Source organism: Arvicola amphibius, chromosome 8 (assembly GCF_903992535.2).
Source record: "Arvicola amphibius chromosome 8, mArvAmp1.2, whole genome shotgun sequence".
NCBI lineage: Eukaryota > Metazoa > Chordata > Mammalia > Rodentia > Cricetidae > Arvicola > Arvicola amphibius.
Genome location: NC_052054.1, coordinates 61375138 through 61519316, shown reverse-complemented (window position 1 = coordinate 61519316; position 144179 = coordinate 61375138). Strand labels below are relative to the sequence as shown.

At 39.2% G+C, this 144179-nt stretch overlaps 1 protein-coding gene across 1 annotated transcript; it reads right to left on the bottom strand.

Moving 5' to 3' along the window:
• Positions 1 to 61145: 61145 nt before the first annotated feature.
• Sim1 (SIM bHLH transcription factor 1) lies at positions 61146 to 139065 on the bottom strand. The gene is made up of 11 exons (XM_038340318.1): positions 138891 to 139065; positions 129648 to 129730; positions 126381 to 126470; positions 125804 to 125912; positions 125587 to 125672; positions 124810 to 125009; positions 124555 to 124661; positions 123728 to 123875; positions 90753 to 90921; positions 64038 to 64437; positions 61146 to 61876 (listed from the first exon to the last, which is right to left on the bottom strand). The coding sequence occupies exons 1-11, from the start codon at positions 139063 to 139065 to the stop codon at positions 61146 to 61148; spliced, it is 2298 nt and encodes a 765-aa protein (XP_038196246.1).
• Positions 139066 to 144179: the final 5114 nt, after the last annotated feature.

The following is a 144179-nucleotide window of genomic DNA, read 5'->3' as shown; positions in this document are numbered from 1 at the left end:
TTCTCAATGGAAACCATGAAAGCCAGAAGAGCTTGGATAGATGTGCTACAGACACTAAGGGAACATGGATGCAAGCCTAGACTACTATACCCAGCAAAGCTTGCATTCACCATTGATGGAGAAAACAAGATATTCCAGGACAAAAACAGATTTAAACAATACGTAGCCACAAATCCAGCCTTGCAGAAAGTAATAGAAGGAAAATCACAAACCAAGGAGTCCAACAGCATCCACAATAACTCAGGCATCTAGCGACCCTTCACCAGCATAACTAGAAGAAGGGAAACACACAAACTCTACTACAAAAAAAAAAAAAATAACCAGAGTTAACAACCACTGATCATTAATATCACTTAATATCAATGGACTCAATTCACCTATAAAAAGGCACAGGCTAGGAGATGGATATGAAAACAGGATCCAACATTCTGCTGTTTACAAGAAACACACCTCAACCACAAAGACAGACACATACTCAGAGTAAAGGGTTGGGAAAAGGTTTATCAAGCAAATGGACCTAAGAAACAAGCCGGTGTGGCCATACTAATTTCCAACAAAGTTGACTTCAAACTAAAATCAATCAGAAGAGATGGAAAGGGATACTTTATACTCATAACAGGAAAAATCCTTCAGAATGAAGTCTCAATCCTGAATATCTATGCCCCTAATATAAAAGCTCCCACTTATGTAAAAGAAACAGTTCTAGAACTCAAGGCAGCCATCAAACCACACACATTAATAGTTGGAGACATCAACACTCCTCTCTCACCAATGGACAGGTCAATCAGACAGAAACCTAACAGAGAATTGAAAGACTTAATGGAGGTAATGAACCAAATGGACTTAGCAGACATCTATAGAACACTCCACCCAAATAGGAAAGAATATACCTTCTTCTCTGCGGCTCATGGAACCTTTTCGAAAATTGACCATACACTTGGTAACAAAGCAAACTTCCACAGTTACAAAAAAATATTAGTAACCACCTGTGTCTTATTGGATCACCATGGATTAAAATTAGAAATCAACAACAATGCTACCCCCAGAAAGCCCACAAACTCATGGAAACTGAAGAGTCAACTACTGAACCACACCTGGGTCAAGGAAGAAATAAAGAAAGAAATTAAAGTCTTTCTTGAATTTAATGAAAACAAAGACACAACATACTCAAACCTATGGGACACAATGAAAGCAGTGCTAAGAGGAAAGTTCATAGCACTAAGTGCCCACTTAAAGAAAACGGAGAAAGCACTCATTGGTGACTTAACAGCACACCTGAAAGCTCTGAAAAAAAAAAGAAGCAGACTCACCTAGGAGAAGTAGAAGACTGGAAATAATCAAACTGAGGGCAGAAATCAACAAAATAGAAACACAGAAAACAATCCAAAGAATCAATGAAACAAGAAGCTGGTTCTTGGAGAAAATCAACAAGATTGAAAAACCCTTAGCCAAACTAATCAAACGGCAGAGGGAGAACACGCAAATTAATAAGATCAGAAATGAAAAGGGGGACATAACCACAGACACAGAGGAAATTCAGAGAATCATTAGATCTTACTACAAAAGCCTGTATGCCACAAAATTGGAAAATGTAAAAGAAATGGACAGTTTTTTAGATAAATACCATATACCAAAGTTAAACCAGGACCAGGTAAATGCTCTAAATCATCCTGTTAGTCGCGAAGAATTAGAAACTGTTATCAGAAACCTCCCTACCAAAAAGAGCCCAGGACCAGATGGTTTCAATGCGGAATTCTACCAGAACTTCCAAGAAGACCTAATACCTATACTCCTTAAGGTATTTCATAATATAGAAACACAAGAGTCACTGCCAAATTCCTTCTATGAAGCTACAGTTACCCTGATACCTAAACCTCACAAAGACTCAACCAAGAAAGAGAATTACAGGCCAGTCTCACTCATGAACATTGACGCAAAAATTCTCAATAAAATACTGGCAAAACGGATCTAAGAACACATTAGAAAAATTATCCACTACGATCAAGTAGGCTTCATCCCAGAGATGCAGAGCTGGTTCAACATATGAAAATCTATCAATGTAATCCATCATATACATAAACTGACGGAAAAAAACCATATGGTCATCTCATTAGATGCTGAAAAAGCATTTGACAAAATTCAGCACCCTTTTATGATAAAGCTCCTGGAGAGATTAGGGATACAAGGGTCATTCCTAAATATAATAAAAGCTATTTACAGCAAGCCAACAGTTAATACCAAATTAAACGGAGAGAAGCTCAAGGCTATCCCACTAAATTCAGGAACACGACAAGGCTGTCCACTCTCTCCTTATCTCTTCAATATAGTGCTTGAAGTTTTAGCAATAGCAATAAGACAACATAAGGGAATCAAGGGGATTCGATTTGGAAAGGAAGAAGTTAAACTTTCGTTATTTGCAGATGATATGATAGTGTACATAAGCAACCCCAAAAACTCCACCAAAGAACTCCTACAGCTGATAAACTCCTTCAGTAACGTGGCAGGCTACAAGATCAACTCTTGGCCTTGAGAGGGAGGGAGGGGAGGTATGGGTGGAGGGGAGGGGAGGGAAGGGGGAGAAGGAGGGGAGGGAAGGGGGAGGAGGAGGGGAGGGAGGGGGGAGGAGGAGGGAAGGAGATGGAAATTTTTAAATATAAAAAAAATAAACCATGAGGAAAAAAAAAAGATCAACTCCAAAAAATCAGTCGCCCTTCTATACACGAAGGATAAGGAAGCAGAGAGGGAAATCAGAGAAGTATCACCTTTCACAATAGCCACAAATAGCATAAGATATCTGGGAGTAACTCTAACCAAGGAAGTGAAGGATTTATTTGACAAGAACTTTAAGTCTTTGAAGAAAGAAATTGAAGAGGATACCAGAAAATGGAAGGATCTCCCCTGCTCGTGGATTGGGAGGATCAACATAGTAAAATTGGCAATTCTACCAAAAGCAATCTATAGATTCAATGCAATCCCAATCAAGGTCCCATCAAAATTCTTCACAGAGATTGAGAGGACAATAATCAACTTTATATGGAAAAACAAGAAACCCAGGATAGCCAAAAAAATCTTATAAAAGAAAGGTACTTCTGGAGGCATTACCATCCCTGACTTCAAACTCTATTACAAAGCTACAGTATTGAAAACAGCTTGGTATTGGCATAAAAACAGAGAAGTTGACCAATGGAATCGTATAGAAGACACGGATCTTAAACCACAAACCTATGAACACCTGATTTTTGATAAAGGAGCCAAAAGTACACAATGGAAGAAAGAGGGCATCTTCAACAAATGGTGCTGGCATAACTGGATGTCAACCTGTAGAAGAATGAAAGTAGATCCATATCTATCACCATGCACAAAACTCAAGTCCAAATGGATTAAAGACCTCAATATTAATCTGAACACACTGAGCTTGATAGAGGAGAAAGTGGGAAGTACTCTACAACAAATGGGCACAGGGGACCGTTTCCTACGCATAACCCCAGCTACACAGACATTAAGGGCAACATTGAATTAATGGGACCTCCTGAAGCTGAACAGCTTCTGTAAAGCAAAGGACATTGTCACTAAGACACAAAGGCAGCCTACTGACTGGGAAAAGATCTTCACCAACTCTGCAACTGACAAAGGTCTGATCTCTAAAATATATAAGGAACTCAAGACACTAGACTGTAAAATGCTAATTAACCCAATTAAAAAATGGGGCGCTGAACTGAACAGAGAATTCTCAACAGAAGAAGTTCGAATGGCCAAAAGACACTTAAGGTCATGCTCAACCTCCCTAGCTATCAGGGAAACGCAAATCAAAACAACTTTGAGATATCATCTTACACCTGTCAGATTGGCTAAAATCCAAAACACCAATAATAACCTTTGCTGGAGAGGTTGTGGGGTAAGGGGTACACTCATCCATTGCTGGTGGGAATGCACACTTGTGCAACCACTTTGGAAAGCAGTGTGGCGGTTTCTCAGGAAATTCGGGATCAACCTACCAAAGGACCCAGCAATTCCACTATTGGGAATCTACCCAAGAGATGCCCAATCATACTACAAAAGCATTTGCTCATCTATGTTCATAGCAGCATTATTTGTAATAGCCAGATCCTGGAAACAACCTAGATGCCCTTCAGTGGAAGAATGGATGAAGAAACTGTGGAATATATACATGCTAGACTACTACTACTATTGTTTTTAGTGGTAAAAAACAATGACATCTTGAATTTTGCATGCAAATGGATGGAAATAGAAAACACTATTCTGAGTGAGGTAACCCAGACCCAAAAAGATGAACATGGGATGTACTCACTCATAATCGGTTTCTAGCCATAATTAAAGGACATCTAGCCTATAATTTGGGATCCTTGAGAAGATAATAAGAAGGTGAACCCCCCAAAAATGATATAGTAATCCTCCTGGATATTGGAAGTAGACACGATCGCCAGGCAAAAATTGGGAACTTGAGGGTTGGGCGAGATGCGGCCAAGGGAAGATGGGGAGAGAAAAGCGTGAAGGGGAGAATGGGGGGAGCTCGGAGGAATGGGATGCTTGGTATACAGGAAGGGTGGATATGGGAGCAGGGAAGCATATATCTTAATTTAGGGAGCCACCTGAGGGTTGTCAAGAGACTTGACCCTAGAGGGGTTCCCAGGTTTTCAGGGAGACGCCCCCAGTTAGTTCCTTGGGCAGCTGAGGAGAGGGAGCCTGAAAAAGCCAGTTCCTATAGCCATACTGATGAATTTCTTGCATATCACCCTAGAACCTCCACCTGGCGATAGATGAAGAAAATGACAGAGCCCCACATTGGAGCACCGGACTGAGCTCCCAAGGTCCTGATGAGGAGCAGAAGGAGGGAGAACATGAGAAAGAAAGTCAGGACCATGAGGGGTGCGTTCACCCATGGAGACGGTGAGACAGAACTAACAGGAGATCACCAACTCCAGTTGGATTGGGACTGATGGAACATGAGACCAAACCAGACTCTCTGAATGTGGCCGATGGTGGAGGCTGATGGAGAAGCCAAGGACAAAGGCGCTGATCTTTGACTATTCTGCATGGACAGGCTCTGTGGGAGCCTTCTCAGCTTGGTTTGATCACCTTCCTGTGTAGGTGCCATTCTGTAGTGTGGAGCAGACGGACAGGCCTGCTTTTCGTCCTGTCCAGATCCCACATGGCTAGCTTTACACCCGAAATAACAACACACAAATTGTATTCTTTTAAACACTGCCTGGCTCACATCTTGACTAACCCATATCTAATAATCTGTGTAGCACCACAAAGTGGTGTCTTACCGGGGAAGGATTCTACTGTACGTCCATCTTGGGCTGGAGCTTCGTCGCATCTCTCTCCCTGAGGAGAGGCATGGCAGCCTGCCCCAGAGAGGAGAGGCGGGGAAATTATCTGAGCCATCTACCTCACTTCCTTTTTCCTGTTCCGTCTACTCCACCTATCTAAATCTTGCCCTATCAAAAAGCCAAGGCAGTTTGTTTATTAGCCAATGAGAATCCTCCATCATTCCTGGACCAGGGGGTAGTTGGGAGGACCTTGGTCTTAACATAGAGTAGGGAACCCGGATGGCTCCTTGGCCTGAAAAGGGAGGGAGGGAGGGTATGGGGGAGGGGAGGGGAGGGAAGTGAAGGGGGAGGAAGAGGGGAGGAGATGGAAATTTTTTAAATAAAAAAAAGAAAAAACAATGGAGAGAGAGAAAGAGATGAAGTAGGGAGGGATGAAGGAAGGGAGGGAGGAAGGAAGGAAAGAAAGAAGGAAGGAAGGACAAAACATCTAATAACTAAAACACAAAACAGAGATCAGAGGTTTATGTAGTATTTGAAAGTATATTATTCTTACAGTATTTGAAAGACAAACGTTGGCATTCAGGGCTTCCCAAAACAGGGTCTTGGTCTTTTTTGAGAAAGAATGATATCATAGGATTAATGCCCAATTGTAAACAGTTAGGACTCAGCTGAATCAAAATGTGCCAAATCAATGTGATTAAATGAGTAATTATTTCATCAACTTGCCAGAAGAAAGAGAATTCCTATATGTAAGACAATAACATCATCCTTAGCTTTTACCTTTTGTTGTGTATGGTATATACAACTTAATCCTAACACTCAGGAGGCAAAGACAAACTGATATCTGTGAGTTTCAGGCCAATGAGCATTGTATAGAGAGACCCTGTCAAAAAATAAATAAATAGAAGTATAAGATGAATCAGGACCCAATGACTAAAACCAAAAGAAAAAGCAAAGAATAAATTGCATCATGAGGTAATATAAATATGAGAATTATAGAGCATGATCATTAAAATAGCTATTTTTAGTGTTTCTAAGAAAAAACTCACTGCGGGAGGGGCTTAGCAAACTCTACTCTCTTGGATGCCATCAATAAAGTTCATTGCACCTATCTAAAAAGAAGAAAAGAAGAAAATAGAGTGTTTTGTCGGAATACTGGAATCTTTGAAAACCAATCAAATGGAACTTACAAGAACTGGAAAAGTACAATTAAAACAAAATACTGAATTGAAAAATGGGCTTGGTGACACATGACTGCAATTCTAGCACTAAGGAGACAGCCTAGGCTCCCAGAGAAAGTACCAGACCAACATGGAGAAGAGGGTTAGCTATAATTATACAATAATTTATCAATTCCAGAAACTCCATAATCATGCAAGGAAAAACAAACAGAGCCATACTGGCTAAGAAACCAATGGTTGGGTAATATTTATTTAGAGAGGTCATGGTAAGACAAAAACTTGATGTTTCAGTAGAAACTTCTCTACTACAAAAAGAAAAGTGGCTGCCAACCTAGATTCTGATGGCTAAAAATAGTTCGCTAGCAATTAAAAAAAATTTATTCAGACAAAAGTTAAGAGAATTCCTAGTCATAATGTTTTTATAAAAGAAATATTAAGTAAATCATTCTGACAGAATAAAATGATGGATAGGTCGCTACACACAAAGAAGCAGCAAGCACTGGTGAAGCACAAGCCCGTCTTCATGGGTTCACTCTTTAAAGCAAGCAACAGTGCACACAAATGCAGAGGTGAATTAATGGCAATAGCAAAAGAAAAATATACTAAGGGAACTAAGTCACTTAAATTTGCCCTGTATAAAATATTGAAGCCTGGTTAGAATCTAATGCTAGTAGGCTCTTGTAAGATACAAGTGCATATTATAAGCTACCGTAATCATTAAGCAATGTGTCTCTAGCTACAATGCAGAAAAAGCAGAGTAACTGAAGAGATCTCTTACCTAAATACATGCAAAATAAAAAATTAAAGGAACATTTGACAAAAAATGCTTCTAAAAATAGTAGGTTTAAGTCAAAGTACGCTAGAAATTACATTCCATGCACCTAGAAAACTATTCATAAACATTAGTACTAAATATCAAATATAATTTTGGGGAGGGAAAGAGGGATAATAGTTGAGCTGAATGTGGTAACAATCAACTGTAATTTCACCCTTACCCAGTGGAGCCAGAAGGACCAGGAGTTCAAGGCGAGCCTGAGTTACATGAGACCCTGACTCAAGAAAATAATAATAGATAACAATTGAGGTTTGGGGATGTAGCTCATTGGCAAAGTGTTTTCTTAGTGTCAGACAAGCCTTAAAGCCAGTCATCAGCAACACATACACACAGACAGACAGAGAGATAGAGAGAGAACAAAGAGAAATCAAATGTAATACTCTCTAATTTAACATAACATATTATATCAAATACATAGCATATAGGATTTAACCAAATGTAACATACATTACATTATAAAGCATATGTGTTTTTGAAACTTCATCCATCATATTGAAGCTATCATATTTAAGATATGACTGAATGGTATTATATGCATATATGTATATATATATATATGAGCATGATATGTCATGTATATCACATATGAGTCATAATACATATAATTTTCAGAAGAACCACCCTTACTTACTAGGACATCAAAATTTTCAAAAAAACAAAAGAGATGTGCTACCCAACAGCTAATTGCACTAAAGTAAATTTTAGTAAATTTTAGGAAGACAGGAATTATTGAAAATAGTGACAGGTACCTCACAGTAACAACAGACTTGATTTAGCAGAAAGATACAGCAATCCATAATGTATAACACAGAAATTCACATTAAAAGAAAAAAATTAATTCATCATCATGAGATATTTTACATTGACTCAGAGAAGAAATAAGAAAAATCTCTTTCTCTATAGATTTGAACATGATTAATCAAATAAAACTCATTGGTTAGCAAATACACAGAAAAAAATTAACAAAATAGTCAGATGCAAAACCATAAGGCAAGTCCAACAAATGTCAAAGTATTGGAGACAAATTCTGCACAGACATGAAGTCAAGATGAGAATAAAACCAAATCATGAAAAGAGAGCCAACTTCTGCAAGCTGCCCCTCACCTCCACACTCCTACTCTGGTGGTGTCTACTATGCCTCTCCTCACTACACACAAAATAAATGAATGAATAAATGTAAAAATGTTCTCAAGAAAATCAGAATATTTGGACCTGCATAAACTGCTCTTTGACCTGGCCCAAAAAGCAAAGTTACATGACTATTCAATTCATATCCTTCATGCTTACATTATTTTAATATAAAGTTTATTAGTAACATTTTAAAAATTAACACAGAGTAAGAATACAGAAATGCTACATAAAAGTTTTATTTTCATTACTGACTATGGAAAGCAAAGCAGAATAATACACAAAAAGTCTAACTTTTCATACAGGCAAAAACTTAAACAGAAAACTCTTCTTCCTTTCTCTACAATCTAAGTGTCCCTATGTAAAATAGCTTTAAGCCGGCTGGTGTGGTACATGCCTTTAATCCCAGCACTCAGGAGGCAGAGAAAGGTGGATCTCTGTGAGTTCAAGGCCATCGTGGTCTACATGAGCTAGTTCTAGGACTGACTCCAAAGCTACAGAGAATCCCTGTCTCAAAAAACCAATAATAGTAAGTAAAATAGTTTTAAATTTTTGATATTTTCATCTGTAAAACCATCTTTTTTTTTGTTTTTGTTTTTTTTTTCTTTTTTTTTCCTCATGGTTTATTTTTTTTATATTTAAAAATTTCCATCTCCTTCCCTCCTCCTCCCCCCTCCCTCCCCTCCTCCTCCCCCTTCCCTCCCCTCCTTCTCCCCCTTCCCTCCCCTCTCCTCCACCCATACCTCCCCTCCCTCCCTCTCAAGGCCAAGGAGCCATCAGGGTTCCCCACTCTATGCTAAGACCAAGGTCCTCCCAACTCCCCCCAGGTCCAGGAAGGTGATCGACCCAGCTGAGAAGGCTCCCACAGAGCCCGTCCATGCAGAAGAATCAGAGCCCAGAGCCATTGTCCTTTGCTTCTCAGTCAGCCCCCGCTGTTGGCCACATTCAGAGAGACGGGTTTGGTCGCATGATCCATCAGTCCCATTCCAACTGGAGTTGGTGATCTCCCATTAGTTCTGTCCCACCGTCTCCATGAGTGAACGCACCCCTCTCATTCCTGACTTTCTCCCTCATGTTCTCGCTCCTTCTGCTCCTCTTCAGGACCTTGGGAGCTCAGTCCAGTGCTCCAATGTGGGGCTCAGTCACCTTCCCCATCTGTCGCCAGATGGAGGTTCCCTCACGGTCCTGACTTTCTTTCTCATGTTCTCTCTCCTTCTGCTCCTCATCAGGACCTTGGGAGCTCCGTCCGGTGCTCCAATGTGGGGCTCTGTCATTTTCTTCATCTATCGTCAGGTGGAGGTTCTATGGTGATATGCAAGAAATTCATCAGTATGGCTATAGGTACTGGCCTTTTCAGGCTCCCTCTCCTCAGCTACCCAAGGAACTAACTGGGGGCGTCTCCCTGGAAACCTGGGAACCCCTCTAGGGTCAAGTCTCTTGACAACCCTCAGGTAGCTCCTTAAATTAAGATATATGCTTCCCTGCTCCCATATCCACCCTTCCTATATCCCAAGCACCCCATTCCTCCGAGCTCCCCCCGCTCTCCCCTTCACACTTTTCTCTCCCCATCTTCCCTTGGCCCAGTCTTGCCCAACCCTCAAGTTCCCAATTTTGCCTGGCGATCGTGTCTACTTCCAATATCCAGAAACCATCTTTACTGATAGCACTGAACATAACAAGATACAGAAAATAGGAAAAGAATCTCTTTTTAAATTAGTAGTCATAGAGTCACATCTACTTTAATATCATAAATACAAACTATCACATAAATAAAACTCTATACCTTGACGGGGCAAAACAGTAGAGTTGGCCTGGTTATGTGAATGAGGGGGACCTGGATCTGAGGAACTGAGAGCTGGAGAGCTAACCCAGCTCCTTGCTGCAGACTGCATTGGGTGAGCAAGCTGAGGCAGTGAGTGAGTTCCCCTGGGCAGTGACCAGCTGAACAACTCATCTACCACCCAGTCCCAGAACCAGGACTATGAGTTGGCCAACCCCCACATCCTCTGAATCTGTGAACACGTGAAGAGGATGAACCTACAGATCCAAAACAGCAGGAGCTCCATGACATAGAACAACAGGATATCCAAAAGGATCCCCAGTGAGAGCCCATTATCAGTAGTGTAGCAGAAACCAGAGGCCTGGAACCAGATCAATAACTCAAGGCAATGAACACTTTCAAGTAAAGATGAATGGACTAAAGGGTAAACTCATGACGCAACAGAACACACTACCGCTTCCATGACAAGATTCTTCTTTTCTTATTGTTTGCTTTCTTTTTGCGTTTTGTTTGTTTGGTTGGTTTTGTTTGGTTTCTTTGGTTTGGTTTTTGTTTTTTCTTTTAAATTTGGTTTTAATTTGGGGGAGATACATGGGATAGAAAAGTATAAAGTGAAATCCACAAAGAATCAATAAATGATTTTTTTTTAAAACTCTAAAAGGTACCATATGGGTTATTTTGAAAATAACTGCAATTAGAAGTTGCTGCCTTTATTCTGCTTAGAGTCTCAATTGTGTTTAAAAAACATTTTTAAAAGAAATTTCAGAAATAGAACATTGTCTACCGGGAAATCACAGCATTACATTGCCACTGACACAAAAGGAATCCATTTACAAACTGTGTCCAAGTTCATTCAGCCAAAATCCTACTGAATCTTTGTAATGAAATTAAATTGTCTTCTTAAAATAGAAAAAAATCAATTTTATTTTGTTTGAAATTTCTACAAATTGAAATTTTTATCTGCAGCCTACTTTATTGAACTTCAAAATAATTCATAGTTCTGGCATCAGTTTTATGTCTTTAGAAAGATCTCAATCTGTTTGCTCACACAAATAAGAATTATTCTTTCATTTTGTCCTATTCTAATCTGAAATGATATTTTTACCAAAAAGTATGTTATTAGGAATAAATACAAATTTTAAGATAGCAGTATTAATTCTCCACAACACAATTTATTCCATATGAGGAAAAAATACTCTCCAAGTAATTCTGCAATTTTTTATTAATTGGTAGTTATTGATCAAGGCAACTTATAACAATTATCACAAATCCAATACAAGGACAATGCCTCATATTAGACTCAAAAGTAAATTTCTGAATTGATATTTGTTTTCAGAAGCTCTTGGTGGGATTGATGGTCTGATGATTGGACAGACCTCTGTCAAGGGAGAGAATAAAAGAGGCCCCTGAAATTTATAATAAATAGATATAATGAGAAGTAAAAGCTCATCATTATAGAATAGATTGTATGTAATTTTGAAATTTCTTTCATAATTAGTAATTGGACTTGATCTCCAACCAAAATGTTTGCACGCATGTATATTAGAAAAGGAAAACACTTCCTCTGGAATATGTTCATTTTTTCCCTTCTTCACTGTCCCTTTCAGAGTGACATAGAATACAATAGATTTCTGTCAATGACCTCAGTGAAGAAGGGAAGGACAGTGAACCAATTATTCTACCAAGTTCACTTACACGTTTGTCCTGACACCCTCTTATGATTAATATTGTCATTTGTAATCAATGAAAATAATTCTTTCCCCACTAAAAAAGCTTCTACAAAAAGAGAGCCGACACATATGTGGGCAGGGAGAGGTTATTTGTCATTTACAATAGAAGAAAGAAATATTTAGCAGTAAGTTAATCTTCTGTCTGTCACAGTACCCTGCTTCACGAGCTCTGCTCAATTACGGACACAGTCCTTCCAGTTTCGGGCAGAGCACAGAGCTGTTCTCTGTTGCACTTCACTTAGTTGGCTACGTCCCTAAATAACTTAGAGACAATCTGTTCCTTATTGATAATGAATCTATGGCTGTTATGGGTGCTTTGTCACGGTGAAACATCAGCACCTCTGGCTTCTCTTGAGGAGAACTGAGTTGAGAGAAAAAATATCTAACATCATAAGGCAATTATTGTTTATTAAATCTGAATGTCTCTCTTAACTTTAATTATGTTAAGACACCATGACCAGCAACAAAGTAGCTTTTCTCACTTTTTCATTTCCCACCTCACCTGCTGCCTTTCTGCAGACAAACATTGATTCCTTCAGGTCTAGAATTTTCAACAAACTCAGCCCCTACCTTCATTCCTATGCTTTTTCTCCTTCCTTTTTCAAGTCCTCCAGAAAACATTTTCTGCTTGAATTGATAGCCTGATTTTTTAATTCTAACATTTCAGTGTGTGGACTAAAGGAGATTATGTACGTGTCTTGTGTTTCATGGACTTGTGGCTGTGATAATTTAAGTCTAGGTTGCTGATAATATTCAGGCATTAAACCATATATAGTCTGACAGTGACCATAAAATAGGCATTTGTTACTGCACTGTGCTTTGTGCTGCTTATGGTGGCATCCACAAACATTTGCAAAACATAAAAAATACTGAGATTTTAATGATGCAGTAGGATTACATTAAATAAAAAGCACTTTAACTATAGCTGTGTGGCAACCAAATTTACTGCACAACAACAGCAGCAGAATTTAAATGAAAAGTTCGATGAAAAGAATAGCAGGCTTTTCAAACTTTATACTTGTATATTGTATGGTTTTATTGCTGTGCTAAATTGATTCTATGCAGTAAATGGCATCATTGCCTTTACATAGAATTTTGATAATATCCAGATGACTGGTGTTTTTATTTTACATTGGAAATTATTAATGTAGAATAATTTCCCTGAGTTTCAACATGTGACATAATTACCACTCTCAACCAAGGTAAACATTGGTGACTACAGAATGACTGTTTTTCACACAAACGGATCATTTACAGACATATTCACTACTGACTGTGTAAAATCACTTTGTGCCTAACACTGATAGTGTTGGTGGTGAAGACTCTCTTGAAGACACAGCCATTGACAAGCAGATTGTTTCCAGCAGCAACACCTGTCCATTAGTATCCTTCTAACAAACTAAAACTTCAAACATTTTTTTCTTTGTTCAGTTTTCTCTTCCTCTTCAGAACTCTTGGCTTGAAAGGAATGTGGCCAAGGTGTCTGATTTCCCAGCAGTCCACTAGCACAGCCATCATTTGATACTAAATCACGGTGTTTCTTCTGCCCACCCTGTTCGCAGCGATTTCATTTCAGCTTGGTGCATAGTCTGTGACGCCTTCCATCCTCCACACATGTCCTCCTCAAAGAGCTTGTGTTGCAGACAGCTTTGCCACAGGGCACACAGTCTGGCTGGGATCCAGGAGCACACTGTGGGTGATCCCTCTTTGCTTTTCATGTTAAGTGGCTTTGCAGGATGTTTCAGAGGGAATGTTCATCTAGCAAAAGTTGGACACACTGCCTTGTGAGAGAGCTCCCATGTGGTGTGGAGCTGGGTGCCACATTTTCTCACACTCTCCTGTCTCACAACGCACTTTCAGCTAGTGACCCTGATGTGGTTATCTGTGTTGATGATAGCAAATAGCCAAGTTAGAAAATTTATACTATATCTCTAATATGCTAACTGGTATCATTTGTGCCGCATTTTCATTTTAAGGCACAGAATCCATAGCCGTCTAACAAATCAAAAATGTGCCACCCCTGTCTCACTCTGTGAGACACAATGGGCACTGAAGGATAAAATAATAAACATTTACACTTTTTATTTCTTTGAGGAGTTGCTACAAATTCAGATATCAACTACTACCATATTATAACCTTGTGTGAAAGAAAGTAGAAGTGCTCTAGCCATTTATTTTCTTGTTTAGAGTGTAACTTGTATCATAATACAAGAAAAATCTTGTAAAATATTCAAAGAGAACCATACAGAACTACATCCCATGTACATAGATAAACATTCATACACACATGCACCTCTTCATGCATACTTACATAACCTCCTTTCTAAGAGGCTTTCGTGGGTAGTGTTATATACATGCCATGTACTAATATACATTTTAAAAATATTTAAAATCTAAGATAATTGTAAGGTTACTATTGACACCAAATGTATAAGTCAAAGCATATGCCTCTAAATGATGAATACTTCAGAGAAGACTCCAGGGGGATTTAGACCCAGAATTCTATTATGGAGCCTTGAGACATTTCAAACACTACAAATGAAAAAGAAAAGCATATTGAAAATAGAGATCATATGTATGGTGTTAACTTTTCAGCAGAAATTCCTTAAATTTGAAAAAGAAATAGCAATAAAGTACCATTTCTTTAAGCTGAGTAATGGTGCCATGGTACATCAATAGGGATCTGGGTTAAATCGAATAAGGTCCATCTACGGTAAAGAACACTAGTCAGCTGTTGAAAAGAAAGACTTAATACATATGGGCCTGGCAGGATCTCTAAGACATATTGAAGTGGAAATAGTGTTTTCATTTAAGCAAAAAAGATATGAAGCATCTTTGGTGTGTAGACGCTGTAACCTTACATTTCTTATATCTTTAAATCAGCTTACAACACTTAAATTTAAAAAAACTATAATTTTTAAGGAACAGATAAAATAGGACCTATAAGTGTTTAGATTATGTGAAGAAGGACATGTCTCAAAAAAAACTTCAGAACGATCATGTAATGTACTTTTCATTTGAATGAATTTTGAAAATATGGTCCCAATAGGAACAAAGAATGGAGAAATATGAAATCTATGTGCTTTGACTATAATCCCCAGAGAGACTGGCCAAGTTATTTAACTCATATTCCTTTTAGTTAAAAATATAACCAGAAATCAATAAGAAAAATATACATCAGAAGTCAATGATTTATGTGAGATTCCCTCTGTATGCTGTGAATAAAAAAAAAAATTGTTTTGGGGCCTGTGATAGGGTAGAGCAGAGTTAGACCAGGAAAACTAAAGTGAATGCTAGGAGAAAGAAGGTGGAACCAGGGAGAAGTGATATAGCCCCGCAGGAACTTTACCCAGTAAGCCACAGCCTCATGGCAATACACAGAATAGAAATGGGTTAAATTAAGATGTAAGACTTCGCTAATAAAAAACTAGAGGTAATGGGCCAAACAGTGATTTAAATAATATAGTTTCTGAGTGATTATTTCGGGTCTGAGCACCTGGTAACAAACAAGTGGCCTCCTACATCAAATGATAACGATATGCTTTCAAGTAATTCAGGACAGCAATTCCTTACACACTGGTTACTGGCTGAATTTCAACCTTATCTGAAACAACAAATTATTCAAAATCAAATTATTTGAAATCTTTTTCCAGTTATGTTTCCAATAGTCCATTAGGATACAATGTACATTCACACATATAAACGTAGAGGCTATTTCAGATAATGACTGTATTATTGGTGTGTGTAAGAGTTACTAAACTGAATATTGTAACATTAATCAACCTGTCTATGTCTTTTAAAGATTATCTCATTAAAATTAAGTTGATACATATTTCACACAATTTATCAAGCTTTTGCATAAAATTTCCATGGCATAGGTGATTATCTTTGTAGAGCTTCAAGTCTAGGGATCACCTCCTGAGCATCTATGAAACATACTAGAGTCCAAGGATTTGGGGCATGATAATTGATGACTAAGGAGTTAATACAAGATCCTTCTCTTACCTCTTATGCAGGTAGTTGGAAACTGGCTTTGTCCTTTCTGCTCCTATGGTTGTAATCTAGATATTAGCACAGCAAGTCCTTCAGGATAGTTGAGGGGGAAATCGCTGTACAAAGTTAGTAAATATTCAACTTTTCTCTTTGTTTCTAGGTTTACTGAGTAAAAGTCAATCTAGAAGTGGCTTTCATGTTTATTTATGCAGCTTCTATCAGCACAGCAAGAGGAGGAGTGTTCTCAGGAATGTTTTCCTGCTTTTGCAGACTAAACGAAGGCCTTCCTGTGCAGCTCACATATGACTCTGAGGCATGTGAGCATGTATGTCTGTGATCTTTTCATTTCTGACTAATCAAAGTATGTAGGTATTTTAATATCTTCTTATATGATGAAGTCTAATATATTTTCTTTCTTCTGCAAAGTACAGCATCTCAAGTTTCATAGTCTGATTTTTTCACCTCAAAATTATACATAGGGATCATATCAGAAGCTACAGTTGTGCTAAATGTGCAACACTCAGGAAAGTAGGTTCTGCACCTCACCTGGACAGCACAGCAGAGCTAACCCTATTGACAGGAGTATGGTGAACTGCCCCGAGAATGTGATCATGGGAGATGGGGCTCCTCTCCTCATCTGCCATATAGTGGTGTGGGCAGTGGAGAGATTCCTTCCTTCCACCATCCCTCACCACCTGTGATGGGTAGGAGAGATGGTCCTGAGGTCATAAGAGCAGAAGAGCTGTTCCTTACCAGCTGCAGTACTTAGGAGAATGACTCCTACCATCTCGCCTGGGCAACAAAGCAAAGCTGGCTCTGGTTGGTGGTCTAGGTATGGGAGAGCTGACCACGAGAGTATGAAAGCAGGAGAACTGGCTCTACCTCTTGCTCATAACTACAAGGAGTGAACTGGCTGGACCCCACAATATATTTTGTTGGAATAATTATACCTTAATAAAGTAAGCTTTTGAAAAATAATATAGATAGACATTTATAAATAAACTTCTAAAATGGGCAGATGATGTTGAAATTAAGAAATAAATAACAGTGCATACTGCAGGAAGACTGGATATTGGGAAAATGGGAGCAACCAGGTTAGGCCCTCTTCATGAGTAGTACAATTATCAGAAATGCATTCTGAAATCATTCTATATGTAGAAAAATGTGAACTTTGATGTCAAAAATAAGTGTTATTTACAATAGCAGAAGAAAATTCCTAAAATAAATCAACTCAGTGATTCCCAATAATAGAAAATTTCTATGGAAATCTCAATGTGTCAGTTCACTAACAAAATTATTTGATGATTAAAAATAACTATGTAGACTAATGAGATGTTATTTTTAAGAAATTCTGCTTATGTAACACACACCTGAAAGATTTTGTTCATTTGTTACTAGAATTAAAGGAATCCTTGGGGAAATTGTTAGACATCTAGAGGCAGGAATATCACAGGAAGTTTACTTCTGATCTGTCTTCTCATTTTTTTCCTTAGAAGAAGTAACAGAGATATCTTATATGGCCTTTGCTATAAGAAATATCCTAAACAATTGTGTGGTCTGTATGATGCTCACACAACCAGGAGAGAAGTAGATGGATACGTTGATGGATTTAAAATATGGCTGCACTTGTTGAGTAAAAATATAAGCCACGATTTCCTCTTAAGTATATATAGAATTTCTGTGTCTTCCACTCTCCTTTGTGTCATTTACTTAGCAATTACGTGTGTTTTCTTTGTTAGAACAAGTTGAAAGCTGAGAAAAAATGTTCCCAGACCCATGAGTTAGAAGTCCAAACATGGCATTGCTGAGCCCCTAGTAAGTGGTACAGAGAAGCAACACACTATGCTGTTTTCTAGAACTCTTCAAAGTTTATGAAGCTGTTGCCAGAGTTCTCTTCCATGCTATGGCCAGTTCAACCCTGCCTGAGTGAAGATGTCAGCCATACTTTCCCCTTCACATGTATGAAATGTACACTGAGGTCCCTGCTTTCCCACGAGTGTCTGTCACTAGAGTGCCTGTGGGGTACATCTCTCTCTTGCAAGCCCTCTTGAAACATGACTTCCTTGAGGTTAGCAGTCTTTCTGCTTCTTCAGGAAGAATCCAGTTCTCCAGGGTTTCTTACAGCGTCTTTCACTTTTATATCACTATGACCAAATTTCTGTCAGCCGCAGCGTAATGGAGGAAAGAATCATTTCAGTAGCATCAGATCCTGCTGACAAGGTGTGGTGGCTAGATTGGTTCTGTCAATGGATTGGACTCTTGCGACAAAGCTTGTTACATCTTGCTAAGCTGGGAAACAGAGCTGGAACTAGAGGCAGAAGTGGATGCTATCTTCAAGCCTTACCACTGCCAACCCTGCTTATGCTAGCAAAGCTACAGTCCCCAAAGTTCTCCCAAAACGGTGCCGGCAGATGGAAACAAGTGTTTGATCGCATGAGCTGGGAGGAAAGCTTGGGATTTCACATCCAACCTGTTAACAGATTTGAATCCTGTGGGCTTACACAAGATCACCTGCTTTGTGGTAACTCCATCAGCAGATTTTGATCCTTAATTACAGCTGCAAAACCACTTTTTGTCTCAATAGAATGTGACTACAGAAATGATATCTGTATTCATTACTTTTCTCTCAACACTGTAACAAATATGTGACCAGAGCAATTTACAGAAAGAAAGGTGTAGTTTGACTTGTGGTTTTCAGACCATTGTGGTGGGAAAGACATGGCAGAGCTTACAGCAGGGGAGCATGTGTCAGAGACTTGCCACATCTTAGCAGATCAGGAGTCAGAAAGATGTGACAAAAGGAAATAGAGATAAAATTCCCTCAAAAACCTTCTCTGAGTGACCAACTTCTCCTGGCCAGGTCCAACCAGCTCCCAAAACAGCACTGCCAGCTGGGGACCAGATGTTCAGACACATAAGCCTGTAAGGGCTATTTCAAGTTTAAATCACAACATCACATCATATTCACAGGTCCTTTCTGCACTCAAAGAAAGGGAATAATATAAGATATGTGTGCCAAGGAGCAGAGATCTTAGGTGCTTAGAAATCTGCCTGCCATGCCAATATTATTATATTCACACATTATATTTGTTATGAGGAGGAGGGGACAATCCCAACAAAGGTTAAACCTAACCCCAGATGTATCCACTACAAGATCTGGAAGTTTTGCTTGAAGAAAACTAGAACACACACACAATACAAAGAACCAACAAATGACAGGGAAAATTGTTCTTGTGTAACTATCACATATTATCAGTAAAGCCGCTCCGACTCACGGACACACAGAGCCAACACACAGGAACTATTATTCCAGTTCTGGCACAGTACTGCCACTCTCATAACTACAAGAGCAAGATTTTAAATGCTCTTTGGTCATTTTCTAACTATAGACTTAAGGGAGTTTTCATAATGCAAAAACATTTGTCACGCTCATTTCTGACATGGGTATAGTGCCATTTCTACAAAACAAATTTCAGTACAGATTTTAAATAGTGGGAAAGCTAATGTGTCTAAAACTTACATTGTCACAAACTCAAAGAATTCTTGTAAGTTCCAGTAGCCGACTTGGAGGATTCACTTCTAACAGGTCAGATGTCCCTTTTCTCAATTACCGGGCCCTAGGAGCACAAGTCTCCCCATCTTTTCTCAGTACTGACACCCTTCCCCTTAATCACCAGGACCTAAAGAAGAAAAAAAAAGGTTTTTTCCTAAACTTAACCAGTCCTCTGCTCTGCCAGTATCTTGCTAGGTCCAAGAGACAATGGACAGTTCCACAGAGCCTGGACAGCAGTGAAACAAAGAGCTACCCCATGACACAGCCAGCATCCCAGCTTTCTCAGGTCCCCCAAGATTTCAATGCCCACAAATCAGCATGAAGCAGTCTTGAGAACCCGGCATCCCTATTCCTGTCCCACCTGTAATCCCCTTTAATCTCCTCAATTTTTTATAATAAGAAAAAGATGGGAATGTTAGGATTCAGGCATCATGCTAACCTACCCTATCATCTGGTAGGTTGCACCCAGGAAATATCCTGGCCACCTCGGGTCCTAGTTTGTATTCAGGTGCACAGGTCCCTTTAAGAGACAAGCTCCACTGCTGCTCTTCTGAGGGGACAGGCAGGACTTTTCTTGTCTTTTCTTCTCTTTTCCCTCTCTCGTTCTTTCTCTTCTCTTCCCTGCTCTCCCTTCCTTTTTCCCACTCCCTTTCTTTCTCCCCCCCCAAAAAAAACTCCTCACTTAAGCGCTGCCTGCATGACATGTCTGTCCCTCACCCACCATGAATTTCTACCTGCCACAGTGGCCCTCATCAACCAAGGTCCCATCTTGCGCCATATCATATCATAACCGGTGCTGTAGAACCAGATGTTATCATCGAATAGTGCCAGTCCTAGGTTTGCCAGCCAGCCCCCAGCTAGATGGTGGGAGGGGGACAGTGGCATGACCTGCAGGCTACAAGCACAAAGTTAGAGCCTGGCAAACCTCAGGGAGGCCAACATCAAGGGCAAGGTGGTGCCTGAAACATGGAACCTGAGCTGAAGGCCCTGCCTAGCTGCAAGATCACCCTGACTCTGGCCAACAGCAGGATATCCAATGCAAATCCCCAGGGTTACCCAGTATTTATGGTCTGTCAGAAATCAGAAACTTTGAACAAGACCAATGACTTGTTGCATTGAATACTTGGATGTAAAGCTGTTTGGGCAAGTATATATACTTTATGAAACATGGCAGTTTCCAATGCCACTATGGTGACCTAGAGGACTAGGAAGTGAGTGTGATCAGAGTGCATGATGTTAAATTCCCAAATAATCAGTAAAAATATTATGAAAATGAGGTTATAAAGATATTATGGAAAACAAAAGATTATAAAAATATGAAAAATATTTTTAAAAACAAACAAAAATATACTTTCTCTCTTCTCATGAACCCTTTCTACTTTTGTGATCCACACAAAGACATATATAAATATACATGCATATGTATAATTTTAATCTAAGTTCTATATATGAGAGAAAATACAAAATAACTGTACTTCTGACTTGCCATGCCTCCTTCTTACAAAAACCCTCATGACTATATTAGACCTACTTAGATAACCCAAGATAATCTTCCCATATCACATTAGGGAAGGGGTTATCTTTTACCATTAAGAGTCTAGGAAATTAAACACAGACACCTTTGAAAAAAGGGGAACATTACCCAACGTACCATAGAACTGACCAGAACCATAGTGTTCCTGTGCTTAACATGAAGTATTCTGAAAAATAACATGAAGTATTCTGAAAAAAAAAATCCCTCTGCATTCTAGAGTCCTGATACCCTTGCTTCTTCCAGTTTAAGTCTTCATTTGAGATCAAGGCACAGGCTGAATTATAAAATTAGTGCCCTGCAGATGGGTGCAACTCCACCTTATATTATGAACCTAGGACCCTTCTCTCATCCTCAGTGGACAACAAGCCAAGGAAAAGGAAATAGGTATAGAAAAAGTATAAAGGAAAAGTTATAAAACTATGTCATCTCCAACCCCAGCAGAAGAGTGCTAGAGAAGTCAGAAAATAAGGACAACACGGAAATGGAGGTGAACCTAGGAAACTTGCCGCCAGTGCACTGGGCACCTTACCTTCCAAAAATACAATCTATGGGACTCAGCATTGTTCCCTGTGGCTCAGAGCCTGGATTCAGATTTCCCCAAAAATCTTATAACCCCACATACTGCTGATTTAAATAATAAAATGAAATTTGCTTTCAAAGTCACATAAACTTGTTTTATAGAAAACATTTTACATTTTCCAAGAAATGCTCTGACTTCCCTCAGTGATGTACCTGGTAAATCAAAATAAACCCTTTCTTTCTTCCTAAGTTGTTTGTGGGCAGAGTGTTTTATCACAGCAACAGTAAACCAACTAGGACAAAGTTATGGTATATAAACACACCGGAATTATTTTCAAATATAAGGAAGAATACTATTATGTCATTTGCAGAAAATAGACACAACTTGAGATCATCACATTGAGTGAATTCAGTCAATCTCAGAAAGACAAATACATATTTTCTATTTTTTTTAGTTCCTACATTTTAAATAGACTAATGAAATCATGTTTGTATATATGCATGATAGTAGAAACAAATTGTCTGTGGAAAGTAGGAGAATTAGAAAGGGGGAGGAAGAGAATGTGAAGGGCAATATCTCAAAGTACATTTATACTTCTATTAGCATGCTCTGATGTAGCCTACTGTTGTGCACAATGAATATACACTAATAAATTTTTATTAATTATTTGTTTTTTGAGATTATAATTATATAATTTTTTCCTTCGTCCATCTAAACACTTCTATATACCCCTTCTAGCTCTCTTTCAAATTCATGCCCTTTTTAATTAATTTTTATTACATACATATATTCCCCAAAACATATATTACATACATATATATATGTTATTACATACATATATTCCCCAAATACAGTTATGTTCAGTCCATATAATGTTACCCATAGATATGTTTGGAGCTAACCATTTGGTATTAAATAAACAATTGGAATGTTGTTTCCTCTCAAAACTTTCTCCTGTTCTCTGCATTCCTTGATTGTCTATAGTTCTTTGTTAGTGGTTGAGACCTCCTGAGTTTTCCCCTGTCCCTGATGACATGTCTTTTTTTTCTTGCTCATGCTTGGGAGGTAACACTGATAAGATTTTATGTGTATAGTTGTGACATTCCCAGGAGACACAGTTTCACAGCAAACTTCCTGTTCTATTGGCCCCTTCTTCTGCAATGATCCCTGAGCCTTGGTTTTGTTTTATGTGTTATAGATACATCAGTTAGGACTGGACTGTACAACTCTGCATTTTGACCTATTGTAGCTTTTTGTAGTGGTCACTGTCTGTTGCAAAAAGCTTTCCTAATAAGGAGGAAACTTATCTTTGGGTACAAAGACAAACATTTAGAATGTAGTTAGGAATCAAAATAAAGAGAAATCACTGTGAGGGTAGAGGGGATAGCAGGACATAAGTGATACAGGGGGGAAATGGGAAAAGATGAGACTCTAGTTAGTGATGAGGAAGGAGATACACACAGAAGAGAAGAACGTAAAATGATAAGGATTTCTCAAAAATAAATAGGAAATCATACTATCAACTCTTTCCCTAATATACCTATAATACTCATAAATGAAAATTTTTTATTTGGTTTGACAATGCTCCCTACAACAGCCAAATACTACCTAATGAAAACACCAACATCAGGCATGAGAAGCCCTCTTTTGGGTTTTTGGTCATGGATATCCATGAGATTCAAAAAATATTATAACTGCAATTGCTTTTCAATTTAATGAACAAATTCATCGTTTTTCTCGACTATGAAGACTGAGAGGCATATTAATAAGACTTTATATGGTGGAACTCATCAACCTATTCAGATACCTACAGTATATAAGCTTTCCAAAATGTTTGCACAACTTTTGAAAAACATAGACATAATTACATCCTGGACATTAGCTCACCAGCTAATTAAAAGCCATAAGCTACTATGAGGATCGATCTGCAAAACAAAAAGAGGAAGTAGAGAAGTGCAGGAGCTACAGAAATAAGCAAAGGTTACAGCTTCCATGTTGCCCTGGAGAATGTTCAATCCTCAATACGGACTGGTTCTTCAATTTTTCCTAAGTTCCTTACCTTCCTCTGGAATCCTAGTAAAACTCTACCACTGATGTCCCAGAACATGGTTTTCTTCCTTGAAACATAAAAGGTAAAATAAACTGATTATGTGAGGGGAAATTTGTTGTTATGTCTCTGGATTCATTGCCATAATACAGTCATTTCCTTTTTTTCCACAAAAATGGGCACTACAGAAATCAAATCTGGCAGTTTAGGGAGACAAGGTTTTAGCTTCCTGAACAGAAATCTGGTAGCAACTACTGGAAATGGAAAAAAGAAAATCTCAAACTAGAAAGAAAAAAAGGTACTTCCCATTTTCCTTCTCTTCTTCACTCTGCTTAAATATGTTCTCAGAACATTTACTAGAAAGTTGCTGTGCTAAACCATAAATAAAGATGTATATAGCATATTTCTTAGTTCTATTTGGGTCACTATGGTTTAAAAAATCTTTGGTTTAAAGATTTTACTTTAAACCATACCAACCAACCACACTACCAAGTGTTGTAAGGAAGCTGCTTGTTCATTCCCAGCTGCCCAGACCTGAAATAACCACACAGAAACTGTACTAATTAAATCACTGCTTGGCCTATTAGCTCTAGCTTCTTATTGGCTAGATATTACATCTTAATTTAACCCATTTCTATTAATCTCTGTATCACCACATGGCTGTGGTTGTGGCTTACTGGCAAGGATACGTCTGATATCTCTCTCGGGTGGGGCTACATGGCTTCTCCTAACTCTGCTACTTTCTCCCAGCATTCAGTTTAGTCTTCCCCACCTAGCTCTACTCTACCCTATTACAGGCCAAGGCAGTTTCTTTATTCATTAACCAATAAAATCAACACATATACAGCCAGACATTCCATACCAACCAAGTACACTGAACTAGAGGGTGTGTGTGGCATGCAAGGACCTGGAAGGTCAGGCTTGGTTCCAGGTTGATGTTCACCCTCTGAAATTGTTTCTGGAAGTGAGTTAGCTACTTTCTGTGATACCATTATTTAAGATCCCTCTCATTATGTTTCTGCTCCTAGATTGTGGAAAATCAATATAAATTAAAATATAATAAAGAGTCAATTGCTTCTTGTATCTTACATGTATGCTTTTCATCTGTTCCAGTGGGTAGCATGTATGATTGAGTACCTGAAAAATTAATCAGGAAGCAATGTGTCTTACTTTACATAAGGAAAACACCACTCTTTATACTGGAGCCAGTTTCTGTTGTGTAATCTATACTGTTGTAATTAGGATCACACACACACATGCATAAGTTTGTGAGTGTATTAGTTGCCGACAGTTTCCATTTAAAGGATAACTGAGTTATTCTGAGACAGGATGATTTCTGTTATTCTCAACACCTGCAGAAAAGTGTCAGGAGTATTTATAAAGCAAATGGCCTTGTACTTATTTACTACACTAACAGTATTAACTGCTGAAGCTAGATAAATACCACATGACACAAAGGGTAATCAACATTCTGCCAGGGTCTTAGATAAATCCAAGTTTACAAAGATTAAGGCAGATAACGCTGAGAAACTCAGCAAACAAAGAAACTGGGACCCTAACGCTTTCCCAAAAGCCAGACATAATAAAAAATTAAATAAAAAAGCAAGCACAACAGAAATAATCATAAAACAAAGTGAAACTTTAAAAGTGAGATGCGAATATTTCAAGAATGCATAACAGTGTTAAATCATCCCTATCCTGTCTACATAGATTTTGCTTCAGGAAATATAAATTTAAAACCAGACCAATCTTTAAAATGACATAAAATTGATTGTTGCAGGTACTGAGGTTGGAGGAATAAGATTTAGAAATACTAACCAGAAACTTTGAAAACCTAAAAAAAGTCTTTTCAAGTGAAATCATTTTAAGATCCAAAACCACAATTTTGAACAACTCCTCACAGTTTCTGGGAGCATCCACAGACTGCACTTCACTTCTGGCCACAGCAGAGATGAACTGCATCTCCATGATTTCCACTCCTAAAAAAGACTGACCCCCACTCAGTCCAAGGATAGTTTTCTTCTCAAATTCATGCAGCCAGAAAATCTCAAATAGTACTTTGACCAAAATCTTGTCATGTTTTGTTGCATAGTGAGATCTACTTTTAATATCCCCACTGCTATTTTTCTAAGAATTTGCTATATGCCAAAACCAGCCCTTGGCAATAGAAACACAAAGACAGAGACGTTGTAAACTAGAAAGTCTTCTTTAAGGGTGTTTTGAATATAGTCTTGCTGTCATTAAACAGCGACTCAGATTATACTAACAAAACCACATTTTGATCATTCAACAAAATTGTTGACAAAATTAAGCAAATTTCAACAGATGTTGACATATTATTGAGGGAGTTGATTTTATCTGCAACTAAATACTGCTAGGATGCTTTATAAAATCTTAGTTTTTAACTAATTTACTACACAGTTTGGGTCATGTTATCAATGTTTATTTTCTTATCATTTAATAAAATATGATTTTTAATTGTTTCTCTGTTTTAAAAAAATCACAAAAATAAAGGTCAAACTCATACAAGCTTTTACTGCATTCTGCTGTTGAATGATACTTACATATCATCTAGCATGCTTTTATATATAGTCTTAACGATTAGCTCTGAAGCGGCCTAGACACATGGAAATATATAGATATCCAGTGTTCTAAATAGAAGATTTTCTTCATAGGCCAGAGTATAAATATTGACATTCTCAGAGAAATGGAAGAGCCCAAGAAAAAATGCAAATAAAAATAATTCCAAAGACTGTGTATTTAAAATGTTCAGTACTTTTAATAGCCATTTAGCAGAAATTCTTAAGTCATATTTTTAGCAGCAGAAAAATATATGTCTGGGTTTAATATTCTTTTATTATTATATTATTAGAAAACTTTTATTTGTTGGATCATTTTTCATGAAAGCAATTGAGCCACACCAGGGCATTCATTATTTTAACAGAAATTTTTGCTGGAGGAAAATTCTGCATGTATGCTACCCACTTACAAACTGCAATCACATGTTTAGTTACCAGGGAAAGCAGAAGAGATATGATGCTAAAATTTAACTTCCTTTAGAGTCCAAAGAAAGAGAAGGTTTCTATTGCCTTTATAGCTTGAAAGCAAGTGAAACAAGCTTTTCACTCTCCAAAGCATTCTTGTTTAAAACACTCTGCAATTTAAATTCACTTCCCAGAATATAAAATCAAATCATTTAAGAGGAGGAAAACGATCCAAGAAAAAAAGCCATGTGTCATTAATTCAGTTATAAATTATTAGCCAAAAGCAGCTTCTCAGCATTTGTATTTGATGAACAAAAATTGATTGCTTCAAGGGCATTTCAATCCTTTGATGTTCCCATCTTTTAGCTCACCACAAATCTGAATCCTTAACAGAATGATTATAGCATTATAGTAATCCTGAGAGCCAATACTAAAGGATTTGCAAGAGCAATTGAGATCAATAGTTTAAAAAAAGAATGTCTTTTTGAATTGACAGTGCTGTCTCGCCTGATCGTGAACCTGAACAAAATAAACGGAGTCTAAGTACACAAGCAATCGCGCAGGCTGAGCTGAGCTGCTGCGATGAGCCGGGTTTCTGAGCTCCTGAATAGACCTGAGCACTGAATATTTCTAAAGGATTAAACCCAAACTAATGGCAACCCAAAGATATTTTGCAAACAATCAGTCTCCTGCTAAAATAGTTAAGATAATACATTAAGGGTCTTGATTTGGTATTCAAAGGAGTGAGTTCAGCCACAGGTTCAAACATTTGCCTTTGCATAGTTTGAGATTATGGGAAATTGGATTAGAGGTAACATTGTCTTAATGGTCATCTACTTTGGACCACTTTGAAAATGAGAATCCCTACAGCATTCCAGAATGGACTGGAAAGGACCATATCCTTCACATATAACATATTAGAAACCCAATAGCCCAGGAATGTGTGAAGACACAATTGCCCACATCTATGGGATTTCCAAATTGTAACATTATTTGATGCCTCAAAAGACAGAAAAAGACAGTGGATTGTTAAAGGCTCCTTGAACAATTCAAGGATTAGCATAAAATTATACATGAAGGAGGGTTAGGGCAGCCATACACTTGCTCACCACAGTGGGAGCATTGTTAGTGAACACAAATGGACTCTAAGAAAGTGTGACGGCATCTTAACATTGCCTAAGGACCTGCAGGTTTGAACGTTGATGTATATATTCTCCAAGTCTTTGTTTCCTCAACAAGGTTTAAGCTTCGTCCACTGGAAAAAGAAGTTAGGAGGCTCAGATGGCACACATCTGGAGAACATCCCATGGAAAAATTGTGAATGGGTAAGTAATCTCTTTCAGAACCAAGACAAGGAGTGGTAATTTATGGTTTAACAGACTGTGAAACCTACCATTAATTCTAACATACAGACTTTAACCAAGTGATTGGAAAGAGTGAAATAAGTACAGCAATGAATAGAAGCAAAACAACAATTCTAAATAATGTGAATTTCACATTGTCATTTGAAGGTGAAAGCTTTTCTATGACAGAGCTTACATTTCTGGCCACTATACAGGGTAGCCTGACTGACTTATACTCTGTGGGAGTAAAGATCTTCACATTTCTGGCATCCGAAGAAGTGGCTCAAATTAAAAGTGTTTTAAAATCAATTCTTGAGAGCTGAGTTGGATAAACAGGCATTTTATTTGGAGGCTATGCATATAACATGTGATCTCTAAAGTTAACCTTTTTCTCAAGCTTTTTAAAATGTTTTGTAGCTGTTCTTGTCCAAATGAATCAAAAGAAGAATAAGTAGGAACTAGCATAAATAATAGCTGCCTTAAAGGGGAGCAGAAAAATTGATAGCTCTACAAATGGCAGCCACCTGTACCAGGAAAACTCAAAGAAAGAGAATAAGGATTTGAAGAGAAAGAATAATTGGAGATGTGACAGCAAAGAATAGAAATCACTCTCCAGAAGGTGTTTAAAAAGTTCTTCTCCCTCCTACTTAATCACTGTTCCCTTAAGCCCATAAATTAAAATGCAATGCATATGTTATATGCATTATGAGTATGAGTACTCACATAATCTAAAGCATCTTAACACTGCCCAGATTGTTTTCATACTGACAGCCTCAAACCTATTAATGATGAAAGAATACCAAGCTTTTAAAATGACCTCCTCTGCATCACGATCTACTAGTATTGTGTTGAATTATGCCAAGGATGGCCTGTTACCTTCTTGTGAGCAGAAGTGTAAATGATGTTTTATTAAATGTATAAGAAATTTGCACAGGAGTAGAGCACACTTTGTGATTTTCATGTTAACTTGAAGACAATTCAGTAATACCTTTATTACATTCATCTAAATGTTTTAAACAAGAATATCATTAGTAATATGTAGCTATCTAACTAAAATTATTAAAATAATGAAAAATGTATAACTCTAACTTTTCAATAATTCATTTTAACCAATATAATTAATAGCAAAGACCAAAGAGAAATAAAGCACTCTAAGGAGCCGGTAAATGTATTCAAGATTTCCCTTGTGGCTCAATGTGTGTCTTTTCTGTGAGACAAGAATATGGGTAGCTCCTCCCCAGATCTAGCATAGAGTTTTGTGGTGGTTTGAAAGAAAATGTCCCCCAAAGGGAGTGTCACTATTAGGAGGCGTGGTCTTTTTGGAGGAAGTATGTCACTGTGGAGTCAGGCTTTAAGGTCACATAAATGTTCAAGATACTGCCCAGTCAGTCAGACCACTTTCTGTTGCCCATACAAGATGTAGGACTCTCAGCTTCTTCTCCAGCATCATGTCTGCCTGCATGTGACCATGTTGCACCATGATGAAAATGTGGACTCTGAAAATGTAAGCCACCCTAATTTTTTTTATAAGAGTTGCTATGGTCATAGTGTCTCTTCACAGCAATAGAAATCCAAGTAGGCATAAAATACTATCATGGACCAATGTAGAAATTATTTACCTCTGAGGTGAAATTTCAATTTATATCAAAAAACAATAAGCGTACTATTTCTCAAGAATGAGTTAGTGTGGGCTGGAGAGATGGCTCAGAGGTTAAGACCACTGGCTGATCTTCTGGAGGTCCTGAGTTCAATTCCCAGCAACCACATGGTGGCTCACAACCATCTGTAATGAGATCTGGTGCCCTCTTCTGGCCTGCAGGCATACAAGGAGGCTGAACACTGTATACACAATAAATAAATAATTTTAAAAAAAGAATGAGTTAGTGTAACATACGAATAAGCACTAAGACAGGAAACAGGCAGTTTCTAACAATAGGCAGAGAGAGAAAGAAAGAGCATCTCTTCATGGAATGACTCATCCATTCACCCCCAAAAATTGTATCAACAAAAATTCTGCCATATGGACCAATTTGAATTATATAACTACTTCCTGACATTAAACTTCTCCATTCCTATGTACGATAGGTATTACACACAGTTATTTCTAAATGACTAGCATGTCATCCAGACTCATATGCTATCAAGAACCTCCCAGTTTCTTACTTTGATACCATATAGAGACAGTCTATTTCTCTACCTGTAAGTATATATCACCCTTGAAACCCTACTGTGAGATTGGGAAGTTTTCTTGGAACCTCTCTACATCAGATGGGAACTTTCTCTCTTTGGCCTTTCACTTTTAACATCCTCACTACTTGATTTATTCCTGTTCCTGTGGCTTAGCCCTTGCCCACAAGATAAACTCTCTAAGAACAGAGAAATCTGAAACAGCCCTCACAAAAGCTACATCAAGGATAAATTAATTTAATTACTTATCATTTCTTAATCTTACAACAAAATTATAAAATCAGGCAAATTCTAGATTAGTATAACTAAAATATACATATTCTGTCTTTGAGTGCTAAAACAAGTAACTATTTAAACCACAAGGAGACCATGTTTGCCTGCCTAGAAACCAAACAACAACACAAAGATGAAGGGGGCTCCGGTGGATAGCTTGTGTCCTGAACTCTGATGATGACTGATGAGAACCAGAAGTCAGGTAGTTGGTACTAGACATACTGAACACAAACAGTAGTAATTATACAAATGGAGAAACTTCATAAAACTGAAGGACAAGAATGTGCTAGAAATGCCATGCCAAGGACCCTGGAGATCTACTCACTTTAAAGCTCTCAAAATTGCAACTTGGTTTCTATCTGCTGCTTGTTCCATTCATTTCTTCCTTTGCAGACAAGGTTTCTTTACTTTTCTCCATCTACCATATAATATGAAGGCCGAATGGCTCCCAGGTTTGCCTGGTTACAAAATACAGTTCCAGCCTCACGACTCAATGCCAAATCCTTTAGGAAAAGAAAATGATTATTTTGGCTTAAAACAATGTCAGTTGTTCAAAACGCCTTGACTAGAGAGAGAGAAAAAGAGAGGGGTGAAGGCACTTCACAGGTGTCCCATGCAGATATAATGGCTGTGAATCAGAAATTTTTCTTCTTCAGAAAACACAACAGGCATTAAATTTCATAGTATAGGAAGATTGACAGATGCTTTTGCTAACACTAATATTGGAAATTTCTGTCCCATCCATTCTCCACTGCATCTGTGACCAAAGGAGCCATAGTCTTGATTGTACCTGGAGTGGTAAGTGTCTGGGATCCAGACAGGAGAGCACCTCTCTCTAGACCCTAGCCTTCTGGGGGTACGCCCCTCCCCCACTCAACAAAGTCCCAGAGACCTGGGAGCAGCCTTCCCACACTGGCAGCCATCACCTATCACATCTGTGGCCACCAGAGATTTGTCCTGACTGTACCTAGACAAGTAAGTGTCTGGGTTCCCAGCTGGAGAGCCCAGCTGTCTAGGCCCTAGACCATGGAGTCACATACCATGTCCCATCTCCACCCACCAAAGCCCCAGAGACCCCAGAGCAAACTCACCACAACCGCAACCACCCCTCACCCATCTGTGACCACCAAAGCCTTGGCCCTGACTATACCTAAAGAGAAGCCCCCAGAATCGCATCAGCGACCACCAAAGCCACAGGCCAGAATACATTAAATAATATAAAAATAAGTACGGCACCACCAGAAACAAGTGGTTTTACATCAGCAAGACCTGAACATCACAACACAGGTGAAGCAGAAGAAAACTGTTGCAAGGGGCCTCTTGTTGGTTCCCAGCTACTCTGCCTCAAAATAGTCACATGGAAACTATATTTTTTTAAAATCACTACTTGGCCTATTAGCTCTAGCTTCTTATTGGCTAACTTTTAAATATAAATTTAACCCATCTGGCTTACTGGGTAAAGTTCTGGTGTCTGTCTCCAGTGGTACTCCATGGCTTCTCCCTGACTCTGCTCCTCTTTCTCCCAGCATTCAGCTTAGTTTTCCCCACCTAACTAAGTTCTACCTTGTTATAGGCCAAACCAGTTCTTTATTCATTAATGGTAATTACAGCATATAGAGAGAAATTCCGTGGGAGTTTAAATCCCTTTAAAAAAAAATCAAAGAAAACCAAGAAAAAGAAACAATCAAACAGGTAAAGGAAATAATTCAAGACTTGAAAACTTAAATAGAGGCAATAAAGAAAACGCAAACTGAGGGAATTCTGGAAATAGAATATCTGGATAAATGATCAGGAACTATAGATGCAAGCATAACCAAAAGAATACAAGAGATGAATGAGAGAATCTCAGGCCTGGAAGATACAATAGAGAAAATAGATTCATCAATCAAAGAAAATGTTAAATCAAACAAATTCTTAACACAAAATATCCAGGAAATCTGAGACGCCATGAAAAAACAAACCTAAAATTAATAGGGATAGAAGAAGGAGAAGAAATCAAGCTCAAAGGCACAGAAAATATATTCAACAAAATCATAAAAGAAAATTTTCCCAACCTGAAGAACATGCTTATGAAAGTACAAAAAACTTACAGAACACCAAATAAATTGGATCAAAAAAGTCCCCTTGCTAAATAATAATCAAAACACTAAACATACAGAATAAAGAAAAATTCCTTCTTTATTCTGTAAAGGACAAAGTCGAAGTAACATATAAATGCAGACCTATCAGAATTATACCTGACTTCTCAATGGAAACTATGAAAACCAGAAGGTCCCAGATAGATGTTCTGCAGACACTAAGAGACCGTGGATGCCAACCTAGACTATTATACCCAGCAAAGCTTTCAATCACCATTGAAATCACTAGAAGGAGAAAACAATTTTTTTTCATGACAAAACCAGATTTAAACAATACCTAGCTACAAACCCAGCCCTACAGAAAGTACTAGAAGGAAAAGTTCAACCCACGGAAGTTAGACACACCTACAAAAACACAGAAATAGGTAATCCCACACCAGCAAAATCCAAAGAAGGGAAACAAACACCATACAATACCACCACCAAACAAAAATAAATTACATTAAAAAAACAGGAACTAACAAAACAATCACTGGTCTGGTCATTAATATCTCAATATCAATGGACTCAATTCAGCTATAAAAAAGACACAGGCTAACAGAATGGATACAGAAAACAGGAGCCATCCTTCTGCTGGATACAAGAAACATACTTCAACCTCAAAGACAGACATTACCTCAGAGTAAAGGATTGGGAAAGACTTTCCAATCAAATGGACCTAAGAAACAAGCTGGTGTAACTATCCAAGTATCTAATAAGATGGACTTCAAACTAAAATTAATCAAAAGGACATTTAATACTCCTTTATGAAGATAAAATTTCAATTTCATTAAGTCTCAATTCTCAACATTTATGGCCCAAATATAAGGAGACCCACATATGTAAAAGAAACATTGCTAATCAAACCCCACACACTAATAGTGGGAGACTTCAATACCCCACCCTCACCACTAGACAGGACTGCCAGACAAAAACTTAACAGAGAAATAAAGAAACTAACAGATTCTATGGCTCAAATGGGTTTACAGACATCTATAGAACATTCCACCCAAACACAAAAGAATATGCCTTCTTCTCAGCACCTCATGAAACCTTCTCTAAAACTGACCACATACTTGATAACAAAGCAAATCTCAACAGATATAAAAAAAAGTTGGAATAACCTTCTGTATCTTATCAGATCACCATGACTTAAAGTTAGAATTCAACAACACTAGATGCAGAAACCCCACAAACTCATGGAAATTGAACAATGCTCAACTGAATCACTAATGGGTCAAAGAGGAAATAAAAAAGGAAATTAAAGACTTCCTAGAATTCAATAAAAATGAATGCACAGCATACCCAAACACTTTGGAAGCAGTATTAACAGGAAAGTTCAGAGCACTAAGTGCCCTCCTCAAGAACCTGGAAAGTTCTAAGTACAAATTTACTGGTAACAAATTTGCAATGGTCTTTGGAATTCTATGGTGTCACCCAAAGTTAACAGTTATAATCCCTCACTTCAGGTATCTTTCAGATACTTTTTAATATAATTATAATTATCAATTTAAGTTTTTAATTGTAGTTGGACACAGCAGACCTGGATACAATTTACAAATAATGTCAGATGAGGCTTAGAGAAGTAAAGTATGCTTTCAAGTATGACACAGATAAAAATGGCAAAACCAGGTTTCAATCAAATTAAACACACTAGCAACCAAAGTGTACTTAGTTTGTCTAAAATTGATTCAGAAAAGAAAGAGACTAGAGCTGCCCCCCGATGCCAGATCCTCACATATGGCTGAGAAATTCAAATGACGTACATATTTCTTACCTCCCTTGTGAGATAAAATAAATACGTTAAACTTTGAGTGAAACTTATAGAGCTGGAGATATGGCCCAGCAAGTAAGAGTACCTATTTGCTCTTTAACCAGTGAGGGCCTAGCTTTGAATTCCCAGCACCCAGGAGCATGTGTCTATCCCCACAGCATTAGGGGATGGAGACAGGCAGATTCCTACTGGCCAGGTAAACCTAGTTAAAATGGTGAACTCTTCCAGTGAGGGACCCTGTCTCCAGGCAAAATAGCAAAGAATGATTGAGGAAGACATCCAGCATCTTGCTCTGGCCTACACACACACATGCACACACACACACACACACACATACACGTACACACAGAGAGACAGAAACTGTAACTTAAATCAATAAGCCAGCAAAAGCTACAAAACACAAAATTCAACAATTCAAGTCAAAAAAATTATGGCCCCTAAAGGCAGCCAAGCACGTGTGTGTTACACTATCTGAGAGACACACTAAATCCACAGGTCGTAGGAATTAAATTCTTCTTTGGTTTGTGTAAATTGAGGATGAATTAAAAGAGTTTTTGTCAGAGGAAAAAGCTTTCCAACCAGGTTTTGCTCACTGAAGTTAGGGGAACAGTTAGTTTTAAAATAAGTGCACTTAAGAACAGCGTTTGATCTGCCAACAAGTAAACCAAGAATTCAGTAAAATGGAAAAAGTTTTAAAGTCTGGAAGTGATATAAAATTGTCTTGAAAAATAAAATGCTTCAGTTGTGTGATAGTGGCTTAGTTCCAGGTCTGATGTAAGTGTAGGACCCAGAGATTTCCTAAAGTAAGTTTATATGGCTAGAGAAGTGTTATGTATTCTGGTCAGCTCTGATACCCTCTCAGCACTGACCCATTACCAGTTTCCTCTAGCTGTTGGGAGTTCTCGTAGTTCCAAGATGGTATTAGTGAGCTTCCCTGTGCCTTTCAAAGTCATTGTTGTCATTTCAAGACATATTTCCCCATGACTTGGGTGGGGCCCCGAGATGCTCTCAAATCACAAAAACAAAAGTTTCCATAGAGTTGATTCTTCTCTTAACTTTAAGACCCACTCTGTATGAACTGCAAAGAACATAAAAGTGCCAACAGATGGGAAGCAAGTTCAAAAATTAGGGTAAACTGGAACTGGAAACAAACTTAAGAAAAATCCTGTTGGGCTGAGCAGAAGCATACGGTAGAAGAGAAATCTGAATGTGATTATTATAGGGGAAGAGGATGCCTGGAATTTGAGGGAGACGAATGCACAGTGGGAAACCCTAAAATATGCTTTTTCCCTCTGAAGTCAAGAAAGGAGACTTGACATCCTCCTTAAACATCACAACTAGCTTTGCCAAAATGTTTGACTTAAAGAGAAGATGAGAAGGAGCTTACAACAGAAACCCAGAGTTCACTGAGTAAAAATTGTCCATAGTCTTATTAGAAATAAAATTGATAAATTAGTCCTGGCTAGTAAAACACTCTGGTTATTATATATCCTATATATTACAAGTTTCCAAATATATGAATGAATATCTTCCTTAAACATGAGTTGGCACAAACTGTTTCAAACCTTCTTCACATGCATGCATTATGTGCATTAAGTGGACTACATTTTTCTTTCACTTACTTGTGTGGGAGGCCCCTAAGGATCTCTTTCTGTGGCAGGCACAACATCATTTAACACCATTTATCATTTGCTTGAAGATGTGTGAAATCACTAGTTAACAGAATTCCCTTTGACAGTCTGTCATATAAAAACCAGCTTCTATTGTTTGTAGTGTGTGCTCTCTGTATAAATTAAAATATTATGACAGAAGTCCAAACCACAGCTAATATTACCATTATCATATTATTAGACAAAGGTCCATTATGTGTTAGGAATTCCATGTGCCAGACCTAGATGGATGACACCCTCCACATTCCACTTCCTCTTTTTCCCTCCCTCTGCTCCGACAGGTTAAGATACCCTTTAGCACTTTATCATCTTGCTGCTTTGTACCTTGGCCAGCAATTTCTTTCTATGGATTATATATTTGCTAAGTTAGAATGTGAAAGTAACTCAAGAAAGGAAACTAACAGAATTTGATAGAGTATTAAACATTGTGGAAGAAGGGAGATCTAATAACCCATTAGCATTCTAAGCAGACTGTGTGAAACTCGAACTGTGGGGCTGAACTGGATCTGCCCCTCTCCTCATGCGCACAAATCCCAGGAGTGCCTCCATCCAGGGGCCTCTACACAGGAAGCTGGCCCAGCATCTGGGATTTAATCACCACAGCAGAGAATGTATCTGGGCAGGCCCTCAGCTGGGTTCTCCAAATTTTTCTCATGACTGAATGTTTGATATGGATTAACTCATATGGTTTTCTTTGCAGCTGATTTTTGCAGATATTTGGTCTTTTGACACATTTGTGTTACAAAGAAAAACATATGTCCTGGCCAACTATTTCTACAAGTATAGGTTCCAGGGTTTTCTTTTCTTTAGTTTCTAACTTAGGTTTTCTTAAATAAAAAATAACAATAAAAATAATTTAAAAACCCTTCTTTATTTTCCATTTTAAAGGTAGTTTTTATATAAGGGCCATATAACAGTCATATTTAAAATTCCTTAAGATCAATGGCACTTTGGTAAGTAATTTTTATTTAGGAAATAATGATTGTCAGGAGAATTAACAAACATTAAGCATGAAAAACAAATCCCCATGGAATCAATGTAGAGGGGTGCACTTTGTCTATAAAATTGCTACACCTCATCTGGCGTTTCTGCCGCTAACCCAGATTCACACAGCTTAACTCTACTACAATGACTGGTATCTGTATAAGAACCAGTATAACAAGAAAGGTACTCCGGACGAATCAAAAACCAAAAAGCTCTGAGATGCCCTTTCTCAGCTGAGGTGTCCCAGTCCGCAGAGCATCATCTGATGTGCATTTACATTGTTGTCAGCAATGTAATAATTACCAAATTACCTGAAATAGTTTCAGTTATGAAAATTATAGTAGCTTGTAGCTACTTATCTCAAGGCTGTTTAAATGACTGAGCCAAAAAGTGACTGAAGCTTACTGTATTTCATGATTTACTCTGGAATTCAGTATTATTATTGGTCCAACTCAGTTCCTTGTGGTTTTAAGATTAAAGTTCCTATTTTGATTCCTGGCTTTCAGTGTAGTTTTCTAAAATCTGCTCTCATTCCTTGGCATGCAGCTCTGTCCACCTTCAGACTAGCTATGGAACATAAAACCGCACTTGTACTTTGAATTTCTACCTTCACCTTCTGCAGCCAGCTAGAGAACCCCTGATTTTAAAGGGGTGCCCTGACTGTGTCCAGACCACTAAACTCTCCATCATGTGAATATCAATCGACTTATAATCACATTTACAAAAACACTTTCACAGAGGAATGTGGATTTCTTTGAGTAACTAGTAGATGGGAATTTTGATGTTAGGCCCACATATTTAATTCTACCTACTAAACAAAGTTTAAAAGTCACCATTTTGTGACACATTAAATGAGGCCTTGGGTCTCTACTCAGAGGGTTTGAAAATGTTGCTGCCTTGTAAAAGTTGAGACATTCAGTGTTTTTATTAGCAATCTTAAAGTAACTGGTCACACTGTTGGTAATGAAGGATATGGCCTCAAAGCTGAATGTTTTAAATGAGATTAGGAGCAAACAGTTTTCTGTTGTTGCAAAGCTACCCCAAAGACTAGTTCAGACTCTGGGAAGAGGTCCAATTTCAAAACACCAAACCTTTCAAAGCAAAACAGGGCTCAGAAATTCCCCAGCACAAGTAGATCTACATGAGTACTTCCCCTCAGCCATTTTTCCTTCATTTTCTGTCCATGATGTCCTAAGGACATCATGCTATGCCATGGAAAGAAAAGGAAAGTGTGAACAAGTTCTCCCTCAGGGACAGATGCTTAGAGAGGCTGTAATAGTTCCTAAGGGCCCAGTAACAGGACAAAGGGTTGAATGCCTGTCTAGATCTTCTGAAGCCTAGTGCACAGGTCTCATGCTTTCTTACTCCACACACCTCCTCAAAACACTCCAAAATGAGTCCATTGCATCTCCCTCCCGTCACTCAGATGTCCCACACATATACTCTGAATTGTTTTTTCTCTCCCACCCCTCTGCTATATCCCACACATATTCTGTGAATAATTTTAATTATAAATTTTCAAACAAATGTAATTAGGCTTCATCTTCCTAGAACTAAGGATAGAACCCTAGAATTTTGTTTTGTTTTGGTTTGGTTTTGCTTTGTTTGTATGCTAAGCAATTACTCTACCACTGAACTATATCCCAGCCCTTAGACTTCTAGGGCATGGCCTTGCATGGCCTCATGGTATTTGCACCTATCTCTGCCTCTGCCTCCCTAGTGGTGGATTATACCTGTTATCTGTGCACCAGTATGCAAAACAAGACAAATTTTAAAAACAGGAAGCCAGATAAGACAGAACACTCTGTCTCATTTTACAAGTGAACAATTCAAATTATTTTTCTTTGGCAGAATGTACCATTAGCGTTATTTTATGTCATTGACAACTCTAGCAGTTCTCCCACACTGAAGCATAGGAGGCATTTAGGAGAGTAGTTTTATAGAGATCCGTATGTTTGTATAGGAAGCTTCTGGCCTTGGTTTCTACAAAATGGTAGTTCAGGTCATCAGCAGTGGAATCTCAACCACAGCATTGACTATTGTGATAACTCAAGCAAGAATCTAGCCTCACATACTTGGTGTGTTTGGTCTGCACATTACCAATAATAGTGAAACTTAATTCACGGGCCCATAGGGTCTGAGAATGCTGCCTGTGAAGTTCCCACCACAGAGTTCTCCACACAGTGAGGATCTGATAATTATTCATCACTTCGATTACACAGAGGGCTGGACTAAAATACCCAAGTGCCTTCCTCCACTAGTGGCCTATGATGAAATTAGCATGTCACCATCATTTCTGTTTCTTAAGATCTATTTCAAACATTTGAAAATCTCTAGTTTATTTCAAACATTTCTGTCCAGAGTTTGCAAAGTGACTGCATTTTTGTTTATCCTCCAAAGGACAATCAAATACCTTCTGGATGCTACACCTATTGCTGTCTCAGCTGAGATGCTAAACAAAATGATATAGCTTGTCCTTGATTCTCTCAGACCACGAAAGAAAGAAAAAAGAGTGGAAAGGGATTCAGAGTTCTCTTCCGACACCCCTGCTCACTGACGGACCCTGAGCTGAAGAGCAGGTTGGTTAGACCACGGAGAAAGGAAGACAAGTGGCCTTAGCTGACAAGAGAGTGGCGTAACAATTGCTTCAAAAATTCGTGCTCACATGCACCTTGATTACAGCACCGCAGTCCAAAATTTCTGGTCTGGCTCCAGGTGACAGGGGAACGGGGGGTGCGGTGGGGGGGACATAATGAGCATCCAGGAGCAGGAAAGGCTGGATGGCTGCTCCAGTGCAGATTCTGTCCTGTCCCTGAGCCCTGAGTATCAGGCAAACTCCAGCTCACAGGCAAGACACAGAGAGGATGTGCTTTCTTGCAGTACAGGGTAAATGAATAACGGATGGAAGGCAAAAGAGGATATTCAAATGTTCTTGGTTCGGTTTACTTTTTCAGTTGGTGTTTGCCATGCAAAGGGTGAGAAACTTGTTCTTTTTTTAGTCTGCTGAAGGGTATTAACGTTTTATGGAGAGAAGATGGATTGGTCTTTTTGAAGTGCTTGCTTTGCTATTATTGCTCAAAGAAAGAAATCAGTTCCGCATTAAGCTGAGGCTCTCGTGGTATCCTGGGAGGCCAGAGGGATGTCATGTTTCCACTTTCTGAACTTACACACACACACACACACATATGCGCGCGCGCATACACACACACACACACACACACACACAGAGAGAGAGAGAGAGAGAGAGAGAGAGAGAGAGAGAGAGAGAGAGAGAGAGAGAGAGCGCTAAGAGAAAGTCGTAGCTTCCTCAGGTCTGCTTACAGCCACTTGCAAATTAGTGCCTATAATTGGATCAAAAGTTGCTAAATGGGTACAGGAAGAAAAGGCCCTTCTGCCCAGTGGAACTATCAGAGAGCTGGCAGAAAGCTTCATTCAGACTGCCAATTAGACAGTGACTTGCTCTCATAGGCCTCAGAGAGTCTGCGGCTTTTGTTTAAGTTTTCCTGGGTAATGAGGAAATATGGAGGGTGGCTTCAAACATGCACACAGACATCACACTTTCCATGGGCTTCCTGGTCACCATGCCTAAAACCTAGGTGCTTTTTCCTTGCTGTAGCAGAACAGGCTACATTCCAAGAGAACATGTAAGCTTTTCAAGTTACCTCACCTCCTGTTCTCTCCCTGACAGCTCTCTGGCCGTTTCCCTAACAACTCCCATGTTGATATTTGTCCTCGAGATAGTTTCCCGCCTTGAATATGCTCCGGGGCCCATAGCTGCTCTGGCAAACAGAATCGCACTGCATTCAGGCATAAGCCACCTGACTTCTTTATCACCCAATGAAAAGTCTGATCATGACTCAGATAGCCAAATGTTAGTAATTCAAAGGTATTCCAGTTTCAGTGTATCTTATGCGTCCAAGAAGGACAGTAATATGCAGGGAAGAGCAGACATTAACTCCAAACTGTGAACACTGTGGAGTTCATATATGGTGGTAAACTTATCCGTACAGAATGCCCAGAACCATTAAAGACACTGACCAAAGCTACCTATTTGGACTTTATTAATTTTTCTGAAAAATTCATGATTTCAACTAGACTTGAGTCATGTAAAGTTGGAAAATAGTTTAATGATATCATTCCTTCAAAATTTATTCCCTCTAAAAGATTCTATTCACTGGCAACATGTTAGCTAAAACAACACTGTGTCCTTCTGAGGATTCTTGCCCTGAAGCCTGGAAGAAACAATCTTGTACCCTGCTGCCATTCCCCCATTTCCCTTCAGAGAGCTTGGGTATGAGGCTTCTTCTGGGAAAACAATATATTTTTGTTTCCTCTCTGGGCACCAGGGAAGCATATTTTATAGTGAGCCACAGATGCTCAATTATTTGAATCCTTCTTCAGATGTTGCTAATTTACATTGTCTGTGGCAAATAAAAAGATAAGTACAATCATATTGCAAATCTATCATGCTATGATAAATCTGTAGGCTTCTGTCTCTGTGTCCTCTCCACCTCGTGGAATTTATATTGCAGTCATAATAATGTCAGACCTACACTATGAATATCTTCCTGCTAATTATGCCTAGTTTTTAAAACAGTCCCCATTTATGAAGACAGTATTATGGTATTCTTGATTATACCCTAAATAATTTTGTAAGCATAAAACATGCTGAATAATACTGGAATCCCACTAAAGAACTGTAATAAAAATAAAGCTATCATATGCATTCCAATGTCATTTTTCTTCTTACAAAAAAAGTGCTTTTAATAAAATACAGTGTCCTCTCAACCCTCCTAAACTAACAAACCCACAAATCTCCATTCTTTTAGGACAACACTAGAACAGAAATTACAGAATTTTAGACAAAAGAAAAGTTAAAATGATATTTCTAGTGATGAGCTTATAATCTCTCAGGTAATGTGCATTTATTTCTTGACAACAGTGTTTTTACAGTCCTTCAGAGTAGGTGCACTTTTCCCTATATTAAGTTTGGAGATACTGATGTCGAGAGTTCTAAGTGAGCTCTAAGTACTTTGCTGGGCTGGTGTGACAAACCGAAATGAGAAGATCTTGAGATCATATGTATTTAAAGTGTGCAACCTAATATCTCAGATACTAAAATCTCCAGAAACAGAAATGGAAGACAGTTTCCACAGTTAGGCTTCCAGCCTATCTACCCATCAACTCTTTCTTGTACACATACAAACCAGAAAGACCTAGTAGGTAAAGTTACATTGGAGGATTTTATTGTTTGAATCTTTATGTCCACTTCACAAAGTAAATGTCTAAGCATCCGGTTCTAGTCCAGGTCAGCTGCTCTGCTGAAGAAGCAATAGGAAAGCCACTTGCAAGATCTAATAGAACTAACCCCAGCCCTTCCTTCCTTCCCTCTCAGCCACTAAGGCCACAGCTTTACAGCTGAAAGGTGTCTTAGAAATGTAACGGCTGCAATGAAGTTCATCCTCTAAACATGGACTTTCATGACTAGAGCAACCAATGAGGCACTTTGCTGTCCAAAGTGCTCTTCTGGCATTTTAAAACCTTAATTCCGCTTTCATAACTTAATTGGCAGGCAATTTGACAGTGTACAATTTTAAAGAACATAGCTGGACCTGTAGCCTATGGAGCATGTGGAGTGAAAGATAGGCTTGCCATTCTTGTATCAGAAACCTGTAGTGAGACCTGAATAGAAATCTGTGCAGTCTTAGGAGTTGACAGAAATGTCAGTACTGGTAAAGATGAGAGTAAGAGATTCAATTTTACTCAAGTGAACCTAAACACATTAATAATTATGATATACTGCATATTCTAGGGTGTGACTATTATTCATCACATACCAAAAAAAGGACAAATCATATTTCTTTTAATTTAAAATTTTAAATCTGATACTGTAAAAAATTGAAAGACTAATAGCATCATTAAAAAATAAATTTATCACCACAAAAATAGTCTTAAATCTTACTTGATATAATTAAGTGATCTGGCAACTTCTATATAAAGCAACCTGAAATTACACGAATAGCCATTGTGTTATCCCACACCCCAGGACATCACCACAAACAAAATCTCACACTTAACAAAAAGAAAATTACACCATGTGCCTTGGAGGAAATTGGAAACATTAGCACCGATCTGTGCAAATGAATGTTTTTCTGAACAATTATAACTTATTAAATGGAATTTGGCTTGAAATTAATATTACAAGGTTTGTGGTGCTCTAATTTTTTTAATATTTAAAAGATTTATAATCCTTGCAAATTTTACAGAGAGAAATAAAAGAGAAAATCCAGTTTGATTCATTTCCTGCAATATAACTCACTTGGACTGACTGATTTAAAGCCCAGAAAAAGTCCCCTCTAGTCTCCTCCTCCCTGGAGCCTGAATCCAGAGAGACTCTTTCAATGTATGCTCAGCCACCAGCTACTGCAAGTCACTTAAGTAAACACATGGGCACCTTGGTGAAAGCAATTGCATGGTCTGAATACCATCAACTGACACTTCTAGTCAGTGACCCTCTCAGGTCTCAGAAATGGTCTTTTCAAATTCCGGGTCTTGAGGTATTGATTTCAATCAGCAGCTTTTCCTAAGAGCATCATTTCAAAAATAGCCCTGTCACAATTCTACTATCTCATCTTCGCTTCATCTGGGCTTTGTATTCCTGTTTGAAACCATTTTGTGAGATGACACCAGAGGCTTTTACTGAGGCATTGATTGAGCGTGAATCATACATGAATAATAGAATTTATTCTCCTGTATATGAGAAAATGCTCATATTTAAGTTTAGTAGAGGGAGGTTTCAGGTTTAACATATGAAATATTTTTTCTCTTACAAAAATACAATGTCAAATTAGACCACAGTAATAAAACTCGCAAGCTTGTTTCTGACCTGGTGATGACAAGTCCCGTATCATCTTTTTGTGACATATATGTAATGCACATAATGTTTAAGAAGAAAAGCAAAAATGGTGGTGTGTGTGTGTGTGTGTGTGTGTGCGTGTGTGCGTGCATATGTGTGCGTGCTTGTGCGCACGTGTGTCTTTCTGTTTTGCCCAGGTAGCTTTAGAAAAAAAAATAATAATCTCAATATAGCTTTTTTGCCTTCTTGGTCATTGTATCTATACTTTTTTCTGAAATTATAATTGTAAGCTACCCAGCAAAACTTCATTTGATCACAGTGATGAAAAAGCACACTCACAGACTTTTACCATGCGATTGCAGAGGTTCAAAGTCACCTCATGTCTTACTTATGAAAATTCTTGGACTGCTTTTCTAACAATAATTTTCTACTGACAGAAAATTCAAACTGTTTTCATATTTAAAGGAAAAGATCCAATATAAATGCTTTCTATGTCCTATGAATCCCATAATAAATGCTTTATATATTTTTCCCTTTGATTCTGCTATGTACCCTTTGAAAAAGTAACATTTACACTGTCAGTAAGTAACTGAACTTTTTATTTTTATTTATTTTTTTACCTTTCAAGACAGGATTTCTACATGTAGCCCTGACTGTCCAGGAACTCACTCTGTAGACCAAGCTGACTTTGAATCCAGATTCACCTACTTCTCCCTCGCTAGTGTTGAGATTAAAGGCATGTGCACCCACCCCCAGCTTAAATATGTAGCCCAGGATGGCCTCTAACTTGTGATGCTCTTACCTCCACCTCCTTCAGAAATCTTACTGGTGTGTGCCACCACAACTGGCTAAAATGGGTTTTGAATTCAGATATTCCGAGCACAAATATAGGCACAAATTTAGCATCTACTGTTCCCTGGCATCTGGGGTATGAGGTATAATACTGATAGGTATAAGGTTCCTGTCCACAGGAAAATGAAGTCAACTAACAATATAATGGAGAATATAAATTTAAGTTTCATATTGACAAATGTATAACCACACATATATATTATATGCACACACACACACACACATAGATACATACATACATACTTATATATGAATACAAGGAGTTTGGAGCCACAAAGCAAGGATGTTTCAACTTAGGAAAAAATGTCTCAAATTAATAAGAAAACACAACTATTCTACATGCCAAAAGGTATTTCATAAAATTAAGCATCCACCAGTAATCTAAAAGAATTTATAACTTAAAATATATTAAGAAAATAAGTCCATGTGATGTGAGCACTGCTGTTTACAGAGAAAAATCAATAAATGAGTTTAAACTATTAGAAATCATAATGTTTTGATGGCTATGATTGATATAAGCTCATTGTGCAAAAAAAGAGCACTTTCTGTGTGTTGTTAATTCCATATTAAACAAACAAGCAAACAAACAAAAGCACCCCAGGATAGGAAAAGATCTATTAAAGGCCTCCTCTCCAGTTGATGGCCTCACCACACGTCCTTTCAAAAGGACTTTAATGGTGTCTATCTCTCCCCATACTCTCCCCTGCCTTCCCTTCCTTCATCCCATTTAATTCTTACTGTTTCATTATTCCCTTTCTCTGTTTTATGTCATTATATTCTAGAATACAGTCCTCATCAGAGAAGCCTCCTTTTGTAGTAGATGGCAGTTAACACAGAGACCCAAAACTGTTCAACATGCAGAGCATAAGAGACTGCAGAGTGCTCAGCCCTAAATAGGGCATCTATAGTATTCCCCCTCCAAAACCTGGGGGAATCGTCTGGAAATATCAGGCAGAAAGACTGTAAAAGTCAGAGGGTGTGGCTGACTACAGCAGAATGATCTTTTCTGGATACAATGGGGTAGTTGCTCAGACACAGTCAAAGTGGTGGTGGTAGCACGTACAAGATCTGAGCGAGCTCAAGCCAGACAAAATCTTAGCCTGATGTGAGGAAGCGGTCACAAATCCCCACCTCTAGCTGAGGAACTGCAGTCACCTGACAACAGCTGGAAGACAGACAGACAGACAGACAGACAGACAGACAGACAGACAGAGTTTTCTTTAAAAATGTAGCCCCTTGTACTATACACAATCACTATACAATGAGATGGCCCCACATCCAAGAATAGGTGACCAGCACAAAATCAACTTGACTTTTTTTTTTAAATAAAGGCTGGGGTGAACCTGGGAAAAGTTGGTGAAGGGGAGTGAATGTGATTCAAATGAATTCTATGAAATTCTCAAAGAAAAAGATTTTTCTTTTCATTTTTTAAGACAGGGTTTCTCTGTGTAACAGCCCTGGCTGTCTCAAACTCACTTTTTAAACCAGGCTGACCTCAAACTCACTGAGATCAGCCTGCCTCTGTCTCCCAAGTGCTGGGATTAAAGGTGTGCGCCACCATGGCCCAGCAAGATATTAATTGTTTTTTGCTAGGCAAAGAATTTTATTAACCTTTTTCCAAACTTTATTCCCAGGCTTCTTCAGCTTAATTTTCTGCAAAGAATAAATTGTGTTTAAACAAAAAATGAAAAGAGCTTCAGTGTCCAAGGGGCTTGGCCTTAAAAATATTAGCGATCTAGATTTGATCAGATCCATAAACAAAAGACCTTTTAAAAAACAGCCATGATATAAAATAGCAGCTCCTGTAACTTCTGCAAGTGTCACTTCTTCAGAAGTCACCTCCGTTCAGTTTTGGAGAATTTTGATGAGGCTTCTAAGAGCAAAGAAATTAATTTTTAAAAAGAAAACATGAGCAAGGGAGATCCTTCCATTTTCTGGTATCCTCTTCAATTTCTTTCTTCAAAGACTTAAAGTTCTTGTCAAATAAATCCTTCACTTCCTTGGTTAGAGTTACTCCCAGATATCTTATGCTATTTGTGGCTATTGTGAAAGGTGATACTTCTCTGATTTCCCTCTCTGCTTCCTTATCCTTTGTGTATAGGAGGGCAACTGATTTTTTGGAGTTGATCTTGTATCCTGCCACGTTACTGAAGGAGTTTATCAGCTGTAGGAGTTCTTTGGTGGAGTTTTTCGGGTCGCTTATGTACACTATCATATCATCTGCAAATAACGAAAGTTTAACTTCTTCCTTTCCAAATCGAATCCCCTTGATTCCCTTATGTTGTCTTATTGCTATTGCTAGAACTTCAAGCACTATATTGAAGAGATAAGGAGAGAGTGGACAGCCTTGTCGTGCTCCTGAATTTAGTGGGATGGCCTTGAGTTTCTCTCCGTTTAATTTGATGTTAGCTGTCAGCTTGCTGTAAATAGCCTTTATTATATTTAGGAATGACCCTTGTATCCCTAATCTCTCCAAGACCTTTATCATAAAGGGGTGCTGAATTTTGTCAAATGCTTTTTCAGCATCTAATGAGATGACCATATGTTTTTTTTTCCTTCAGTTTGTTTATGTGATGGATATGGGAGCAGGGAAGCATATATCTCAATTAAGGGAGCCATCTGAGGGTTGTCAAGAGACTTGACTCTAGAGGGGTTCCTGGGTTTCCAGGGAGACGCCCCCAGCTAGTTCCTTGGGCAGCTGAGGAGAGGGAGCCTGAAAAGGCCAGTTCCTATAGCCATACTGATGAATTTCTTGCATATCACCATAGAACCTCCACCTGGCGATAGATGAAGAAAATGACTGAGCTCCCAAGGTCCTGATGAGGAGCAGAAGGAGGGAGAACATGAGAAAGAAAGTCAGGACCTTGAGGGGTGCGTTCACCCATGGAGACGGTGGGACAGAACTAACGGGAGATCACTAAGTCCAGTTGGAATGGGACTGATGGAACATGAGACCAAACCGGACTCTCTGAATGTGGCTGACGGTGGAGGCTGACTGAGAAGCCAAGGACAAAGGCGCTGGGCTTTGATTCTTCTGCATGGACAGGCTCTGTGGGAGCCTTCTCAGCTTGGTTGATCACCTTCCTGGACCTGGGGGGAGTTGGGAGGACCTTGGTCTTAACATAGAGTAGGGAACCCCAATGGCTTCTTGGCCTGGAGAGGGAGGGAGGGGGTATGGGTGGACGGGAGGGGAGGGAAGGGGGAGGAGGAGGGGAGGAGATGGAAATTTTTAAATATAAAAAAATAAACCATATTAAAAAAAAAGAAAACATGAAGTGGCAGGAGGGAGGAAGACTCATGTAGACCTGAAAGTAGATAGAGGGAGAAGTAAGGAAGCATAAGTCACCAAATCTTTTCCATATCAGTCTAAGCAAAATAGTGACAGAAATTTTTTGGGTGTTGGAAATGCCATGCATAGAAGATAATTAAAGGAAAAAAATAGATGAAGGGAGAAGAAAGAGGAGTTGAATTTGCAGTTTTAGGTCATGAAATTATAGGAAGATTTGGGGGAAATGTTTTTAAATTATTTTTTAAAGTTCTATTTTGTAATACAACTTAGAGAGATACAGAATGTAAATCAGAATTTCTGAGGTTTGTGAGGAAAACTGCAGAAAACAGATCTGAGAAGGGAAAAGAGGTAGGACATAGATGTTCCAATTCATCAAAAGTCAGGAACTGCAAAAATGTCACATGCATCATATCTTTTATTGTACAAACAGAAGGTGAGAACCATTAACATGGGCTAGTCATTATTTGGGCCTTAAAATCATAAGGTCGAAAATACTCCAACATCTTTCTCTCTCTCTCTCTCTCTCTCTCTCTCTCTCTCTCTCTCTCTCTCTCTCACACACACACACACACACAAAACATGGATGTAATGTTGCTTTACAGTCTTCCTAAAAGAATTTGACATCACAATATTTAAAAAACAATTTTAATCCAAGTAATTTGAATGTTGTTCTACACTTGCCTTACTAATATCAGCAAGGTTCGTAATTTTTATTTAAACAGATATTCAATAAATAATATTTTAGAAAAATTGTAGCTTAGAAAATTGAGAAAATGTGTAAAAACATAGTAGACAATATAATTTGTCATACTAAAAGAAACTTTGCTAATAATAGGCAGAGAAATATAGGCTGACAGCCAGTCTATTTGGATATTTTTAAAGTTTATAAATGTTGAGATGCCAAACTATTTCAGGAAGATAAGAGCTATGAAGCGTGGAGAATCCTAAGGGCAGAATTCACCTTGCTCTTGAATTTAAAAGGGCTGGTCTAAGGTTGAGTTGAGAAGCCCATCAACAGACTTCAGTGACTGGAGACTGGGTTCCAGGTGTGTGACTGTGTATGTAACCATGAATGAAATATGTATAAAAAGAACACCAGCACACTTAAAATCTGGAGAGGAACTAAGATGGCCAAAGAAGAGGAAAAGCACTGAAGAGGTCTAGGAAACAACTCATGTGAGGAAAGTTCTTGTCATATAAGCATACAGACCTGAGTTGATTCCACTAAAGCCACTGTATACTTGCCTGTAATCCCAGTGCTGGGAAGAACAAACAGGAGTATCCCTGGGGCTTTCCCACCAGGCCAGTCTAGCCAAATTGATGAACTCCAGATTCATGTTTTTTGAAACCCTGTCTCAAAAAAACAAAGTGGAGTGCTCCTGAGGAGGTACAAAACCCAAGGTCAACTTCTGTCTTACACACATACACACACACACACACACACACACACACACACACGCTGAGGAAGAGTCCAAAGAGAGACATCAGGACTTTATGCCATAAGGAGAACGTTTCATGCTTGATCTGAATGCCCTATTTATAGTTGTCCATCAACATATGAATGAATAAATGAATGAAATTGTGGTGTTGTATGGCAGTTTCCTCCAAGGTTAAAAAACTTCTGTCTTGGCAAGAACCTTTAAGACACAGAATAGGAAAAGGGAAGTGAAACAACAGGATATTTTTAGGACAGAATGGTTGTCAAAAGGTGAAACACAGGGTCTTCTAAGGGGAGGTAAAACAAAATGGCTTTGGGAAGTCACTGAAACTTATCAGATTTCACTAGGATCCTTTACCCAATAGTGTATGTGAGCAATAAAGACTCCAAAAAGTCACTCTTAGATAAGTCCAGCTGTCTCGAAAGAGGCTAAGACCACTGAGCCACGGGGAAAGAACACTCCAGCCTGCTGAGTTTCCTGAAGGCTGTGCAATGTGATACAGGTTTCCAGTTTTTGTAAAGTGTCACCCATGTTTTGGGTGGGCTTTGGTGATACATCTGTCTTTGACTCATTTCTGCTCCTGTAAATAACCCCTCACCCATATTCCTGTAGTAACCCCAATAAGACTTTGGTTCACCAAGTTGGACTTTGGTGATATCCATATTTTTGTTTGTTGCCAGTTCTGTATTTGTTAATGGTTTTTCAGGTCTCCTCAGAAATATCATCTGGGCATTGATGCACAGAGGAGTTTTATTCAGCAATAAAGAGGAATGAATTGTTTATAGGAGAATGGATCATATGTTTTCTTCCACATGCTGAATTTAGAAGGAAAATAAGGGACATAAGAAACCACTTAGGATATGAAAGGGATAAGAGGGACAGAGAATAAGATAAAAGGGCAGTGAATCAAATGAGGTATATACAAAAAAGTCACGATGAAACTCATTACTTCATTTAATTAAAAAATACTTCAATAAAAATAATTAAAATAGGAAATCAGATTAGGCAGAATTCATATGATGGAAAAATACCAAAAAAATGTCATGAACTAGACCACAAGTTATTTTTAATTTGGTAGTGTGAGGTTAGCTGCTGTGGGACAGTGGTCTTTTATCCTGTCATTTGTATTGCTTTTAATAAAATGGTGATTGGCCAGTAGCTAGGCAGAAAGTATAGGTGGGGTAATGAGAATTCTGGGAGGGAGAAAGTTTCAGTCTGCATTGTCACCCAGACACAGAGGAAGCCAGACACAGAGAAAGCAAGATGTGACTGTCTCTTTCTCCAAAATAGGTACCAACCCACATGGCTAACACAGACAAGTATTTGGGGGCTAATACAAGTTATAAGAGTTAATAAGAAGCCTGAGCAAATAGGCCAATCAACTTATAATTAATATAGACCTCTGTGTGATGTCTTTGGGAATTAACACCTGCAGGAACTGAGCAGGACAGAAACCTCAATCAACAGATAGCATGATGTATGCATTTGTATATATATACATGGAGAAGAATAAAAAATCCAACAATGCAATAAGAGGTAGAAATCTCTAAAAAAAAAAAAAGCATAGCCAAAAAGCTATAGAAAGGAATGTCAAAGGGGTGACAAAGACACTTGTTATCCTGATGACCTAATGTTAATGTCTGGAAATCACATATTGACACATGAAAGGAGAGAACTGACTTCTGAAAGTTGCCCCATGACCTTCACATGTGTACTGTGGTGCATAAGCACACACAGACACACCCTCACATACATACAGACACACACACAATAAATAAATAGATAAATACATTTTAAAGGGGGTGGAATATGGATGGAGTAACAGAATTCTTATGACATTTTTTCTTTTTCATTTTTTATGCCTTCTTATATTTTGATAATATTTAGCAATATACTAGCACTACCTATGAAAGGGAAACAAATTTTCAAAGTAAGGTCTACATTTTACACTAAAAGACATCTTTGGGAGTGATGTCATAACTAAGTAAAGTGTTTGCTGGAAAAGCAAGGAGACTAAAATTAAGGGATCCCCAGAATCCATGACACTAGGGCACTTGATCAATTATGTTCATAATAGCTTCTTCATAATAGCCAGAACCTGGAAACAACCTAGATGTCCCTCAACTGAAGATTAATGGATAAAGAAAATGTGGTACATTTACACAATGGAGTATTAGTCAGTTGATAAGAATAATGACATCATGAAATCTGAAGGTGAATGGATGGAACTAGAAAAGATCATGATGTATGTGGTAATCCAGAACCGGAAAGATAAACACGGTATGTACTCACTTATAAGTGGATTTTAGCTGCAAAGTAAAGGATAACCATGGTACAATCCACAGATGGAGAGAGGCTAGGTAACAAGGAAGGCCAGGAAGGGGCACTCTGATCTCCCTGGGAAGGGGAAATAGAATAGATTTTGTCCGTGGACTGGGAGTGGGTAGGGATGGGTTATATGGGTGTTCAGGTTAGGTAGGAGTGAGAATAATGAAAGAGCCAACTGGAATGGGGGACATTTCAGGGTCAGGTAGAAACCTGGTGCCAAGGAAACTCTCAGGAATCTACAAGGATGACCCCAGCTATGACTTCTAGCAAGTGCAGATATATAACCTGAACTGGCCATCTCCTGTGACCAGGCAAGACTTCCAGTGGAGGGATTGGGACACCAGCCACATAACCTTCAAACTACAGTCTAATCTGCTTATGGGATGTGCTGGGGTAAAGGTGGTACAGATTGTGGTAGTGGTCAACTCTTAACTGCTCCAGCCTGAGACCCATGCCACAAGAGTGAACCCACTCCTAACACTGCCTGCAGTGTCAAGACCCAAAGACTGGTTGGCCCAGAGACCTAGGATAGAACCAAGCACTACCAGAGGAAGAATAAAATGTAAATGTAATTATGCCTAACAATATTCTGTTATATTCATAGAATGCTGCCTAGCCCGACAGTCATCAGAGAGGCTTCCCTCATCAAGTAATAGAAACAGATGCAGAGACCTGCAGCCAAACATTAGGCCAAGCTCAGGGAATCCTGCTGAAGAGAGAGACAGAGGAAGGATTGTAGGAGCCAGAGGGGTCAATAAAATCACAAGAAAACTCACAAAATCAACTAACCTGGCTCATAGGGGCTCACAGAGACTGAATCAACAACCAGAGAGCCTGAATGGGGCTGATTTAGATTCTCTGCTTATATGTAATAATTGCTTAGCTTTGTCTTCTTATGGAACTCCAAACAGTGAATTCAGGGGCTGTCTCATTCTCCTTTACTGGCTTTTGAGATCCTATTCCTCATACTGGGTTGCCTTGCCCAGCCTTAATACAAGGCAAGGTGCTTAGTCTTTCAACAACTCGATATGCTGTGTTTTATGAATACCCATGGAAGATCTGCACTTTTCTGAATAGAAACAGAGGAAGAGGGGATTGGAAAAAAGAAGAGAAGTCAGGGGAGGGACTGCTGGGAGAGGACAGAAGGAAAAATGTGGTTGGGAAGTAAAACATAAAAAATAAGTAAAATGAGTTGGATAGCAATTGAGGAAGACATTCAATGTCAACTTCTGAACTCCACACATGTATGGAGAACAAAAAAGTGAACCCATATGTGCACCCATACACACCTGCAGAAGCACACGCATACAAATAATACAAAATAAAATAAAAAAGACAATTTTGATATATTTTAGTTTCGTGTAAGAAAACCATCAATGTTAATTATATATCAAATGTGGGCATTTAAACAAGAAATAAGTATGACCAGCAGATGTCTGTAAGCTGTATATAAATAAGCCTACTGGAATAAATCTTTTTTCCTGCCCACCCTGAAAAGATTCTTAGCAATGGACAGTTTTTAACTATATGATAAAATTGCGAATGTGTGTGAAAATTGTTCCTCTGACCTTTTAAATTAAAAAAGCAGGATTTAGCAAGGCATCATAATCAAGCCCTGTCAAGCCAAACTAATGGAGCATGTGATCAACACAGGACAAAAAAATGGAAATGAGAGAAGTGGAAACGCATGGAACAGTGAACCTGGTGACCGTCTGGACCATTTCTTCCCACCTTAGATCTGAATTACCCATGTCCTTGTGAACTTTGGAGACCATACCAATCAGAGTCCTTTAGGTTATTTGTTAAGAATATATACCAAACAAGGCTATCAAAATAGTCCTCACCAGAAACCAAGAAGAGATCCTGATTGTTCTGTAGATACTACTAAGAATCACTGAAAGGTCTGATGAGATGGCATTTAAGCCAGATTCCTAGCAATTACTCCCTATACAGCAATCTGCCCTGAGAGAAGCTAAGGAAAAGAAATCATTTATAAACTCTCAAATCAGGCTGTTTTACATATCTTCTACCCTGACACACATTCTATTGAGAACACAGAACTTAAGTTATAAAGCATAGTTACGGAAAAGTCCAAAAAAGAACTACAAGAAGTTGACCATAGCAGACTAGATAAGCCTGGAAGAGTGCCCAAGTTCTTAATACCTACCATTGGCTGCGAGGATTCCTGCAGCAACCACAAGCTGGTCTCTGCAGATGCACACTGCTTCACAAAGATACCTTACAGGAACTGTCTGTACTTGCCAGTCAGCCTTCTAGGCAACATGCAGGCAGTTTCTAATCCTACCAAAAACACATGCAATGTGGTAGCGGTAACAACCACTTAAGTTCTTTCTACAGAATACCCTTAAAGCAGAGTAATTGGATGCCCGGGAGATAACTTAGTTGGAAAACTGCTTGTCATATAAGCATGAGGACCTGAGTGATCCTCAATGTCCACATTAAAATCAGGAATGCTGGTGTTCATTTGTATGCCCTTCGTTTGGGAAGGCAGAGACAGGAGGAGCTCTAGAGCTCTCTAGTTGGCCTTATGAACAAGCTAAAGGCCAAGAGACCTTGACAAGGGCAAGGTGGGTGGCTCCTGAAGAATGACACCCAACACTGTTCTCTGGACAAAAGATGTGCTCAAAGACACATATGAGTTTGTATATGTACACACACAGCATGAAAGACAGAAAGGGAGTGATACCTGGGAACAATACATTGTTGTGAACCTATCATAGCTTTTGAATTAATGAGCTTTGGTTGGATTTTTAAAGATTTTTAAAATTATTTTCTATTATGCATATGTATGTGTGTTGGTATTAAAATTTGTGTACATGTGTGTAGGTGCCTGTGGAGGCCGGAAGAGGGCATTAGATACCCTGGAGATGGAGTTGCAAGCAGGAGTGAGGTTGAAACCTGAATTCAGGTCCTCTGCAAGAAAAGCAATTTAATCACTGAGCCATTTCTCTTTGGTTGGATTTTTATCCCCCCAAAAATTAAAGCTTTCCATGAAATAAAACAGAATCTTTATGGCTATCATGAAAGGTAATACTTATACTTGAGTTCATATTCTGAGAATGTTTAATTCCTAATTACTACTTAATTGACTGTGCCTCTAAGAAAACAAGCAAATATTACAGACGAGAGACATGGTTCGCTAATATAGCGCTTGCTGAGTGCACACAAAGCTCTACCTGGTGCAGGAGAATTGTCTGTAACCTGTCAATCATGTTTTAAATAAAACACTGATTGGCCAGGCAGAAAGTATAGGCGGGAAAACCAGACAGAAAGTAAAAATGATGTAATGAGAACAGGAGAACTCTGGGAAGGAGGAAGTTGATTCCTCCCACTCCTGCCCAGACCACCGAAGCAACAGGATGTGATCTGCAACCACTGAAAAAGGTACTGAGCCACAAGGCTAACATAGATCAGAAAAATGGGTTAATCAAGATGTGAGAGTTAGCCAGGGAGAGGCTAGAGCTAATGGGCCAATCAGCTTTATAACTTATAGAGATTTCTGTGTTATTTCTTTGGGGTGTGCCGGCTATGGGGTACCGGGCAGGACAAAAACTCAAACAAGCAGGCCTGGCCCCCTCATGTTACATCTACCTAGTACCACAGTTTTTTTTTATTTAAATATCATGGGAAACTTGTGTGAACAACTTTACTACAAGCATATTGAACTCCAGATACCAGAGCAGAAAGACAGAATTGTGTTCAAGCTGGTATTCTTCCATCACTGAAACTGGAGAACAGCAACCCCAACACAAAGACAATGCACAGGGGCTGCTGGAGTTGTCTTTCATTGAACTGACTGATTTGTTTAATGCAGCTGTCATTTAGACGAGGATTTCCTTTCCTATATGTAGTATTGTGACTATCATTACATAAGGAAAGCAGAGCAAATCAAGGTACTGTTCTAGATCAAATGTGGGAGGTTCAAATTTCATCTCCACCACGTGTAAGCTTTGCAACTGGACCACTTAAGGACTCTGAATCTCAACCCTTCAATACTAAAATGGAGAGCACTGGAATTTACCTACCTCTCTGGTAGGAAGTAATCTTCTCACTGACTTCTATAATGGTCTGAGTTTGGTTTATAACTGACACATGATGGCTCTTTTAAAAGATAATTTTTATTTGGAATGAAAATATAGAGTCATCTCTGCCATTTCCTCTGGGGAGGGGGCAGAGGGCTGGGCAACATAAGGGAGATGCTCCCATATAATACTCAAGCCCTCGCCTTGTTGTGTAAACCTTCCCTGGTGACAATGACAAAAGGCGGATGCTAGTTCCAATCTGGACCCTAGGACAGGGCAGGGAATATTCCATTTTATGATTATTTAAAGGATTTATATTTTCTTGAAAGCACATGAGGTCTAAAACATGGGGTCTAACAAAATAGACCCCTAGTGGAGTAGTCATTTTGTATGCACAAGTTTCTGTTCTTGCATCTCTGTGCATGGAGTGTTTGTAGAGTTGAACAACCTAGCCAAATCAAGAGCTAAAATGGCTGCCTATAGAGTACCAGTCTGACTGACAAATCTGTTTTGTCCTATAAAGATTCTTCTTTCAATGAATAATTCAGACTCAGAATGCATGTTGGTAACTATATTTAAACCAAAAATTCCTCACATAATAAATACATTTTATGGACATTAACTTCAATTTTACTTCAGAAAGCTATTTACAATATAAATAATTATAAATGGAAACACTTTGCAAGATATCATTGACATTGCTATTATTTTCTACTTTACATTCCAAAGTAAAAGTTCAAATTACAAGTTTATACTACAATATCACTAAAAACTATACATTGCAAGAGGGTATTTCAAACCACTATCTTCTCTCACAAATATAATCCTTTTTATAGCATGTCAGTCAAAAAACAAGCATAAAATATTTCTTCTTTCTTGAAGTGCCTCTTGTTTCTTTTCTATTTTTGAAATCTATTCCTTGGAAAAGAAATTACAGTTATTGGAAAAATTTATCAATGCCAATTTCATTTCTTTTGAAATGTAAACACATCATAATTATTAGGTAGGAATTTAATGTGATTATCAGATTAGGACAAAGTCCTCTTACCTAGTTTATGAAGGCAAAATTCACACAGCAAATCCCAGTAAATAAAACTACAATGATTATCTTAAAATTATGAATTATAATTTCTTGTGTGAATCATCATACATTCACATTGGATATAGCACATTTATAAATTCTCAAAGTAATATAAAAGTCATAGTGTTTGTGTATGTATGTGTGTGTATGTGTGTATTTTCTACACACAGTCTGAGAGAAAGAACGCTGAACGAATGTCTATATGGAATTGTCATCTTACCTTTTGAATTTAAGCACTACCCGTACAACCTTTGTGCACAAGAAATAAGTACCACACAAAACTTTCCCCCAAGAACATTTCCTATTTATGATACACTTGCATGTATCCACAGCTTTCTGCCCCTCACTTAAAATTTAGAGTGTCTTATTCACCATATATCTTCACAGTAAGAGCTAGCCAACAGATTTTTACCTACAGTGAAATCCTTATAAAAAAAAATTAACATTTACATGAATGCTCAATTACTTATTTGGAGGACTTACATTCTCTGTTAAGTCATTCAGAAAACTGGATGTGTTTCTACATCTACCATTTGAGAAAACTAAGAAGCCAAACCCAGACATTCATTTCTTTTTTTAACAAGAATGGCAATACCACAGTGTAAGCTATTCCAGGCAAGATAAGCGATTCCCAGTCAAGTCCTCAGCTCTCACTGTCACTCTCAATTACTGTTAGCACTGATAGATCATACAAATAGCTTGGTGATTAGCTGCTTCCCAGAAAGATAAACAGACAGAGAGGTGCAGAGCAAGAGACAGAGTTAAAAAACAGCAAGTCTGTATATTCAGTGTGTTTCCAGCTATACTGTCACTTACGTAATCTACATCTTTGGGGGGGCTTTCATTTTATTTGAAAATATCAATTCATACTTTCCAAATAATATCATATTACAATTAAAGTCCACATAAAAAAGAAATAGAAATGGAAGATATTATCCTTTTAAGGAGATCCCATTCAAGGTTATATTAAGTGGGATTCTCTTCCCAAAGGCAGCATGTGGCAGGCAGCAGGGTGCAGACGTGAAGAACAATACTCGCTGGGAATACTCTAGCGCTATAAACTATAATCAGAAAATAATAAGAAGCTTTCTGTATAAGCACTGAAAAATTGTTTATTACATACTGCCTGGTTTTGAATGTCCTATCAGTTTTGACATAGTGTCTTGTACAGACAAGTACAGCTTAGAAAAACTGTCACATTAGATTTTTCATGTGATGTCAAAAGATTTGTGGGGACAGAGCATACATAAATGTCTCATCTACATTGTCTCTGACCTTAAAAATACATCCAAAAAGAATATATCAACTGTATGTTCACAATAATAATTTTAACAGGAAGACCGGGAAAATTTATATTTCATTGGTCACCCACCATTTTAAATTTTATCTTGGTAAAGAAAGTAAATAAGCATCAGAGATATTCTTACTATTTCCAGATAAAATAGGCTTCATAAAGACTAATGAACTATGAATATTGTAGTGCTATAATTAGATGTAACATTTTTTTTATGAATTCCCAAAGTGATAGAAGGAAACATGCCTCTCAGGCTTTCAATATTTTAGTAAAAATGGTAAAATCAAGAATTAAAAATAAAGCCAATTTAATTTTAATTTTAATTTTGATAAGGTTATTGGAAATGTATTTATTCTAGTCCCATATTTTTAAGACGCAGATAATTATTTATAAGCAAATACGTTCTTATACAGAACAAAATAATGGAGGCTACAAATACATTCTGTACATCTATGTGAACAGTCAGAAGTCACCTAACTGTAAAAGGTCAATTCATTTGGAGTCATTTATAATAATCATGCCATTTTGCCAAACAATGTAAACTATATATAGTGAGTCTTTGAAGCATTATGTGCAATATTATAAAATTATCACTGCAAAATTGACATTTGTTTAATTAAATAAATGGCTAGTATATTTTAAATGGGTAAATCTACCAAGACTGTTAATGAAAATATAATTTAGGAGATTCTGTCTTCTTTTGAAAACATTAGTTCTGGCATTCTGGGAAGCATTGTTTCTCCTTATGAGACTCTGTCTGTGGAGTTCACAATTTATTTTTATATGAGTTATCCTCCACATTAAAAACTCTGTTAGAATTTCTTTTGTGACAATCCTCTCTTTAGTATTAGTTCATATGCCTAGGTTCTTCTTCCTATTTCTTATAGAAGGTACCTCTGATAAACTAATATATACCTACCCAGAAATATAACCTACTTGTATAGATTTTCTGCCCAAAATACACACTCACCAAATACCTTTGCCTGACCTACAGAATTTTGTAAAACCATCGCCATTCCAAAAACATTTCTCATGTTGAAATTTTAGCCAAATCATCTATTCTATGTGTTTCTCAGAAATAATTTTCTCAAAATTACAGAATATTTTTCTTATGGGGTTCAAATTTTAGTTTTCCTTGTCCTAAGAACATTTTTGAAGGTACATTTAAGTGCACAAGCTATGTTCTCACTGACTTGCACCTGTCTTCATTTTCATTGATAATATTGTTCTGCTATACTCAAGTAGTTAATTTTATGTATTCTCTTCTCTCATGTACAAGCAACCCAATGTTATAACTCTAAATGTATTGTCATACAGGCTGTCACCAAATGCTTGTGTTGAGTGATGAAAATACAGTGCTAATCCCTGAGTGTCTTATGCCATGTAATGCTTTCATAATCAAGTCCTTCCAGTACATTCCCCTCCTTAAATACCACAAAAGTAAAAGGCATGGGAATACTAAGAAATACTACCTATGAAACTTTTCTAACCAATCATGTCATTTTCTTTGAATACTACAGAATAGTGCATTTAGTAGATTTAACTATTTTTTCTTCCCCCTCATAAATTTGCACCATCTTCATTTGGCTGCATCTAAGAGAGAGTTGATTATAACTCTTCCTGCCTGAAAGAGTCCACACATTGCTTAAATAACAAAGTATCTAGACCTGTATGGAAAAATCAAAAGTCCTGAAAACTCATAGCAGAAATTTAACTGTTTACAAGTTACTCTGCACTAATGAGTCATAAACCATGGACAAGAGGTGCTTTTCAGACCAGAAAACCAAGATGCAGGGACTGTGAATGATGCATCTATGGTCCCAAATTTAAGTGACAGGTAAGAGCAGAATAGAAACCCAGAGATCTTGCAATATAGTTCACTGGACTTTTTACTGTGCCACCTAGACATTTGAACAAGTATGTTGTTTTCGCTGTTTACAAATAGCAAAGAAAGTCATATTTTCCCTGTGAGTTCCCCATGCACCTTTTGAACCACTTGTCTATCTGCCCAAGCTTTAAACTTAGACCCTCTCATAAGACTTTTCACATGACACACTCTCGTATCTGTGCTTTGAGATGTTTTCCAATACTTATCCTGTTGGCCTGTAGTACTTTACAGATCTTCCTTAGTTACTTTAGCACTAATGAGCATTTTGTCTGGGTGAACTGGTTTAAATTTCTTATTTGTATATCTAAGTCCCCAAAATGTTGTTTACCTGTTTTCAGTCTTAAAAGTTGTTTTGACATTCAGTATCATTCTATGCTGCTTTGCCCTTTCCTTCTCTAACCCACTTAAATGAGTAAGCTACACTTGTTATGTGTCTCCTGACATTTCAATGCTATGACATAGAAAGATCCTTACTCCTGTGTCAAAGCAATCCTGGTCCATGTCTAACTCAAAAGTAAGGTGGAAAAATCACTGCTTCCTGACTGTGTCTAATGGGTACCAGGTGAAATGCATTCATGTACTGTAGATAGCACCATTTCTCTAATTCATGCCTGAAACCAAATGAGTGAACCAGCTCAAAACCATGAAGATGAAGAAACAGGTTTACAAGACATGTCTGTCTTCTCTTGAGCTATTTTCGGAACTGGTATTCCTTAAGAAGCTTCATGTGGTAGGTACCCATTTTGTGTATTTATGCATGTGAAGTGTACATAGCAGTTTGTGAGTAGCATAAGATTTATGTGCATGAATTCTACTAGATTGTCGTGACACAATTCATCAGCCCTTCCAAGTGGTGTATATGCTTAATTTGCATTAGTATTTTTCAGTTCAAATATATCTACTATGGTTCCACTGTAATATGTGGGCAATTTCCGTATTTATTTGAGCTCATTTATCTGTGTATAACCCTGAACGTTGGGGTTGTTTTTATTTTGTACTTTTTATTCCCACAGAAACTCCTGCCAAATAGCCAGAAACTTTAACTTAGCTTTTCTAACAATCTGTGGCATAGTCAATGCTGCTAAGGGGGCATTAAATGATAAATATCTTTCAGAGACCCTTGAAGAACAAAATATCTTAGAAAAACATCAGCTTCCATTGGTTATTATAACAGATGTTCCCTTGTGTCCTTGTGTTGGGTCTGGCTGCATCCTCAGATGGGAAGTTACATCAAAGTGTGAGCCATTACATCCCAAGGAATAGTTTTTAATAGTTTCACTGTCATATAAATGCTCCAGGGCATATCCAGTTAATGTATAGGCATGCTTATCAAAATACTGCCGGTGGGAGGCAAAGCAGTTTGGAGAGATGGCAGGATGGTCTCCTGCTGTCTGATGAGGAGACATATCTGAATGTAGATAGTCTTTAGCCAAGATCAAACTGGACTTTGTAATGCGGTCAGAACTGGGACTACTTATCCGAGATAGTGCAGTGGGACTGTTGTCATAGTCATTTTCATGAGGGCTGAGCATCTTGCCCTCTCTCTGCTGGATATGGTCACATGGTGAATTGCTGGCAAGAGCAGAGCTGTGGCAGACTTCACCTGACGGTGGAGCCTGTTGATAGTTTGCAAAACAGAGGGAGTGTTTTTTCCCAGCTCCATTAATGGAAGCCAGTTGGTCTGGAGGTGCTTTCCTTAGCTGTAATCTGTTCTCTTCCTCTTTTATCATCTGCTGCGTGGCTCTTATGAGAGTTTCAATTTTGCTAGGTTCATGTGGGCTATTTTGATACTGTTCAGTGCGGTATCGGTCACCTGATTCACTGGCTGACCCAGGGTCTGGAGAGCTGACCACACTATCTTCTTCCCAGTGACCTCGACCTACATAACAAAAAGTAAAAAGTAAGTGGTGTCAAAATTCACACACACACACACACACACACATGCATTTCTTTCCTGAAAAAAATACCTTACATCTTTCATTTTAGTGCAATATTGGAAATAGAAACAGGTTTGTATGACAGAATATTGACATTTGTACTAAAATTCAGATGTATATTGGATTTGTCCATAATCAAAGGGTTTCAATCGCAGATAACATTTATAAAATGTTTCTTAGAAAATAAATTTTATTCATGAGTTGTAAATATCAATTAGTAAATCAGTAAAGCACATTCATATTTCCCTATGTACATAAGTTATTGGACCTGCACATCTACAAACAATATGACTGTGAATACAATTTGGTTTTTGTTATTAGAATGTTTTCAGTTGAATTTAAAGACAACTGTTGTATAAGCTGAACTATTATATTTTAAATAAGTCATTGAAATTTTTTATAATTCTTTATCATAAATGAGACTATACTAAAGTTCTATTATTAGTTTTTTAAAAATTGGAGTTGATAAAAATGTTTGTATATGGGTGTGGATGGATAAATGATATCGATGTAAAGATAGTTATCATAACCAAAAGTATAAATACTTTGCTCTCAACAGTAGGGTAAGCATGCTAGCTTCAGAAGTAGCAATGGAATCTTGGTTATTTCTGAAACAGAACTCCAATTATTATTGAAACAAAGTCTTGAGTAAATAAATATTGTCATTTTTATAACAACTTGTTCTGAACCAAGAAGGCAGGTCTAACGCCAAAGAGTAATGCATTCAAAATATATTTCAGAAACTGGATTCTTCTCAGTCTGAAACAAATATAAAAAGCTCTTTGTCTTGGAGAGGGGTGGAGTGGGGGTATGGGTGGAAGGGAGGGGAGGGAAGGGGGAGGAGGAGGGAAGGAGATGGAAATCTTTAATAAAAAAAATGAGGAAAAAAAAGCAAAACTAAAAGAAGACAGGGACGTATGAGTGCTATAAACTGCTTGATGTTGCAGCAGAGCCCCGTATCACAAACGCCATTGCTTCCTGTCCTCTTTCCTTGTTTTATTTCTAACATTTTCTTCCAATCCATATAGGTTAAGCCAGAGTTTTGCTTCTCACCTTTATCGGGCAAGAAATTGCCCTTGACTCTGGGTTTCCATTACCAGATATTTCTAACATTTTCCTCCGGTCCATATAGGTTAAGCCATAAAGGTTTGCTTCTCACCTTTATCTGGCAAGTAATTGTGCTTTGCCCTGGGTTTCCATTACCAGACTACCAAAATGTTCCTTGGTTCTTAACGGACTGTTTACTCAAAGGAAAAGCAGAAAAAATAAAAAGCAACAGTGGAAAGAAGTTAAAATGCTCAATGAAGTATCTGCCGGGGAGCATTATAGATGAGGACATGATCTAGCACACTTCTCGTGCTAAGAGCAGGGAGAGAATTAACAGGGCCTTTGCAATGTCACTGACTTTTAATAAAAACAGGGAAATCATCAAAGATCTGCCTAGATCTACACTTAATGATCAGGATAGACTCTTCTTAACTCATTTTCTTTGAAGAAAGTAATTACCAAAGTAATTTACTTTGTAATTTACGGAATAATTTAATTTGAAGAAAGTATTACCAATTATCAAAACTTTAACATTAGTGTTCCTTTCTCGGGGTTGGTGGGAAGTTGTGTAACTATCCCAAGGTGAAAATCCAGGTAATCTCTCCAGCTTTTACAACGTGGTATTTTCGCTGTCATGATGATGGGAGACAGCTACCAGGACTTGATTCCCAGAGAAGCTGCACATGTATGCACAGCACCATATCCCACTAAGCAAAGCCTGCCCTGCCCAGCACAGCAACCGTGCCCTGGCAGAGAGAAGATGCCGTGAGGATGCTCTAGGATGACAAGGCAAAATTCAAGTACAACTACAAATTCGATAGATTTATAAATTGCTGATACTTAATTTCTGTTCTCTATGGTTTTTAAAATGAGAAATTTTTCTCATCTGTCATAAATAGGCTAACATTACCAAAATAAATACACTTAAGCTGAGTGGACTTATTCTTCAAATCCCATTGGTGTGGGTTTCTATAAATCAAATATAGAAAACCACAGGAGTCAGTCCCTCCAATGTACGGCCTCTTGCTGGCTATCTGGTACCCCTCAAGATCTTACCATGGATTCTGTGGACAGAGGTGATATGTGGCATGCTGTTCTCATAGGCTTCTCTGCTCTCCGGGGAGGCCTTGGTAAGTGGCAAGGCTGCTCGAGATCCCCACCAGGGATCTCTGCCAGTTGGTGGTGCTCCTAAGAAGTACCTGCCTGCCTCACAGCGGCCTCCCTCACAGGCTTGAGTGTGGAAGTGCCTGTCCTCCACCAGCCTGGAATGATCCAGTGCGAAGCCATAGCAGAGGGAGCTGCGATCTGGCAACTGCCTGTAGGCACATGACACTTCGTGCTGAGAGCCAGGCCTCTCTGGGTCCAGGAGCTGTGGGGAGGCAGTATCAGTCAGGGGACTTCCACCCCACTGGCTGTCATGGTCAGATTCCGATCTTTCAGTGTGGAATCCCGAATACTGAAACCAAAAGGATAGGGAACAACAACATCAATAATAATTAAATTAGATTTTAAAAAAAATTAAAACCTTTATTCTGCAAGTACTGAAAGTCACAAAGGCCTGAGGCAATCAAAGTAAGACTCACTGTATCATTAAGGTACCCATTAACTTTGAAAATTTAATTAGCTAATACCCATACAGAAAATCACCCTGGCTGTTAAAAGAGATAAAAAAAATAATAGCAAACATTAAAGTCCGAGGCACTGAATGAACTGAATCGCCCCAGGTTATTCTAACAACCCTTTGGTGTAATGTCAGTGTCCCCAGTAGTGGGGATAGGGATGCTAAATCACAGAGTAAAATAACTGGCCAAGACCACAAGGAAGGACGAATAACAAAATCAAAGCTCAAATTCAAATGTTTCACCATCACCCAAACGAATTTGCCTAAATAAGAATGCAGGAAAATTCCCTATTTTATAACAATTTGCTTTTTATGCTTTTTTTTCTTATAAAAATAAGGTAAAAGCTAAAGCTCAAGGTACCAAAGTTTTGAGCCTTTGTTAAATTCTATTTATTTGTTCAAGTATTTATTTTTAATTGTGTATGTGTGAGCATGTGGATGTGTGGGTGAATGCCCACAGAGGCCAGAGGCTTTGATTCCCCTGAAACTGGAGTTGTAAGCCATCTAACATGGATACTGGAGATTAAACTTCAGTCAGCAAGAGCAATATCAGCTCTTGACCAATGAGCCCTCTCTCCACCCCTGGACAATTTGTACTAAATAACTCCCTGAAAGCTGGGCCAGGTACATATTGAGTACATGGCAGAAGAGCTACTAAATGCTTCCCTAACTCAAATGCAATGTAAGTTCAAAAATCTTGCCCCATGTAAACCTTGTTCATAGATAGGCTTCTAAAGTTCAGTTACACAGGATCATATGGAAGTAACACGGGCCACCACCTTTGTTAGAATTCTGCTGCTCATCTTCTCCAAACTATATCATTGGGTATTACAACAAAATGTAAAACTCAGGATTGTTCAGCGCGTAAAAGCATTTGCTACCTAGAACTGAGTTCAGCCCCCAAATTCTATATCAGAAAAAATAAACTCCCTCATGTTGTTCTTCTGACCTCCACCTGTGCATGGTGGTACACTTGCAAATTGCTTTGTACATCCACACCCACTCATGCACATCATACCTTTACACACAGGTACACACAAACATGCATGAAATAATAATGAAACTTTTAATTTCAAAAGAAACAAAATGTAAAACGTTTCACAGACCTCCCAAGGAAGGTGCTCACTGTCATGGTCTCCCTAGGTCACTAAAATTGGTAGTATATTAGTGTTCATGGTGCTAAAAAGTATTCAGAATACTACCAGAGGAGAAATGTAATCATCTAACCAGTCACAAACCCTGAAACATACAACAGTGACCTGTCTGCAAGATATGCTAGTACGGTGGTGGCACGAAAGTGTCATAAAAGTTGTAGGAGTAACCAACCAACTCTTCGATTGGATTTAAGGCCCATTCCATGAGATGAAATGAAATTCATGCCTGTCACTGCTAAGGTAGTTAAGAACCTGATACTGTAGGTCACAGGCCCAAGTAAAAACCAAGTACTATGATTTTGCAGTCATAGCAAGAAACACACACACACAAAATGATTCCTGATGACATTCTGCTATTCCTATAGATCAATTTCTCACTCAGCCTTCATCAAAGAAGTTTCTTGCAGTCGATGGGAACTGATGCAGAGACACAGAAGTGAACAATGTGTAGAGAGTAAGAGACTTTGGAGCACTCAATCCTAAACGGAATGTCTTCGTTAAACCATTCCCCTCAAGGATCAGGTATCCATGCAGAAGAGGAAGTGGAAAGATTGCAAGAGTCAGAGGATGGATAACTCAAAGAAAACAGCGTCTTCCAGATACAAGAGGACTGATGCACATGTGAACTCACAGGGACTGTGGCAGCACATGCAGGGCCATATTCAAGCCAGACAGGGTCCAAGCACTGAGAGGAGAAAGTGTACACAAGCTCCCACCCCTACCAAGAAGCTAGGTGCAACTGACATCCACTTGCAAAGGAAAAGTTTCTCCAGTGCACTCTTACTGCTTACTGGGTATACTAACCACACTTAAGGGTGGGCCCCCTGCAGTTGGTTGAGCAAATCACCTGTGCTGAGCCTGTCACAGTACAAAGCTAAGACTCCACCTTCTGCCAGACCTACCCTGAGCTTGATTCTTCCCACCTGAATGCAAGCAGGCAATTCTACCCAGGGTGCTTGGGAAGGGAGATGAGGCACCCAGGTTCTTGTCAAGCAACCAAAAGCTATGTTAATAGGTGTCACACTTAGGACAAATCTTAATGCAAATTCCAAGTCAAAATTCTTCCCATGTCCATTCTTAATTATCATTTCTATTATTTTCCAAATACACATAAGAGTTATCAGCATTTTCCAATAACAAAAAGAAGTCCAACTTAGTCTCCTTGCAGGGTTATAAGTAGAAGACACCAAAGCACCCTGAGTTCTAATTCCTACATCATAACTCCCACCTGCCACAAGCCTTTTCTTCCGGTCATGCCAGCCTCTTTCCACAAGACAGCAACTTCTCTTTCAGCAAAGCAAAGTTAATGCATCCTGATCTTCCTGAGTGGAGAAATGAATGCTACATTTGTGTCTTCTTCAGCAATGCTTGCCTCTGAGAGGCTCAGATATCTGTACTGTCCCAAGCTGGGAGTTGTCCAGACATCACTTGTTTTTATAAAAGTATAAACTAGACCTATTTTTGAAGTGCTCCAGTCAAGACTTCTGAGCCCTGTTGAGTGGAAACGGCTTTCCCTGAGTGTATATGAGAAAGTAATATCACATCAGAGAACAGTGTATGAATTGCTCATGAAGAAAATCTAACAGGAGGAAACCCAGGCATACATGAGGTACATATTTCAATAGCACTGGAAGAGAATCTAAAGGGAAGCCTCTTGTCAATAGCCTGGAAACCACAACAATAAAGACACTGCCCGGAGACCGTGAAGCGGGCAGAGCAGAGCAGCTCACTCAGAACGAGAGCTTAAATTGCTTTGACACTACAGATGGAGTCTAGATATAAATGTTTGTTTTTTAAGGAAAATGCGTGAATGTCTACTAGCACACAAAAACAAAACTCTCATCCAAAGTTACTTCTTTTCTGGTTTAGCTTAACTTTTATGTGTGTATGTGCTGTTTTATTTTGTTTTGTGAGATAGGGTCTCACTGTACAGCCCAAACTGTCTTAGAAGGCTCTATGTAAATCAGGCTAGTCTTGAACTCACAGGGATCCATGTGCCTCTTCCTCCCTAGTGCTAGGATTAATGGCTTACACTACCACTCCTAGCCACAGTTACTTCTTTAAATGAACTATACTCGATATAAACATTGTTGTGAATATTAAAATATGGTTAGTTCATTGTTTGATTTGAAATATTTTTCGCTTTTTAAACTATTTTTATTTTTGATATTATTATAATTACATTATTTTCCCTTTCCTCCTCCACCTTTATTTATATAAAATTAATGGCTTCTGGACTCTTTTTCTTTAATTATTGTTACAAACACACAGAGAGAGAGACACACACAGACACACATACCACTGCTAAATATATAAATACAACCTGCTTAATCCATATAATGTGATTTGTATGTCTATGATTTTGTTGCTGACCACTTGGTATTGGTGATTTGAAATATTTCAAGTATTTATCAAATATTTGGGGGAAGAAAGAAAGGAATGCAGAATACTACTCAGCGGTAAAAAACAATGACATCTTGAATTTTGCAGGCAAATGGATGGAAATAGAAAACACTATTCTGAGTGAGGTAACCCAGACCCAAAAAGATGAACATGGGATGTACTCACTCATAATCGGTTTCTAGCCATAATTAAAGGACATCGAGCCTATAAATTTGGGATCCTTGAGAAGATAATAAGAAGGTGAACTCCCAAAAAAAGATATAGTAATCCTCCTGGATATTGGAAGTAGACACGATCGCCAGGCAAAATTGGGAACTTGAGGGTTGGGCGAGACTGGGCCAAGGGAAGATGGGGAGAGAAAAGTGGGAAGGGGAGAATGGGGGGAGCTCAGAGGAATGGGGTGCTTGGGATATAGGAAGGGTGGATATGGGAGCAGGGAAGCATATATCTTAATTTAAGGAGCTACCTGAGGGTTGTCAAGAGACTTGACCCTAGAGGGGTTCCCAGGTTTCCAGGGAGACGCCCCCAGTTAGTTCCTTGGGCAGCTGAGGAGAGGGAGCCTGAAAAGGCCAGTTCCTATAGCCATACTGATGAATTTCTTGCATATCACCATAGAACCTCCACCTGACGATAGATGAAGAAAATTGTCATTGCCCCACATTGGAGCACCGGACTGAGCTCCCAAGGTCCTGATGAGGAGCAGAAGGAGAGAGAACATGAGAAAGAAAGTCAGGACTGTGAGGGAACCTCCAGCTGGCGACAGATGGGGAAGGTGACTGAGCCCCACATTGGAGCACTGGACTGAGCTCCCAAGGTCCTGATGAGGAGCAGAAGGAGCGAGAACATGAGGGAGAAAGTCAGGAACATGAGGGGTGCGTTCACTCATGGAGACCGTGGGACAGAACTAATGGGAGATCACCAACTCCAGTTGGAATGGGACTGATGGATCATGCGACCAAACCCGTCTCTCTGAATGTGGCCAACAGCGGGGGCTGACTGAGAAGCAAAGGACAATGGCGCTGGGCTCTGATTCTTCTGCATGGACGGGCTCTGTGGGAGCCTTCTCAGCTTGGTCGATCACCTTCCTGGACCTGGGGGGAGTTGGGAGGACCTTGGACTTAGCATAGAGTGGGGAACCCTGATGGCTCCTTGGCCTTGAGAGGGAGGGAGGGGAGGTATGGGTGGAGGGAAGGGGAGGGAAGGGGGAGAAGGAGGGGAGGGAAGGGGGAGGAGGAGGGGAGGGAGGGGGGAGGAGGAGGGAAGGAGATGGAAATTTTTAAATATAAAAAAAAACCATGAGGAAAAAAAAATTAAAAAAAAAACAATTTTTAACAACAACAAAAACAAAATCCTGATTAGGCAGGATATATCAAAAACCTAAAACCATTTTCAAAAGTCTCTACTCAGAGAATAAAAACAAAAAGAAACACTTATAAACAATTCAACAAGAGACTGAGTATGTATACTATATATTTAACTATACAAATTTAACCATTTTAAATGGGTAAAAAATATGGATCAGCTATTACTAAATAGAATATCCAGTGGAATACAATTGCATAAAACTATGTTCAAAATCATTAGTGACTAGGCAGATGTGAGTTAAAACGACAGTGATTTATCATAGCATATCCATCAGGTTGGCCAAAATTGCAGTAATAACACCACATGCTTCTAAAGATGAAGGGAAATAAGGTCAAACATGCAATACTGGTGGGTATGTCAAAGGAGAGAGCCACTCTGAGAAACCATTTTTAAAGCTTTATAAACACCTAACTGTACAATTGCAATATGCAGTCTGGGCACTGCCCTCCCCCACAAGAAGAAAACTATATTCATAGGAAAGCTTGCACACAATTGTTTATGGTCCATAGCAGTGACTCTACCCTAATTTCCAGGTTCTCTCTCATTGTTCTCTTCCATTTAAAAATATTTTTAAATTAATATAACTTACCATATTACCAAATTTAAGGTGAATAGTTCAGTGGTGTTAGTGTATTTTCATGACGCTGGGTCAGTAGCACCACATCCATCTGTGTGTGGACTCTTCACCTTGGGAAGTTGACCTCCTTGATGTTCCTAAGTGATAAATCAGCCTTCCTTTCTTTCATCAGTCCTTAGCAACTGCCATCCTACTTTCTATCTCTATGAATCTGACAGTCATAGGTATCCCAAACATGCCATTTTCTAACTGGCTTATTTGATTTAGCAAAATGCCCTCAAGTTTATCCATACTGCAGAGTACGACACAATTTCCCTACATTTTAAAGCTGTATAATAATTGATTGTTTGTTCATATGATTTTTTTTACCTTTCTGCTAATGACTTTGCCACTTTCTAATTTTTGATATGATACTATAATAAACATGTGTATACAGAAATCTCTGATTAGGGACCAATAACTCCTATATAGACTTCATTTCAATTGGGAGGTACGAAAGTGGTACTACTGGATTATATGATAATTCCACTTCTCACTTTTTGAATGCATTTCTACCAACACCACAAACACAAAATTCCTAACTTCTCTGAACACTCAACACCTGCTACCTCCTCTGTTTTCATGTATGTATTTGTGTACATGTACACACATACACACTCATGTGTTCACTGTAGCCAATGTAATGAATGTGTGAGGCAGTATTTCACTAAGGTTTCATTATCATTTCTGTAAGACTGGTGATCTTGAATCTTTCCATGAATTTATTGGCCACTGTTTCTCTTCTGTGAAAAACTATTATTAAAATTCTTTGCCTATTTATATACACATTTGGGGCTTTTTGGTAATTCTTAAACCAGCTTTGTTTCTCTTCCTTTAATTTTTTTTTCAGAATGCTTGGCAATCATTTTATGACAGAGCTCTATCCACAATCTAATTCTAATTAAATAGCAAAAAACTAGAAATAAACTATCGATCCTTCAGACTATAGATAGCTAGGTAAAACGTAGTGTGCCTCTATCATGAAACATTACTCAACAATAAAACATAATGAAGTATTAACAATACAACAACATAGATGGATTGCTAGAGAGTTATGCGTAGGGCAGAGAGAGTCAACCTTAGAAGGGTGTGTGATTGCAACTATATGCCCTTCTTTGGTTATTATTTTATTTTCAGAACTGGAGCTTGAATCCAGGGTTGTGTTCATGCTAGTAGCTGTATCTCCTGTCCTCCTTTTGCTCTTTTTATTTTTAAGACAAGTTCTCATTGTGATGTCTGGCTTGGTCTTAAGGTCACTTTCTAGCCCAGGCAGATCCTGTCTGACCTTACAGTTCTTCAGCTTCCAGAACTACTGAGGTTACAGGCCTAAGACAACAGATACAGCTATATAATATTATTGATAATAAGATTAAAAACATATAGAAATCTATAGGTGCTTATTAGGGTTTAGAAATAAGACCAGGTACAAAAGAAAAATTGCTGTGACTTTTAAAGGGAAACTTGTAAAATCTTTGTGAGGTCAAATGTTCTGTGCCTTGACAACAAAAGGCAATATCATGGTTATGATAATGTACTCTAGTTTAGTGAGAGTTTACCATTATAAGTGTGTGTGATATTTCTGCTACAATCACACATACATTTATAATTTTATCAATTACATGCTCCAATTTCATATGAACTTATATTTGTATCAAAATTAAATTTTAATTAAAGTGGGAATAAAATAAATTGGAAAAATATAAATAAATATACCACGGGGCATTCATTAACCATCATGTAAAATAATATGACAGTGCTGAGAAAATTTTGCCAATGATAACAATAAATATCAATCAATTTGTTACAAATAAGAAGAATCACAGAACAAAATATCAGCCTATCATGTTAACAGACAATACATCAGGTGCTGGGAATATAATGCCTCTTGTTCAAATGTGAGAATCTGAATTCAAAATCCCTAGAACGTATGTAAAAGCTGGGCTTGGTACAACATGCTTGTAACCTCAGGGCTTTCGGGGAAGAAACAGCAGGGTCACTGAGATTTGTTGGCCATAAGCCTAGTTCCAGTTTCAGTAAGAGACCCTATTCTAAGAGAATAAGAAAGGGTAACAAAACAGGACACTAAACACACCACTGAAACTTTCTGGTGGGCATGGACATATGCACCCACACGTACATATACAAGTGTCACACACCATGTACACCTGTCTTACACACAAAGAGACAGTGTTTCAAAGCCTAAAACTAAAGATGTTCAATACAAAGAAGGCCAATGTAGATTAAAAAGTCAGAAGCTGGGATCTTAATAATGCAGAAATTGGCTTAAAAACATAAAATAATGTAAAGCCATTACTCATAAAAAAAAGTACAGCTGTTATCCACTATCTAACATACCAGTTGTCTTATTTAGGGTTTCTGTTGCTGAGAAGAGACACCATGACCATGACAACTCTTATAAAGAAAAAACATTTAATTGGGGTGACTTACATTTTCAGAGGTTTAGTCCACCATCATCATAGTAATTTAGTCCATTATCATCATTATCAACATGATGGCATGCAGACAGACATGGTGCTAGAAAAGTAACTAAGAGTCCTACATCTTGATACAGAGGCAACAGGAAGTGGTCTGAACTAGGCATAGTTTGAGTATAGGAGACCTCAAAGCTTGCCCCCACACTGACACATTTCCTACAAGGTCCCACCTACTTCAGTGACACCACACCTCCTAATAGTACCACTACCTATAAGCTTATGGAAGCTAATTGCTTTCAAGCTACAAGACTATTTCTATCCACACAAAGCAGAAACCAGAAATATGAGCAGATGATGGAGGAGTGTTTATGTGTTACTTTCATTATTAATAAAGAAAACTGCCTTGGCCCTTTAAGAACAGAAAATTAGGTAGGTGGAGTAGACAGAACAGAATTGTGGGAACAAGGAAGTAGAGTTAGGGAGAGACGCTTCAGGCAGTCGCGTGGTGAGTCTCCATGCTGCTCCTCTCCGAGATGGACGCAGGTTAAGATCTCTCCTGGTAAGCCACAACTCGTGGTGCTACCCAAATTACTAAATATGGGTTAAAGGAAGATGTGAGAATTAACTAATAAGAGGCTACAGATAATGGGCCAGGCAGTGTTTAAAAGAATACAGTTTCCGTGTAATTATTTCGGGTGTAAAGCTAGCCGGCGGCTGGGTGGCGGGATGCAGCCCCGCCGCTTCTCACTACAAGCAGAAACTCAGGGAAGCATTTTATACTGGAAGAACAACACACCACTCTCAGTATAAGATAAATACATTTAAAATATAAGGAAGACTAAAACACAAAACTAAACAAGTTAAAGTTCATAGCTATGCATCAAACATAATGTTATAGCAGCAATTCTATTTGCAAAATACTAGAAATTACCTAAATGTTCAAACACAAAATATTAGTTAAATAAACAGTATGTATGCTTAATGAAGAAGCAGACAGCTGTTTTTCAAGAAAGGAAAACTGGGAGAGAGAATTGAGAATCTAATATAGGAGATGTGGAATTCCCTTCTGTGTGCTGTGAATACCATCGGTTAATAAAGAAACTGTCTTAGGCCTGTGCAAGGCAGACTTAGATAGACAGGGAAAACTAAACTGAATGCTGGGAGAAACAAGGCAGAGTCAGAGAGAAGCCATGTAGGCCCTCCAGAGACAGATGCTGAAACTTTACCCCGTAAGCCACAGCCACATAGTGATACACAGATTAATGGAGAATGGTTAGTTTAGGATATAAGAGTTAGCCAAAAATATAGTTAAGCTATTGGCCAAACAGTATTGCAAATAATATAGTTTCTGTGTGGTTATTTTGGGCCTGAACAGCCAGGAACTAACTAGCAGCCTCCTACTACACATATGGATATGTATGTGTGTGTGTGTATATATATATATATATATATATATATATATAGAGAGAGAGAGAGAGAAAGAGAGAGAGAGAGAGAGAGAGAGAGAGAGAGAGTTAACTTCCATGTAAAACAAGTGAAGCAAAATATGTATATCTTCTATTTTGCATAAAACACAAGATGTGTAAGCAAAAGAAAAAGCAAACCAGTTTCTACTAGGAAGAAGAGGGGGTGACAAGAAGGGAAACAGGAAGCTGGCTCCCAACACTATGTACTGAGATAGACTAAAGCAATGATATATCCGAGGGAATAATCACACCAAGTATGTGTATCTTTGTTTCTAAATACCATTCTCCTCTAAAAGGAACAGAACTCCTTGAAGAAGAAATCAGTCTTTCTAGGACTAGTGCAGGTAGGAAGGGAGTCTGAAATATCTTGGAAAGCCATATAATAAGAAAGTGCTCAGAAAAATAAAATGATGCAGAGGTGTCAAAAAATACATAGGAGTCAGCTTTAAGGACTTCCCTTGGCAAAATAGAGAAAACTTAAAGACAAATAAAGGCAGTATCAGAAGATTTCAGTAACAACAAAAAAAGCAACATCAATGAGCTTATGCCAATCAGTCACATGTGGAAAAGGTGTTTGGGCTAGGAAAAAAACTGCAACCAGCTTAAAGATTTATTTAAACATAAATGATCACAAAGGAATCAAGGGAAGAGTTTATGAGGAATAAACTACTTTTAGGGTCTTCAAGAGTCTAACCAAAAAATTGCTATTCATTTGAAAAAGATAAGAAGCGGTTACTTGGTAGAGAAACCAGGTGATAAACACTGACATCTCCAGATAGCTCAGATAGATGTCAGGGCCTTTAGATGAACATATGCTGACCAGGGTGCTTCTGGGAGTACTCCAGACGTAACAGGTGACTGCAGGGAACCATGAAGATGCAGCACAAAAACTACATAAAACCACTGGGCCTTATTCTCCAAAGCTGACAGTGACATGGAAGAAAGGCAGGCAAGACAAGGAGCTATACAAATTAAAGAAGACTCTAATAGGCAACAACTGTGTGTAATATAATGTGGATGGGAACGTGTACTGCAGGGACACTGCAGATGCTCTGACAGACAGCACGGCCTTGGCCCTACATCTGTAATGTGAGGCCAAATATTTGACTAATGTGAGTTTCCTCAGACTGACAACTGTGCTGAGGTTATCTAGGAAAATATCCTTGTCCTGATGAAATACACAAATATTAATGTTTACATGAAGTGCCATCATGTATGTATCTACTCTAAAATGATCCAGAAAAAAAAATGAGAGAAAGGAATAAGTGAAAGAGATATAATGATAGACCAAACTTAAGACAATTAAGGACTGGGGATGTAAACTTAGTGTGAATGGGCATTCTTTTAAATTTATATATTATATGTATAGAATGATTTGAAACAAAGCCCTTTGTTAAAATAAATTTTTCCTAAATAGAAACTTGCTCTAGCAAGCTTAAACCTAATTGATCAAAATGGGGGGGGGGGGTTAATAACATGATGGAGGAAAAACACAGAGACAGTTGACTGGAGCTGGTGGGATCTCACGGACTATGGACTGATAGCTGGCAAACCTGCGTAGGACTGAATTAGACCATCTGAATGTGGGTGACAGTTATGTGGCTTGATCTGTTGTGGGGGCCCCTAGCAGAGGCACCAGGACCTATCTTGGGAGCATGAACTGGCTTTTTGGAAACCATTCCCTATGATGGGATACCTTGCTCAGCCTTGATGGAACAAGGAAGGCTTGATTCTGCATCAAGTTGTTATGTCAGATCTTGTTGACTAACCAAAGAAGGCCTTACCTCCTCTGAGGAGTGGATGGGGGATGGGAAGGGGGAGGTGAAGGAATAGAGAAGGAAAGAGAGGGGGGACTGTGGTTGGTATGTAAAACAAAAAGCAATTTTTTTAATAAGAAAAGGAACAAAAAAGCTTTAATTGTTCAAATGTCTTCATTATCATTATTATGATCTTTGATCATAACAGGACAATTCAAGCTTGTCAGCTGGGAATGTGAGTAGAAACAAGGGTTGATCTACTGCAGCATGATGTGACTGGTGCAAGAAATCTCCCTTCCTGGGTGTTGGTTTTCCTGTGGAGAAAAAAGGAACAGACTACTTCATAGCACTTGGGATCTCATGCCTTTGATCCCAGTACTTGGGAAGCACATGCTTTTATCCACAGCACTAGGGAGGAGGAGACAGGAATACAAGGTGGGTGGAGACAGGATCTGGACCCCATTCAGTCTGAGGAATCATAGACAGGTACCCATTTGGTCAGAGGTTCTTGAGAGGTGAGAAGTGACTGCGGCTGCTCCTTTTCTCCTCTGATCTTTCAGCATTTTTCTCAATATCTAACTCCAGGTTTTTATTGTTAAGACTAATTAGGATCCCACTTCACCCTACTAAGAACATTACAGACGTATAAGAAATTAAAATACGCATTCCCAAATTTCCAAAATGAAATCAGGCTTCTAACCAACACCCTACACACAAGTCTTTTTACAAATCCTCCGACTTTTCTTCTCACAACTACTTTGTTCTCAATGTTTCTCAGCTACACGCTTCTAAAAAGCCTAGAGACACATTGCAAGGATGTAGAAGGGACATAGCAGGTGGTGAGCTGTCAGGGTAGGATTAGGCAGTGTGGCCTTGCTGGAGTGGAGATGGCCTCATTGGAGAAAGTGTGTCACTAGGGGTGGGTCCCAGTCAGAGTCCTTCCTCTCTCTCTCTCTCTCTCTCTCTCTCTCTCTCTCTCTCTCTCTCTCTCTCTCTCTCTCTCTCTCTCTCCCTCTCCCTCTCCCTCTCCCTCTCCCTCTCTCCCTCCCACTCCTTCTGCCTCTGCCTCTGCCTCTCCCTCTGCCTCTCCCTCTCCCTCTCTGTCTCTCCCTCTCTCTCTCCCTCTCCCTCCCTCTCCCTCTGCCTCTGCCTCTCCCTCTCCCTCTCTCTCTCTCTCTCCCTCTCTCTCTCTTTCTTTCTACCCCCCCATTTGTCTGACACCATAGATAAGGATGTAACGCTACCAGATACTTTTCCAGCCCCATGCCTGCATGTGTACTGCCATATTCCATGCCATGATGAGGATGGACTTAACCTCTGAAACTGTAAGAAAACCCCCAATTAAACACTTTCTTTTATAAGAGTTGCCTTGGTTATGGTATGTCTTCATAGCAATACAATAGTGACTAAGACATCAAGGATAGATAATCTCCATGGGATCACATACTAGCTTGTGGATGGTCCCCCTTATCATTCTTGGCATTTATACGGTGAAGTAAAAGCATGATATATGAGCCGCTGCGAATCTATATGCTCTTATTTGAAAGCCAGTCCTATGTCCTCCTATAACAAAAATCTGAAAAACTAAATGATTGAATTTCCTATTTTAATTAGTTTACATCCATAAAGAGAGTCCACTGAGAATTAAGTTTGGGTTACTTTTACTGGAATTTCTATTTTTATTTCTTTGAAAACATGTTGTCACTCTAGGTATGCTACACCTTAATTAACATGACATTTTATTTTAATTTTCAAAACAAGCATGAATGTTTTCACATTTAAAAACAAATCAGACGAAGAATGCCCTTGTTCTCTTAGAACAGGAAACCATATGCCACCACCAGCTCCCCTTTGGGATTCAGCTCATGAAGGAATCATTCCTTCTAGAAGAAACTGTGTCTTACAAGGTTAAAGGTCTAAGCCATCAGTTAAGTCTGGTGTGTTGCCAGTGTAAACTATTTACAAGGCAGCTTGCCAGCTGATATGAAAAATAAAGTAACCATCCCTCTTCAAGGTGCTCATGTTAATTTGGACACAATGATGCAAAGAAAATAGCTTTAATGTGGAATAAAATAATAAAAATTTAAATGAGGGGAAAGAGTTGAAAGAAAAAATATGAGATTTCCCCTTCAATATTTGGAATCGCTGAAGTAGGTAGATGAGCTTTGATTGATTTAGAGATCATGTTCTCTAATTTACATGTGTTAACTGATACCTATTACAAAAATAACCCTTAGAAAACAGTTGGTATCTGTCCAGTACTTCGTTAAGGTTCCACAGGCACAGTTTTATTAGATGTTGACATAGTAAAGGTAACCTAGTTACAGTCATAGAAAATACGGCCTGGAAAATAACAAACATGTGCCCAAAGTGACATGATTATGAAGCTTAAGAGGGAAGGGGCAATACCACAACCCTCTATCTCTCCACTGCATCACTTAGATATACAAAGCAACAGAGTCCTCTAATGTTTATACAGACATGACTGTTTCTGACTGGGGCACTCTAGTAAGCCACCATCACACCCCTTGGGTGGTGTCCCACAGTCATTAAGCCGTCTTCTCACACAATTGCACCCGTAGATACTCCCTTTTGTGCTAACCGTGCTAGAAGGCAGTCTGCTCCAACAGCATGTTCCAGACAGGTGTTCTGCATTCGTCTGGATGTGGCAGCAGCAATCCAGCTCAGGAAAAAATGCCAGATGTTCCAACAATAGAAGCTACAGTTATCTATTTTTATTCTGGCAGCTCATTGCAGTTTTATCATTTTTAGCTGTAAAACGTATTAAGAGACCCTCTGATGGTGAAGTCCCATTTTCCATGAAAAACTTTTACTCTATCAAGCATGAGCAGCTTTCTTCTTGATTTGTGTCTGAACCATGAGAAAAAACATCACAGATGCAGACTGTATTATACTGCGAACATATGCATGCTTTTAAATCACTTTTATCTTACTTTTACTAATGTAAGCCTGAAACATAAAATATGTTCTTTTTTTTCATTCACTGTATGGGAAGAACAGATGGTGACAGAGTTAGATTAAAGTAGTACAGCATGTCCATTAGAATAAGCCCACTGCTTGGGATGCGTCCCTCAGCCAGGAGTCCTGTTTACTGTGAGGAATGGCTGTGGTTTATATGCATCGGAAAAGGCCAGAGGTTTTCCCAGGGGTGAGTAACAAAGTTAATGGCAGAATCAAACAATTTTCAAAATGAAAATAACACAGAGTACCCGTTTGAGGGTGACTGAACTCACATGCCTTTGACTACATACCTAACAACAAACAAATAATAGAGTTCTTTTCTAACACAAAAGAACATAGGACTCTGGAAACTTAACTGCAATTGTGAAAAGAATACTAAGTGCACATCAGATACGTTCCTGATATCCTTCTACGGAAATCTTGCTGCCACTGCTCTAGCTATAAATTATTGTTATAAGAATTAACAGCAAGAAGTATTCTGCATGAAATACACACCAAGAGAGGCTATGTAATGTGATTGCTATATGAATGTCATTAATAGCTAGCATTGGAAAAGAACCCTCTGAGAAATTATTTAACTTATCATATGGTTCCAAAGAGTTTTTAGTGTTTTTTGAAAAATAATAGAAAACATTCTTTCTCCTTCCCTCCTTTTCTGATGTATGATCCTAAGTATGGAATCCACAAGCTTACTCATGCTAGGCAAGCATTCTACCACTCAGATATGTATCACCAGTCCATAGAAAATATTTTAAAGGAAAGGGGGTATCAATCTTGAATTTGAAGGTAAATAAACCCACTTATGCTACAAGTGATTGGAAAGCAAATACTAAAACAAAATTCAAGAATTAGAAAATAAATGTTTGGGTTATTTCTTCCTTATTTTAGAGAATGGTACAACTATAAACTTCCCAAAACCAATATTTCGAAATGAACTAACAAAACTTTCACTCATTATTTAATTATTTGATCCCTTTATGGTATATTCTGTTATTTATTATGAATTTTTTAAAAACTTCAACCCAGCCGGGCGGTGGTGGCGCACGCCTTTAATCCCAGCACTCGGGAGGCAGAGGCAGGTGGATCTCTGTGAGTTCGAGGCCAGCCTGGTCTACAAGAGCTAGTTCCAGGACAGGCTCTAAAAAAGCTGCAGAGAAACCCTGTCTCGAAAAAACCAAAAAAAAGAAAAAAGAAAAAAAAAAACTTCAACCCACATTATAGTTATATTTATGTTCAGCTAAAAAACTACCTGTAAATTGTCTGTTATGGCTCATGAAATAGAAATAGGGAAAATTTTTATAATATGCCTTAACTACAGCTTGAAATGCCAAAGAACTTTTTGATTAAAATAGAGTTTTTCATACAACATATCCTGATTGTAATTTCTCCTCCCCCAACTTTTCCCATATCCTCCCTACCTCCCTGCTCACCCCTTTCTCATTAAGAAATGAACAAGGCATCTTAAAAAAGAAGGAGAAGAAGGATGAGGAGGATGAGAAGGAGGAGGAGAAAGAAGATGAAACCAGAATAGGACAAAACCTTTTTTAAAGCTATAGAATAAAGTATAAGAATATGTACAGATGCCAAAACACACACTCATACTCAGGCCTTCTCTTAATACACCCCAACAGTCAAAAACTGTTCCTGGGATTTCATTTACTCATTTTTCTCACGGGAAAGTAAGCTTAGTAGATATCTCATCTGCTGTCAAACCAATATACATCTGAAAATGAATCAGCATGCCAAGAACAGGGGCTAAGTGTTCTCTAGTGTCATCTTATAAGGCATCTCCCATCAGGTTCCATAAGGACAGAGCTGTTACCAAACACAACATCCCCAATCCATCCCCTTTGTAAATTCAAAGGAGAATTCCTATGGACTTACATAGGCATTTTCACTGTGAAGAGAATTTTAAACAGGTATGAATAAGCATGGAATAAATGCTTAATTAAAGTCTTTAAATCATAGAAACTCCAGCTGTAATGATCAAATATATACTAATTTGCTCTGGTAATGTGAAGTAGCTCTAGTCCAATGAGTAAATCCTGGGTTTCCAGAACCACTAGTATTAATCTGAATGGTAATTAAGGAGCTAAAGGGCATTGAGAGCCAGAATAGCATCGTGTACAGACTCACATTTCAATCTTCCACACGTAGGTGGCAGATTAGTTTGGTTTAGATGTCTACTGGCAGTGCCACCTGCTCCAGCTCCTTACTGCAGCTTTGCTTGGTTTTCTCTGCTTTATTTTGGGGCTAGACAAAGGAAGTGCTGCCCAAGCTACTCTTGGCTGCGTTCTGTGACATGACATCCATAATCCATCTATGCTGATGTGTTGGTAAGCATATTAATAAGTTCTGCACACTACAAGATTTCTCGTATTTGTGACTTTGTGAAAAGAAATTGAAACCTGAAGATCCTTTGCTGAATTAACTCATTTTACATTGGAGACTAAACAGAAGAACAGACCTACAGTTTCTTTTTCTAAATATAAAAAAAGTGAAGAAAACTCAAATAGCATAGATATGATGGCAAACTATGCATTTTGAACCTTTCTACATCTTAGTTGAGCATTATATATTTAAGGTATATAATGTGGTAAGTACTATAACATCATTACTATAAGCAAGCTTGTTAACACATCCATCATTTCTATTGGTTAATTATTTGTGTCTTATTTGAAAATTTAAATTTTCTTTCAGCAAAATTTCAAGCATACACATTAACGTTGTTAACTACAATCATCATATTTAAGATTAGCTCCCAGACAAATCCATCTTAAAACTGAAAGTTTATACTCTTTAACACTCCCCACTGTCAGCATCTGGCAACCACCATTCTACTCCAATAAATATGACTAGTCTAGATATATATAAGTGAAAACCTACAGTAGTTTTCATTATCTGCTGTATTTCACAAGTGACAACATTTCCTTCTTTTTACAGTGGGTGGCAATGGGTTATATATAAAAATTTTTGGCCATTCATACATCAGAAGACATTGGTCAATTCCATTTCTTCACTATTGTAAATAATGCTTCATTGCAGTTTGATCCAGTGATTTACTTTGCCATACATCGATACTAAAATATGGGTTTGCTGGATGATGTGGTGACCCCAGTTTTAATATTTTTAGGAGCTCCTACGTTATCTTCTAGAATAGCTTCACTAATTTGCATTCTTCTGGAGGCACACAAGGGGTTTTGCCTTGTATCACTTCTTCAGCATTTTCTATCACTTCTACAAACTTTACAGTCTCTGGTCTTTCATTTAAGTCAAATAATCTATATCAAGCTATTTTTGTATTTGGTAGAAGAGAAGTCCAATACATTGTTCTGATATCCAAAACTGAATTTGGATATCTAGTCGTCCAAACATTGTTTAGTGAAGACCCTCTCCTTTTCTGGTTACTCACTCTTGGCACACTAGTCAAAACAGCTGATCAGGTAGACAGGAATTTATTTCTAAGCTCTGTTTTATGGTGATATAATGTTTTGATTACTGTAGCTTTGAAGTTTAGTTTAAAATCTGGAGGTATGATACCTCTAGCTTGCTATTCCTTCTGAGTGTGATGCTCAATCTTGCTCTAGTGATTTCAGCATTTTTGGAGCTCAGAACAAATTTTCTCTGTTCATGGCCTCTCTTTTCATTTCTTTATTTAGATGTATTAAGTGTACAAAGTAACAGGTTTCATGATGACACTTTCATACATGCACTTTGATTATATCCAAGAGCAGTTTGCAGCTTGTCATGGTGAAGTTGTTACCTATGGGTTTATCAAGTTTGTTGTCTTCATTATACTGAAGTACTTTTCCATAACCAAATTTATACAGTTTTTTTATTAAATCATGCTGAATTTTGTCAAACCATCTCTCTGCCTTTATTTTGATGGTCATATATATTTTAAACTCCACTGTGGTGTATCATATTCACTGATTTGCTTCACCTGGCAGCACATGATTCTTTTAATGTGTTCATTAGTTTAGTCTGTTAGGAGAGCTGAAAGCCTGCTTCTCTGTTCACAATACTGTCTTTTCTTCTTTCTTTTTTTTACCAGAGTAAGAAACAGAAGTTTTATTTATTTACTTATTTTTCAGTAGAGAAAATTCCATCAGATTTAAACAACAGATTATACAATAATTATTCTCATGAAGAAAAGTTAAGCTTAGTATAATGTTGCTAATTACATCATTATTTTCTTATAGGTTGAGATTTACCTTTCTTTTTTGTTTTGTTTTTTATCTTTTTATTGATTTTTATTGAGCCCTACGTTTTTCTCTGCTCCCCTCCCTGCCTTCCCTTCTCCCCTTCTCTTTTTGAGGTGTCCTTTTCTGGCTGTAGCATTGGTAAGGATCTGGCATTAAATTAGTTTGGAAACTTGTCTTCAATTTTTTAGAGAACTTTGAAAAAATTCACCTACAGTTTGTCTGTAAATGTTTGGTAGACTTTAGTAGGGAAGCCATGTGATCACAAACTTGTTTCGGTGAGGAGGTGTTGTTTGGGTTTTTATTGTTGTTGTTTTATGTGTGTACTCTTTTTGTGAATATGTGCCACTTGTTTGAGTGTCCATAGAGATCAGTAGACAGCATTGGATTCCCTGAAGCTGAAGTTATAGGTAGTTGTAAGTCACCAGATGTGGGTGCTGGGAACAAAACTCTGGTCCTTTAGAAGAATAGGTTCTTAACTATGAGTCATCTCTCCAGCCCTTTGGGATTTTTTTTAATACTGACTCAATCTTCTTATTCATTATTGAATTCCATAGATTTCCTACATCTTAATGATGCAGTCATTAAGACTGCATTAGGTTTTATTTTCTAGAAGTGCATCCATTTCTTTTAAGTTATGCAATAATTTTATGCATAAAATTCACATAATCACTTAATATCCTCTATATTCCTATGACTATATGAACATCCAATAAATTGTCTCATTGCACATAAATTTTATTTATATTCTTTCCTATATTCATCCAGTTAAAAACACATCAGTTTGGGAAAGCTCTATTGCTGAAGACAACAGTTACTTATGTAATCAAACATGGAGAAATTGAGTTGGTGCCCAAGACTAGTAATCATGGTGCTAGAAGATACTCTACAAACTACCAGAGAAGAAAAGTAATCATCAGTATCACCCAGCTATGAACTCTGAAACCTACAATAGCAACCTGCCTGCAAGATATTCTGGTACAATAGTGGCAAACCATTATGGGAGTTACCAAGCACATTTTTAAAAGTGGCTCACTCCATAAGATAGAAACCATACCTAACACTGCTAAAGTAACCAAGGATCAAGGACTCTATAGGTCACAGACCCTAAGGGGAAATCTACTGCAATTATTCTGCTAAAAGACCATAATAATAAAATGACACTTAATAACATACTCTTATATCCATAGGCCAGAACAACACTCAATTCTAATTGGAGAAGCTTCTTACAGTAGATGGCAATTAACATAGAGAACCACAAATGGACAATATAAAGAGAGTGAGAGACATTAGAATTCCCTAAATGGAATGTCTCTATTAAGCTTGTGACAAGGCTCAGGGAAGAAGAAATAGTAATAAAAAGTAGTTAGAGTCAGAGTGATGGATGACTCCAAGGAAACAGAGTCTTTCAGATACTACAGAACTGATATATGTATAAACTCACAGAAACTATAACAGAATGCACAAGACCTGTATAAGTTCAAGCCAGTTAAAATTCCAGCATAGAGAAGGGGAAATGGACACAAACCATGTGCAGTTAATAACTTATAGTAAAAGTAAAATCAGTTTTTTCCAATGAAGTGACCATACTTCAAGGTAAGTCCCATGCTCACAAGTAGTTGGCCAACACAAAACAGACTCCATATTTTTGTGTGCTTGGTTTTTTTGTCTTGTTTTGTTTGAGGTTTTTTTTAATTTTTGTTTGTTTTGTTTGATTTTTTGAGAGAGAGAAGACAGAGAGAGAGAAAGAGAGAGAGCATAAAGTTAGGTAAGTAGGGAGGTAGGGAAGATCTGGGAGGAGCTGGGGAAAGAATATGGTCAAGATAACAAAATTAATTTATAAATAAATTTAAATTTAAGCCAATAAATAAAAATGAAAGTAAAAGATTTAATTACAGTTTTCTGTGTTTTATTTACTTGTAACTTTACTTTCTTCATCTTTCTGTGAACTTCACCATTAGGTTTAAAGTTAAATTGAAATCATCCCTTTTGTTTCTTTGGATTTGGTTTTCAAGGTGCTTGGTAAGAAGCTTAGTGTCAAGCACTCTGCCCAGAGCTACACACTAGATGCCCATTCTTTGCACAGATGTCTTCATAGCTATAAGCCTTCTTTTAGCATTTTTCTTTCTCGGTCTGGTATGGCTTGCCATGTCTTGTTTCCATTTTCATCTGCCTCAGGATTTTCATTAGCCTTTGTTTCCCTTTGACTCATTAACTGCTCAGGAATGTGTTATTTAATTTCCACATATTTTTAATTTTCTCAACTTTCTTCCTGCTACTGACTTTTGGTTTTATATCATTGTTGTCAGAAAAGATACTTGATATAATTCTAACCCTTTTGAATGAATTAAGGGAAGAGTGGGCACAAGATAATACTCTTTAATACATTGTCTTTCCCTCTGCCAGACAGAGGAATGAGAAAGCAGAAGCAATGCCTTGAAAATCCATGCCTGGCCACATATCCCAATTCCTCTCTACCAGGCTAGTTTTTTCTCCTCCAACTGCACCTTGGACATAGTCAGTCCACTCACCTTTAGCACTTTATGCCTACCTTAAGTGTAAGTAAATGAAGAGCTTAGTAGAAAACAATGCAGAAACTCAGTCTCACCATACTGAACAAAATATTTTCTGAAATAATACTCAAAAGGTTATATATGGAGATAAATTAAAGGATCAAATTTGTTTTAATAATCTCCTGATATTTGCACAGAAGAAGGTAAGTCTTAAATTTGTATGTTGCCTAATCCCGGTAATATAAACTAGTCTGCATAGTATAAGAGTTTCTGTGAACATGATTTCATTTTTATAAAAATAAATTCATATTTTTCAAAATTAGTCAAGAATTTCACGCTTTCATGCTATACATAAAACATCAAATGGAGGATAGCTATATATTAATGGTAAAATTACTTTGTGTAATAGAATTACTTTCTTGCAAAATTATTACTATTTTTTTTCTGTAACTTAAAATGTCAGGTTCCCAGTGTAGAGTTGAAGCCAGGAAAAGAAATTTAAAAAAAAAAAAAAAAAAAAAAAAAAAAAAAAAAAAAACCTTTTCCAAGATAATTTCTACCTTCGCCAAAAGGAATCCAGACTGCAGGTCATGAAAATTAAGAGGGTTCTGTGAGATTGTTTAAAGGAACAGATGTCAAATAAAACTCGCAAGTGTTACAGTGTGTCTGTAGCAAGTGATTAAACGCTTTCAGATTTCAGAAGCATCCACAGTGTAATGCATACATCCTTATTAGGGATGACACATGCATTGCTTACTACTGATTAGAGAAAAGGAGAAAGAGTAAGATGATGCAATAAACTTAGCTGGCATGCACTGACTTATTAAACACAACTATAAACAGACTGAAGTAAAAAGTCTAAAAGGAAACTCTAAAGTCAGGAGGCAATTTACTCGTGATTGACATGGGTGAACCATTGCAAGATATCTTTCAACTGGTATTAAAGTAGTCAGAACTAGTTACGAAAAAGAATGTGGAAAGCATAATAGCAATCTGTAACACATAAGGTCTGAAAAATAAATTCTGTAAACGCAGTAGCTCCAGTTCTTTGAACTATGGAAACTTCATTGTTATTTCTACTCATATAAAAACCAGTAACCATACAAAGCAACAGTGCTGCACCAGGAATGCAGCCCCACAGCAGCCCTGAAGCTATGTGAAGAATGAGAGAAACTAGCCATGATATTTCCTATCACAGTTTCTAAAACCATTCAAAACAATTCATCTTGACCTTTCCCAACTCAAGTAATACACAGAGGTTCAAGGGTGATCCAGTCATTCATTAAGCGGCCATAATGTAATCGTGGCTAAAATTATTCCCAAGGGTTTCTAATACCAAAGAAGGACCTGAGGGTTCATCTAACTCCTGCACCCGAATTAGGGGCTGGGAGTGAATTATAATTTGTGCATATCTTGAATGTTTGTAGAAGAGTACATAAATAATTCAAAAAAGCAAGATTGCTGTTTGCCATTCACTAGACATGTGCTAGAAATTTTTAATGTGCCTAATATACATCAATAAAAGAGGGCAACAAATAATATAGAATCATTAAATCACCATAACCTAACAAGAGGCACAAGCTATTACTTAGTAGGTTCCATTTTGCTATGTGCTCTGCCTTCTGAAACATCAAATGATAACTTGCAGATAGAAAAAATAGAGAGAAAAGAATAATTTTAAAATGAGCATGTGATGTTTTTATTTGCAAGTTACTTACAATAAAGTTTTAATGAAAAATAAATATAAAAATTACCCCAAAATGAGCAAAAACATCTAAAATGTGATTCAAGCCATAGGCTCATTATCATTATTCTTCTATTAATACACATGGAGTAATTCAATATAACTTTGACTTGAAAAACTGAAAACAAGTTGTAGAAATATAATATCAAAATAATGAGATAAAAATATGACCAAAACATATCCATAACAAGAAGAGTTACAGAAGCTCAGGATAAAAGGATTTCACCATTCTTTATTTTGCCTTCTACCTCACTAAATAACTTTAACAGATCTTTATAAATTCACATCAGAACAATGTGAACTAGTCCCTGAACTAATCTTCCTTGCTTTACCTTATCAATATTCTTACATCCTACCCCGCCAAAAAAATTTTTTTACTTATTCTCTACACAATACTTAAGTTCCTTGAATTAGTATATATTGGCACCAATCTATTTCTCCAAACATCCCTCGCTCATCCAGAAACACCACCCTTCCCCACTCCATCTCTAGATCCAGCCACACTAATGGCATATCCCTGCATTTCCCAGTCTTGGTCTTCCTGATTTCTCATCCTGCTTTTTTTCCTCCATATGCCTGATTCTAAGGCCCAAAGTTGGATCACCTACACATTCACAGCGCCCTCTATATATATTATCTCTCGTTTCATTTCTTACTCTGTAGTATAATTTACTACTTCAACTTTGCTAAAATTTTTAAGAATATGTCTTATACCACTGGTTTATATTTTACCTAGTCCACATCCCCAGATCTCTCAATGATTGCTGTAGCATCTTCCTGAAACAGATCCTCAACTCATACACTCTGGCTTGAAAATGTATAACAACAATTCTGGGGCTGAGAAGATGGCTAAACAGTTAAGAGACCTGACTGCTCTTCTGAAAGACCAGGGTTCAATCCCCAGGACCCACATGGGGCTAACAACTGTCTGTAACTCCAGTTCCAGACGATCTGATGCCCTCTTCTAGCATCCATGAGCACTGAACACACATGGCACACAGTGATGCAGACAAAACACCAGTCCACATAAAATAAAAATAAACCTCAAAAAAATCTTTGAGAGAACTGTGCTACATAAAATTTGAAGACTAGCTGTTCCTAAAGAATAACTTGAACCAGGTTATTTTTGAAAAGCTAATTATTTCTTCAAAATCTTGAGGGTTTAAATATATCTAAAAGGGGCATATTTCAGAACTGCTTTCTTCCAGCAGAAACAATGATGAGTTTGCCCTGGTTGTCACACTTTTCCAAAGATACTCAAGCACCAGGACAACCAGTTGTAAATGCCTATCCCCTTGCCAGTCTGTACCAGCAGTTCTTCAAAAATAGAGAAAGCATGTTTTATTCCTGGAATGTGTGTGCTAGTACCCATATAGTAGGAACTCAGATAATGATTTATCTATCACCATTGTTATCCAAAATAAAGAAAATTAAATAATAATCTTTAGTAGGCACATAAATGTTAGGTAAACTTAATTTAGATTCAACCATGCTGCTTAAAAGGAGGCATTTCTAAAGACTGGATTTTCAAGTATTAACACACAAAAAAATGGATACACAAGAGAAATTCTGTGTAAACAATATGTGTGTGGTTTTTACTTTGTTTATGCCTTTGATTTTACTTTACAAAACATCATAGAAGAGCAAACAATTCTAAAGAAAACAGTAAAGAGTAATTTTCTACTTTCCACTTTTTTTTTTGTTTGTTTTTGTTTTTTGTTTTTCGAGACAGGGTTTCCCTGTAGTTTCTAGAGCCTGTCCTGGAGCTAGCTCTTGTAGACCAGGCTGGCCTCGAACTCAGAGATCCACCTGCCTCTGCCTCCCGAGTGCTGGGATTAAAGGCGTGCGCCACCACCACCCGGCCTCCACTTTTATTTTTTAAACTACACAATGTGCTTAACTTTCAAATTAATTCCTCATCAGCTAAACACACACAAGAAGTCATCTAATGGGAGAGTATCTACTGTTCGAGTGAACTGACAGAAACTTTAGACATTAAGACGGAAGCAGGAAGAAAACCAGAACATGCAATGAGGTTTAAAAGGATGAACAAGGAAGTGCATGTGTGTGTGTGTATGTGTGCAAGTGTGTGTACATGGGTAGGTACTCGTGTGTGTGTACACACATGTGTGTGTGTTAATTCCTATATAACAAAGAACAATCGCCTTTTTAATTTAGTATTTCCTAATTTAAATCATTCATTCATCTGAGTGTGTTCAACATTTATTTATTTTTGAGGAAAGGACTACCCAGAGGCATAACCCATTCCGAAAAGGAAGCCATAAAACTCACTTCCCAAAGCACCAGATGGTGATATAAAAAGCTCCTCACAGACTCTCTAGAGAAAGGAGCAGCTCCATTGGCAGTGTCTTTGGTCATCCTATTTTATGCCTCACAAGTAAAGCACTCAGCTATCCTGGGAGAAGCTGTGCGCTTTAAAGCATGTAGACCTTGACCACCCCTTTTATCAGAGAAAAGAAACCCCAGCTTCTGTGAAAGATCTAGAGCCATGTGACCTGAGCCTCTTGGTGGCAGAGTCACTGTCTTTTCATCTTCATTATCTAGATACTAACATAATCTAGCAAATAGGAGCTTTATAATGACCACTAAGTCAATGTAAAACATTTCTTCAAATAGTTCACAATTACACATGTTGACAAAATAACAGATCTGAAAAGAACAAAAATAATCACCTTTGTATTCCCCAGATTGCCATTTTTAATATATAATAATAGTAACAGCAATAAACAGTAAGTATAGTACCTCAGAAAGCCCACTGGTTTTCTTCTGGCCCAAAAATAAACTGCTGAGTTACCCATAGTGAGCTGCAGGTAGGTAGTCTGGCAGTCCATCTCCAGAAGAGAATGGAGAAAATGTAGTCACAGGATACAGGGAGTGGGAAATCCTCAATCCTGTGCTACCTTCTCCAGGCAGGAAGCTGCACAGACACATCTTGCCAAAATCTAGATTCTGTGTATTCCACACTGGTCACAAAAATATGCTTTTCCCTCCAAAACCCATTCTCTCAAATGTACTCTTCAGTACCTCGGGATACCTCCTCTGGGTGTCATCATCTCACCACCTTGTTAAGTGTCTTTCCTCCCTGTCATCTGGAAGAGTCTGTCTGTCCCATTTCCCCCATATGCAATCTATGGGCAAATCTCATGCTGAAGCCATTCTTCATTCTTAGCTTCAACCTCTTATCTTTCTCTTTTAAAGTTCCCAACTTAATTTAGCTCTTCTGTTGAGCTCTTATTTCCTATATTTCGTTATGCTGGCTTAATCTTCCAAACTAATCATTGTTGGAAGTTAGAGGGAGCAGGAAATAGAATCAATAAAAATATCAAAGAAATAGTGATTATGAAAACTAACCTCCCATGAACACAGCAAATAACAAAATCAATTCACAATTCCTCTTAACAGTTTTTATCTATCAACAACATATAATTAATTATACTTCTTCTTCAAGATCAAACCAAGTCAAAAAAAATTTTTAAAACATCAGGTACTGACCTGGGGATATGGGGAGGTCCTGGATTTTGACTTGGTGCTGGACAGCCGAGACTTATTCCCCTTCCTGTTGTCAGTGATGGTGGGGGTGGAGCTACTAGCATAAGAGAAGGTGGGCTTAGAGGCTGAGATCTGGTCCAGGGAGAGCTGCAGACCTTTGTATTCTGTGTCTCTGCAGGGGTAAGAAACAACACCTTCAGTCAGCCACAACAGGGAATAGATTTGTGCAAATAACAAAAAAGATAGTGCTCCATATATAAAAAAGAAAGCAAATGTTAGTGGTCAAGCTACCTTTCCCAAAGAGCTGCTTTTCTAAAAACCTAGAAAAGACTCACAGTCAACAAATGCCTGGAAATGTGACTGCCTTCCATTGATTTTATTAAATAGAAGATAAACCTCTTATTTAATTACTCAGATAAGTATTTTTAATTAAAAACCTAAAGAGTAAATATAACGACTCAGAAAGCCCTTTGGCTTTCTAGTAACCCAAGAGAAATCTGCTGAATTACCACAGTGAACTTAGGAAGCCCCACAGTCCTTCTCCTGGAAAGAATGGATTGTAAGTGATAAAGAGATTTTGTGTGCCACAGATAGTGCAATATGAATTTTTAAACCTTCCCTAAAGTTTTCCATGTAAGTGAACTCAACAGACAACCAATGTTCCCAGATCATCAATAACAATATCATTGTGATAAACATTCTAAACATTCCAAACATTCTTATAGCTAGCTAGCTTCAAATTAGCTAAAAATCCCTTTCAATGGACTAAATCAGGTCTCTCAGAGTACATTTTAACACCATATTTTTCCCATTCCTTCATTCATCAAATAAACATTCATTGCTCCCTGATAAACCAGATTTTGTGCTACATAGAGATATGAGAATGAAGACGATAACTATAATGTGTAGTAGATTATAATTTATTCAGGAGAAAAAGAATATACATACTGACTGTGGATTGGTATGAAGGGACCAAGGAGCTTCTGTTATGAAATCCACTTGGTCTTGCCCACAGATGCAACCTCAAGGCATTTCAGATGTCATCAGACATCACTTGGAATTTTTCATTCTCCTCAGAGAATATCAACCCTAACCTCTAGTGCCTAAAAACAAAATTTTCAGATACTCTTCTTTATCACCACTTGTGGGAGAAATTTTTTAAGGATACCAGAACTAACTGGAATTGCCAAGGTAACTGATTAATTCTTTTTATTCTCTAGAACACTGTGAACTATATATCTCATCATATTTTGCTGACTTGCCCTAAAGTTTTTAAAAAATAAAAGCCCCAACTTTAATTTGCAATCCCCTCTAGAACACTTATGAAACATTCATACAGGCATTTTATGCAAGTTTCCCAGCTTCTTCTATTTTTTATCTTACTTTTACTTTCTTCATTTATCCTATTTTCCAATTCTAAGAGACTAGCAAAATCAGGCAAATGGAAAAATATAATTAATGACTTCAAATTTACTGTGAGAGATGATTTTTAAGTGTTCTAACTATGAAAAGCAAACATTATTTAAGAATGTGAGCTAGTATATAAACTACAGATGCTTAATTAGCCACTACACAACATATACATATATCAAGAACCCCAGTATATGCTATAAATACATGTAACTTACTTATTAACTCAAAAAGGCAAAAGCATAATTCAGGCCCTGAGTCTTTCAAGTGAATAAGAATGTAAACCAGATAGACCAGTTTCAGTATCATCACTGGCAATGCAATGATACCCATCAGCAAACTACAACAGCATGGCATCAGGCACAGACAGAATCTGTTGAGTAAAAGCCTTTCCTTTTTATTTAAATCAAAAGTAGAAAACATTGCAGAATAATCCTTTACACTGTGTTAAGATTGATTTAGTAAAGAGCTGAATGGCCATTAACCAGGAGGGAAGAGAGGGAAGGAGGGAAAGAGAGGTCACTGGGAAGAAAAAAGGTGAGGCTGCCAGCTAGATGCAGAGGAAGCAGGACATGCTAGAAGAGAGGTAAAAGCCATGAGCCATGTGATAGCACATAGACTAATAGAAATGAGTTAATTTAAGTTATAAGAGCTAGTTAGAAACAAGTCATAGCTAAGGCCATGTATTCATAATTAATAATACAGAGTAGGACAACTCTTCAAAAAAATTTGCTTTACAGAAAATCTGTCAGATATTTTAAGCCCATAGGCCAAAGATGGATGCCCCAACATTACAGAGGAACCTAGGGATTACTATCCAGGCAACCAGATATTTCCATCATTTCTTAGTTTGCTTGCTCTGCACTTCCTGTTTACTCAGGTTATATTATATCCTTCTTAGGTATCTGATGAGGTTGAAAGTTAGATAGTTGAAGATTATAATTACAGTTTCCCTTAGTTATGATAGAAAGTAAATTAATTACAAAACCCACCAAGATAAGATACATAGTAGATTATTTTCTCTGAATTTACAAAACACTAATAAACTGGACATTGTTACTGTATTTCTTACTTGATAATAGTTTTGCATTGCTGGAGCTATTTAGACAAAATGGGAAAATGTTGGGTGATATTTCATTATATTGTGTAAAGATATGTCACTGTGATTGGTTTAATTTAAAAAAAAAAACTTAATGGTCAGTATCTAGGAAGAAGGTATATCCAGGACTTCTGGACAGAAAGAGATCTGGGAAGAAGAAAGATAGGATTACTACCAGTCATCTGTGGAGGAAACAGGATGGGGAAAATGGAGATGAGGTAACAAGCATGTGAAAGAATGTAGATTATAAAATATGGTTTAATTTAACTTAAAAGAACTAGTTAGAAACAAGCCTAAACTATAGCTGATCCTTCATAATTAATAGTAAGTCTATTAATAGTAAGTAATTAATAGTAAGTAACTAATAGTAAGTAATTAATAGTAAGTTGTTGGGGCAGCTGGCCCAATCCCTGCGTTCAGGGGCGTGGCTGCCCCAGAGGAGTAGGATACCCTTAAATAGGATGGGGCACCGGAAGGAGCCCGTTTGCTATCCCCCCGCGTTACCTTCTGCTCCGCTGGACCCTTGGTTCTGTAAGTTCCCTTATTTCCCCTTTTATTAAAACTGATTTATTATAAAAGGACTATTTTGGTTATTTCCTAACCCCTCCGACCGCCAGTACCGCCGGTACCCGCCGGTACATTTGGCACTCCAACGTGGTGACTAAATCCACTTAAAAACCTGAGAGGGCTTTAAATAAAGGAGGGAGAGAGTTTAACACAGCTTTTTGCTGTTTGCCTGGACGTGCTGTAGAGAGATTTCCTGTTTCGGCAATAGCAGCAGAGAAAAAGCTGAGTCATTTTAAAACGCGGCTTCCTGCGCTGTGCCGCCAGTGCAAACTCTGGCTATAAAGCATTTCAGTGGCTTTTATGGGCCTGGATATTTGTGTTCCCGCTTGGGATGGGAAGGAGAATGCGCTGAGACCGAGCCAATGGCTCAGAGCTCCCCGCCTGCACCTGGGCAGATGGCGGAATCAGGCTTAGGTGAGCAGGAGAACATGGCGGATTTCTGCCACCATACAGAGAGAGGTTTTCAGACTGCACAGTGCTCTGCGTATCAGATTTGATTGTAACTTGGATGAAAAGAGTTTCTGTGCTGCACGCTCAGTCTCAGAATTAAACTGCTGAGTGCGGCTCCAATGTCGACTGCTGTGTGCCTGGAACTGTGTGCGGCTCAGGGGCACCAAATGACTGAGGCAGGAGCGGCTCTGGCTCTGCTCTGCCATGCTGAACTGTGCTGACCTCAGGCAGGAACTATCGTAATTACCATGATAACAGCGCAGCTAAGGTTTAGACTTGGCTGAAAACAGGCGTACTACCTCTACATGGCGCAACTTAAGTTTTTAAGAAGTGCTTAACCTTTTAAGAAGTGCTCCTGGATAGTAAAAAAATTACAGATTCACAATAGGACAGATTCAGACATAAAAGACTTTTAAATGAGTCACAATGTTGGATGAATGTATGTAGGCTTGAGAGAGAAGAAGAAAATATAGAAAATAAAGTTAATGCCTTTAAAAAAAAAGGGTAAAGTCTTTAAAGAGACAGAATAAAGTAAAGTGATAGAATGAAAATAAGCCACGTAAAAATGGAAAATTCACAGAGAGTCTGGATTGTGTATTTTATTGTGTTTTCTTTGAAATTTTTGACTGTAAAGGAGCTAAATAAAGAGAGACATTTCATTATATGGGCTGCCAGGCTAGACCAGAATGGACATCTTAATGGTATGACTTCAGGATTTGGATCTAAGAACATGATGCTTTGGAAAAGAGTTTCTTCTTTTGTTTTCACAGAGGATGAGGCTCTCTGGATTGCTTCTATCCCAATATGGTATGATAGACCACGCCCTCCTGAAAGGTTGCTGTGAACACCCTCAAAAAATTACTTCGCTCAACTGCCGACTGAGATGAACCTGGTACACAGGTTACACCATGAAATATCTGATTAACAGCGCCCCCATTCAGCAGGAAGCAGTTTGGAGAGAAATAACTGCGCCCATTTTCCCAAATATTGTTTATAAATGTTCTTTTACATTTAAAGGGGACATGATATAGAGATGAATAATTTGCAGTGGTATGGATTTTAAGGTCAATTTGTTATATGTATATGTATTTCTGATCTTGATTAAGGTATTGTAATTGTGTAGTTCATTTAAAAAAGTAATGTATAATTAGGAAATATAGGTTGTTAATGGATAATCATTGATAATAGTTAAGCTTGTAGTCATGTTATTAGATTTTCTAGATATGTAGAGATATATTTCAGTTAGATACATTCTTCATATCTTTCAAAGACTGCAGAATATGGCATTTAATGTTTTAATAACTTAGGGTTTTTCATGACAATGAGACATGTCTGCTCCTGGCAGCACCAATCTACTTCGAGAGGAAGATGGGCATCGAAGAGGCTACTTATGGAGTTTGTTAGCCATTTGGGCAAGAAACTGCTCTTGCCTGGACTGTTGCATAAACTGGACACAAGGAACCCACAGAAAGAGGACTGCTAAACTTGCCTAAAGTTGAGATGGCCTTTTGGGGTTCCTGATTCATTAAAGAGTCTGCAGGACACAGCAGAAAGTGACTGAACTGTCTTTGGAATTTCCTGCTTCATGGAAATGTCTGCTGGATACTTATGGGCCTGTAGGCTGAAGATGGATGCCCCAACGGTACAGAGGAACTTTGGGTGACTGTCCAGGCAGCGAGTTGTCTCTGTCATTTCTAGAGTTTGAAAGTTGCATATGACTTGTTTACTTAGGTAATATTTTATCCTTCTGGAGTCTTTGATGGAGTTGAAGAATAAATAGATAGTTATAGCTTTCCTTAGTTATGATAAAAGATAAAATAAGATTTAAATATTGTAACTGTAATACTTGCTTGATAACTGTTTTGTTACATGTAATTTTACTATGTTAAAGTTAAAGCCTTTCTTTTTTGTTTAAACAGAAAAAGGGGAAATGATGGAGGAGTGTCTATGTGTTACTTTCATTATTAATAAAGATACTGCCTTGGCCCTTTAAGAGACAGAAAATTAGGTAGGCGGAGTAGACAGAACAGAATTGTGGGAACAAGGAAGTAGAGTTGGGGAGATGCTTCAGGCACTCGCCATAGTGAGTCGCCACGATTCTCCTCTCTGAGATGGACGCAGGTTAAGACCTCTCCTGGTAAGCCACTCCTTGTGGTGCTACACAGATTACTAAATATGGGTTAAAGGAAGATGTGAGAATTAGCCAATAAGAGGCTAAAACTATGGGCCAGGCAGTGTTTTAAAAGAATACAGTTTCCGTGTAATTATTTTGGGCAAAGCTAGTCGGGTGGCGGGACACAGCCCGCCGCTTCCTTCTACAGTAAGTAATTAATAGTAAGTAACAGATGTCATGATTTGGGGGCTGGTGATCCAAAAGAGCCTGCTACAAGCATATTCATCTACAAGCTCCACATCTGCAGAGCCCCATAACATTGGATTGAGAATATTTTTAATTGCATCTGTACTGAACCATATACAGGCTTTTTCCCACTGTTCCTTATGCAACTGTTTGAAGAACACTTACGTTATTTTAAGAATTTTAAGTACCTAGGAAAACATTAAAGCATGTAGGGAGGTATATGTAGATTATACACAAATACTACATTTGGTTTAGGGGACTTCATAGATTTGGGTATCTATGAGAAAATCCTGGAGCCAATACCTTTTGAAATCTGACAATGACTATTCAAATCATTTAATGAGAGAGAAAAATATTTCTCTGTAAGAATAACAAAGATTTTTTTTTTAAGTCATACACTTGTCTTCTAAGCTCAGAAAGTGTGATCACATTACTGTATTCCTCTAATCCCTCCTTCTGAAGACAGTGTAGACATGGATAGTCCTCAGTCAGAAATGCAATGTGTTCCACAATACAATTCCTGATTTGTTTTTCTTCCAATATATCAAAATTTTCCTTCTTTAGCTCCTCATTTTATCCAAATAGTAATCTCTAAACTAAGCATTTGGATTCTTGGCATTCCTTTTCCCACAACATCTTACATCCCATTTGTTCCTGTGAAGCTCTTCCTGCCTGCAAAGATTCTTCTGTTTATAATTACTGAGTATCGCTACTGTGGGGCTTTATTCTAGGGGGGTTGTAGAAATCAATGAACAGAAGGCTTCTGTGTCTCAGGTAGGAGGCACCAAGGCTGCTCCTGAGGTAAGTATAGAGGAGGCCAGAAAAATTTCCCTACTCTAACATTTCTTTTCAAAGGATTATGATTTCCCCCAGTAAATTCTAAACTTCTAGAAGACATAGCAAAGAGGCATTTTATCATATTTTGAAGGGAAATGCACATTACATTAAATAAATGGAAGAGAAAGACAAGGACGCACTAAAAGACTTTTCCCCCACCTAGTAAACACTAATAACTTAAAACCAGCAGATCTTTCTCAGTGAGAAAACAACCCTGATGGGCTATGAGCTGCATGACCTGCCTTTCTTTTTTAAAAAAAAAAAATATTTATTTATTTATTTATTTATTTATTTATTTATTTATTTATTATGTATACAATATTCTGTATATTCTGTCTGTGTATATGCCTGCAAGCCAGAAAAGGACAACAGATCTCACTTCAGATGGTTGTGAGCCACCATGTGGTTGCTGGGAATGGAACTCAGGCCCTCTGGAAGAGTAGGCAATGCTCTTAACCACTGAGCCATCTCTTCAGCCCTGACCTGCCTTTCTTTAGAAAATAGAAAGCCAAGCACATGAAACTCTGACAGGAAGTGGAGCTTCTAGTTTTGACCAACCACTTCGTCCAATGCACTTCTGACGACCAAAAAATAAAAGATCCATTCATTACCTGCCTTCTAGCATGCAAACATTACTCTCCATTGCAAATGTGGCCTGTTTCTATACATAAAATTTATATCAATAAGAAGGAAGTACTTTTTTTATTTGTATACTCTCAGATCCAAAAATACACATAAAGTTCTACAAAGTCTTTCTGAATGAGGGAACTCTCGCAAACTCATCCTGTCCTACAACGTTAACCTGACAATAAAATCAAACAAAGATAGAGCAACAAAAAGAAAACTGCATACCACTATTCCTGATGAATACCTAAAAATCATCAAAGAAATATCTGCAACTCAATCTAACAACACAAAAGATCACACACGGGGGCAGGCAAGATGGTGTGGCATGTGAAAATACCTGCCATTCAACTCTAATGACCTGAGTTCAACTCTAGATCCCACATAAAAATGGAAATGGAAGTGGGGAATCAACCCCAAAAAGTTGCCCTCTGACCTCACATGCTTTGGCACATATGCTTCCACACAAACAAAATTAAAAAAAAGATTAAGCCAAGCATGGTATCATATGATTTTAATCTTTTAATCCCATCAGAGGGGTAGAGGAAGGTGGATCTCTGTGAATCCAAGACTGTATTAATCTACCTAGAAAGTTCCAGGATATCCATGGCTACATAAAAGAAAGAAATTATCTCAAAAAATACAGAAATAAAAAAAATTAAACACCATGATCTATATTCTAAAAATGCAGAGATAGTTTAGCATATGCAAATCAGTAAGTGTAATTCATTCCACTGAAAATATAAAAAACAAAAACCATATAATCACCTGAATAAAAACAGAAAAATAATTTGAATAAATTAAACACCATTTCATTATATAAACTTTCAACTAATTAATTGAACATAATACCTCAACATAATAACTACTGTATATAACAAACTCACGGTCAAATCTTACTTCTGGGAGGAAAGTTGAAGGCACTTCCCCTAAGATCTAAAGTAAAAAGAATATTGGTTTAAGAGCTCTATTGCTGTAGTAAAACACCACAAGCCACTTGGGGGTGCGAAGGGCTTATTTCAGCTAACAATTCTACATCACAGTCTATCACAAAGGAACTCAGGCCAGGTATGCAAGGCAAGATTGACGCAACAGCCATGGAGTAACACCACTTACTTGCTTGCTCCTCACAGCTTGCTCAGTTTGCTCTCTTATACAATCCAGGACCACCTGGCCAGGGATGGTACAGTCCACAGTGGGCTGGGCCCTCTCACATCAATTATTAATCAAGAATATGCCTCACACGTTTGCCTATAGACCAATCTTATGGAGGCATTTGCTCAGTTTAGGTTGCCTCTTCTCAAATGACCCTAACTTGTGTCAAGCTGACAGTGGGGAGGGGAAGGACAGATATCCTCTTCCAATACTCTTATTTGACAGAATATTGGAAATTTTAGCCAAAGCAATTAAAACAAGGGAAGGAAAGAAAAAACATACAAGTAGGGAGGGAAAAATAATCTAATTATCCCAGTTTGCAGACCATATGAAACATGAAGGTTTACATAGAAAGGTAAATAGATTCAGTAAATCAAAGTTATAGTTTAAGTGTGGAATTTACATCATAGGCTCATGTTTGAACAGCTGGTCCCCAAGGATAACACTGTTTTGGAGATTGCTGAAACTTTTGAACTAGGGCTTACTTAGGAAAACTGGGCCACTGGGGATGGGCCTTTAAAGTGATGTCTAGCTTTTAAGTCTGGCCTGAGTTTTCTATTTCCTGATCAGCCAGTATGCAAGAAGTTACCACTTCATATACCTACCACTAAAGACAAAGATGCTCCAGCGACCCTATCATGGAAGACTGCTTCTCCTTAAAACTTAAAGCCAAATTTACTTTTCTCCTTTAAATTGCCTCTATGACATTTGTTCAAAAGACAAGAAAAGCAAATAACACAAACACCATAAATATCTGGCTGGGCATAAATCCATGCTTGTACCTGTAATCTCAATACTTAGGAGGATGAAGTAGGAGGACTCCCATGAAGTCAAGATTAGCCTAGACTACAGAGTAAGGCACTGTCTTAAAAAAATAAAATGAAAGTTGCATTTTAAACACAAAGAACTAACTCACTTTAATTTTAATTTAAAACTAAATTAGATTTAATTTAATTTTTAAAAGAAATTAAATAAAGCAACTTTATCAATAAAATATATTTTTAAATAAAATACTTAAGAGTAAACTTAACCAGAGAAGTGAAAGTCCTAGCAATACCATTACAAAGCATTAAATAAACAAATTGAGGAAGACACAAATCTGGAATGAATTCCTGGTTCTTACAGATTGAAATAACTACTAGTGTAGAATATCCACACTACCTACCCAAAGCAACTTAGAGATTTTGTGTAACATCACCAAAAATATAATTAGTGGGCTGGGAGCATAAATCAAGGGTAGATCACTTGCTTTGCATCGGAGATGCACTGGGTTCAGTCCCCATCACCTAACAGAAGACAAATGCAAGAAAACAATCCTAAAATTCATGTAAGTGCACTGCCCAAAGAGAGAAAACAATCTTGAGCACAAACAGCAAAACTGAATATGTCATAATACTTCTTCTCTAATGCACTACACCACTCCTAACCAAGAAGCAACTGGAATGGATATGGGCTAGGAGAAGGAGGATCTGTTTCTCCAATGGAGTGACACTAGATATATCAACCACAACCCAGGCCAGGCCTACTGCTCAGGAATTGCTAACCAATACAAAATAGACTCCATGTTTTTAAGTGTGCTTCTTGTTGTCATGGTGGTGGTGGTGGTTTGGTGGCTTTGCCTTTTTTGTTCTTTTTTTCTGTTTTGGGTTTTTGAGGACTTTTTCAAAAGACAAGATGTGAAGTTAAGTGGGGAAGGAGATGGGGATAATCCAGGAGAACTTGGGAGAAAAGAAAGAATATAATCAAAATACATTGTATGAAAAAATTTAAAGCAATGCAAAACAAAGCTTTTTATACCAAAAAAAAAAAAAAAAAAAAGATCTATTGCAGGTCTATGCTAGCCAAAAAATACATAGTACTGGAATGAAAACATGTTCATAAGCCAATGTGACACAAGAGCCAGAACACAAAAACATATAAACATACAATGGGGAAAAAGTACACACTTTGATACAGTAAAGGGAAAACTGGGTACCTGCGTATGGGAGATTGAAAATCCCTACACTCACTAAATATAAAAACAACTCTCAAGATGGATCAAAACTTAAATAGGAGGCCTGAAACTATGAGACAAATGAAAGAAAATACAGAAGAAACACCTTAACACATCATGATAGGCAATGGTGTTTTGTTTGATTAATAAGATCTCAAAAGCATAGTCAACAAAAGCAAAACCTGAAAAATGGGACCATATCAAACTAAAAGGCTTCTACCAGCAAATGAAACTACCTAGAGGATGAAAATGGAAGAAAATATTTGCAAGTCAGTCAGCTGACAAATGATTACTATCCGAAATGTAAGAAGAACTCAAAAATCTTAATGGCATAAATTCCCAATTATAACAACTTAAAAATGGACAAGTGGTCTGAACAGACAGTTCTCAAAAAGCTAGAAATTGTCAATAAACACAGAGAGAAAAGACTCAATATCACTATCCATCGGGGAAATACAAATTAAAATCATTAGGATCGTAAAAGATAGCCTCTCACTCCTATCAGAATTATTAAAAACAAAACAACAAAAACAGAAAATGCTACTGGAAGTGCAGAGAAATGTGAACACTTGCACACCACACTGCAAATGAGAATGCAAATTAGTGAACAGTGTGATGGCTCCCTAGCAAATTAAAAACAGAACTACATTCTAATACAACTAACGCTCTTCTAAATAAAAGTCAAAAAGAAATGAAACCAGTGTATAAAAGTAAGTACCTATGCTTATTGCATCACTAATCACACTGACACTACATGAATTCAACTGGAGTTCATACACACACAAGCAATAAAAAAATCTCTCATATGTGTGTGTGTGTGTGTCTGTCTGTCTGTCTGTCTCCCTTCCTCCCTTTCTATTTACCTACATACACAAGTATCATTCTGCCATGATAAAGAATGAAATCCTGTAATTTGAAGCAACATGAATGGAACTGAAAGACATTCTGTTAAGAAAAAGCTCCAGGTGTAGCCAGGGATGTAGCTTAATGAGTAGAGTGCTGACCTAAGATGCACCAAGTCCTGGTTTGATCCCTATTGCCATGTAAACTAACCATAATGGCACACACTTGTAACCCCAGCACTTGAAAGGGAGAGGCAAGAGAATCAATTTAACATCATTCTTTGGTGTATGTCAAGTTTGTGGCCAGCCTAGACTATATAACAGCCTATCATTTTAAAAAAAAGTACAGAGAAAGACAAATACCACATATTTTCAAAGGAGATAGCCACCACTTGAGTCTTGGAGAGAGGGAGAGAGGGTTAGGGAGAGATGGAAGTTGGAAATTTGGTATTAAATAAGTCCTAGTGTTTTGTAGCATAGGAGGGTAACTAATATTTGTTACATATATCTTATTATGTATTTATGAAGAACTAGAAGAAAAATGATCAAAAGCTCCAAAATTATAAAAACAAGAAAAGATAAAGGTCTTAGTTACTATACCACTGCACATTGTATACACGTGTTGAAATATAAGGATGTACCCCATAAATGTGTTTAATTATTATATAATGCATGGGAAAATTAAAATACTTTTAATAACTTTCTAAAACTTTTGCACAACTTTTGGGTTTGTTTGTTTGTTTGTTTGTTTGTTTGTTTGAGACAGGGTCTCACTATGTAGCTTTGGTTGTCCTAGAGCTCACTCTGCAGACAAGGTTAGTCTCAAACTCCCAGAGATCTGCCTCCAAAGTGCTGGAATCAAAGTCATACAACACACATACGACTTGTGTAGCTTTCAATGACAGAAAGACTCCAAGTTAAATAAATCTAGATAACATTTTAAATCTAATAAACAGTTTAAAATTGTGCCCACTCACCTAATTGTCAAATGTAAGAATTATAAAAATACTGTTAATGATTTAACGAAAATGTTGTTCTGATCCTCAACAACAATGAAATTTAAATAACCACCCCAGGGACTGAAGGGATGGCTCAGCAGTTTAAATCCAGAAGATCCAGGTTTGGTTCCTAGCACTGACTTATTAGCTCAAAACCATCTCTAGTTCTAGGGAAACCCATGCACTCTTCCGGCCTCTGTAAACACCAGGCATGCGTGAGATGTACAGATGTACATGAAGCAAACACTCTCACACACAAAACGAAAAATTTATTTTTAGTTTTTTTAAAAATAGTAGTAATTGTTCACATTTACCAGTGAGCACAATATCAAAGAGATGAATGTGAAGCCAACCCTGTCTGTCACCAACAACCTGCCACCCAGGCTTCCATTCTATTCTGTGATCCATAAAGACGTAGTGAGGTTTACAAGAAATCTTGTGTGAAAATCCTGCAGCACAGTGCCTGGGACAGCAAAGAGCCACCAGCATTATCTCTTAGCTTCTCGCTCTACCACTATACTTCACTTCAGAAGTGATTTCATTATAAATACTGGCTGCTTTTGGGGGATTTTTTTGGTTTTTTTTTTTTTTTTGAAAGAGAGAAACAACGTAAAGGTGGGTGAGTAGGGAGATAGGGAGGATCTGGGAGAAGTTGGGAAAGAGAAAAACATATTCAACATATGTTGTGTGGAAAAAAAGTGTTTTAAATCTTTAAAAAAAATAAACTCTCCTTACATTGTATTTCTTTCATCTTTATACCAAATGCATTTTAATTTGGTCTGTTACATTTGAGTCATTAAGTTCTAGGGCATGTGGTCAAAATACTAAGGTAAGTTCTTCATTACTAAGTAAGCACATGGAATCGTTAGAGCACAATCTTCCAGAGTAACTCAGCCTTCCTTTTTCTCTATTCAAAGCTCCAACAGCTCCATAGATATGTTAGGATGAAAAGCATAATAGAAAAATCCCACTTAAAGACATTTCGAGCAGTTGATGTGCTGCCAAGGGCAGCTCTGAGTAGCAGACTTGGGAGGAAGAACAAAGCGCTTGCTTTACTTTTAGACTTCTATTAAGTTGAGCATTTTATTTATACCACTTAAAGGGCTAGATGTTTGTGGAGATTAGAAGTCCCGTTTCCCTCTACAGACTTGGACACCAGGAGAAGTCTGGCTCTGCTTCTCTCCTTGTCCTCCAGTGAAGCAATTCTGGTACCACACATGTACTCAAGATTACATGTGTGTTTAGTGAAGCCATTTATTTAACACTTTCCTTCTGGTATATGGCAAAAAAAAAATACTCAGCTTCCATTGACATTGGAGCCCAAGGAGTTGGTTGAGGAACATGCCTTAGGTGGTTTTTAATAACAATACAAAAGGCATGGTCCTGTTTTTCAAGCATTCTTGAGATACACTATATATTAAGGGCTCCACAATTTATCTTTTTAAGGGCAGCTTATACTGGACTCCAGTCATGATTGGCATGCTGAAAGGAGACCTATTGGTATATGGTACTTGATATATTCTTCAAAAGACTATTGGGAATGATTTACACCTGGTTTTCTCTCCTTTTAATGATTTGTACAAGAGCTATAGACATCCTTGGGTACCTCTCACTCTGAAAGTAATAAGAGATGAGTAACATGCAATCATTTAGTGTTGTAGATGTTAATCTCACCCATATTTGCAGACCAAAGTAATCTTCTTATTCCATTACAGTCAAAAATCATTCAATTTTCAGAATTAGCCAATCAGTCTCCTTTAAACCTTATAATAGCCATGTACATATTTGGAATAACTCAAATTTCAGTAGGAAAAAAATGGGGCCAAGTTCACTTCAGTGGTCTTTGTCAATCTTCTTTTAACAATGCACCACAACTATTCATGAAGTCAATGTCATCATGTCATGTGAAAAGCTCACTATGACACTCTTGTAAATCTAGTGAAAGTAACTTTCCACCTTGGAGAAATACATTGTCGTCATTTCTATCTGTCGTGGCTTAAGATTCACAGCCTTACAATCTGTGTACAAAGAAGCAAGCAACTGCATTGCTCAGACAGTTTCTAGAGCCTGTACAAAAATGTTTCTTCCCCAACACCACAGTGTATTCCATTTTCTTTTTAGAAAACTGGCCTTTCTGCTTATCATATGACAATTTTGGACCTGCAGGTTATCCTGGAGCTTCTCTTGGTACAGTATGCTTCATGACAATTCTTAAAAGATGTTGCCATATTTCCTAGCTGAACTATTTTTTTACACAGCTGAAATTGATCAAATTACCCAGGCAAAATTTGGAAAGAGAGACACAACTGATTTGACTCCAAAGGCACAGATTGAAATAAGCAGAGGATTGCATTAAACCATGATCAGATTAAGTGGGGATGACTGTGCCTATACTAAACTTTTTAATTGGATTCTAGAGTCACTCTTACACACAGTGCATGACCTTCTTTGTATTCTGGCTGAGCTGCTGCCTAGTCACCAGTAAGTCCTGGCAGCAGAGACACCAGCTTTATGTTTCATATTCAGGCTCCTATGGAGCCCAGCAGAAAGAGATGATAAGGACGATTCCGTACTGAGAAGCTCACAGACGAAGACAGTCTAGTGAAAATTGGGCTAAGGCACCTTGGAAATGAAATCGTCTCGTACAAATAAGTAGATTCGTGGTTATACCATAGTCATTCCCCAAAACTCTTTGCTTTTATAAGCAGTGCCTTTACCTAAAAACCATACTAAGTTTATGTGAGACCTTTTTAAATTCCTAGATTATAATTAATAAGGACTCTGAAATACTGTGAGATCCTAAGTCACAGAGTCAAACCCTACTTTACTGTTGTAGTAAATTTTTCAAATTGTAATTCAAGCATATATGATATTTAGGAAAACTAGAACACTAAAGTCATTTTATCCTAAACTATTTTTTACTCCTAAAATTATGTGGAAGGAGACAGAAGAAATAAAATTTAAATCCCTAGAGAAATAAATTCTACACTCTGTTAATGACTGAAATTTCTCCACAATAGAAAAGTTAGAAAAAAATAAAAAATAAATAAATAAAATAGAAAAGTTAGAAAAGGGTACACAAAGTGTTTAGAAATATCCCAAAGGTTTAGCCTCATGAATATACATTAAAACAAGCAACAAAAGATAATTGTGCTTTTAATTTGGCAGAGGTATTTTCAATGAAACTGCTAATGACACACACTAGAGGAAGCAGATATCCACATTGCTACAGCTGGGAAAGTAAAACAATCACACCTGTCAAGTCTTGAGACTGTTCATGCTCTAAGTCCAGTTATTTACTCTCTAGCAATATATAGTGTTCTTTAAAAATAGAAAATAATTTGATGAAAATTATTGGAAGTATCAAATATCTATATACAAATATGTTTATTGCCATAATTTCTGATATTTAGTTAGAAGTATAAAGTAACCAAAAACAAAGGAATTACTAAGTTATGGCATATCCTGATAAATTTTTATACAGCTGGTAATCCTTGACTTCAGTGACATGAAAAATACAATACACTGATTTTTTTTTCTTCTTAGGTTAACAAGTACTATCTATGTATAATAAGAGGCAATGAACTAAACTGTTAAGTGCAGATATCTAGAAAACAGACCAAAATGTCTTTTATCATTTCATAGTTCTCTGTACTATCATAATTTTTATATAATGAACACAGTGAACTTTTATAATAAGAACAAATATATCTTTTATAAAACACTAATTAAGTTTCAAGTACTCCTAACATATAATTAGTGGTTCCCCAACTTCTTTTATTTCCAAGATTTCCTATTTGTGCATATTATATACAAAATAATAAAGAACTATTTAATTTCTTTTGCATAGGCTTACCATCTTAGGAATGCTATTTATGATTTTTAAATGTTCAAAAGCACATCTGCTCTCTTAGTACCTAGACATTTCACTGTGTTCTGATCTAATTTTCACCCTTGCTACCTTATGTAATTATTTGCCTCTAAAGGTTTTCATGTGAACTCTTTCAGTTTTCAGATGAAATGAACTCATCTGACAGAGGACTGATCTCCAAAATATATAAAGAACTCAAGAAGCTAAACATCAAAATACCAAAATTACAATTAAAAATGGGGTACAGATCTAAACAAAGAATTCTCAATAGAAGAATCTCAAATGACTAAGATCAAAAACAGTGATGAGAGCTTATGCTGGAGAGGATGTGGAGTAAGAGGAACACTCCTCCACTGCTGGTGGGAGTGCAAACTTGTACAAGCACTTTGGAAATTGGTATGGTAATTTCTCAGAAAATTGGGAATCTACCTCAAGACCCAGTTATTCCAATTTTAGGCATATACCCGGTTAAACACTGGGCAAAGCTCCTGGAGTTCAGCTGAAGAGAGGGAGGAGAGATCTTGCAGAAGAAAGGGAGGAGGGAACTCATAGACTCTGGACCAACATTCAGGGAGCCCGCTTGGAATGACCTAGGTCATCTGCATGTGTGTAACAATTGTGTAACTTGGTCTCTTGGTAAGGCTTCTAACAGTGAAAGCAGGACCTCTCACTGGCTCTTAGCTGGCCTTTGGTAACCTGTTCTCCATGCTGGACTATCTGGTCCTGTGTTGATGTAAGAGGAGGAGCTCAGTCCTGCCTCAACTTAATGTGCTCTGCTTTGCACAAGGCCATGGGATTTATGTCTGTCCCTTTCTGAATGGAGGTGGAGGAATAGATGGAGTAGGGATGAGAGGAGAGGAGGGAGGAGAAACTGGTTGATATGCAAAATAAATGGAAAAATATTATTTAAATTAAAGAAACAAATTAAGTGAATTAATTTGGGAGCCATATTTCTTGCTCTGAGAAAGTTTTAATTTTTTAATTGATTTTTATTGAGCTCCACATTTTTCTCTGCTCCCCTCCCTGACTCTTCCCTCCCTTTCAACCCTCCCCCTCATGCTCTCAATTTACTCAGGAGATCTTGTCTTTTTCTGCTTCCCATGTGGATTAGATTTATGTAAGTCTCTCTTAGTGTCCTCATTGTTGTCTAAGTTCTCAGGGATTGTGGTTTGTAGGCTGGTTTTCTTTACTTTATGTTTAAAAACTACCTATGTGTGAGTACACGGATAATTGTCTTTCTGTGTCTGGGTTACCTCACTCAAAATAGTGTTTTCTAGCTCCATCCATTTTCCTGCAAAATTCAAGATGTCGTTATTTTTTTTCTGCTGTGTAGTTTAATTTTTATGTTCAGGAAAGTATTCTCTATTTTGAGTATAGATGTTCACCTTTTAGGCTTAAGACCAAAATTCTGTTGATCTTACAACTTTTCTGTTTCTTATTTTTTTTTAGAAGACAAGGAGGGTTTGGGTTTTTATAAGCAGATCAAAAAAGATTAAACATAAAATTCCATTTCAAAAATGGAATATATTAAAGCCTAATCTTCCCTTTTACTTCCTAAATTGCTAAATTATTTGCGTTTGTTTGCTTTATTTTAATTTTATGTTTATTTTATTTTATGTTGTTTTTCATTTTATTTTATTTTATTTTGGAGACAGTGTGCATGTAGCACAGTTTGTCTCCAGCTCACTGTGTAGCTGAGGATGGTCCTGAACTTCTGATCTTCCTGCCCCGCTCCTCAGTGCTGGGATTACAGATTACAGATTATACCATCATGCCTGGCTTTGTGGTATTAGTGACCAAAGCCAACTCTTGAATAGAATAAACTATAACTTATTCCCTTTGAGATGGGAGTTATTTTGTTTGGATTGACAATTCCCTTATATTTGGCTTAGTCTCTGGACTCATAGGAACTTTCTCTCACTTAATTCTAATCCTCAGAAAAACTATTTCTAAACTCTAAAGATGGCATCTAGCAGAGCACATAAAAGTAGCACAACCCTTTTTGGCTCCAGAAACAGAAAAAAAAAAACTGTAGCCAAAAGACCATAATCATCCCTTTACTCTGGGAAACTTGATTCCATATTGATAGCTATAGGTTCTGCAAATTCTGACCCTAGAACCTCATGTAAGGAGACCACAGAAGCCAAATGCAAAGTACTGCTGGAAAGTCTTCCCTGCTTTACACATTACAAAGCCTGCATTTGTATATCACAGACACAGAAAGGCTCAGACTTTGAACTTTCCAGGAAAAGACAGCAGAAATGATGTCATGATGCAATGTGCTAGGATGCACAGAACGCTGTTTGTTTAACTTAAATATTATAAAGTATGTCCTGTAACATTTATTCTTGATTAACCATCTTCTGGATAGTTAATCATTAATGATTTCTTTACAGTTACTGTGCAAACAGTTCACTCCTGCTGATGACATATCAAATCTCAGGGACATATTCTTTAATTGGATTCATTTATTTCTAATCTCCTTAAGCCCTTACTACTGTAATGCTTGACTAAATATACATTAAACTCAATTATTTAAACAGCTAAACTAAATTTGGGGTGTATTTTATGAATAAAAATTTATAATTCATCAAATGTGTGCCTCAGGAATCATTTTAAATTGTCTGACCAAGATCTTGTGTTAAAGAAAGGTTTCAATGGTTGGTAGAGAATTTGGGCTGCCCACTGAAATGACTAACTTTCATTTTGTCTGGTTAAAGTCAGCCATTACAATACTATCTAAAGTGCACAGTCATCAATGGATGAATTTGGGGTTTTTTTTGGTTTTGGTTTTGTTTTTTTTTCAATGTATGAATTTGTATCTGACTATTGTTATAATTTATAAGATTGGGGATGCTTCCCATGACAATGACTCAAAAGTGGTTTACTGGCTGACATTAAAATAGATATTTGGCCCAGAAAGAGAGGATAGTGTATTTCCCATCTGTTAACTTTGTTTGATTAAACTCATGACTCTTCCTCCGAACACAGGTGATATGGGATTCCCCTCTGTATGCTGTAAATACTATTGGTTAATAAAGAAACTGGCCTAGCCTATAGCAAGGTTGAATGCTGGGAGAAAAGGTGGAATCAGGGAGAAGCCATGGAGCCTCCACTGGAGACAGATACACTGCAACTTTTCCCGGTAAGCCACAGCCTCGTGGCAATACACAGATTACTAGAAATGAGCTAAATTAAGATGTAAGAGTTAGCCAATAAGAAGCTAGAGCTAATGGGCCAAGCAGTGTTTTAAATAATATAGTTTCTGTGTGGTTATTTGGGGGCTAAGCAGCTGGGAACCAACAAGCTGTCTCCTCCAACACACAATAGTCCCCAAACTTTCAGCACACCTCAGAAAGCATCTAATCAGTTTGTTAAAACACACACAACCTGCTAGACTGTACCCTTTTCATTTATTTGCACATCTAGGATATAGTCCAAAAATGTGCATTTTGACTTATTCCCTAGTGGTGCTGATGCTGGGAGGGGGGATATTCTGTGAAAACCAGAGCACTTATTATCTGGGATGAAAATACCAAAGCAATCAGGTAAAGGGGAACTACAAAACAGTGGAAAACAGGTGACCCAGAAAGGATCTCTTACTGAGATACTTTCTCCGAACCTGGATGCTTGTTTCCTCTGAGCTGCTGTTCTGCAAGCTGCAAAGCTGCTGTCCAGTCCCCAAGGAGCTTCTCTTCTTGCCTCATATCGCCGGGATCTTGTTCCCTCCTCCTCCTTACATTCCATTCCTTGATGATCTCCATTGTCTAAGACTTTCCCTCTCTACCAGAACTGAAGTCTAATCTGTGACTTTTCCAGGCATTAAACCCCAACACAGAACTCTGATGCCACTGTCTGCAAAGCTGTTTTGTCCCACACCGTCCAAGTTGCTCAGGCTAAATAAAAACTCTAGGTGTTCTTGATTCCCATCATTTTCTCACAAATAGCTAATATTTCTGCAAGCTGCCTCTAGTCTACCTGTAACAGACACTCTGAAACTTGGCTGAATATATGCCTGGACTCTCTGCTGTCATCTTGTGTCACACCACAGCCCGGCCATACATCCTGGCATGCAGCAGGCTCTGAAAAATTATTTGCTGAGTATTTGCACTATTCCCAGCTTGCCTTAGACAGAACTTCAACCTAAAACATCCCTTACAATCCCCTTAGTTATCACCACAGAAATTCAGCGGATTCTTGACAGAAATTTGTTTATAATAAAAGTCCTATTGAGCCATCTAGGAAGACATACAAACAGAAAAGAAATTAAATTGTAAAGTGCCTGTGTTGTCTCCAATATTTCCCCCAGACTTCAATTAGCTTTGACAATAGAACACTACACCACATTCTGCTAATGTTTTACACGCTTTAATTGGAAGAGTGGAATCAACTCCCACCCTGCCCTTACATTTGTGTGCCTCATTCTTCCAGCATTCCTGACCCCCGTGGGGTCCAGAACCCAAATACAACACAACTCAATCAATGCTTCACTTTGGCCAAACTGCAGAATGATTTCCACAGTGAAGCTAAATACTGTGACTTCCAACACTGTACATTTCCTTATAGCATGGAAAAATTAAAATGCAGAATTCTGAGTTGAATTTCATTTGAACTGGAGTGGGGAAAGGTAGTTTGCCTGCCATGTATTTGGACAGCAATAGCAGCTGCATGAAGAGCTGAACGCAGTAAATTTCCTGGGTTTTTACCCTTCGGTCAGCAGAACACCTTACGGTCTCCATAAACACAGAAAGCAAAAGGACAACTGAACAACAGCAAGCCCAAACCCTAAGAATGCCAAAAGCCATAGATTCTACTTTTGCAATGGTTAGGAGACATATTTTCTAAGGATACATTACACACGAATGAGGCTGTTGATGAAATGTAGAACGTGGCAAGGGACTTGGGTTTAAAAGTACAAACACTGAGAGAATCCCACCTTAATGGATACCTTTATGATATCCCGTTCAATATAATGAGGCTATTTCCAAGATCTGGCCAGCAGCCTCTATTAGCACAGCTTTGCTGATGTGGATACAACAAATTCTGTTTGAACAAGAAATCCCTGAGAAAGAAAGATCCTTTGCCGGGCTCTATCCACTTTACAATCAATCACAGGAAAATACCCTTCTGGGGAAGCCAGCAGCTCCCATTTGAATCCCAATAAAATACTAAACATTCCAAACAAAATGATGTTCAATGGAAGAAATCTATCAACTACTATCTTTTTTAAAAAATCATTACTTTTGATGCTTAAATTGATAAGGGAGGTGATGGGATTGGGTATGAGGTATGAGGATATTGCATGGGAGCTGACTAGAGCTAGATGCATACAATTATGTCAGAATGACTCACTCTGTGGAGACCTCAAATTAAAAGAAGGAATAACTTTATAGATGTTAGCAAAATATCTTCAAGATGTCACCAGTTACTTCATAAAAAGCCAATGTTGGGCATTTAAATGTAGAGTAGCAACTTCATTTTGCTCACCCCAATACATCACCATTTTATGAAGAGCATACCAAAATTGCCATCCAGTGCAGTCCAGGGTCTGGGTGAGTATACTGCTTACACTAACTATAAAATATTAACTGAGTCACCTATTCTCATTGAGCCCCTTCCATCAGCCATTCCAGTAGATTTCCATCTTTCTCCTCAACCTTCCCAAGCATGGTAGTTAACAGAACAATTCTCAGAGACAGCAGCCATACCTGGGAAATCATGCCTCATAAAGAAAATAATTTTTAAATTATTACTAAAATCACACAGGCATAATGGTGCATGCTTTAATCCCAGTACTCTACAGGCAGAGGCAGGTGGATTCTGTGAGTTCAAAGTCTAGCCTGATCTATATAATGAGTTCCAGCACATCCAGAGTTATACAGAAACCTAAAATTATTGACAGTATTCTGAAAATGCAATAAATCTACAAAGGTAATGTAGAGTGATTTTCAATGTAAAAGTTCATTGTGATTACTAAGCCTATCAGGTATTAACCACAAAATAGCAAGAAATCCCATTTAAAACAAAAGGAACAAAAGCATCCTAACATCAGTTCAGAAGGACAAAAATCAACTCAGGTACGTCTGCTTTCTTTCCCCCAAAGTCATGAGACACAGAGCCGCCCCCTTTCCCCTTTCTCTCTCTCTCTCTCTCTCTCTCTCTCTCTCTCTCTCTCTCTCTCTCTCTCTCTCTCTCTCTCTCTCTCTCTCTCTCTCACACACACACACACACACACACACATACACACATGGGGGTGGGGTGAGATGGGAGCAGGGAACACCTCCAAATAAATCCTATTCCTAGCACTCCCACCACCTGGTCAGGGAGACTCTGAGCCCTAGTCTCCCTGGGCTCACCCCAGGATTGAAGCAGTCTGGGCTGGATTACTCTGGCTCTCTTTCTTATGTAGATAAGAAGAGAGCCTTTCTTTTGTACTCAACACCTTTTCTATTTCCACTCCCAACCCCCAAAGACATTTGTTATTCATTTTGATGCTTGATGTCCCTCAAACTTGTTGTGACACCTGTTGTAGACCAAGTACTCAGTAAATCTTTTGTAATCTTTTATAATTTAAATCATTTATAAAGATTCCTGAAAACTGAAGAACCTAACAATTCATCAAAATGACTACTGATTTATTATTCTTAAGCAAACTTTTGCCTTCCTAAAACTTATGTTTTCATCTTTCAAAGCCCAAAGACTCGTATATACATGTTAATATATATCATATATGTATTCTTATATATTTGTTTGGGGCTTATTAGTGTGCTAAAATATTTTTATTTAATTAAAATAAACACTCAATGTTATTTTGAATTGAGCATAGTGCCAAAACACTCACATATTATTTCATCTAATAATCAGAATGACTCTAGGAGTTAAAGTGCCCACATCTTACATATTAAAACTACAAACAGTAGAGTTGAGCAACTTGCCTGGTCACAGAGCTGGTAAGTGGCAACGCTGGGACTAATCAGGAGACTGTTGGCTACTCCGCTATCTTGTACAATAGTACATACTGCAAGCTCATTTTATAACACAAATTTCAAAAACCTTGTCAGGAATCTCCAGGGTTTGAGGTAGCCTAATAAGAAGCCTAGAGGTTAGATTGTATCATACTCTCATAAGAAAAGAATTGGAGAGATAAATGTAGCCTTTTGGCCCTGAAAATCCAGATCAAGGCCCACACTGACCTTGCACTTACTTCCCTGTCCTAATATGTATGTCACACTTTCTTTCTGAAAATTAATATCAGTGCAAAACCACTATACATGCCAGTACTATACATTCTTTTCAATAGTTCAATTTAGAATACTGTTCAATTTAGAATACTGACATCCCAAACTTTCAAAAGTATGTTCTGTGCATAGGTGCAAAAGTTACTATTAAATTCATGTTCAATGTGTACCACTAATAATTTGTAAAAAGCAAGATCCTTGAGAAGAATAGCTTCTAATGCTGATAGCTCCAGCACAATAGTCCAGAGTGAAGAAGGGCAGAAATGCTTCCAGCAATAGCACAGAATAGCCATGCTGCAAACGAACACAACTCACTGACCCATGTCAAAAGATCCTAACCCTGTTTTCCACCCTTTAAGTCCCACATCCCTTTCCCTAGAACTTCACCCTTACCTTGAACTCTGTGTTCCTTGCTCCATTTCATACTGGGTCAACCTGACTTCTCAAGTTAGGTGGGTCTCTTATGTTTGGCTAAGTCAACTATAGACTGTTTGAGCTTGAGTGATGGCCAGAACTTTGTTTCACATACAGCAACGCACAGGCCATGCAAAACAAGGAGGACAAAAGGCTCCACCGAATACCATCAAAAAGGCAAACGTTTCACGATGTATGCACTTGAAGTTATAGTTACTAACAGCAGTGAGAACAGTTAGTAAAAAAAAAAGGCACTGGTTCCCAATTAAATGAAAGACTAGTAAAAGCTTGACTCCTCTAATTGTTTCTTTTGTCTGGGAAATAACCTCTGCCAGATGTTCTCAGCCATTCTACCACAGAGGAGGCCCTGAGTAAACCCTGGCTCCCTCCCTCCAAGCAGATATGTCTCCTGCCTTTAGAGCTCATACTGGCAACAGCAACAACTGCTGAGCCGAAATAAACCATAGAAATCACATTTAAGGCACAGCCTTTATAGTGTAGAGTTTAAAAAGAACTGTAGAAAGGAGACATTTATAAATATCCAAATCTGTGGTCAATACTTAAAAATTCAAGACCCAGTCAAACACCAAACCCTGTCAGTGTCCTACACAAAATCAGCCTCCTCTCAACCCTCGGGGCTTTGCCATCACCGTAGACAATTTTTTTTCCTTTCTGGAACCTTGGACCTTGGAATGCCCAGAGTATAGAAAAGGGAGAAGGGGTCCTTGAACCATGACATCACCGTAGACAATTTTTTTCCTTTCCGGAAACTTGGACCTTTGAACAGAGTATAGAAAAGGGAGAAGGGGGTCCTTGAACCAAGACAAAAGGTGCAGGTTCTTTGTTACAGGTATTCATCAGTAATTTCCACGTTTCATTTAAGCCCCAGCCAAGTCATCTTTGCATAGCAGCATAAGCACGTAGCACTTTAACACAGTGAATTTTCTATCACCACCTGCTCATCTGGAAAGACATCAATATCATAAGCCAATGGGAGCAAAGTACAGAGAGAAACACTAAGAGTAGCAGCAGGCTTTTAGAAATTATTGAGGTACGCATAGTTAGACACACTGACAGTTGAACCCAGCACTTCAGGCATACTAGGCAAGCATTTTCCTACCAGGCTATATTTTATTTTGATATAAGATCACACTAAATTACCAGTGCTGAACTTGAATTTATCCTGTAACCCAGACAGGCCTAGAACTTGTGATGTTCTTGCCTGAGCTTATGACTGCACGCTTACATTACCAGGTCCAGCTACAGACTCAGAGCTTATTATACCAAATATAACTGTATTCCCTGAAACGAGACTATAAGGAAACAAAAGCATGCTTTCCTTAACTGAAATAAAACTCCTTTTGAATTTTGAACCACGTTCGCTTGTCTCAGCCTCCAAATAATGCAGTGACCCATGCTTTCCTATTCTATGACTCAAAGACAGAATCTTTTCCCACCCACAGAAAGCCAGATGAGAGGTGAGGCTGGTCATCACCAACTAGTCATTGCCCAGAAAGGAAGGGGAGATCCTTTATGTCACAGCAGCGATAAAGGGAAGAGTGGAGTCCAGAAGGAAGGAGAAAACAGACAGAAGCACGGGAACTGAAGGAATGAGTGGAAGTTCCCAGCACACAAGTACAACAACAAGGAACAACTGCTGTCATTGAACCATTTCTCTTAAGGAAGAAATGAAAACACCCACTGCCACAAAAGGTAATTTGTGTCCATTCTGATAAACAGGATTATTTACATTAGTAATTCACAAACATCTGATTTACTGTGTTTTACAAGAACATAGCAGAAATGAAATGCATAATAGCAACAACATATCTGTAATCTAGAGAGATGCAAAAAAAATCAGAAAAAAACAATTTGTGATCTACATTATTATTACAATAATATTGAAAATATCCTTAATAAGGCTTTTGAAGGAAATTATATTTTGTTATTTAAGTATCACTGATAAGATGCCATCACTGTGCTTTAAAACAAAATGTTAATATCTGGACATACAGTTCTGTAGCAGCAATGTCAAGGCAGCTTTTTAGTCTTCCACCATGAATTTGTATTAAAGCCCATTTTGAAGTTGGATGGACTAACCAGTACAGGCATTCATCATTTAAACTCCCCCTCTGACTTTTCCTCCCCTAAGCCACCTCTGCTTTCACCCTCATACAAAGCAAGATGCTATCATTGGCACAGAGCCTTTAATTCTAGCCTCAGGTCATAAAAGGAATGAGGAAAGATTAGTCCAAGGGCATAAAAGTATAATTAGATAGGAAGAATAAATTCTGACGCTCAATTACATGATAGGGTAGTCATAGTAGACAATATAATTTATATATCCAAAAACTTTTTAAGATATTATTTTAATGGTGTCACCACATAGAAAATGTGACTATTTGAAGTAATAGATAGCTCATCTAGCTGAGAGCCCTGAGAACTATAATAATGACAGGCCTGACAAGATATTCCAACTGGTGCAATTGTGGTACAAATTATATGGGAGTATCCAACTACTTTTTAATTGAATCTACGGTCTACCCCAAGAGATGGAACCATATCTGTCATTGTTACTGAAGCCAAGAATCTATGGCAAGATAAGTCATGGTCCCTAGGGGAAACCCTAGTACTATTATTCAATTAAATGGACATAGTATTAAAATGACACCTAGTGACTTATTACTGCACCCACAAATCAGAGCATGTCTCAACCCTTAACTGAGAAGTTTCTTCTTGCAGTAGATGTTATTGACACAGAAACCCTGAGACTATGGAACATTCAACCCTAAATACATATCACACCCTTCCTCCAAAGGCTCAGGGATCTTCTCTGAAAATAGGACCAAAAAGTTGTTGAGAGCCAGAAATGGTGGATAACTTTAAGGAAACAGTGTTTTCCAGACACAACCAGGCAGTTCCACATATTAGCTCACTGCAGTTGAGACAGCACGCACTGTAACAGCGTAAACTCAAACCAGATACAAGCCCAGCATGGATGAAGGGAGGTATGCATGGTATCCCACCACTAGCTTAGGAGCTATTGGTATTCAATATCAAATGCTGCTAAGAAAGGGACAGTCAATTTCCTTTAACAGTATGACAGTTGCGCAACACAAATTGGGCTCATTTTTGATTGTTTTATAAAACAGAACAAAAAACCCCGAACTTTGGGTGGATAGGGAAGTCAAGGAAGAAAGGGTAGACTTGGGAGGAGTTGGTAGATGGGGATGGATATAACCAAAGAAAAGAAAAGAACTTGGTTTGATTTCCAGCACCCACATAACATCTCAGAATTTGCTGCAACTACAGTCCCAGAGAAAACAATGCACTCTTCTGGCCCGCATCAGTACTGCATGCACATGGTGTTCGATAATAAAATAATAATTTTAAAGATTAAAAATTAATCCTTGGCTCTATCACTTATCCTGTGTGAGCCTCGGTTTTCTCACTCAGCAAAAGAGAAGTTAGACCTCTGATCTAACCACTAAACAGAACTCTCAAGAAAAAATACAAGCAACTAAGAGGTGCTTTGAAAGAAATGTGTGTTCAGAGTTTCTTTAGAGAAGACTAAATTTTCAAGTTTATAAAAGATGAATTCAGTCAGTAGGCTGCCTTTGTGTTTTAGTGACAGTGTCCTTTGCTTTACAGAAGCTGCTCAGCTTCAGGAGGTCCCATTTATTCAATGTTGCCCTTAATGTCTGTGCTGCTGGGGTTATACGTAGGAAACGGTCTCCTGTGCCCATATGTTGTAGAGTACTTCCCACTTTCTCCTCTATCAGGCTCAGTGTGTTCAGATTAATATTGAGGTCTTTAATCCATTTGGACTTGAGTTTTGTGCATGGTGATAGATATGGATCTATTTTCATTCTTCTACAGGTTGACATCCTAGCATTTGGATGCTCATCCTCCTAGACCTGGATGGAGCGGGGAGGAAATTGGACTTCCCACAGGGCAGGGAACCCTTACTGCTCTTCAGGCACAAGAGGGAGAGGGAGTGGAGGGGGAAGGGGGAGGTAAATGGGAGGCGGGGAGGAGGAAGAAATTTTTAATAATATAAAAATAAAAAAGATGAATTCAAAGCAAATAGAGCATATTTACATTCCAGTGTTCATAGGGTAGAAATAGAAGAATTAGGAATTTGAGGGCTACTCGGTAAAACGTTTTCAAAAGGGAAAAAATAGCTGGGTATGGTGGCACACCTTTAATCCCAGCACTCTGGAGGCAGAGGTAGGCAGATCTCTAAGTCTGAGATCAGCCTCGTCTACAGAGCAAGTTCCAGGACAGTCAGGGCTACCCAGACAAAAAATCCTGTCTTGAAAAAAAAGCAAAGAAACAAAAAGATCATTTTAATTAAGGTATATTAGAAAATTTTAGGAAGAATTAAGATTAAATGAATATTAGTGCTGTGTACATAAGAAGGAGCTCTGATGATTTCTTAGGGCTTCTTTTCAATAGAGGATTTGGTAGATACAAATTACTATTGATACTACTGTGCCTTCAATCTGTTTCTATAACTATTAAGATACATAAAGGATCATCTGCTGATAATATTGATGTTCAATATAATTGTGATAGATATTAAATACATTTAGGGATGGACTCTATTTTATGGGTAAATGTTGTGCACAGTTACAGTTTTGAGCCATCAAAAAGTGCTCCACAGATCTGTGGCATAAGAGGGGTCTGTTTGTTATTTACTATAGGTCAGACGTCATGTGCAACACAGAAGAGGAGTGGTTTTGATGATTACATATTGTTCACCAAGTTTTAAAATGTATTTCCTAAATCTTACTAGCAATAGAAATAGCATTTGTTCTTAAACAAATTTTTTAAAAATTTAAATCTTAACACTGAAATTAATTGGGCACCATTAACCTATCTGGAATAACAAATGAATTCGAAAGTGTTTTAACGTTCACTGATTAAAGCAAGGGTATATAAAGTTTTCTACTCACCAAATTTGCTACATTTTTAAATCTTTTTTAATTATGAAAATTATGAGGCTTCTCAGAATATTTAACTGAGAACAGCATGCAAACAAGAACTAGAGGCCTGGAATCTGTGTTTATTACAATGCAGAGCACATTTTTCTCTGATGTTAAGTATCTCTCTTTCAACATTGATCAACTTTTCTACAAATTCACGGAGATACTTAGAAGATAGCCACAAATTTGGATTGTCTCCATTTGTTGTTTTTAGTAACATAAAAATTGAAGTTTTTACAGAGAAAACTACTTCCTTCTATGTGATCTATAACCCACCCGACAACAACACTTGAGATTTTCCACAAAAGCAGTGTTCTAAATTCTAAACTTAGTAAACAAGCAGAGGCAAGCTCTTTACCAGAAAAAAAAAAAAAAAAAAAAAAAAAAAAAAACGGCTGAAGATATTAATCAGATCATTCAAAATCTAATTTTTCTTTTTCTTTTCCAAGCACAACATCACAATAGTATTACTCTATAATTCTTATTAGAAATCAAGTTTAAAATATGCTAGACTTTAGGGTTATAGAAACCATCACAAAGTACTCAAACTCTGTCTATCAGCCTTGCTAAGGTCACCCGCCAAAGAACACTTGATAGATATTAGTGGTAGACTGATTTTCATGGCACATATAAACTAAGGTTAATCCATACACCACTTGTTTCTATAGGCAGTGATTTAGAATACTATAAATGTGTCATCATGTACAGTAGCTAGGCAGGACATTTAGGATGCAATAACCACAATGTCCATAACTTTATTTGAAATTATTTAATAGGAAATATATTCATAAAAATCAACCACATACAACCATAGAGGGACATAAAAGAAATGTGGGAAATAGCAACAGTGTACTATTCTTTCAACATATAGGTCTGAAAACAATGTGGATATTTTAAATGATAGTTGAACCCCATTGATTTATCTTAAAAGTAGAAGAGTATTTCTTAATTTTGAAATGTATGGTGTCTATAATCATAAAGAGATTCAGCATTTTCCATTTTCCTTTAATTACATTTCATAGTTTATTTGGGTGTTTCACATTTTCAATTTTCTTTGCATTAAATACTGATGTTTTCCATCTGAACTAGCTATGAGTAATTACTACTACCAATTAAACTGAAGTACATATGAATTCCAGACTCCAGTCTTTGTACAATGTGCTTTCCTTTTGTACTTTACACTCCCAGGCCTCTCCCTAACAGTCGCTGTGGTTAGTTACATTCTCAATGTATCTATGCTGTTAATACTAAGGACAGGTGTCTCTCATATTTAATGCACATTTTAAAGCCTGGGAGCACTCAATGTATAAGAAAACCCTCTCTAATTATGCATGTCTTACAGAAAGTCATAAACAGACCTGGTTTTGTTTTATTGTGATGGAGGGATATTACAAAAACACAGTAGGTGTTACATTGAACCACAGACACCAAAGAAGCAGGGATTCTTTATGCTCTGGTGTCTTTGCATTTTTTTCTCCTGATTTGCAAAATTGAGTGCTGATATTGAAGTCAGGAAGGCACAAGGTAAAGAGCATCTCCTGCTCTAAAATCATCCTACTTTCCCTACATGCACCGCTGCAGCTACTCATCAAGGCAAGGTTTAGGAGATTTCTGTTCATTGGTGCTTTTATTGGATAATAATGACTGATTTTTTCCTAAGTGTATTTAAACAATATGTTTGCCATCAGAAAATTAGAAAAATAAACTTCTCATGAACATAGCTTCTACCAAAACACCACACTCTCATTTGATCATTGATTACTTAAATTTTTCCTCTACTTTCATGTCATGAAAATCACTTCAAAGTGGACATTATGTAAAAGTTTACATTTGGAAAACATCTGGACTGTCAGGTTATCTGGGGACTTGCTTAGTATTTAAGGGCACTGTTGAGGTGGTATATTCGCAAAGGATTCACTTACCATTCTCTGTCTGCATGAAGTAGCCCCCAAACAAATGGGGCTATTCACTACTATCATAGAGAATCAATAGGCCTGTGGTTAATTTGTTAAGACAATGTAAATTAGTAACTTCTAGCCAGATGTGCGATACACACATCAAAGGAATGGCAACCTGTTCGTTATGGAAATCCTGTCAACACACACAGACCCAAATGATGACATTTCATCTGAAACAGTTTCCAAACTCGCAGTTATAAAAATTGTTCTGAGAATTTTTATACAAGGAATTGGAGCTGAGACTCATAAAAAGGGTAACCAATGTCAGCTTTCCATATTGTGTGCCTGTGCATATATGCTTCTTTGTGTGTGCTTCTATTTTCAGCTGAGGTGCATTACATTCAGTAAATGTGTGCCTGCTAGTTTTCCTTCCATAAATCATGCATTTCTCCCATTACTTCCTTTTTAATCAGATGTAAAGTTAGAACTCTAATTTGACAGCTCTCAAGAAGCATGTAAAGAAAGATGCAGACAACAGAAGGAAAAGGAACACTTACCCACTGAAAAGCAAAGCAGAATATTTCAAAATGACTCCAAACAAATTAAGCTTATCCATTGGGAGGTCAAACTTTCATTCAGATCATATGAAGGGGTGTGTGTCACTATATGCCCGGTTGTTTGATAAAGAATAATTACTAACTACAGGCACCACCAGAGAACAGAGGTTACATAAAATGCTTGCTATGGCTCAGACACAAAATGCACCTTCTTTTAAAATGTTCCTTTCTTTTCCATGGTAAGCAAACATAATTTTTCACCCATCAATACCTCTGCTTCAAGGGTTTATTTTATAAATTATGCCTTGCCAATTTCTCATGTTTATTTTAATAATATGAAAAACATTAAATAGATGGATTGTTTCATGATACTCAAAATAATGGTATGTTTTTACTCTGTATTAAAATACACTACCTCTTTGCTATTACAAAAATCGAATCTTTCTTTTAACATGGTTTACTAAAAAGTAAGCAATTAAAATATTTTTAATGACTACCTATTTTTAAAACATATCATTAATTTTTAATAAATAACACATTTGTATAAACAACACATATGTATACATGAACTTACAAGCGCAAACACACATCTGCATGTATAAGTTTACAATAGACCTAAGCATCTTTACCCAGGGAAAGGCCATAGCCACTGCTAGTCTTTGAGTTCAAACACAGCTACCTATTATTTTTAAACAAGCAATCCTTATTTAAATTTATTTTCTGAATCTACCAAATTTTCTTATTAAACAAAGCACCGAGTGTTATTGCAAAGCATATATCCAGCCACTACATTTTTCTCTGACAATGGAAAGCAATGTGGAATGAATACAAACCTCATCTTGTACTTTATACTCTATTCCAAAGAACATCCTTTAACCAACTTCCTAATGACAAAGTAGCATTTCCGCTAAGTGTCTGGTGTGTCAATACTTCCAAGTAAAAAATTTCTGAGGTCCCCTAAAATCACAAGTTTTCAACCCTTTAAGAAGCTAATAAATACACACACAAAAGATTTCTTTATAAAGACTTCAGCCCTATGCAACTTGACTTTTGCAAACCCTGCACAGAGTGTGCTTCTTCAACAGGCGCGTACCAGACCAAGGGATCAGCTGCAAGGCATGTTTCTGGAAAGAACAAGATTCCAGTGCAGCTGCAGCAGCTGTCCTGTCTGTCACGCCCCTCAGATCCAGCGAAGATGTTTCAATCTAGCACCCACAAATTCTTGTTGCCTAACACATAGCCTTTACTTTCTAGAGGTTAAAGTTCTACTCTGCTGGTCACTCGGGCCCCTTTTATGTTTCAAGGAAAGAAATGCTCCTTCAGAATTCTAACTTTGATTGGAGACTGTTTAAAATTAAGAACTTCAAACCCGAGATCGGAAAAAGTGAAACAGATGGCCAGTTTCTTAATAGCAAATGGCCCCGTACGTCGAATCTTTCCCTCTCTCCTCTTCTTCTTTTTTATTTAATACAGGGTTTGCTTGAAAGGTTAAGAGAGAAAAGAGAGCAAATATGGACAGTATTGAGAAAACTCCTAAATCTTTTCCTAGAAAACGACGAAGAGAGCCTTCGAAATCCCCGACCTGCATCAAACCGCCTCTCCTGGGAGATCAGAGCCTGACCGTGCACACAAAATACAGTTGGAGAAGGTGGTCTCAGGCTGACACTCAAGCACTCACGTGAGAACGTAATTGACGCTGACGATGCAGTGAGGCCTCGAGGAGCGGCTGTTGTGAACGATGGTGGCGTAACTCTGCACCCAGACCCAACCACCGTGCTTCGCCAAGAACCTGTAGTACTTGGTGGTCACTTGCCCCTTCACCAACACTAGAAAGACAGACGTAGATGTAGATGTTGTGAACGGGCCTGTCCTGGACAGGTCCCAAGAGCTTGGTGGTTTGAGTACAAAGCCCCTCATTGCCATACCAGTTGCGCCAGTGCAAGTGGGAGAGATGACGGGCAAATTCCCAATCAATTGACTGCCTGTTAAACTGAATCGACACCCCCCCCCCCCGCGTCCCACTAATAGATACCTATTATATGCTAATGATTGATGTGGGCCCTCCTGGGGTCCCCGCTGTCTTCCACACTAGCAATGGGGAAAACACTAAAAGTTAAGGGTTTTCCCAGACTGACTTTTCCTGCTGTAGAAGGGGAAGTCCAGCTCTAAATCCTAAATCCTGGGAGATTAAGCTCCCAGCAAAGCTGTCTCAAAAGCGAGGTGAGTTAATGCTGGATGAGGAAAGTAGCCTAGGTTGTTTAAACAGTTCTCATCTTTAGTGATGTTTGCAGGTGAAGAATGAGACCCCACTGGGGGAACGCACTCCCTCCCACTCCGTTAGTATTAGCAGCTCCGTTAAGTCAGAGATACCAGACGGGCCGCAGCAGTCCCTTTCCGAGTCTCTCCTACTACTACCTCCCCTACCCCTCTAGGGGAGAACTCCCAGCAATCTGGACTTTAGGCCTCCAGCTCCGCCACTCCCTTGAGAGTAGGGTGGGACCTTACGTAAGTGATGCGCGCAGCGTAGGTGGAAGGTGTCACAGCCATGCACGTGATGATATAGGGTCTTCTCAATCAAGTCCTGAGGTTCATACCCAGTCAGCTCAGCCACCCTGGGGGGAAAAATCCCTAGGGATGAATGTAGGCCTTTTCATCACCAGGGTTCTTGGCCCCATTTCTTTGGCTAGTAAGATCAAGGGAAAGCTCTCCCTCTCTAAACTCTGTCATTCTTTAGAGTCCCTTTCTCGACTGCCCACCCACCTGGAGTCCAGGAAAATAAGCTTCATGTCCAGACTGGCTCGGAACATGAACATGTTGCTGTGTAGTTTGATTTCTGTGACAGCGCTCGGAGGCAGGGAGTGACCCACAGCCACCAAGCCCACATTCTGGTAGCACCCATCGAAGGGCGACATATCCAGGCTGTACTGGCGGATCTTCAGGTAGCCGCTACAGTGAATGACCTGTGGTGAAGGGGGAGGGGCGAGACTCAGCAGAGGTCTGGAAGAGCTCCCTAAAGGAAGCAGAGGAGTTGAAACATGTTAAAATTCTACTTGGCCACAAACCATAAGGTGCCCCCAAACGAGTGGCCGCACAACCAGGGTGAATTCACGTGGGAGCTCGGAGCTCGGGAAAAAAAAAATAAGAGAGATATGCAAATGGTTGGTTCCCCCAAATCCTGAAATCCTACCACACATGAATTGGGGCAGGGAGCCTGCTCTCCATTGATATTGGCATTCAGCTAAAGAACCCCAGCTTGCAGCTAAGGCTTTGGTCCTTAACTCCCTGAGAGATAAATGACTGAAGGGGTTAGAAGCTTTACAGTTCCTCAGGCTCCTCTCTAAGAACAGCCCAGTGTCCTGACTTAGTCTTTTAAGTGTCCCTCAGGTACCCACAAAGTTTAATGACATTTCAGGGCTGCGCTCTAAGTGTGGTCCACAAGTGTGATTCTTGGGACAGGCACCAACCTCCCTTGCCCCAGAAGCCTTAAGCCCTGCCTGGCCACCCTCAGAGTGGACGTTCCAACTCAGCCACACACACCTTGTAGCCACCGCAAGTGAGGCCAGCGTTCCTCTTGGCTAAAACACACTTCATCCTCAGAAAAAAGGAGCGTTCAATCTCATACTCTGGAGAAAAGAAGAAAGACTCAGGATGAGAGACAGGCAGCCAAAAGAAGCAGCATCCCAGCCAAGACTAACTGGTGGCAAGCCCCCAAGCTGACAGTCATGAGCAGGTGGGCAAGGCATGTCTACCTTACCCTGGACGAAATGAGAATGGTAGGGCTGGTGAGCCGTGAGCACCGCTGTCATCTCGTCATGGTCAGCTGGGTGGATATATTCGTAGATGCTGTTCCCAGTCAGCTCCACCTGTAAAGAGGAGGGGTCACCATCTCTGCCATTATACAATGACCCCAAAAGAAGCTGAAAACTTGCATGGGGGGGTCTCTAGGGCCATAAAGATGAAATAGGCTCTGCTACTTGCTACCTGATGCATCTTATCTAACTCTCAGCTTCCTCACCTGTAAAATAATCATACATGTCATGTCGGTAGCAGTGAAAACAATGGCAGTCATAGTCACACCCCTTGGAACATTTGTGTGGAAACTCCTCCCACCATGTCTGGCTTAAGGTAAGAATTCTAAAAAGTAGCAATTATTTAAGCCTGCAGTAAGTAGCAAGCTAAAGGAGAAGGGAAATCCAGGTAGTGGGTGACTGAGTCCCTCTGTCACCTGAGAGGTTTCCAGTGCCCAAATGCAGATATGAAATGGTTGGGAAGCCCTCCCCACAATTCCAGCTGTGAACACTGCAGCCTGGAAGGACGAACCACTCACCTACCTGAGAAAGGCCCAGGTGAACTGAAGCTGTCTCAGAAATGTACATGATCTTTCCATCTGGGGCCACCACGAAGATGAAGCCATCCAGAGTCTGGGGAGGCAGAAATAGAATGAGAGATCTGAGAAATGAAGCAAGGAAAACAGAAGTTAGACACAGACAGTACCGAAAGGTGAGGCTGTGACAGACTGTCCAGAAACAGGACACAGAATAACCACAAGAATCTCCTTTCTTGAACTTCCCACGTCTGTAAGAGCAGCACACTGACAGCATTGGCAGGTCAGAGTGAGGCTATGGACAAGGCTAATGGCCTATAAAGACTCAAGATCCACTCAAATGGAAAAAACATCTGTGGCTCACAAAAGTCTGGGTGGGGAATGGGATCACAGTCTTCAACAGGAACAGGAAGTAGGTAAGGCCCTCAGGACAGTGGTGCCAGTAAGAACCTCTGTTAATATTCAAGGGTTCCATAGTGGCAGTGATCAACAGTAAAGAGAGAAATAGCTTGACTTGAGAAAGATCCAGAAAAGCAGACACTGGTAGACATGGGAGAACTGGCAATTTGAAGTTATAGACAGAAGGAAGCTGGCCAAGAGTCTTTCAGAGTCAGGAGACGGAGATTTAGGGGATGAGAGGCTTTTCTGAGCAACCAGTCATAAAGCAGTGTGACACTGTGTGTTCGTGTATGTTTACACAAATGCATCAAGCTGGCAGTCTCATTGTAAAGAAACTTCGGTGACTTTCCCTGTTCCTTCGCCTCTGTGGATGAGCTAATGGAGACCTATGATAAACCCAACTCCTCTTAAGGAGCTCAAAGGGACAACCAGCCTGAAGATGAATGTGTTGACCACAAAATTAAGTAGATAGAGATGAATAGGCAAGAGAACCAGTAACTGTGCATTACAGAGGCCTCAAAGAACTTGAAGAAGGAAGGACTGAAGAGAAGAACACCTCAAGCAGAAGAAGCAATGTAGTAAACTCAGAGACTAGGAAAGGGAAGGGTTAGTCTGATGTGTTAAGAGCTGGTGAGGCTAGTGTGAGATGGGAATACATAAGCACATACTCAGTGGATTTTTAAAGTTTGGAATGACAATTTGGGAAACCTGAAATTGCTCTGCAACTGTTATGTTTCCAACAGTAATTTAAGCAAGAATAATATATTTTTGTGTGTTCTTGTTCCTTGGCGGAATGTTCTACATGAATCAGGATAAGGAGTCCATGTAGCTATGGGCATGAAATCACATCTAAGAAAGGGGAGAGTCTAATTTAAGGATGGTACTGAATGCAAATTTTATATTAACTTGCTGGCAGAAAGAGAAAGTAAGGTTGATTTCCTGGCTTCAATAAGAAGGTTATGCAGAAGAGTGGAAACAGAGAAATTGAGATTTTGTTGTGAGCCTGTGTCATCTCTCCAACTGGAAACTAAGCTGTTGTGTAAGTAGAAGTGTGAGAAGGGAGATAATACATTCTTGTCTTAAATGTCTAGGTGACAGCAGGAGACAAAAGTTGAGAGTCCAGAAGGTGGTCTAAAGACCAGCTTGGGTCACAGGGACTAAGAGTTCAGGTGACAAGTGTTGGTTTATGTCTTGCAGAGTCTTTGGAGCTGTGAGAGGAGAAAGGAGTTAGGACTTTTCCAAATGACATCACAGGCAATGGTATGACGATGATGAAGAAGAAGAAGAAGAAGAAGAAGAAGAAGAAGAAGAAGAAGAAGAAGAAGAAGAAGAAGAAGAAGAAGAGACGATGACGACGACAGAGAGAAGAGAAGATAGATAAATTGGGGAAATTGTTGTTGGACCACAGGAAAGAAGAGAGTGCTCTCACTAATGTCACCTCCTTTGCCCAAAGGACTCTTTTTCACCAAATTCTCTCTAACTCAGCCCATTTCAATTCAGAATGGAGGCCTCCTCTTTCCCTTTCTGATTTTGCTCTGAATACCCATACCACCAGCAACACCAGGGCATGCCTAAGAATGAAAACATCAGGAAGGCAGGGCTTTTCGGGGGGCACACCACTGTGTCTGCTAGCTGAATGAGTTCAGGAAAGTCCTTGATATCAGGACAAGTGGAGCCTGTGTAGGGCCCAGTGCGGGGGGGGGGGGGGGGGGGGGGGGGGGGGAATCAGACTGGAGGGAAGTGGGAGCCAAGGGAGAGGAGAGTGAAGAACCCCTGAACTTCAGAGTGTTAAAGAACTGCCAGAAGTCTAGTGAAAGGGGAAAAACCCGAGAAAAGTATAAAGGAAAAAGCTATTTGGGTTTTTGTTTTCTTGATCACACTGCTAGGGAAAAAAATATACAGGAACTAGAAGAGATGGCATGGTGAAGTCAGGTACTTCATCTGAGGTAAGATGTTTCAGCAAAGGGAGCTATGGGCTTTTCTAGATAAATTCAAAGCGGAAGCCAGATCAGTAGGGAAATACTTATCCAAGCCCTTTCTTTGACTGAAACATCTTGCCTCTAGGAAGGATAGGGGAAAGCAGCACTGGGAAATGAAGGACTCAGCCTCAGGACTCTGTTCCTGTTGACTGCTTCCTAGGCTCCTTAGGTTCCAGGATACTATGCTAGGAGACCCTAGTGGACCCGAATAATAGTAGAGGGTGCAGGGTGGGGGGAAAGTGTCACTCCTAAAAATGCCACTGGGAGTTTTATTATTTTAAATATTTGCTCTGCAACTTAAGCGGCCAACAAGCAGTTAAAAACCCTCTGCACTGCAAATAGCAAGGTAATGGCCACCTCACATTGTTTAAACTCATTACTGGGGGTGCGTATGTGTGTTGTTGTTGGTTTGCACAGAGCTTGGACTAGCCTGAAGTGAGGGGTACTGACAAAAGGAGTACGCCTGGGAACTACCGGGAAGAGACGAAATGAGTTGCAGACGCAGCTGGATCCGGAATGCGCCGGCTTAAAGCACTGAGGGCATTTGCAGCAGATTCTGGTTATTTCCTTTGCAAATTCTTCATTTCAGACGCTTCTTCAGTCCTGCCTCCCAGGCCTGGTGCAGCGCGCTACAGTTTTCTTTTTCTTAGGCGAAAAGCGACAAACGGAACTCCCTTTCTTGGATGGAGCCCTCCTGGGGCCTTGCCAGGCTGATTTTTTGCAACCTTGGTCGTCACTTTGCCTTCCCTTCAACCTTTCAGGCACCACTGGCCCACCCGCACCCAGCTATATTAAGAACTCAGATCTAAGGGGAACTATTGGGATCCCCTCTTCCCCCCCCCCCCCCGAGAAAACAGAAGCCCGGGTGGTGCCCAAGCGTAGTCTTGCGTCTATACCTGGAGTAGATGAGAGCCGAGTTCTCGACCAACGTTGTCCAAGGGACTGGTTCGACTGGTGTGGCCCCACGCCTCGCCAAGCCCTATGGAGACACACAACCTTCAGTAAAAGACAGTCGGGGGCTAGAATGCAATTACGGTTTCTGTCACTCAGGGAGCCGGAGTAGCGCGGGTTACCACCGCCGGTTTCCAGATGCGGTCTGGAGGGTGGGAGACTAGGTCAGCTGGCAGCTCCTGTCCCACAGGAGTTCTAGAGGCCTCAGCCCTGAATAATTCTAGCACTATCTTCGGAATGGGTTCCTGTTTTCTGGTGGGAAGAGTATTTCTTTTCCCAAGTTTTCATCCTTGTCCTTATAAGCAACCTGAGACCAACGCAAATGGCACTCAAAGAAACCAGAGACCACCCGCTATATAGGCTCAGTCCCTGGTGGCCTTTCTGATTGGCTGCCGGGCTTTCTGGACGCTGGTTTCCCTCAGCCTGACCTGAACATTCTTGGAGAAACCCCTATTTGGGGTTGACTTTCAACTTCATTTTCACTAGCATCTCTAGACCGTGCCTTATCCTCCTCACCCTTATTCCCCCTCCCCACAAAAACCACCAACTACTTTTTTTTTGGAGTCAATTACTTTGAGGTGCCAGCCATTCGGCACCATTTTCGCTCTCTTCTGGACTTAGAATCGGTTTCCCCACTTGTGTAGTACCATCTATCAACAAAGACAGGCCATTCTTCCCCTTTGTTTTAGCATGTCAACCTTTCAAGCCTTTGACACAAACTTTTTTGAATATGCTTTAAGAAATATTTATTTAAGAATCCCCATATATTAGTATAAAATATGGTCTATACCCGTATTGAGAATAAAATAAAAATCACAAAAGATGCATAGGCGTGTTCAACTATTTGCGAGTATCTTTTAAATGTTGCTGATGAAATTACTTCAGTGGTTAAATCCTTTCGTTTTTACATCACGAACAAGACTTAATCTTTTTTTTAAGGTGACCTTTTCGTTAGGAACAAATACTTTGAAACATATTTGTTTGACACGTAACAAACATGCTCGAATTGTAATATGGAAAGAAGAGTTTTTCACACTAAGACATCCAGTTAGACTTTTTTGAAGGTGTTAGCTAGGACCTGCTTCCTAAGCGAGTGATCAAAACCCTGACAACGAGTAATGGCAAGCGCCCCTCAGGCTCAAATGGGGTCTTTCTGGGTGTTTGCACACCTAAATAAATCTAACGATTTCCGCACTGCTCTGCAAATATTGCGGCTCCACTCCTGCGGCTGCCTCCCTCCGTTGATAGCGCAGTGTGATCCTCCCTGACGCTCCAGCACGTCTGGTTTCCCTCCCCAAGTGACTCTGTGATCCTAGCCCCAGTCATCCTCGTGGACCAGTATGCGGGGGGGGGGGGGGGGGGGAGCTGTCACAGTCACCTATACAAATCCCTTTGATTTTGCCGTCCCCTCCCCTTCCCTCCACTCCCCTCATCCTCTTGAGTTTTGGCCCCGTGAAGGAGTTGGCCACATCTAAAAAAAAAAAAGAGAAAGGTCCTTCCTTGCTGAGAGTTCCGAGGACTTGAGTGGCGTCAACCTTGGGCCCCTCAGACCCCTCAAAACCAGAAGCTTCGTGAGATCAGAGGGCAGGATATTCCCGCTGGTCCTCCAGCGGGCTGAGGCTGCGGTTGTCTGAGACTAGCTCTCGCAGCCCCACTAGCTAGCAAAACTGCGTTTTAGGCAAAAAACGTCTTTAATAGAAAAATTTGAGGGTCGCCTGGAACCGCTCGGTACTTTAAAGACCTGAAAAAAATCACCGGGTGGGGTCGTGGGGTTGTCGGGGGCGTGTAAAAAGATCTTGCCTCCGAACTCTTGGCGCCTGTTTTGCTTTGTCGGGTTGTGCCCTCATTAGCATGCGCCTACAAGGGAAAATAAGACTTGCCCACAGGTTAATAAGCAGCCCGAGAGGGTGCGGGTGCGAGCTAACAAGGGAGTCCCTCCCAGGTCTGTGCTTCCCCCACACGCACACCTGGGAGGAAACTTGGTTTCACAGAGGTTGCGTTCTCTTTTTGTCCGCAGAGAAAACCTGTCACACGGTTGAGGCTGGGTTAATGTTTTATGAGGAACCGACTGCCCCGCTCTACCAGTGGATCTCACCAAGGAAGGAGCTAGCCCTCCAAAGTGTGGAGGGCGTCTCCCCAAACTAGTTCAAGGTTCCCATTCCCCCAAATCTTAAAGTTCTGTCATGGACCCTCTCACCTCTTTCCTTCGATGAATCTCCCTAGCACCCGGTTTAGTTGGCAAGGGGGCGGCTGAGATTTCGTTTCTGCACTTGCCCTACCGCAGAAAATGCCCAAATCCTTTGATTGTCTGTTTAAAATGAGGAGGAACCAGCTCTCTTTGCGGCGGGATTACAGTGAGAACAAGATCTAAAGATCCCCTTGTAACTCGGTGAGGCAGAGGGAACAGGGTTTTGCAAAGGAGAAAAGGCGCTCTGTGAGGGAGGCGATAACTAAATCAGGTTTCAGACAAAAGGATTTTCCCCAGCTAAAGTGGCTGAAGACAAAGGAAAACATAATCTATTTTGGAAGATTTCCAAGATATGCCACATTAACCTCCAGCAGATAAATTTTACTTCTCTCAGGCCCCTCTCTTCCCTTAAAGTCTGGTTTATCGTATTTACATAAGTAGCATTAGAAGGGATGTATCTATTATGAATCTAAAGGGCTAGCTCACATTTCATGTGAAAACCCAAGCAAGTTTCACTGTTGCTTTACCGTTGGTGCGCGGTTGAGCCATTTCCATTTAAATACCCCCTGACCCAAGGATTACCTCAATGGACTGACTGCGCGGGTTTTGTAATTTCCTGAAAATGAGATTTCGATTTATAAAACAAGAAACCAATTAGTAACCAAATGAGGCGAAGTAGATCCACTAAAATTGACCTAATCCCACAGGCACCATTTAGGCCCGTTCTTGGTGAATGAATGATGAGCCCCAGTCTAGCGTGCGCTCAAAGTATCATCCAGCTGTGTTATTGCAAGCAGCAAAAATAAATTGATCGGGCTTTTCCTTCGAATGAATTTCATGCCCTTGACAAAATACAGATTACAGGCCAGGCACCATTACCGCCTTTGCTCGACCGGAAAGAGAGGAGCTTGTTGTAGTGGCCCCTTCTTTCTTTCCTTCGTCATTAGCACGGCATCTCCATAGAAATGTGCCCCCCCCCCCCACGCAATGCCTAGTATGCCTTTGAGGCAACAGGGAGGTGTCCCATGACCCGTCTACCACCGGGGACGCGGTGAGACAAGCTCTTGCATATTCCTTCTAACTTCAGGTCCCCAGAGGTTCGTTGCTGCTACTTGGGAGGAGTGTGTGAAAAAGAAAGCCAAAACCGCCCAAATACCACTTATTCCTCACTGCAGAACTTGTGAGCTCTGACTGAAAGCACTGCGCCGGCTAGCGCTCCGGGTTCTGGCTCTGAGTCCGTTCAGCCACGGAGCTCTCTGGGGTAAAGAAGGTTGTGGAATGGGTGCTCCCGGCAGAACCAATTCCTCCTGCACTCCCAGGGCAAAGCACTTCGTCCAACACTAGAGCGCACCGGTATCTCCACTGGAGCTGGAAATTAACCCAAGCCACTGCCGGAGAGGGGGCTCTCGGAGGCTCAGTAGACCCACCTCGGCAAGGCCAGTCCTGTATCGCTGCGTGAACCCACAACTGGTGCCCTTCCCCTGCACGCCCGCCTCTCCCGGGGCAGAGCCAAAGTAACTGTGCCAGGAATCTTGATGTGTGTGTGTGTGTGTGTGTGTGTGTGTGTGTGTGTGTGTGTGTGTGTGTATGTGTATGTTTCGCAGCTCAGCTCAAGGCCGCAGGTCACTCACTAGTCACGTTCTCCGTTCTCCGTGCTTCATCCCGCCCCGGAGTTTACGCTTCCGGTTGGGAAACAGAGGCTGCAAACCAGGCTGTGTAACTCGGACCGCACCCTCTGCGCGTCACTGAACACTACAAGCACTCAGGGGCAGCAGGGTTTTCCCAGGTCTAGTTTAAAACCCGGGACCAGTGTCCTGCATGTAGGTTGACGGTGTCATGCGCGCTGATCCAGGGCTTTAAGTCTTCGGAAATGCCTGAGGCTTGGCAGTGCCACCTCTGTACAAAGACCCGCACCTCCTCTATGGCAGGGTGACTCCGCACCTGGTGACCTACGGATCCAGCCCTTCCGCGAACAGGGCACGGACCCTATCTCCGCTGAGCTTTTAACCACCGGACTGGCATCATTGGCTGGGCAGAACAATGGATGTATCACACTCTGGTTGTCCAGCAAAGCCTGTCCTAAATTTAGGGGTGACCGATTCTCCGTGGACCTAAGATCCGGTTGGTTTGGAAACTGTGTCCTAAAAGAGAGATGTCACAAAAAGAGAATCCAATATATCGGGCGGACTTAGTGGGCTGCGAGCTTTCTGAGATGGAAAATGCACCGTAGGGTCGCGGATAAAAAGCGACCCGGGGGTGGGGTGGGAGGGTGTGTGGAGGGAATGGAAGGAGGGGAGGGAGTGGGAACTTGGATTGGTGTTTTGTTTTGTTTTTGTTTTTGTTTTTTAAAATCTATTAAATTAAAAAAAAAGAAGCGACCCGGAGTCTAAACAGAACCACCAGAGTATCAAATCTGTTTCAAACCTGCGGGGTGGGGGGGAATTGCCCACTCTTCCCATTCCGTTCCCACTTTCTGAGTGGCAGGACTGACCCTAAACCTAAATCTTGGTGGTCCAAGATGCGGGCAATGAGTGCCCCACCCAAACTATCGATATTGTTACTGTAGGTTTCCTTGTCTTGAGAAATACCTACACTGACAAGGGAATACCGCAAGAATCCAGGAGTTTGCATTAGAAGCTTGCATCTGACTGTAAAAATTCAAAGCTAACAAGATCCCCTAGAACTGAACGCCCCCCACCCGCCGCCAAGAAATAAAACCAATTCTTCTATATTTAAGGATATTTTCTTCTTTTGGATGGGTGATTGTGTCCTGGTTGAAAGCATCCCACCATTGCTTATGATGATGTGTTCGTTGTTTGGTATTAATTAATGATATATCCATTTCCTTAAAAATTGTTTTTCCATTGATCAAGTCCACAAGTTCTAGTCCGCCTTGCACACAGTTTAATTTTGCACTCACTTAAAACAAACATTAAAAATTGGAAGTCAGCAGAGAAAGCCAGACTTGAGCAAAAACTGTGCTTAAAGGAGGCTTTAAATGAGAAAAACTTGTGTAAGAAAACAAACACAGAAACTCAATACTCAATCATTTCCCCAGGCAGCAAGAAAAACAGCCTTAAATCACACATCCACGTGAGAAACTGGCTTCTTTTTATTCTTTAGGTTTTTTTTAATACTCAAAAATATAATGATTAAGAATTTCAGTTTTTTATGAATATTGTAGATCTTGTGAATTTCAATCCTATGATTATTTTTATTTTTCATACACATATTGACAATGAATCTTACTGATATTACCAAGATTCTAAACAGATTTGAAAGCACCTTTGATCTTTCAGTTTATTCTGCATGACACTATGTATGTCCCTAGCCAAAATTACTTTAGAACTGGGTAACAACTATGTTATTTTTTGTTTGTTTGTTTCTTTGTTTGTTTGGTTGGTTTTGGAGTCAAAGTTCTCTGTAACTTTTGGAGCCTGTCCTGGAACTCGCTCTGTAGATCAGACTGCCCTTAAATTCACAGAGTTCCTCCTGTCTCTGCCTCCTGAGTGCTGGGTAAAGGTGTGCACAACCACCACCTGGCTAAACTTCTTTTAAAGTTGAATTTTTCCTGTTTTGTACATACATAAAGTCATGCTGGTATTGTTTTAATGCCTTTTTAAATTTCATTTTTATTTTATGTGCACTGATGTTTTGTGTGGGTGGCAGATCTTGGAGTTACAGACAATTGTGAGTTGCCACGTGGGTGCTGAGAATTGAACCCAGGTCCTTTAGAAGAACAGCTCTTAACCTCAGAGCCCTCTCTCGAGCCCCTTGTTTTAATACCTTAATACAGTCTTTCTGGCTTCCATAACACCAAGGATTTATATTTTCTACATTCCTTAAGTTTTCCTTTTTGAGACTGTTTTCAAATGGAACGTGATTAATCAGATGATCTTCCCCCATGTTGAATGATTGCACAGTGCCCTTCCTTGATCTTCTTTTCTTCTGATTAAATCTCTAATGCTGATCTAATGTTTGTTCCTCCTCCTTCCTCATCTTCCTCCACCTCCACCTGTTCTTCTGGTTTGGGCCTCAGCTCTTAGAGCAAGGACTACAGGTGTGCACCACCAAACCCAATTTAAGAATAATTCTTAGTTATTCCTGCATCATTTTCTTCTCCTTCCTCTCTCATTTTGCACTCAGCTGTTCAGCATCATCTTCTTGGAATAAGCAAATTAATGCTGAAACATGGACCCAGACAAAAGTCACTACACTTATTGGGGCGTGGGGGGCGGGGGGGGTTACAGGGAATGACCTGTTTTCCCTGTTTTCTCTATCTACCTTTTATTCAGGGGAATGTGGGAGAATTTTTTGTTTGTTCACTTACCATATAACCTTTGGGCATTACCCAGTAGTATAAAAGTGATGGAAAAAAGGAGTTTTACAACGTTGTTTTGCCTATAGCTGTGGTAGCTGTGGCATCGGATTTGTAATCATTTGAGATTAGACAACTTATAAAAATCTGTCTTAAATGCGATAGGATATTTACCATGATAAAATAGCCGTACTTATTCTTAAAACAAAATTTTATTGAAAACCTGCTGTGTAGTAGGAATGCTTCAAGATGTGTAAAGTAACTTCAAATTCTATTTAGCATCACTAAAAAGATTACAGCGATTAAAAAGTGTTCAGTTTCCCCCAATGCTTAGAATCAACCCTAAGTAAAGGCCCATGTGCAATTTGGCACCCCCTGCAGGTAGTCCCTGGTTCTGCGGCTTGTCACTATTTTACTCCTTTGAAAACTGTTGAGTTTTGTAATTGTTTGTCGTTGTTGTTTTCTTTGCTATCTTAAGGGGCTGTATTTGGCTTTGGGGTTTTTGAAGCTCAAACAACCTCAAAATTAAAACCTCATCCCTAGGTGCCAGCTGTTCTGATGATCCTGGCTAACTCATCGGGTGGAGGCCGCGGGTGAGTTATGAACTCCACAGAAGCTGGTGAAATAAATGATGTGCCCAGAGTTCACACATCGAGCATCCCCTCCTCCTCATAAACTCACACTCACCCGTAGAGGAGAGGAAAGGTGGGAGGGGCCGGGGTTCAGGAAGAGAGGGTTATAGAAAACACAATTTTCGGTTAAAGTAGCCAAATGAAATGACCTGGCCACCAAGAAGACCTCAGTAGAAATCTTTTCAGGTGCTCTATTAAAAATAGCGAGAAAAAAAAATAGCGAGAATTTGCTTTGGGTCCTTCTATCTCTTTATAAGGCGATTTTTAATTTTAAAGAGCTAGCGTCATCAGAAGAAGGAGTCGTCTTTTAAAAACAAAATAAAACAAACAAAAATACCCAGCCCGGTCCTCTCCACGGTCTGCACCGAGCAGACTAAGGTCTCTGGCTTGTGGGTTCCGGGGCTCTGTTGAGTGACTGCTGGCGAAGTCGGCCCTCTATTCTTCTCCCGCGGTTATTCGCTGCCCCACAAGCGGCACCATATGCTGCTTCTGATCAAACAGCGAGCGACATCGGCACCGATAATTGAGGAGACCCACTAGAAATCACGCAGAAAGGGAACCCACTGAGACCACAGGAGCTGACAAATCTCTGCTAATAATCCTGTTAGGAACAGCGCAGCCAGCGGAGTTCGAAATAGCTTTATTTTTATAAAGTAGGCGCTGACAGCATAAAAGACAAAGAGATCTCTTTTTAAAGCAGAAGGCTGTGTGGCACAATGGTGATTTTCCCATCTGCAATTCTCAGCACAATTTGGATGTGAAATGTGATTGTGTGTGTGTGTGTGTGTGTGTGTGCGCGCGCGCGCGTGCGTGTGTCCTTTCTCCTTGAAAAACAAACCCCAAAACTTTTTAGGTATTATAAACTGTGATTTCTCTCCTCTTTGGATTTCAGGGTGAAAGTAGATATTAAAGGAATTAACTATATAACACCACTAACGGAGTTGAGAGTAGAAATCAACTACTTTTGTGGCGGCCCTGACTAATTTGCAGCATCTCTGAAAGCTTTTAAACAAAGATCAAGTGAAGAGAACTTCGTCCCCTAGTAATAACTACTCCCTCCCCATCAAAATACCTAAAACCAACAGACAACATGTCAAATGTTCTCATGTGTAAATAAGCACAGATCTTTCTCTAGACGTTTTGTTTGTCTAGCAATCATTCTTTTACATTCTCAAAACTTCTTCCCCTAACAAAATATTTTTTCTATTCTGGATGTTATTTGGCTGCGAGTAAAGAGCAGCAAATGGGAGATCAAAGCGCCCCTTCCCCAGTGCGCAATAACTTTTCCCAGTGAGCCAAAATGCTTTCACACACGACCATGTTCTGTGAAGACTGCTTTCCTTCTCACAGTGAATTTGGGTCACTAAAATTTCAATTTGAAATCTTATCTGCTGTTACGTTATTCTAACTTCTAGGCCGTCTGAGAATTTGTCTGGACCCTTTTGCCAGCCCAACGCTGAGGATACTTTTCAGCACATTCTTTCTGCTTTCCTTGACTCTTGGGTATTCTGAGCACTAGTTTGGTGAACGTCTTAAATACTCAGAGCCAATTTACCATAAACAGTCAAGAGACTAAGCCAGTCAGGACATACTGTTCCTGTATATGTCTGCTCACTCTTCTTGCAGAATTGTGATCCTTTTGAGAAACTAGCTGGCTCACCTAGCTCCACATATATAGGTCTATTCTCTATACCTAGCAAAAATAACAAACGGGCAATACTCCTGCTTTCTACTGGATACATTTCTGATGAGAGGAATAAAAAAGAAAGTGTTTGGATTAGTAGTACTTTCAACTGAGCCAAGTATCTGAAGTGTTGACAAAAGCCCGATTGGTCTTCCCAACCGAAAATATCGTGTGGGCTGGAGAGAAAAGTATGGGGAATAGAGAGGGACTAGAAAAGGACAAGATGGGGCGTTTGGCGCTGACTGCTCAGGGTTAAGTTTCCCTTTGCAGAGAATATATCCCGCGAGGGTGAACATTAGTACATTTCTCTTCTAGCTAGGTAGACTTACACCTTCTTTGAAATTCAATCTAGGTACAGCCGCTTACCTTCTGGGAAAACCACTCTCATTTTGAGATAGCTGGTCGTGAGTCTGATTATGGATGCTTTGTCCAGCTGCGAGGTGATGGCTGAGGGTAAAGGCAGTAATTTAGCCAGTTCATAAAATTCACTGTTTTCTTTCTCCCTCCTCGTCCGGGCAGCATTTTTAGACTTTTCTTTCATCGTGTCTCGGGCTCCCTTTCTTCTTACAACGTAAACTCCACAGACTCATCCAAAACCAAAAGTTAACTTTCAATTAGCGATCACACTCGGTAGAAACATAACTTTGAACGAAGAGGCTGAAGTCGGCTCCGGGGAGACCGGAATGATGGGAGGATCAGGAAAGTGAAACAAACAAACACACTTTCTTGAAATCGTGAGGTGTTTAAGTATAAGAAAGTTGCTGGTCCACAGCAAATCCCGGCAATCCTACTGATTTATAAGTATAAAATGCTGGCAGGACTCCCTAAGAGCCAGGCTTTTCATCGGTTCTGTGGTGAGAACCCCGGTCCTTGGAAAATCGACATAATAATACCCGACGTTTGCTTTTTCGTCCCTCTGGCGTTCGGAGCCGTTTTTTGTTGTTGTTGTTGTTGTTGTTGTTGTTTGTTTTTGTTTTGTTTTGTTTTGTTTTGTTTTGGTGGAGAACTGCGATTCCACGTAACTTCTTTCAGAGCGCTATAAAAACAAGAACACCAGAGCATAAGCGATCTTTGGCTCGGTTAGACTCAAACCCACTGCAATTCCGCAAAATGGCCCCAAAGGGCTTCTGCGCCCACGTTCTGCTCGTAGCGAAACAAGGTATTTAAAACTTGGAGACTTCGGCCCAAGCCGGGTCGCCCGCAAGTCACGCTTAGGTTCGCGTGCTTCTTACTGGGAGATAGCCCCGACGACTAACCACACGTCTGCGGAGCCCTCGGCCGCGCACCCAAACCAAGCCCTCGGGCCGCGGACTCGGAAGTCCTCCGCGCAGAATTCCTCCACTGCCCGCCACCCGGACTGCCTCTTCTGCGCGGGGCTCAAATCTGACGGGTTCCTCGAGAAGTGCCGCTTACGCATCGAGCCCCAGGGGACTCCCGCAGTCATACTCCAGGCTCTACGGAGCAGAGTTAACAGGTGGCACGCGCGACCGCCCCTCCCGGGCATCGCCTGGCGCTCTTGGCGCCTCGGGCTTCACCTACCTTCCGTAGTCGCGCGCCTCCGAGGCTGCCGAGGCTCCCGCCCCCTAACTGCGCTCATGCCTGCGCGCCCGCAAAGCCTCGGCGCCAGCGTCCCCGCTGTCACCCGCAGTCCGCAGGGTGCGCCTGGGCGACCTTCCCGAGGACATGAATGGGGGAGGGAGGGATAGCAGGAGGAGGAGGACGCGGGCTTGGGAAGAGCGAGGAGTTTTCCTCGTCGTCCTCCTCCTCCGTGGTGCTTAGGAGCCGGTACTGTTCCTAATTGGGAGCCGAAAGCGCCCCCCTGTAACTTCTTTATAGCTTACCGGGTTTAGCTACAACTTCGCTCCCAGGCTCCCTTTCTCCCGCCCTTCTCCGCTGCCACTCTCGAATCTCCCCTCTTCCTATTGGCCAGACGCACCCCAAGGAGCGGCTCTCATTGGCCAATCGGGCTGAGTGACTCGAGTGCTCCCCCCACCCTCGCCACCCCCCACGCGTCTGGGCTCGCGGCTCGGGTCCTACGACGCTCCTGGTAGCTCCGCTCCTAATGAGCCCCGGGCACGGGGTCGCCGCTGCCCCGCTGCCGCCGCAGCTCCCGACCCCGAGGCCTGCCTTCCGCGTACTGTGCGCCACTCGCGCTCCCTGGACTAGGGTGTCTGCAAACACGCGGCCTTGTCCCGGCTGGGAGCTTTCCGAGGCGGCAGGCTGACCCCGGCTCCAGGAAGGGAGGCCACAGTAACCCAGAGAAGGTGGCCAGGATTTGCCCACGGCTGAGTCCCTCATGCCTGCAGGACCCGGTGAGGGAGACCGACGCTGGACCTTTTTACCCTGACACCACTGTGACAGAATTCTTCGCCAGATGAAATAAATACCTACCTTTAATTCCCCCAAAAGGGGCGTCTTTTTTAAATGATTCGCGTTTGTGGCTGATGCGATGGACAGCTCTACTGGGCAGTGTCCTATGGGAAACAGAGTGGACTGTCGGGAGAAGGAGGTGATATTTGAGATCAGAATGTTGAAACAACTAATGTACAGATAGACGTCTCACAGCACTGTTATCTAAACCGCTGGGCAACTCTGCGGGTTTTATTTCAAGAGACAAAAGACCAACATGAATATTCCTTCCAGAGTGGGAAGTCTAACTGAAAGAACTTGAAAGGTATACATTTCCCAACCGTTCTCAAACGTAATTCAGAAGATCTGTTTCTGAAAAACAGTAGTTTAGAAACCCTCCAGTTTTAAGAATACAACAGATCGCAATAAAAAAAAAAAGAAAAGAAAAGAAAAAAAGTTAAGTTTCCCTTAAGACAGTGCAGCTCACAGATATCATCCTAGGGTTTGCACGCGTTGGAAGTCCGCAGCACACCGGGAACCGTGCTCTCTACTCCTTTTCGTGGCTCTTAGAAAATAAATTCTCTGAAGAGAGTCGTGTGCCATCTTGACTCGGCTCACCTTTAAGAGTGTTCGTTGAAAAATAAGAAGAGATCTGTCATCTCCTTGTCCCCGTCTCTCAGTGGCATTAGGCTCCTAGGACAATGGGAGTGTTCTGGGGTGTGGAGAATAATTACACATCTGAGCCATCCCTGGAAAGAGGTTTGGAGAGAAAGAAAAAAGAAACTAAACTAAGAAAAAGAGCTAAACTAAGACTGTGTAGATGTTTCAAAACCGGAACCAGCTAACAGGGCTATAATTAAAAAGGCGGAGTCGTTTCCCTAGTGGCTGTAGCCGCTTAAAGGCCCGATTCTGGGTGGGTTCGAACCATCTTCCACGTAAAGATACATTGTCAATGGGAAGTGAGCAGGGCGGTAGAGGTGTCCTGTGGCTCTCATGCAAGATTCCATAAAGACCATATAATGTCAAAGTTTCTTACTGTATGATATGTATGAAGCTGTGTCTGTGGTGGTGTGAGTGTGTGTGTGTGTGTGTGTGTGTGTGTGTGTGTATGTGTGTGTGTATGTATGTTAAAAGTCTTTGGTGACTCTCTTTTCCGCTAACCTGCACAGAACTCAGGATGAAACCAACCAAACTAAGCAGCGGCTTTCTGTTCGACTGTGTTCTGGACAAGATTTGTGCAGCCTGCCTTTGCTTCACACCCCATCTCTACTTCAAACGAAGCACAAGCTGTGGAAGTGCCTCTCTGGGGCCTGAAACCTGAACCTACCCTCTGTGGGGGTTGGTGGAGGAGTCTGAGGAGGCCAGGCTTCCCCCCAAGGACCCCTTTGAAGAGGAACACAGTATTTTGCCTTAGGGGAAAGAGGGGCAAAATGAGGGTGGGAGTCTTGACGGCAAAACAAGTGTACAGGGGATCCGGGCAAGTCCCTCCAAGATCCCGCAGAAGCTCAGCTGTCCACTAAGCCTGGAGACTTCCTTTAATATAGTCAATGCCCGATCCAGAGGTGATCGCCCCTCGTTAAGTCTTCAGCACACAACTGTCAGGGCTTCATTTACAGAAAGACTTGAGTTAGCCAAGCAACATGCCACCTGTTTTTCTAATCTTTGAGCTGGAACTCGCCTCCTTTACTCCCACGCCGGGCACCTGGACCCCGCCCGCCAGCCCCTCCCTCTAGCGATCCCTGACAGCGAGGGACAGCAGCTGGGAGCCCCAACCCCGGTGTCGCCCACGTGCTCGCGCTCGCCTCCGGCGTGGGAAATTTTAAACAAGTTTCCTGAGTCTGAGGGCTAAATCTATCCACTTATTTGCCAATGCAAGAAGAAAGAGACCCGCACACGCGAGCCACCGCTGCCAAGCAGGGGTCTGCGTAGACTAGTCACCTCCCGGAGCACGGAGATTTTGGGAACACAGATTCCCAAGGCCAAACCATACTAACCCCCTCCTTTCCTCTCTCAGTAGGACTAACAGCCAGGCTGAGTGGCCACAGCATTCTTCTGAGAGTCCGTCTCCCCAGGGGCACCCGGAAGCTGGCCGACGGGAACCCTTGGGGGCGTGAGGGGATCTCAGGCTTCATCTGCAGACGTCAGGGGCTGTAGCCGCGTGGACACAGCAGGTTCCCCGAGTGGATTCGAGAACTGGCGGAGCCTGTGCTGCCAACCAAGTCCGGAGAGCCGGGGCGGGGCCTCGACCGGGAAGGCGGGCTGACCTTTCTCGATCTCAGATTCAGATAAAGTCCAAGCTAGAGCTGGGCGAGCTGAGGTTGCACAAGAACAAGGGAACGCTGAAGGGAATCCCAGGACAAGCTGCCAAGCTGGGTTTCAGCGCAGCAGCCCGAACCTGCACTATGGTGCTGACCCCTGCTCCGACACAGACTTCTCACAAGCTTCCTCTAAGCCTTCGTGCCACAACATTTGGACATCCTAGATCTGCATCTTAGTGACTCCTATAATCAGGCCGCCAGAGATACACATGCACGTCTCAGGTGTACAAAGAACATAGATAAAAATTATAATTAATGGTAAGATCAGGATGAAAGGCATATTTATAAAAACTGAAGAGGGCCGTGTTAAGCAACTAAATATGTTATATACAGTGCTCAGCTCTCTACCACGGAACAATTTAGGAAAATAATAAGGTCTTCAGAAATAGTTATAATTTTCTTCCACGAACACATGTTGATGATTGTAATGCTATCTTGGACCTACAGGTAGATTGTGATGGCTCTTGTGAGGTTGCTGTGATACTGAAGGACCCTTTGCCCCCCTTGTGGGGGAGAGCCTGTCATAAAAAGCAAGGGATCACCAAAACAGTGTCAAAATTAGTATTTTAAAAATTGCAATAAATGTTTCTTCTCTAGGGATCTTCTCAGGAATCTCTGACAGTGGATAGGTAGAGTGGAAAGGAGAGAGAGAGAGACAGTTTTCTGGAGTTGTTACTCGGGTATCTACCTTGGAGATGTTAGAAAAATGTTTGCTTCAGTGGCTACAAACTGGAAAAGATATCAACATAAAAAATGGTGAATGCAAGTAAGGATTTTGTGTCGTTTCTCTGAATATTCTAGATATTTTCCATCCACATTTTGAAACTGTAATCTAAAATACAACCTTTAATTGGCTACTTACTAGTGAGTGCTGCTTCTATTGTTGTTCATAGTTGTATAGCCAAGCACAACTTTTATGCTTTAAAATAAAACGTTCGTTTAAAAGCTCTTTCTGCAATGAAAGGGGATACTGTGCATTCTGAAGCTG

Excerpts from the sequence above, each read along its gene's own strand:
- Sim1 (XM_038340318.1), bottom strand. The coding sequence starts at position 139,065 with ATGAAAGAAAAGTCTAAAAATGCTGCCCGGACGAGGAGGGAGAAAGAA. Across the intron at positions 123,876-124,554 it reads ACGCTGCGCGCATCACTTAC|TGTTGGTGAAGGGGCAAGTG; the intron begins GTAAGGTCCCAC and ends CTGTCTTTCTAG. Across the intron at positions 64,438-90,752 it reads GGACCTCCCCATATCCCCAG|TATTCGGGATTCCACACTGA; the intron begins GTCAGTACCTGA and ends TTTTGGTTTCAG.